The sequence below is a fragment of the Ursus americanus genome, chromosome 2 (genome assembly GCF_024610735.1).
Source record: "Ursus americanus isolate L20-20 chromosome 2, mUrsAme1.1.p, whole genome shotgun sequence".
Lineage (NCBI taxonomy): Eukaryota > Metazoa > Chordata > Mammalia > Carnivora > Ursidae > Ursus > Ursus americanus.
The window spans coordinates 100,672,465-100,812,828 of record NC_142128.1 but is presented as its reverse complement, the minus strand read 5'-3'; the positions used below and the strand labels follow the sequence as shown (position 1 = coordinate 100,812,828).

The 140,364-nt window shown below is 55.2% G+C and overlaps 1 protein-coding gene and 1 long non-coding RNA gene across 2 annotated transcripts; both read left to right on the top strand.

The window, feature by feature from the left end:
* Positions 1 to 41,605: 41,605 nt before the first annotated feature.
* On the top strand, positions 41,606 to 129,905 carry ITPKB (inositol-trisphosphate 3-kinase B). The gene is made up of 8 exons (XM_045796616.2): positions 41,606 to 41,901; positions 43,208 to 45,317; positions 116,375 to 116,474; positions 117,657 to 117,870; positions 121,791 to 121,995; positions 123,165 to 123,266; positions 124,603 to 124,674; positions 126,674 to 129,905. Exons 2-8 carry the CDS (start codon positions 43,416 to 43,418, stop codon positions 126,887 to 126,889), a joined length of 2,811 nt encoding a protein of 936 aa, XP_045652572.2. The 5' UTR covers positions 41,606 to 41,901; positions 43,208 to 43,415; the 3' UTR covers positions 126,890 to 129,905.
* Positions 73,656 to 76,477, top strand: LOC148110696 (uncharacterized). The gene is made up of 2 exons (XR_015723224.1): positions 73,656 to 73,764; positions 74,366 to 76,477. It is a non-coding gene; the product is annotated as an uncharacterized LOC148110696 (long non-coding RNA).
* Positions 129,906 to 140,364: the final 10,459 nt, after the last annotated feature.

Genomic DNA, 140,364 nt, shown 5'->3' with positions numbered 1-140,364 from the left:
TAATGGTACTTGGAGGGCTGGTCCTTCCCACGCTTGGAAGGAAACATGAAGAAAGAGCAATTAACACAGCAACTTCACCTGAATGGTGTTTTCGCTTCCTTGCTCGGCTTCTGTTCCCGCGTGTTTCCCTAGGAGCTCATCGTGCCCACGCCCTTCATCCCTCTCCTGCTGCCAAATGTCATCGCCTCCCATCCGGGTTACTCCGGCAGGCCCCTGCCGCGGTGCATTTGGGCTGCTATGACAATAGCATAGACAGAGTGGCTTACAATATAAACAGGAGAAAGTTGCTTCTCACAGCTCTGAAGGCTGGAAGTCCGTGATGAAGGTGTTGGCAGATCTGGGGTCTGGTGGGAGCTATTTCGTGGCTCACAGATGGCTCTTCCTGCTGTGGCCTCCCATGGCAACAGGGGCGAGGGAGCTCTCTGTGGTCTCTTTCACACGGGCACTAATCCCACCATGAGGGCCCCCCTCTCAAGACTACTCACCTCCCAAACGCCCCACCTCCGAACACTGTTGTGGGCTAGGTTTGCAGCATCTGAATTTTAGGGGGACACGGCAGCTCCCCACCAATGTCCCTGATCCAGATCCCCATTGGAGCCCACCTCCCACACACACCCAGAATGATCCTTCAAGAAGCGCAGATCTGGCTGTGTGACTCTGATGCCCCCAGGGGGCTCCTCGTCAGTGACAAAACTGCCAGTGCCCCCTCCCCTCCCAGGGAAGAGCCCGGGCCTTCCAATCAGGGGGACAGGGCGAGGACAGCGTGGGTTCCGGTTGGCAGGACTGAAAGGTCCTCAATCCGGGCTCCGGAAAATGTAGCTCCACGAATTGTGGTCACGTTCATCCACGTTTAAGCGAAGAACCAAGGTCAGGTTCCTTAGCTCAGCAACAACCCGGAAACCCAGGGGTGCGACACCCGCCCTCCAATGGCTGGACGTCAGCGCATTAGGACGTGGGTACATTTCCCCAGCCCCACCCACGCTTCGGGCCTCCCTCGGCAGCCTCCGTGGGGGGTCCCCCCTGGCCCTCACGGGAAATTTGCTAACAGATCACCATCAGCTCAGACCCTCTTGCCTTTTGGTCCACTAAGGACCCCATAGACTTTAGGATGAAGAGCCCCAAGGTCGTGCCAGCTTACACCACAGACACTGCCCCCGCCCCATGGCACAGATGATGCGTCCGCCATGATAGAACTCACTGCGTTTCCACCCAGTTGAGTGGATCAAGGAGTGGGATGGGGGGGCCGGGACGCAGGAGGGGACGCCCCTCACATAATGTCTCACCATCCCGGAGAGCCATCCACTGTGGTCTCACACTCCCCAGTCTGCCTCTGTGAGCGCTCAGCTCAGCTCTCTCCCGAGGGACCTCGGGGCCGATGATTCACTGCCCTCCCGCCCCTCCCGGCCCCTTGCGGTGGGGCATCCAGGGGTCACTGCCGTCCCCTGTCCAGTATCCTCTGGATGTGGAGATCAGCCCGCGAGGTGTAAAGTAAACTGTTTTCTGATGACAGATGGTTCTGGGGTAGAAAATAAAAGCAAGGAGCAAGGAAAGAATAATGATAGTAGTCATTCCAACTTTTTTTTTCCTTTTGGGGAAATGTCATACATAAAACAGAAGGAAGCAAGAGTTTGCCATAAATATATCTTCCCAGAATACTCCAACAGTGGCTCTGTTGAGTGGCCAAGGCCTGATCTGGCTGAGCTAGTGTATACACAGTCAAGGAGGAGAAAGAGGGCCCAGCCCAGGTGCCCGGAGGCCCTTACAACTTCTGCAGGCATGTCTCGGTGGGACCCGGCTGCTGCAGATGGAGCAGGTAGCCAACAGAAGCTTCTAGAAGCAGGAAGAGCCAACTGATGGCCGTGGGGTGGTCAGCCCGTGCTCACCCCGGCACCCCTCCCTACGGCTCCCAGGGCCAAGGGCCTGTCTTTGGGTGAGGACATGAGTAGCCAGGTTCCTTCTCAAGGTCCCAGGTGAGCCCTGACACGGGTGAGGAGGGAGGGTGGCCAGATGGCTCCACGGGTATCAGCGGGGGACTGACCAAGTTCCAAGCCCATGCCAGCTTGAGCCGTCCTCTCTGCGTGAGAGAAACCGGCACCTACCCGGGTAAGTGACCGTCAGGAGGAGCCGGACAAGGTACCGACGGTGGCCAGCACAGTGCCTGGAAGGTGGGAGACACGTAGTAGGAGGTGCTTCACTGATAATGAAATAACAGACTCCTAGACTTGTCTCTGCAGAGAGGCCCTTCGTGGTCTCCCCTCCAGAGCACGCCCCTGTGCTCAGCTTGCTTCCGTTTACTACAGAGCACGAGCGTTCTTAGGAATTACATGCTCACGTTCTCACGGGCTTTCTGCCTCCTTCCTAGAACGGGAGCTGCCTCTGGGCAGGGACTTTGCCCTCTGCTGTGTCTTTTTTTAATTTTGTTAAAAGATTTTATTTATTTATTTGAGAGACATAGCCGGCGAGAGAGGGAACACAGGCAGGGGGAGTGGGAGAGGAAGAAGCGGGCTCCCAGCGGAGGAGCCTGATGCGGGTCTCGATCCCAGAATGCTGGGATCATGCCCTGGGCTGAAGGCAGACGCTTAACAACTGAGCCACCCAGGAGCCCCTCTGCTGCATCTTCCACGCCGAAAACCATGCCTGGCACCCTTAGATGTTCAATAAATATTTGAAGGAATTGACCAACACGTGGCTCAGTAACCAGTAATAAATATGATACCTGGCTCTTAGGTACTTTACGGTTTACAGAGGACTTGCCCGTCAAACCCACATCCAGCCCCGGGAACAGCCTCCCGCACCCTGACAGCACTGGCGTGCCCTCTGCTGGGGCCCCAGCTGTTGCCCTGGCCACTCCCTCCTCTGGCCCCCCAGCAGGCTCTGAGGAGACCTGTCCATGCCCCGGATCAGGGCTGTGGAGTTCTCAGGGCCTGTGGCCAAGTGAACACGTGAGGCCTCTTCTTCAAAATGTATTAGGAATTTCAAGACAATGGCAGCAAAGCATTCACAAGGCGTGGGCCAGAGGGGTCCAGTGACAGTCCGAGTGCTGGGTACTGGTGCTGGGTGCTGTGCTGGGTACTGGTGCTGGGTGCTGTGCTGGGTACTGTGCTGGGTACTGTGCTGGGTGCTGTGCTGGGTACTGGTGCTGGGTGCTGTGCTGGGTACTGGTGCTGGGTGCTGGTGAAGGGGCAGCAACAGGGGAGCCTGGCGAGTGTACGCCCTGCCCAAAGCCGCCCTCCCTCCCTCCAGCGCCTGATCCCAGCACCTTCTGATTTTGAAAAGCAACCAGAGCTCCAGGTTTTAATGTAAAATGTCTTATTTTGAAATTACCCTATGGGCTGGTTCCTCCCACAAACCACAGTTGACAATGCTCTCCTCACTGCTTTGTGACCCCCAGCTTGTCACCTGAACTCCCTGGGCTTCCCGAAGAGGGGATAAGATTGCAGGCCCTCGGCTTCAGCGGGGAACGGGAGTGCGCGCTCCCCACCTGCCTAGCCGAGCTGGCTTACTAGCTGTGGTCTGAAACGTGAAGTCGCTGAGTAACTAAGTTCTAGGTACACAGAATGTGGCCCGTGTGTCTTCAGCACGTGCTCAGAGCCATGCGCTTAGCTCACAACTGGGTCAGGACACTCATGGTGCCCAGACATCCGTGCTCCCAGATACCTCTGAGGCCGCCCCAAGTGCCCAAGGACATGGCGGAGAGTGGAGACGCTCAGCCGTTTATGGAAAATAGGACCCGGACTTTCAACGCCCCCTTGCACACGTATCAGGCAGATAATGAGACAAAATTCAAAAAGGAACTTTCCTGTTTCCCAGAGTGTTCTCTCTTCCTCCCTCCCGTCCTTTTATTCACTTAGCAACGTTTACTGAGCACCTACTGTATGCCAGGCCCGTGGCTAAGCTTGAGGGATATGAAGTTAAAGAAGGCTCACCTCCTGTCCTGACGACCCGTATAAGAAGAAGTCACCTCTTAGGCCTATTTTTAAGATCATTCTGAGCCCGAGTCCTTTCCAGGGCTGGTAACCTTTGAGAGGGGCTTTTGGGCCAGTAGATACTGGGTTTGTCTTCGGGACCGCAGGCTCCTCCAAGCTGTTGGCATACCCACTGTAGGCCAAGCCCTCCCCGAGGCAGTGGGATCCGCAAATGAGCCAACAGCCCTGAGAAGCTGACAGCTCATGCGCTTTGGAGGCTCTCAAGTAAAACAAAGTCCCTCACACATGCTTTCGCTCACTAGAGCCCATTTAGGGTTTCTTAAAAAAGAAAAAAAAATAGCTATTGACTGCCCTTTTTTCTTCTTTTGCAAAGATTTCTTCTCAGGAACTGCTGTGTTTCTGCTCGCTCGCTCAAGTGTGCAGTGTGACAATGAACTGTTTTCTTCCTGTGTTGCTTTTGTTAAGAAAAATGAGCGGAGCACCCCTTTCCTTTCTCCTAATGACGCAGCACAGAGCGTTTTCTACCTGACGCCCCCTCCCCCCTGCTTCCTCTCCTCACGTCTTCCCAGAGCAATTTGGCATTTTTCCACTTTCCACCGTGGGGTTCACAGTGAGTCTGCGTGACCGTGACGTGACGACGGGGTCGTGCCTGGGACTCACCCCTACTCTGGGTGCGCTAACGTCCTAGGCTTTGCTTCTTCCAGGCACACTGAGGGGGAAGCAAGCAGATCTGAGTCCAAATCCTGCCTCCAGCACCTACGGCTCCCTCTGACCCTGTTTCTTCCTCCCTACAGTTGAGCCGAACCACCAAGCCCAATGCTGACCTTCTCAGGGTGGGAGAGATTCTGGCGGATGCAGGACTGGGGGCTGCCGCGAAAATCTACTGGACGTAAAGGAACACGGGATCTAGACGATCGGCCTCCAACACACTCCCTCAGCAAGCTGTGTAGACCTGGGACCCTGGAGCGGGGCCGTCCCTTCTTCCCACCTTGTCCACCCTCCCCGGGAGGCCGAGGTCAGGGATGACCCAGAGGACTTTAGCTCATATGTTCTGGGAAATTCAGGACTGCCCTCATTTCTTGTCAAATATTCTCTGCAGACGTTCTCATCAAAATGGCCCAGAAACCCAACCTGTGGGCACCTGTCCAGTGCCCGAGACTGCCCCACATACTGGGACTGGCACAGTGTGACCACATTTCATTTCATTTCTTTTTTTTTTTTTAAGATTTTTTTTTAAAGATTTTATTTATTTATTTGACAGAGATAGAGACAGCCAACGAGAGAGGGAACACAAGCAGGGGGAGTGGGAGAGGAAGAAGCAGGCTCATAGCGGAGGAGCCTGATGTGGGGCTTGATCCCATAACACCGGGATCACGCCCTGAGCTGAAGGCAGACGCTTAACCGCTGTGCCACCCAGGCGCCCCTAAGATTTTATTTATTTATTTGACAGAGAGAGACAGCCAGAGAGAGAGGGAAAACAGGCAGGGGAAGTGGGAGAGGAAGAAGCAGGCTTCCAGCAGAGGAGCCTGATGTGGGGCTCGATCTCAGGACTCCAGAATCACACCCTGAGCCGAAGGCAGACGCTCAACGACTGAGCCACCCAGGCGTCCCAACCACATTTCATTTCTAAAGTACTGTTGATAAAGCTGTGAGGTCTCTGGGGGGACAGAGCAGGGAGAGGGAGGTCGGGTCCATATGGCCGGTGGGAAGCCGCTCCGGGCTCAGGGCTGCGGGGGCATCTGGGGTCTGCAGCGGGCACTGGGCTCCGCGCCCCGGCAAGAGCGGCCGCCCTTCACTGACCACCCGCCCCAAGCACAGCCACGCACGGGTCGTTTTCTGTGTACCATTTTGACTGATTTTCATAATTATCCTTAAAGCAGGCCCTTGCCTCGACTTTTCCAGGTTGCACGGGGTAGAGACAAATGCTGTTTGCCCCGGGCCAGAGAGGGTGACCGTAAGGACATACCCGAGATAAAGAGGCACAGGGTCTGTGGTGTCTGGTCATCGCGGTCTCAGGGAGAATCGGGATGTTGCTCGGCTCGGCAGTAGCAGGTGTGTACCTGAGGGGTCCCGCCCGAGTGACTCTGCCTGCTGGCAGGTGCATCTCCTACCCCCCCACCCGTGCCCTCCGCATACCTCTCCCTGCCCCCGCTTCTGCCGCCCCACAGGCGCCCTCCCTGCTAAGCGCCCGGCACTACTCAGCCCCGGAGTCCCCTCTGCGTGTCTCCTCCGCCATCTCCGGCGCAGCGGCTGTGGCCCTTCTTCGGGGCCCCAGCAAGGGCTTCTGCTGGTGCCCACAGGGCTGCCTTGGTCGGACAAGGCTCCCAGGCCCAGTCAGCAGGGGGTGGCGTGTCGCGCGGGGAACCGGGCCCCCCCCAAACTCAGGAAGGGCTAGGGGCTTCTGCTCTGCACCGGCACCGTGCAGGTGTGGGCTTTACTCAGAGATGAGAAAATGGGCCTCTGGGAAGAGTCCGTAGCCGAGCAGGCAGAGCTCGAGTCACACGCAGCTCCGGTGTCTCCAAAACCCCGGCTCGTCTCCGCTTCCTGTTTCTACTCGCCCACACACGATCGGAGGGAGAGGGGCTCCTCCTGACTCTGGCTGATGCCAGCCCCTGTCCTGATGGCCTGAGTGTACCCCGCCAAGACCCATCAACCCCAAAACAGCCCCTCCCCCAACTCTGCTTTCCAGCAGGTGACCAAGACCTAAAGATCCCCTTGCCAGTGTCCCTAAGGAATTAGACGGTGAGGGTCCTGGTGTCCAGAGACCCCAGTGATCCTGCCGTTGGCACGATGGCCAGATGAGTGTAGGGACGGCATGAGGCAAGGCGCAGGCTGACTGTGTCATGGCTGAGCTGAGGGAATGGCAAGTCTGCAGAAGCGGTGGCCCCGTGTGGCTGCAGGTCACAAAGGGCAACATGGGGACGTGCAGGCCTTCACTTTAACCTTTCACCTTGGGACCCCCATCTGCAGCTGCGGAGGCTTGGAGCCCCGAACTGCACATGTGGTCCAATGTATCATATTCAGACAGTGAGACCAACGATTCAAAATCAGGGCTGCCCTGGAAAATCCAGTATGTATTGTGGTGTTCAGGTGGGGGTGTGCGGTTGGGTCAAACTTCTTCTGCGAGCTTCAGTTAACCACAGGTGGCTGGGGCTCAGGAAGGAGGCGGCTCTTGCAAAAAACTGGGGGCCGCCCTTGTGAGAGGCACCCTCCTCTGAGCAGCCGGCCCCAACTGCTTCTCAGTTCCTGCGGTGAACTCGGGGAGCTCGCAGGGTCCTGAAGATCAAGGGAGGAAGGTCTCATCAGCACATGAAGTGCCTGGCTGTTCCTTCTATTTTGCAGATGAAAAAAAATGGAGGTCTTTGGAAAGTAAGGGCAGTTTCCAAGATCATAAAGTAAGCGAGGAGGCTAAACATGGGGAGCCCGCACGTTCCTGTCATTTAAGACTCAATCCATCCTTCCTATCTATCCCCAGCAAGGCGCGATTAGCAAACGAACCGCTTAAGCCTCCCGCTCAAGAGGTATGTGGTCTCGTTGTGGTGATATAACAGGAAAGCAGAGTGGGGACTGAAATTTCACCTGAGCTCTGCTCTCCAAGAGTGCCCTGGGAGAAGTCAGAAGAGCCACCTCTGAAGAATTTGCCCCCCAGGTGCCCCGGGAGGTGAGCAGTACCAGGACCAGGCAGGCCGGACAGAGTGCTATAACGTTGAGATAGCAGGCAATAGGGAGCCATGATGGGTTAGAGAGCCCCAGGGCACGGAAGGCAGGTGGGGAGGTGTGGCAGTGGGAGGTGCTGCAGCTCTGCCTGGGCAGGGAGGGGCTGGGAGGAGGCCCTGCCACCGCCCACAGCCAACACAGGAGCCAGCTGATGAAGAGGTGACCTCACCTCCACCCAGGCTGTCATGCACCTTCCCGGGGCCACTCACAGCCTCTCCTCCACAGCAGGTAGCCCCTGGGGTAATTCAGTGTCCGTGTGTGGGCATTTGACTAAGGTCTGTGGACCCCTGTCCCCAACCCCTCCCAAGAGCAAGAGTGTGCCTCTCTCCTATAGCCCCAGCACTGGTAGCCTCTCCCCAGATTATTGAATGAATGAATGAATGAATGAATGAATGAATGAATGAATGAATGAGTGAATGAGTGGATGACTCGATGAGTGAGTGACCAGTCACCACGCCAGGCGCTTTGATAAAGGAATGTTTCATTTGCTTCCAGTTTTCCAAATTCCCACTCTTCTGGTGGGTGAAATGACATGCTTTCCTATTCTCTGACTCTAAAGGTCGAGCTAGAAGTGCTTTTAAAAAAGATCGATGGTCCTCTGGGGTCTTTTTGTTTTCTTCTTCTTCTTTTTTTTTTTTCTCTTTCAGTTTTTGACCCTGGAAATAAAACATGATTATTACAGGAATTTTTAAAGGTAGGATAAAACAGGGTGCCCAGATGGCTCAATTGGTTAAACGTAGGACTCTTGGGCTCTGCGCCAGGTGTGGATCCTGCTTGAGATTCTCTCTCTCCCTCTGCCCCCCCCCCAAAAAAAAAGAAAAAGGAAAAAAAGCCTTAAGAGCCTGGGAAAAAACCCACTCATGACCTCATCATGAAAAGGGTTCCACACAGCATGTTGGCATATTTTCTTCAGGACTCTGGTGTATCTTAGGGGCAGAAAGAGATTTTATTTTTTTTAAGATTTTAAAAATTTATTTGAGAGCATGAGCAGGGTGAGGGGCAGAGGGAGAAGCAGACGCCACGCTGAGCACAGAGCCCAACATGGGGCTCGATCCCAGGACCCTGAGATCATGACCAGGCAGAAGGCAGACACTTAACGGACTGAGCCACCCAGGCGCCCCCCGAAAAGGAGATTTTCAAGGGCCTCAAGCCCCAGGATGCCTTCCCAGGCCTGCGTCCCCTACTGTCCCTTGCAGCAAGGTCTCAGACTCCCGGAGGAGCCATTCCCTCATCCTATCCTCCCGCCTGGTCTGAGAGTTCTCCCGAGGCCACGGAGAGCTCTGGGTAGGTTTGTCATTCTGCTTCCCAGTGGCAGTGACAGCAGGCCTCTGCGCTTGAGCTTTTCCCCCTCAGCCTGGCAGCCAAGCAGCCCTAGCCGGCACACAGGTGTCTGGGGCCCTGTTCGTCTCTTGCTCTATTATCCTTTCTCGACTTTGCTGAGGCCCCATGTGGACCAGGCCTTGACAACTTTCAAACCCCCAAATCAGCCACCGGCATATGTCTAAAGCGAGGAAAGAGGTTTCTTCAAAACTACTTGCCTGAAGTTTCTACGATTTCTGGGTTTTCGGGTTCCCTCTGAGTCTACTCTGGGAATGGCTCTGATACTTGGGAAGCTGCAAAAGACACGTGGGCAGGAGTGGAAAGGGGTTTGGTCCGCGGGCCCAAGGTTCACAACTGGACTTCTGAGGGGGCGTCTCAGGCCACATACAAATTCAGTGGGAAAAAGTGATGTGGTTGATTGGTTATGTCTGTCCTGGGCAAGGCATGGAATGGGGGATGGTGACCCTTACTGCCATCCCAAAGGTACGAGGGTCTAGGCCTTCACGGACCGCGATGGGAAAGGCGAGTTAAATTCAGAGTCCGGTGGTACCTGCTAAAGTGAGTGGGATTGCTGGAATTCCCGTGCGGGAGGAATCAAAAGGGGCTGGAAGGTCCGGAGAGGAAGCTTGACAATGGCCCGGCAGGGAGGGGACGCAGGCTCCAGACGAAGGAAAGAATTTGAGGAAAGCAGCATCGTGGCATGCCTCAGGGGAATGTGGACAGACCCGCCTCTCCGAGGTAATTATAGAACTTCAGAGAACGCGCAGCCAGAATGTAACGGGTAAGTTCAATCGTATCTAGATCAGAGTAAAAATATATTGAAGCTTTTTAAAGCCGTGACTACTATTTTTAAACTAGTGAAATGTTTAAAAACACAGAGGGGAAGAAAACACCCAAAGAATGATATAAGGAAAAGCTACTCTTAATTGTTTACATGTTGTCATATTTGTCTCCAGCCTCGTTTTATTTTTAAGGACATCAAACACGACACATAAAACTCAGTCCCTCAAACTATCGCCCCATCCAATTCCCCAGAAGCAAGAACCACCGCTATCAGAAATTCGAAGACCATTTCTAGACCATGCTAACAATTTTTGCATACCAACCTATGCACACAGAGACATTGCTTTTCATGCGTTTAGTTTCCAGAACTAATAGTAATTCTCCGCGTACAATCAGCTCAGATCCGAGCCTCTCCTGGCCAAGCACTTCCCCTGAGCCTTGGGGCCCTCCTGCTGCTCTCATCGACCCCCTCGAAGCCTGCCGCTTCCTGGGCAAATACCCATTCTTGTAGGTTGAACACTTCCGTCTGTCAGGTCTTGGTGTAAGTCAGGGAAAGACCGAGAGCAGGAGCCAGACCTTCTCTGTGTCCATCACACCGTACAACACACAGCTAGGCTTAACCTGGGGGTGGGGGTGGGGGGCTCAGGGGTCGCTGACGGAGCACAGGGAACCATTCCATAGGGTCTTCTAGGCCAGGTGTCAGACGCTGATAACCGGCTCCCTTTTTCTATGTTGGAGAAGGCCTTCTTGACTTGGGGTCTACAGACCTCAGAGAAATTGTCTCTAGGACCATATTTCAATAATTGGATTATTTTGTAACCTTGCATGTTTTATTTTATTCCTTTATTTTTTTTTTTTAATTTATTTATTTGACACAGAGAGACAGCCAGTGAGAGAGGGAACACAAGCAGGGGGAGTGGGAGAGGAAGAAGCAGGCTCCTAGCGGAGGAGCCTGATGTGGGACTCGATCCCAGAATGCCGGGATCACGCCCTGAGCCAAAGGCAGACGCTTAACGACTGCGCCACCCAGGCGCCCCTATTTTATTCCTTTAAAAACACTATTCTGAGAAGGGGTCCACAGGCTTCATTAGCCTGCCAAAGGGGTCCATGGCACCAAAAAAAGGGGCTAAAAATCACTATTTAGCTGGACATGTTGCTGCCTAAAATGGACATGACACTTCCCAGCTCATTCTGACAAACGTCGTGTAGTAGACATGGTATTTGCAATTTCTTCAAGGAGCCCTTGAAAAGAGGGAATCTTTCTTTCTGTCTTCCTTCTTCCTTCTTCCGGGATTGCAGACATAATGTCTGGAGCTCCAGTAGCCATGTTGGGCCTTGGGGACAGCAGCCAAGATGGCAGCACAGCAGGATAGAAGACAGCGTGGAGCGCTGCAACAGCCCCAGAGCCACTACCTCCAGACTGTGTCCTAGGAGAAGGAAGTCAGCTTCGACTTTACTGAGGCTGCTGTTATTCTGGACTTCTGGGACTTGCCGCCAGGCCTAAACCAAACTAATGAAGCAAGACTCTCTGATAAGTTGAAAATGGTGTTGTTTATCTGAAGAGTTTTCAGAAATCACTCTCATTCCAGAGAAAGAATCATTTCAAACCTAGATGATGACTCCTTTAGCGCCTGATCTTACCTCGTGGATTTAAACAAGGCTGAATGGGTGGAAACACATTTTATTCGGAGATTCCAGTTTTGACACAGCCAATGAAATTGGTGACTTTTGAAACTAATTTTTCAGTCCCTTGTTTCGCCTACTTTGGTCTCCTTCAAAGGGCATTTATGAGTAGCCTGGCTTTGTCTCCACCGACTCCTCATTTATGAGAGTGACTCTTACTGACATCTTCAGAATTTTTAAAACCAAACAGTGAAGATTTCTTCTGGCGTGTCCATTGCATTATTGACGAAGTCAGGATACGTGTACAATATCCTAATTCTCAACAACACACCTTTTTAGGTTGCTGTAGCTACTGAAAGCCATGGAATAGCAGAGCCTGTCCTCAGGAAAGATGATGATGTCATTGGGATGATATGCGAGAACATGTAAGCTGCCTACGACAAGTGCCACAAGAATGGCGCCATCAGCAAGTGATAAGGTGACTTGGAAGAGGGAGAAACTACAGTCCTTGGAAGAAGGGGACGGTTAAGGGTTAAGATGAAAGGGAAAGGAATGACCACAAGGACCAGAGAAATGAAGGAAATGGGTAGACCAGTTGGCTGGAATGAAGTCTGGCTCCACTGACATCTCTATGAAATTTTTTCATCCTCCAGGTAGAATCCACCCACCTTTTCATAGAGCTGTTGTCTCCATATAGCTTTGTGAAGGCTTCTTTAAAAAAAAAAAAAAAAGATTTTACTTGAGAGAGAGAGGGGGAGAGAGCACAAGAAGGGGAAACAGTAGAAGGAGAGAAAGAAGCAGGCTCCCCGCCGAGTTGGGAGCCCAACGTGGGGCTCAATCCCAGGACCCCAGGATCATGACCTGAGCTGAAGGCAGACGCTTAACTGACTGAGCCTCCCAGGCACCTGTGAAGGCTTCTAATATCGCAGGAGGGTGATTGTCCCCATGAACTCTCTCTGGGAAGGGGAAGCCTCATTTTTATAAGCCCCACACCTACGTGGATTTCTAAAGTTCTCATGAATAAATATAATTTCTTACCAGTGTATGTACTAGTCTCTAAAGGAGCCATCCCACCTTATGTTTTCTTTGAAATTACGTAAACAAATGGGGCTCCTGGGTGTCTCAGTCGGTTAAGCACCTGACTCTTGATTTTGGCTCAGGTCATGATTTCAGGGTCGTGGGATCAAGCCCCACATCTGGCTCAGTGCTCAGCTGGGGTCTGCTTGGGATTCTCTCTCTCTCTCCTTCTGCCCCTCCTCTTGCTCACATTTTGTCTCTCCTGAAATAAATAAATAAATAAATAAATAAATAAATAAATAAATAAAGCGATCGATTCAGTAGCATTTGGTACGTTCACAATGTGGGACCACCACTACCTCTCTGGCTCCAGAATATTTCCATCACTCCGAAGTGGAACTCCAAACCCATTAAGCAGTGTTTCCCTATTTCCCCTCCCGCCGCAGCCCCTGGCAACCACCGATCTGTGTTAAGTCCATATGGATTTACCTCTTCTGAATATTTCATGTAAATGGGGTCATGTGATCGTTTGTGTTCAGCTTCTTTCACTTACCATAATGTTTCTGAGGTTCACCCACATTGTAGAGCGTATTCGTACCTCTTTCTTATGGCTGAAAAATACTCTATCCTGAGCATGTGATGCTATTTGTTTATCTGTTGATGGACCTCTGGGCCAGTCCCGTTGCTTTCAGCGAGGTCCTATAAAAGGAAATATTTGCAAATCTGGAATTTACAGACAGGGTCTCATAGACAGGAGCAGAGGGTCACCTGGGGCCCCCATGTCAGCCACCGTCACCCTCAGCTGGAGAGGGTCCTCGGTCCCCCTGGGAGGATTCGGAAAACCTTGTGACTATAGTCCACGTTTGCTTCTCAACTTTACAACAACTTTGTGAGACAATCAGGACAGAAAAGCTTAACCCCACGTTATAGATGAGGAATCTGAATGCCGAAGACGGAAAGTCACATGGCCTGGCTGGGAAACGTTTAGAGTCACAGTACAAGCCAGGCCTTCTGACCCGATCTAGTCCCTGCTAAACACTGACCACTGACAACAGCCCCAGTGAAAGACGGAGACCGGGTAGGAGGGAGATTTGTGTGTCAGGAATAAATCTGGTGGGGAATAAATGGAAGCAAACAATTGCAAGTCTGTAAAAGCCGGAATGAGCCTGGTCCCCAAGGACAGAGAATGTTTTCTTTGACCCAAACACCCCACCCTCTTTCTGCATCTTCTGCTTACACATCAAAGCATCTGACCAGGAATTCACATTTCATCTCTGGGGGTCCCTTTCCTGAAGACTTGGGAAGGAGCTTTCCTGGATGTGGTGGGCGTAGGGAGGGCAGAGAATGTTTGGAATGTGAGTCCAGCAGCACATTGCCTATCAGAGAGGTGTTTAGGCACTTTTAGCAGAACGAAGGAATGAATTGAATATGATGCAAGCACTTTTGAATCCCTTGCAACCTTTTCTGCTAGGCGGCTCATTCTTTTTGCACTGAAAACAAAAGCAAAAATCTCTACCAAACAGCAGCTGCCTCCATGTCCGAGCCTGTGCCTCACACTGTCCTCTAGGACAGGAAGGGGGGCAGAGCTTTGTCTGTGCTTTAGTGGGGCTGTGGCTGGACGACTGTAGTCAAGAGACCCCAATGTCAGTGGCTTTAAGAACACACATGTTTAAACCCCTCTCCTGCGCAGTTCCAGGCAGGTGGGTGGGCAGCTTTGTTCTGCCTGGTCATTCAGAGACCCAGGTTCCTTCCGAGACACTGTTGTCATCTGCACGCCAAAGCTTGGTGGCAGCAAGTTCCAACTGCCCAGCTGGTAGAAAGAGAGAAAATCCCTGGGGAGGAAAGCCTTTTCTCTCGATGTCTTGCAGGAGCTGCCCATAGCGCTTCTTCTCAAAATCTTCATCAACCCAGCATTGCTGGCTGCAAGGGGGGCAGAGACGTGTAGTTCACCTGCGTGCCCTGGAAAAAAGAGAGAATAAGTTTGCATCTTTGCCCCCCCCCCACCATATGCTTGTAGCTTGCTTCTAGAAGGTACCATAGAAGGCTCACCTCCATTCCCAGGCAGAAAGTCTCTCTCCTTGACTGGAGTCTTTTTCCTGGACTTTCCACTTTCACATGGAAGGAATCAACTTTGAAGGATACAGAGGAGCCAAGGCTTGCCCATGTGAAGGACCCTGGGTCTGGAGACATGGAGGAGGAGAGGGAAGCCAATGGTTTCCATTGAGAGGGCTGTAGCAAGCGTGGCCTGGGTATGAGAGTCACTCATTAATCCACACCGGGTGGTCTCCTCTGACCCTTGGAAAAAGCAAATTTCAGCCAAGATGTTCAGCTTCCCACAGTGGACAACGAATGCGTGGAGTTTTCAGAGAAGTTTCCGACAGTACAGGGATTTATATAAACTTTCAACTCAACTTCAGGGAGGATACCAATGCCACCAGCACATTCCTGTTGGGGGGAGGGCTCTGGTAAATAGGAGAGGAGGGGGAAGCTGACCCAGGCCATGTGTCATGCCCATCGAGGGCTTGGAAGCGCGCCCTGACCTCCCAGGGAAGCTGGCCCGAGATGACCTGGTCTTCACCCAATAGGACCCACGCCCATGGCAGCCACCTGCCGTGACCTGTCCCTCTGGGCTTGACCTAAGCCAAAACCAGTGCTCTGGACCTCTGAGCCTCTCAAAACCAAGAGCTGTCTCCTACGTACTTATAACAACACTGGGAAACTGTTAGGGAATTAAAAACTGCCAAGTGAGGAATGAAACCCATGGCCTGCCCTCTTCATGATTTAGAGGCCGACAGGACTCCGAGCCCCTCCGACTGGCCTCCCTGCTTCCTGCTCCTTCCCCAGCGCAGAGGCCAGCGGTGACCACGGGGGCTCCAGGAGCCCACGCACTGACCCCAACACCAGAGCGCCCCCCCAGCCCTCAGGTTCCCCCGAAGGCAGGGTTCGGATTTCTCCATTTTATTCTCCAGAAGCTCAGCTGCCCATCCAGTGGAAATTTTGATACCATTTCCTGTGGCTTCCTGCTCATCTCATCCGTAAGAAGGTGCTGGGGATCGTCTCAGCCGCGTCAAGACTCGAGATCAATTTTCAGGCAAGCAGAGGGCCAAAAACCCCGGGGCTGGAGGTGGGGCGGAGGGACAGGACAGGGGAATGAAAAGCCTCAGGCTGACACATTGCAGACCGAAGAAACACCGTTTGCTCTTTTCCGGCCCCAGGAATCAAAACTCCCCTGGAGGGCTGCACGGTTCTTCCCTATTATGGAGATGCGGCGGGGCCCAGGAGCAGGGTGCCCGATAAACAGAGGTGGGCAGCGCGCGTGCCCTGTCTTTTCCTGTGGGAGTCATACAGGCTCCGCGGGTGGCCGAGAAAGCCTCCCTACCACGGCTTTCACTTTGTTTAACTTGACAACACCTTGTGGGGTTTATGGACGTTCTTAGTGCCCGCCCCTTATTTGGTCTTTGGAGGAGACCACATGTCCCTGCTGAGTCATAGCCCTTGCCCCGAGCTGGCACATGGAGGAGAGAAGGACAGAGGGGCTTTAAAAAACATTTTTAAAAAGATTTATTTATTTATTTGAGGGGGCGGGGAAGGGACAGAGGGAGAGGGAGAGAGAGCATCTCAAGCAGATTCCCCGGTAAGCGCAGAGCCCGACAAGGGGCTGGATCTCATGACCCTGAGATTACGACCTGAGCCGAAATCAAGAGTGGGACACTTAACTGACAGAGCCACCCAGGGGCTTGAGAAGGGGCTTTGAAGGAAGGACAAAAGACTCGGACGATAAGGCCAAGACACGGGGGAGTACACACGTTGTTGACCTCTGCCCTGGTATTATTACGTGGTCGCTTACGTGAACATAGCGGACTGTTCCTTTGCTGAGAAGGGACCTTTGCAGCCTCAGAGTTCAGCCTGTTTGCTGTTGCTCCTGGAAGGAGGGGCCGGGTGCTCGTAACGGGAGACGTGTTGTCAGACACACTCGCGTCCAAGTCTTGGCGGCTCGCCTATTGGCCGTGTGCCCCAGGACAGCCATGGAGCCTCTCTGAGACTCAGTTTCTTCATTTGCAAACTCAGACTAAGATTTGCCTCAGGTCATTCTCTCTGGAATCTACTGTCGCTCCCCATGAGGGTGCCCGTTCCTCCAGGGGCCAATTCATAGTACCCTGCCCCACGGAGACTGATGTATAGACCAGAGTGTCCCATTGCTGACTCGGGGTGAGGAATACAGTCACCAGGAGGACTGACATTCCCAGTTGACGGTGAGCGACGACAGAAGTGAAAGTGTCACTGGGACGATGCCTGGTCGACATGGCTGAGGGGGAGCCAGTGAAATCTGCTAAATGAAGGGGGCTCGTATCCGCACACGCGTATCCCCACCCCGCGGTCACAGGAACAGCCCTCACTGCTGGTCTTGGTCGTGCACATTTATTGGCTCCCTGGCCGTGTCCTTCCCCCTCCTGACAATGCTCAAATTTTTATCCAGACATCACCCGCCACACCCTATGGGCTTCAGAGTGACGGATGCCACCCCCAGCTCCCACTCCAGACTGGACCGTGACTGGGCCCCCAAAACCCATCAAAAATTCCATACTCTCACTAAGCCATCAGGAGAGCCAGATATGTGACTTTGACCCAGCCAGGGTGGGTCTCTGGAGTCTTGCTGGAAATGTGGGGGCAGACGGCTCTCACTCCTTCTGGCCTCTGTAGGATGTGGATACGCTCCTAAAACAGCTGCAGCCAACTTGTCTCTGAGAAGAAGGGCAGGCTGAGGGTTAGGCTGACAGGGGAGCGAGGAGCTGAGAGGATAGTGGAAAGCACATCGGGAACCCTGATTAAGCCTTGCCTGAAGCCCACTTCCTCCAGACACACGGTTTTCAATCTGGGGGACAGCTTGGGTGGTACTGCCCCTTGGGGCATTTCGGAAATGTGTAGGGCTCTTTTGGTTGACACAGTGATTGGGGATGGTGCACGTTCCAGGCCCTTCGTTCGCAGGTACTAGGAATGTTAGACATTCTGTAATGTGTGGACTTTTCTACCCAGCAGAGGACCCTCTGTAGTCCTGCAAGACTTATGTAGGTCTCATTTGACATCAATGCTGGTGAAAACCCTGTCGTTTTAGTTTGGCTTGCCCCAAAAAGCAGAGCTCAAACACAGGCTTATCTGTGGCTTATTTAGCAGGTAAATTTAGGAAGCTGAGAGAATTCAATGGTAAACTTTGTATGTCAAGTCGACTGGGCCACGGAGTGCCCAGACATTTAGCTAAACATTGTTCTAGGTGCGTCTGTGAAGGTGCTTCCAGATGAGGTTGACATTTGAATTGGTAGACTGAATAAAGCAGATGGCTCTCCCCAGGGTGGGTGGGCCTCATCTAATCAGTGAAGCCCTAAATAGACTAAAAGGCTGAGTTGGTTGTGTCCAACTTTCTCTGTGTCTTCGAGCTGAGACATGGGTCTTCTGCTGCCCTGAACTTGGATTCTAACTGAAACATATACCATAGGCTTTCCTGCTTCTCAGGCCTTCAGACTTGGATGGACTACACCATCAGCCCTCTGGGATCTTCAGCTTGCAGACTGCAGATCTTGGAATTGCCCAGCCTCCATTGTCATGTGAGCCAGTTCCAGTTCCTTGTAATAAATAATAAATAAATAATACACTTGTGAGATACACACACACACACACACACACACACACACACAGGCATATACAGCTATATAAAGGGATATATACACAAAGGTATTCTCCACTTTTTTATGAAAGACCTGTTCTTGCTAACTGAAAGATATCCAAAGAGGATTTTCGCTATGGGGCAGCGCCTGGAGCAGTGAGGGGGCCCCCCCAGCTCCTTCCCCGGGACCCACGCTCAGCACCTCAGTCAGCATCAGGCTGCCGGAGCCTTGAACTGTGTCTGTGAGCATCTGTGCTCTTTCTTGACTTAGCTTGTGTACCCATTAGCAAGGTGTGTCCTACGGTCTCAGAAAAGCCCACGGAGGTTGTTTCGGGCTTCCGGGAGTGCGCCAACAATTTTCCATAGAAACGAAAGGCACCTGCTTCTTCACTGTCCACCGTTTTGGCTCCTGAAAGGCTCCATAGCAAGGGAAGCCTGTATATGTAGGTCTCCCATGGTTCTGTTTCTCTGAAGAACATGGACGAATACAGAGGGTAACACAAAGGAGGAGAAAGACCAGTGGTAACTGGGGCCCAATCCCGCCTGAAGAAGGAGAGGATGGAGCAACCGCTCACGGTTCCTTGTTGGTGGAGAAGATCCCACGGGCTGCGCTCCCTGCTACCTCCTCTCTGTGTGTGTGCTGTGAGCCCCCCTGGTAGCCACGGTGGGGAGAAGCAGAACAGAAAGCCGGAGTCCCGGGACTCCCCTCCCCCAGGCAAGCCCCCTTTGCTGAAAGCTAAAGTCTGCCCGGAAGTAAGCGGTGCAGCGATGTCCGGCAGGCAGAGCACCCGCCCCATCGACGGGCACGATCCGATCCCTGGAACCGCACGTCCCCATCTCTGGAACCCAAAAGTCCCTTTTGCTGCAGGACTTGGCGGATTTGCTGGAGTCCAGGACCTCAAGGTGGGCAGCTTGCCCTGGGCCATCTGCTGGGCCCCGATGGCATCGTCACACGCCCAGTGAGAGGGGCCCCGGGCCGTCAGAGAGGACCAGGGGATGGGGAAGCAGAGGCGGGAGCTGCGAACTCTGGGGATGGAGCCAGGGGCCGAAGCAGGTGGCCGGGGACACAGGGCAAGGATGGGATTGGATTCTCCTCCCCCCACCTCCGGAGGACACCAGCCTCAGGAGCACCTTGACTTCCACACAGAAACTGACTTCTAGAACCGTAAGAATAAACGACTGTTGTTAGGAGTCAGTGCGTTGGTGGAAGTTCGTTCCCGCAGCCGTGGGAAATGCGCACGAGGAGTGTCTGTGCGGACACACGGGACTGTAGCCTGTGGAGCCCAGAAGCTAGCTCACGTATGTGTCAACCCAGAGCGCCCTTTCTTTTCTTCTCTTTTTTCTTTTCTTTTCTTTTCTTTTCTTTTCTTTTCTTTAAGATTTTATTTATTTATTTGAGAAAGAGAGAGAGCAGGTGTGCGCATGAGCGGGGGGAGGGGCGGAGGGAGAGAGAGATTCCAGAGCAGATTCTGTGCTGAGCACAGAGCCCGATGTGGGGCTTGATCTCATGACCCTGAGACTATGACCCGAGCCGAAACCAAGAGTCAAACAATTAACCGACTGAGCCACCCAGGCGCCCCAAGAGTGCCTTTTCCATAGTGTTCAGTAGACAAGGTTTTCCAGGGAACACTGGCCCTGGCTTTATCCGGAGCTTCACCGAGTCAGGAAACCCCATCAGCTAAGGCCCAGCTTCTTGTGCGACTTGACTCACAAACCAGCCCCCTCCCGCCAGCCTGCACTTGTCACCGTCACGTTTACGGAGAGACACACACCGGTCCAATATCTTACCTCCCATCACGTGTTCCGGAGGAGGCGTGCCCAGACGTTCACGCGTGGAAATATGTACCATTTGGTTATAAACACGTTCCTTTCTTCTTCCTCTGTGTGACCTCTGTGACCTAGTTAGGGTGTCACATTGCTTTTTTTCTTTTTGTCTTTTTTTCTATATGTGTGCATAGAAGTTGTATTATGCATTCATTCCGTTCCAGGAGATATAAGCTGTGTGTGGGTCCGATGGGGCTGATAATGACAGGTCTCAAGCTCGGCCACCGTTACGAGCGTCTGCTGCGTCAGACGTACGTCTTCCCTGGTAACCCCCCCACCCCCCCAAGACAGGCCTGACATTTTACACATGGTGTCCTTCCACTCTGCCCCCCACTCATTCCTTCCGACCCACACTCTTCCAACAAGCTGTGATTCAGTCTAGAAATTTCTCTCTAAGCAGCCAGTTTGCTGGAGTCAGTACCTGAGACCGTATCCTTCCCATGCAGAAGGAGCGGATGCCTTCGCCACACTGTTCTCCCTGCTCTGGGGGCTTGGCTCAGACCCTTCCTGGGAGGCCCCACCCCCAAGGCGGTGACCCGAGCCTCTTGTCAGCTTTCACTCCCGTGCTCATCACATCTGTCTCCCGGTTTGCAACGTGACTGACAGTTTCTCTCTCCCCCTCTAAATGCGAGCTTCTTGAGAACAGGAGCTGTGACCTGGCCCTTGGTCAGGTGGGGGAGCTCAATGAATCTTTGCTAAAACCAGGTGTGCAAAGGGACCCAAGGATCACCGGCTGCTGAGCACCCCTTGGTTGGGGGAGTCCCGGCACAGGTCAGGGGACAGGGTGGGCCAGGACCTACTTGGAATCAGCGGTGTCTTACTCAGAATTTAGCATTGTGGGGGAGGGACGCTAAGTCACAGGGTCAGTCAGAGGTGGGCTGCAAGTGTCCTGGGGGACATGGATGGGTGTCAGGGATCTGGGAAGCGATAACCACCGTGCCTGGTGATGACGGCCGGTGACCGAAGTGGATGCCTCCTGGGTGGGGTGGGTGCCCTACCTGGGTGGTCCAAGCCTGGTTCTCCGGCTCCCACCTACCCTTCCAGTAAATCCTTATCCCCAGCCTGTCTCCGAATCTCACCCAGCCACCCCAGCTTCCTTCTTCCCGTTTCTCCCACCAAATCTCAACCTCACCCCTGCCACCCCTGCTGGGATCCGCCTGGCTCCCCAGGTGCTTCCCCTGCCCCGCACACATCAGGTCTCAGTCCCCTGTCCCCCCCCCCCAAGCTCTGGCTGCCCCAGGACGCTGCCCTTGCTGTCTAGGTCTGCAGGGTACGAAAGGACAGGGGTGCCCCAGGCAGAGTGAGGCAGACCCCAAACCTGGAGAAGCTATTAGATCAAGACCCATGTTCCTCTGCTCTTAAGCTCTTCCATTTCATTTCCACCGCCCCGCACGACATGTAATGAGGAATGATGATCTTAATTCAGAAGGAGGGCCAGCAGCCCTCGCTGTCGGCTTTGGTTTCTCCCCGCTCTGCCCAGGGGCCTGCCAGGATCTTACGAAAACAACACTAATCTCTAGTGACTCCTTGCTTTGTTACCCTGAGAACAGCTCCGGGTTCCATGACATTCTTTTGATGGAGGGGAACAGAGAGATTAGTTCAATCCTCCTGCCACGCGGCCAGGAATGTGTGCTGAGCAAGTAGGACTCCACGCTCCGCCCGCACCAGCTCGGGACAGAGAGGGTGTCACTTTGCTGTCACACAAGCCACGTGCCGGGCACAAGCATCCCCACTGTGTAAATGCAGAACGGAGGTGTGCTGGGACTTTCCAGAGGTCACACAGCTGGCGGCCGGCCGTCTCGGATGCCGAGCCCCAGAAGAGGGAAACGAAAAGCAAAAAGGCAGATGAGGGAAGAGTGAGGAGAAAGAGAGCAGCGGAGTAACGCCTCTTGGAAGAATGTTAGGATTCCCTCACAATCCTCATCTTCTAGAATCTGGGGCCAAGAGCTAGGGCAAGAGACTGTGGGCCAAGCAAGGCACATTCGGTCTAAAGAAGAAGGAGGAGGAGGAGGAGGAGGAGGAGGAGGAGGAGGAGGAGGAGGAGGAGAGATAAAGAAAAAGAAACAGTCTAGGTTTTAAAATCCATTGGCTGGGTGACCAGAGAGAACCACGTGCCTTCCCTGCTCTAAAACAATGAACAAACTTCCTCTTACAGAACGGGGACCGCAGTGACGATTTAACACAAACACGCTCTTCTGGGAAAACGCGAACGTCTCACCATCCCGCCGGAGGCTCGGAGCTGCCGGCCCTGGGCAGTGGTGACAGATGGAGGCCCACGGCCCTGCAGTTTCTGGTCTGGATGCGCCTGGGTCGCTGAGCCGCAGGCTGCCGTTAGGACGGTCCTCAGCCCGCGCTCCGCTGTGCCCCGCACATGCGTGCACACACAGTGTGGTGTGTCCAACCACACACGGAAGCTTTGTCACCGGCCTCTGGGGCTCGGGGCTGGCGCGGGGGGGCCTGGAACCCTGGACATCCCTCGTGTTGACTGACAACGGTAAGGCCCCAGAGAAAGGCCTCTCCGCACCTCTCTCCCTGTGTTTTCAAAACACAAAGTGACTGCCTCTGAATGTTGCCAGCTTGTGGCTGTGTCACGGCCGACACTGGGGACGGACACGGTTTCTGGGGCGGGACGGCTCTGAGCAGCGGAAGAATGGGGGTTAGAGACAAATGAGTGAAGTGGCTCAGCGCTCTTCCCAGGGCAGGTGGGACGCGCTCTCAGGCCACGGAGCAGCATTTGGCCGTAGGGCCACCAGGCACCGTGCGCTCCCTGGTGTGGCTCCGGAGGCAGTGTTGGGCATGGCTGCGCCAGCCAGCCATGGAACATTCTGCGGCATTAAACAATCCTTGAATCTGTAAACACAGTCAGTCCTCGTGACTTGCAGTGATCACCGTCCGCAAAATCCCACAGACACTGAGTGAGCAACACCGCACGCAGTCCTACGGGAAGGACAGGTGGGACTCCTGCGTGCCTCTGCTCACAGTATCTTGTCAACCGATGAATACATAACCTTGTTTTATGTGTGTCTCTGTATACAGGCACCTGACTCACACTGACACTGAACTCGTGCCTGAACGAAGCGTATCTAACACACCCCTTTCCTCTGCAGGTACCTCCTGGGGCACCCCTGTCCCTTCTGGGCTCAGGATCACCGGACCGCGCACGCTGCTCTGCGCTTGGGCGCCACTTCCGACAGCAAAGCCACCCCAGAAAATCACGGAAATTTGAGAAACGTGGTACTAAATAGACCGCAGGAGGACCCTTGTTTTCCCAGAGGGGTGAGAGGTGGAGCAGGGAGGCAGGGCGCCGCCTTGGTCAACCTCAGCTTGGAACACGTGCCTCAGGCGATCGAAGTATTCACCGCGGGTGTGTCCGCGAAAGTCCCGGGAAGCGCTGCAAGTACGGATCGGGGCTTGCGGAAGTGTTAGCGGGTGGGCGAATCCCTAAACACAGAATCGCGAATGAGGAGGATCGAATGGGTGGGATCCCCATGTCACTGGTCTGAAGTGAGACGCTGACTTTTCATAGTGTATGAATTCGCTGAGCGCGGAAGGCTGAGATGCAAATAGTTTTACTTTTATAAAAAGATGTAATAAGATGTAATTACATTTTCAAGAGTTGATAAAAATTTTATTTTTATTTCAATGATTTTGATCAAAACGTTTATATTCGTGAATTGTAATTTACAGTTTGGCGTTTACTTTTAATAGGCAAGGTTCAATGTTTTATTATTTCATTTTTAAAATTTTTTGAGAGATTTCTTTTTTATTTTATTTAACTTTTTAAGTAGGCTCCATGCCCAATGTGGGGCTTCAACTCACAGCCCTGAGATTAAGAGTCGCACACTCTACTGACTGAGGCAGCCAGGCGCCCCTAAGTTTAAATATTTTAAAAGAAAAATAATTTTTAAAAAAACATGTCATTTTAATTTTATGTTTTCTTTATGCTTCTGTGAAAATATATTAAAATTTTGTGTATTCTGAATGTAATTGCTTTTATTATTTACTCTTTAGATCATTACTGTTTGGAAAACAAATTATGTGAACATCTAATTACAATTATAATGAATAATGTTGCTAAAATGAAGTCCATAAAAACAATTTATATGGGGGGCACCTGGGTGGCTTTGTTGGTTAAGGGTCTGACTCCTGGTTTTGGCTCAGGTCATGATCTCAGGGTTGTGAGACCAAGCCCCACGTTGGGCTCCGAGCTCAGGAGAGAGTCTGCTTGAGATTCTCTCTCTCCCTCTCCCTCGGCCATGCCCCACCCTCTCTCTCTCTAAAATAAATAAATAAAATATTTAAAAAACCCAATTTATATGGAATAAATACTATGATAATATGTGATTTATGTGTGTCTTTGTTATTCATCTAGAAATTGCCAGCCCGTCACCAAACACCAGGTGTGTCCTACAATAATAAAGTTTAGATGTCTTTGAGATCTTGTTGACTTGTGGTCACATAAAAATAATAGCTTTACACATATTTCAAAATGTTGTTGCTATAAAAATGAATGTATCAGGCTAAGAGGGTGGAACACGTCTTATTTAGGGGTTTACTGGTGTGATTTATCGCCTCTCACTATTTAGACGCGTAGCGTGTGGGGCTCCATTTGCACTCTCGCCCCGGGGCCCACATGTTACTATGGAGACTGAGGGTTTTGGGGTGTTTGGGTATCTGCTTCCAAGAAGAGTGGCAGCCAGCCCAGCGGACGGGCTGATATTCTGGTCCAGCCGCAGAACAAGGCGGAGCACCGCATGGAATCGAGCTGGAAACCCCCAACAACCTGCCAAATGTCATCCCAGCGCTGGGAAAAGCCACCCCAGCGGCCTGGGAGAGGCGGTGGAGGCGTTCAGAATATGCAGGGTGGCCCTGATGTGATGGCCATGGCAGGGGAGGAAGCCCGGGGAGGCTGGTCCGCTGACCGGAACATTAGCTGAATGCCCTCCGCCGTCCGGCTCTGGAGGAAATGCCGCCGACCTCTCTCCAGTGGGACTGTGTCCAGGGCGCACTGCTCTACCACTCTGAGCACAGAAGGTTCTAGGCTATGGAGCTGTGGCCTGGGGGTCCCACCTCTGACTGTCCCCGAGCCAAGGCCCCTCCAGAGTGTGTCTACAAGGAACCAGGCACCATGCACGAAGCCTACCTGCCCAGGGATGCAGGCTCAGAGCCGGGGCCGTGGAGCCTCTGAGGAAAGCTTCAGGGTGTGCGGAACCTTGGGGAGCACGGAAAGTGACCTGGGCTCCGCTTCCAGCTTCTAGGTTCCATGCTAACTAGCTGTGCGACCTTGGACGATTGCTTTAACCTCTACGGGCCTCTGCTTCCTCATCTCGAAAACAAAAGCACAGTCTTGGGTGATCATTCACGTCCCCCTGGCTCTGTAACACCACCACGGATCTGCCAGAGGGATTCCTTCTGTGTGCCTGGGACCGCGTCCAGACTCAGGGTTACTGATTCCAAAAGGCAGTTGTTCTTGTGTTTGTTGGCCTCGGGGGGAGCCCAGAGAGTTTATGATGTTATGGGGGACAGAGGTGACTGGCAGCCAGTACCCTCTGCCTCGGGGCTCGTGTCACTAGCCCCAGCCCGCCTCTCTGGGGGAGGTCATCCCGAAACCTTGTTCTGTGGTTAGACTCGCTACCTTCTGGGAAGTGCCCACAAGACAATAGCTCCCTTTGACGGCACCGAGTCTGTTGGACGGCGATGGGCAGCCCTTGGGTTCTCTAATGGGGTTCGGTTTGTAACTTTTTTAAACCATGACTTATCTTTATTCACTTATTCAGTAAATATCTACATGGGGGTTAATAATTCCTACCTCATAGTATGGCTGGCAAGAGTGGACAGTGCCTAACAAAAAAATGCCAATGAGCTTTAGCTGTTGAGCACCCACTGCATACCAGGCATGCGTCAGATGCTAGAATGCCAAAAGGAGGAAAGCCAGACGCTTGGGGAGCGGACGGAGGGGAGACGGACATGTGCTCAAGAGCACACTACGTAATACAGGAATAAACAGTAGTTATGGGGGTGTAGACAGAGGGGTGCTGATTCCTTCTGGGCAGGAGAGAAGGATAGAAGGTCTGGTGGACCTCTGTGGCTCCCCTACACCCAGCATCACATCCCTTCCATTAGGCAGGTGGGGCTGATCCCAGATGACAGCAGGTGACCCACGCATGGCCAATCAGAATATCCACATCCCCGGTGGTAATCACTGGGTCAGGGGTGAGCAGGTGGCATACATGGGGACAATCAGAACGTTACTGAGGACTTTCCTCAAACGTCCCAGAAAAGCATTCATTCTCTCTTGGTGTAGGATCATGGGTTTTAAGGAAAGTGAATGCCTGGAGCTCCCAGTGACGACCATGAACTGTATGTGGAGAGAAACTGAAGCTAATGGAAGAGGAAAAGCTGGGAGGGAGGGAGAGAGACAGAAAGACAAAGGAAACACAGAGACAGAGAGAGGAGGCATGGCCTTCTAAACCCCTGGATCCAGGCAGACCTGAAGCCACACCCACCCCCGGTTACACCAGCCAGTAAAGTGCTCCTTTGCCTGGACTAGATTATATTGGACTTCAGACATTCATAATAATCAGCTTTGGCTAATAGAGAACATTTTTGGCTTATTTTAAACACAGAAAACTTTAAGGAAGAGGGAATGCATGACCTGAAACTTGAAGAACAAGCAGGATTTCATCAGATAAAGAAGTAACCTTAATCCTTGGGATCTCGGGCACAAATCATCATTCTCAGGAATTCTTGGGAGTTCCCCAGGATCATAGCCTGCATTTTTACAATACTTTATTTACTCGTTTCTTAAATGTTACCAAGTGACATGATCACAAACGAGTTGTGGTTCTGTGGTAAGATTATAATCCATGTTTCACAGGCTGCCTGTTTTTAAAAAGACATAATAATAAACGTACAATTTATTGTTGTTAAGAAGAAACACAGTGCTTGTAACTACAAGTTTCAGTGGCAAAAAAATTCTCCACCCGATGTAGACATTTGTAATAGAAAACACTGGAAGGAGGGAAGATGCATAGAAAAAAAATACCAAATACAAGATATTTAAACAGAAAACACATTCATTGCCTTAAAGAATAGGCTCCATCTCTGTTTCATGACACACGTTCCCAAGGCAGAAAAAGACTTCGCTTTGTGTTGACGCCGGGTGAACCGCTGGTCTTAGGATCCAACCACACTGCTCTTGTCCTATTTGATGATGAAAGCATTGTGTCTCCTCGCCCCGATGCAGGCTTTGCCTTTGGAATCAATATTGCTTTGGCTCGCTCAGGCGTTAGACCGTCAGCAGTTTTCCATAGCCACGTCACCTTCATTTCCACTCGCTTCCTTTCCAGGGTCCAGTTGGGCGGGCAGGTGCTCGGCAGGGCTGGTCCACTCTGGCTGGCCGATGGCCAGCTGCTCGCAGCCCTGCTCCCCCTCAGGGGTCTCCAGGCAGCTTTCAGCCTATGGCAGCCGCTCCCTGCCAGCCCTTCCTCCAAAGTCCACTCTCTGTCCAAGACCACGAGCTCCTGGACAGCTCAGTGCCCTGCCTCTCCTCATCCCTGCCCCACGAGTTCCAAAACCCTCAGCAGCTCTGACCTCTGAGCTTCCCACCGCACCCCCAGCTCAGCGAGACCACCTATCTCTGTGCATCCTTGCTGGGGCTCAGAGTGTGTCCCCAGAAGGGGATGTGGGGTCACCTGTGTGTGTCCCTGCTCTCCAGGACCTCAGCCCCTTGTTGCTGGTGGTCCAATTCCTGGAAACAGGGATCTCCTCTGCTTGCCCACTTTTATAGTTGTTTAAACTAGCCACTATTTCTAGGACCTGTCCCTCTGACTTGGCCAGATAGGAAAGCCCATCCCTGGTTTCCAGCCGAAAATTGCTATTATTGTTTTTACCCACTGTCCAGGTTTATAATACGGATGTTTTGTTGGACAGCCATAATCTCATCCCTTTCTTTTCCTTTTAGCAACAATTCTACATTTAAATGGATTTGATAATCTCTCCAAGTCTTTTTAAAATGCTCTATACCACCTAATTTTGTTTGCTTTTTAACACGCTAAATGCAGCAAGTTTCTGAGATTTGGCGACACTGATGCGTGTGGCTGTGGTTCATTTGTTCTCACTGTGGTAGGGGGGGTGTTCAGTGTACGAATTTAGGAAGAAACTCTTATCTGTTCAGCTGATAATCAGGTTGTTTCTGGTTTTTTCCTATCACAAGCGGTGCTGTTATGAACATTCTCGTGCCTGACTTCCAGCATAACTGCGATCATTTTTGTAGGATATATGATATATCCAAGCGTGCAATCAGTAGAATTGTAGCCGAGGTCCACATTCGGGTTTGCAAGCTAATGCCAGATGGTTAGAGGTAAACGAGACAGTGACTGTGGATGGCCTTCTTCTGGCTCCGACCTGGCTCCCCGGCTCCCAGCCTGGAACATTGCTGCGCGCAGGAGACGGGGTCCCCTCGGTTGTTGCTCCCTTGGGGTGGTTTGGTTTTTCTGTGAAGATGCTTGAAGAATTTGTTTTTAAGATTTTATTTATTTATTTATTTATTTATTTATTTATTTATTTATTTATTTATTTGACACAGAGAGAGCACGCACAAGCTGGGGGAGAGGCAGAGGGAGAAGCAGACTCCCTGCTGAGCTGGGAGCCCAATGCGGGCTCGATCCCAGGACCGAGAGATCATGACCTGAGCCGAAGGCAGACGCTTCACCGACTGAGCCTCCCAGGCATCCCGAAGAATTTTTCCTTTATCACCAAAGTCCACTATTTTCTGCCTCGCATTTTCTTGGAACGTGGTTTATTCCACTCATTTGTATACACAGCCCTTCCTTTTAAGGAAATTCACCTGATTGTCATTCGGACACACCTTTGTCCTGCGTGTTGGGCTTTCCACTCAGGCCCATCAATTATCCTTCTATTCAATCCCGTTTTTCTCTCTCCAACATCGATTTCTTTCTTGTTCTCATTTACATTCACTGTGAGGATGGCAAGCTTTTCCTGGACATCATAATTCAAATGTCAACAGTATCTACTCTGTTCTTATTTCCAGTTGAGACTTTAATTCTAGAATGACCTTGTCCTTTCTTTGTTCCCTTAAATCTGAAATCTCCATTCTCCTCTCGTTCCTGTTAGTTCACTGTCTCATCTTTGAGTCCTTGTCTGTGAGGATTTGTGTGCTTATCAAGCTGTAGAACAGAAAGAAACTCCTGTCTTCTGGAGTTTTCTTCTTCTTTTTTTTTTAAGATTTTATTTATTTATTTGACAGAGAGAGAGACAGCGAGAGAGGGAACACAAGCGGGGGCAGAGGGAGAAGGAGAAGCAGGCTCCCCGCAGAGCAGGGAGCCCAATGCAGGACTCGATCCCAGGACCCCAGGATCACGACTGGAGCTGAAGGCAGACGCTTCACTGACTGAGCCACCCAGGTGCCCCTAGAATTTTCTTCTGATGCTTGAGTTATGATGTCTTCTCATGCGGGGCCTGGCCTTTGCCTGCTGCACCCCCCCTTTCCCTCCATGGCCTGCTTTCATGCCTGTGATGCTTCTCCTTCCCATCTGCTCCCGTTCGGGGAGGGGCCTGCTCCGGTTCAATTTGTTCTGATGGAGAGCAGGTGACTTCTTGACCCTTCCCTTTTGCAGCTGAGATAAGTTTGTTTTTCTCTCTCCGTGTCATTGTGGGGGTCGGGGGACCCTTGAACTTGCTGGGTCTGCTATCACTGGACTGCCTTGGCCGCGGGGCTGACGTTCAGGAAAGAACAGGGCTGGACAGAACCTGGGATGTCATCAGCTAGGGTGAAGGTGGAGGTACCGAGGTTAGACAAGAGAGTGGGGCAGAGGAATGAACCACGTACCTGCATTAAAGTGAGGGTGGGGCCAGAGGCAAAGAAATCAGATTCCATGAGGCTCCCAGAAAATGTCTCCAGAAATAGAAAAAATGACTGTGCAGATGTGTGTCCCATTCTTGCCCCGTTTGACTTCCTCCAGGCCCACCTCTTCCCTATTCTGCCACCCTTCACCCTTCACCCAAGTGTTTGCAAAGCACAGAGAGAAAACGCAGACTTAGATCATCTCAAACATGTGCCACTGCCGTCTTTAGCAGCGGGAACAGTTCGGTTCTTCGCACACTCCCTCAAGGGCACGGTATGAATCATCTGAGGTTCTGAAAATGCAGCAGGAACTAGGCGTTTTAATACCCTAATTGGTGAAGCGAAGGGAGGTGGGGGTAGACAAGCACCAGGCAGGAAATGCTGAGTGTGGGACGAGGAAGATCCCAGGAAAGCTTATACCTCCGGCTCTGGAAACAGTGACATCAGCCCACGTGGTGACCTCAGTCGAGTCAGCTCTCTACTTGCTTGGGACCCAGACCCAGGGCTGGGGACATGTTCCAGGATCTCCCAGCCTACCCCCACCCCCAGCCCTGCCCCACCCCCTCGGTCCTACAGCCTGGGACTTATTTCAGGGTTGGGTTGATGACTTCACCTGAGTCCAAGTTCCATCTCTGCGGGCGACGCCAGGGGCCACAGGACCTGTGCCTCCCGGACAGGGCATCGTCCCAGGAGCAGGACACTGGGGACTTGGGGCCCAGCCGAGCTGCCTTGGACTCTGAGGGGCTTTTGTTACTGAATTGTGCCGAGCAGATCTGAATCAGAGTCGGGATCCTGACTCTGAAGCCTCAGCTAGCTGATTGAAGAAGGATAAGAATTCATAAAACAGGGGCGCTTGGGTGGCTCAGTCGGTTCAGCATCTGCCTTCGGCTCAGGTCATGATCCCAGGGTCCTGGGTTCAAGCCCCGCCTGGGGCTCCCTGCTCAGCGGGGGGCCTGCGTCTCCCTCTGCCTGCTGCTCCCCTGCTTGTGCTCTCTCTCTCGCTCGCTCGCTCGCTATGACAAATAAATAAATAAAATCTTTTAAAAAATTTTTTTAATAGGGAGAAAGCCGTTTGTCTATGGGAGCAGGAATCAGTAGTAGAGGGGGTATTTTATTTCAAAATTTGTTTGGTGTTATAGTCACGTCAGACTTTAATGGTGCAGTTTATATGCAATTTTATGTTTGCACACGTTTAAGTAACTTTATACTAAAAAAGAAGTTGTTGTCCTTGGAGGTACTTGAGAACACTTTTCCCTCAAAGCGGGATAACGAATTGGTAAACTTTGGGTGCTGGTGGTAAAATTACTCTCTGAAGCACTTAAAAAAAAACCGCTTTATCGAAGTATCATGGGCATACAAGAAGGCTATCAGACACATGCACAGGACTCAGACACAGAGGCAGGGCCACTGAGAACCTCGGTGGTGACAGGGACAGGTGGCCTTGGTGGCTGCGTCCAGCTCCAGGGGCGCCACAGGACGAGCCTTATGAACAGTGTCTTGTATGATGCTGGACTAGTCACACTATTCAGCACAATTTGGGCCCGGGAGCCTCCCTCTTTCCTGCCCCACCGCCCAAACCTGATGTCCTGGCGTTCTTCATGATTCTATGAGATCGCCAAGATCCTGTATTGTTTTATCCTGATCTTCTGCTTATGGAAGCAAAATTCAGTTTCACCCGGCTGTAAATGGCAGAGCGGGGGTTCGGGCCTGTGTCTGCCACAGACTTGGAAACTAAGGCGCCCTAGAGATAAGAGGAATAAAATGATGACCAGGCAAAGTTCAGCTATTCAGCCTCTTCTAGGAGCACAGCGATAACCTCCCATGTGACCCCCGCCTCGGGGGAGCACCCCCTTAACCGCTGGATTGATCCAGATAAACGCTGATCTCACAGCCCCCTGGGAAGACCCCTATCTGATTGCCCCTGGGTGATTCCAAGATGGAATCACCTCTCCTTGCATAGAGACAGACCCTGCTGAGCCTGCAGGTGCTCAGGCCCCTGTGTGATCCCCTCCCCTCGAATGTGGGTGGGGCCTGGGACGTGCTTCTCAGCCGGAACGGGGCAGAGCAGGTGGGCGGCCGTCACTCCTGGGACTGTGCCAGCAGACGGTCTGCAGGGCCTTCTCAGCTTCCACGCTTTGATGAAGCCAGCAGCTGGGCTGAGGACAAATCGCCCAGTCTGTGTTGTTTTAAGCCCCTGAGTTTCTGGTGGCTTGTTACGGGGACTAACTCAGCCACCAGGTGTGGTGTCGCTGGGGCCTTCGAGGTGCCTGCCCAGCACAGCAGCTCCCGGAACACGGACGCCCCGAAGAGCAGGTCTCTGACTCTCCCCCTCCAGTACGCCCTCCACGTTGCCTCTGAGAGATCGCTCTGAAATGCTCATTTATTTGTGTTACTCTCCTTTTTAGACTTGCTGGTGGCTCCCTTTGTCATTTTAAATAAAGACCCAAACTATTTAGCCTAGCAATCCAGGAACCCCTGCCAAGGTCAGCCAAACTGCTCTTCCAGGCTCTTCTGGACACTGCTACCGACCCCCTCCCACCCTGGGCTCCAGCTGCTCCTCCCTGGATCAGAGCCCTTGCACCTGCGGTGCCCCTGCCCCAAAGACAGTCTCTGTTCTTTGCCCGGTGAGTTCCTACTCATCCCTTACAGGCCCCTCTCCTGAAGCCCTTCCACCTCCTCCCCGAGCCCGAGGTCAGCCCACCACTTTGCTCTCCTGGCGCCTTGAACGCCATTACGCCACGCATCACACTGAATTCTAATCACGTTGAAGCTCGGCCCTCTTTCTGGTCTGAGTTCTCTCTGTGGAACTTGACACACTTGTCTCCTTCTTCATGTCCTTTTCTTCCCCCTCCTTCTGCCTGGAAAACATGGCTTGGTGAGTAAAGGCAGAGCGTTACTAACAATACCCACGGCTGAAATGAGGCTCTTGCGGGTCGGAGGGCAGCGAGGCCGACTGTGGTAGTGGGTGCACAGGACAAGCTCCGTAGACGCGAGAAGCGTGAGTGCAGGGAGGTCTGCAATCGCCGGAGATAGAATCTCGCGTTGCTGATACTGTCCCTTCACTGTGAGGGACGGGGCCGGGGACCCAAGAGACTTCCTCTTTCTGCTCGAGAGAGCCACCTACTCTGTTAGAACATTACAAAGTGACCTCTCCCGAGACTTTGTTCTTAAAGGCCCAGCGTGTAAACTGCGCTTCCTTCCTGTCCCTAAAATATTAAACGATGGGACAGACTTGACTCAAAGGCCCTCTCCGGCTCTCCTGGGCTTGCCGGTTGTGACCACTTGGACACAAGCCTGGGGATCCAAACCACAGAGAAAACAGCTTCTCAATTTCATGGACGGGGCCTCCTGGTGGGCTCAGTCAGTGGAGCGTGTGACTCCTGATGTCGGGGTCGTGAGTTCGAGCCCCACGGTGGGTTTAGAGATGACTTAAAAAGAAAATCTAAAAAAAAATTTTTTTTTTCCTTACCACTTATTTTTGTCCACAGATGTCACACAAACCCAGTTATCCAGAAAAGGAGGCAGGAGAAGGGTGTCGATATTGTTCCTGACCCCTTCCCCGTTTAAGCTTACAATAAGAGCAGCCTTAAGTCGCAGACAGGCCCGGCATGTGGGAGCGGATCCGGGAGAAGGGGCGTATGCAGCGAAAACCATGCAGCCAATATCTGAAACCAACAGCAAATGACTCGGTTTCAACTGAAATGAACTGTTGACACCACATTTCAGCATGAGGGCCGGAGTTGGCCGAGTTCACGTTTAGATATGAAAAGCAGGAGCACATCTTTTCAATCTATCTCTTATCAGTTCATGGTTGATTCCAGACAGTGAAAAAAATATACGTATATGAAAACCACCGGCGCAGATAAGAGCTGATCCATGGCTTTTGGGGTCTCCGGGCTTGGGTCAGAGCCAGTCCAACTGCACAGAAATCTGTTATTCGAGTGGTTGAGAAGTCAGTTTGATAGGAGAGCACTGTCTCAGTGTCCACTCGGGGTGGAGGACACCCGTATTTTAGCTTGTGCTTTGCCGCAGGACAGTTTCCGATCAGCGTGGTTTCCCCTTCCCAGCCCACTCCGAGCACCCGCATTTAGGAGTCTTAAAAAATCCTTGTTCGTTCCCCTTGCCTGAGTTGCAGACAACGATCATTCAAGAAATACTTATCAGGGCCGCCTGGGTGGCTCGGTCGGTGAAGCATCTGCCTTCGGTTCAGGTCATGATCTCAGGGTCCTGGAATCGATCCCGCATCGGGCCTCTGCTCAGCGGGGAGCCTGCTTCTCCCTCTGCCTCTGCCTGCTGCTCCCCCTGCTTGTCCGCTCTCTGTCTCTGACAGATAAGTAAATAAAATCTTAAAAAAAGAAAAAAGATATATAGATCAGCCTTCTTTACATCGGGCACTGCAGATGCAAACTGGAATACGGCTTTGTTATTCTTGCCTCAAAGGGAAGGAGACAAAGGTAGCAGATTCCAACAGAGTGTGTAGCGAGGAGGGGGTGTTCAGTGGACGTGTCAAGAAGGAATGAACGAAGAGCATGCTATTATAATAGGGGAAGCCCCAATCCCATGGCATGTGCTCAGGAAGACATTAGCTAGGACTGCGGGTATTACAATAAAATCTTTCTTCCTGGCGCCTGGGTGGCTCAGTCAGTTAAGTGTCGACTCTTGGTATCATGTCGTGATCTCAGGGTCATGAGATCGAGCCCCATGTTGGGCTCTGCACTCAGCGGGGAGTCTGCTTGAGATTCTCTCTCTTCCTCTGCCCCTCCCCCCACCCCACTCACTCGAGTGCTGTCTCAAAAAAAAAAAGAAAGAAAGAAACATAATTAAAATAAAATAAAATCTTTCTTCTTCCTATCAACGTAGAATCATGACATTTGCCATTTGCCTTTTGGCCTTCCAGATTCAGTCACGGATTGGTAGCCGCAGAGGGCAGCAAGACTGTGTGTATGCGTTTAAAAGAAATAAAGCTGGGGGGCACCTGGATAGCCCAGTTGGTTAGGCATCTGCCTTCGGCTCAGGTAATGATCCCAGGGTCCTGGGATCGAGCCCCACATCAGGATCTCTGCTGGGCAGGGAGCCTGCTTCTCCCTCTCCCTCTGCCCGCCGCCCCCCTGCTTGTGCACGCTGTCTCTCTCTGTCAAATACATAAATAAAATCTAAAAAAAAATAAGGTTGTCTTTTTAAACATAGTATTTTTTTGTAAGACTAAGGAATTACTCGTGAATAAATACTGATGTGTAAGGCAAGGTACTAAGTGGCTGAGGGAAGGTGGGGCTGTTCACGGAAACATCGCGTCTGCTCACATAATCTGGGGCAGACACAGAGCCTCCCAGCTTCCCGGGAACGGGGTCTGGGAGGCCCCCCTGCAAGCCAGGTGACACTCTGCCTCTCTCTGCCCATGGCTGCTCCAGGCGCTGCGGGTTCCCTCGTGGGGCCATGACTGTTCCGCACACCCTTGTGCTCTCCCAGACACCCTTTGCTCCTTCCTGGTCCTTCCCACTCAGCTCCTGTTTTATGAGGTCAACCTCTTGACCTTTCCGCTGGGCTCTTGGAGTAAGGACTCCAAAGTCCCACGAGAGGCCCCCTGTTTTCACGCCTGGCCATCAGCCGGTCGGGGCTAGCTGTCGGGGGACCCTTGTGCACCTGAGTCTAATTAGCGAGGAGCCCAGAGTGGCCATTTGATACCGGCGTTTCTAACTAGGGAGCGGGGCAGGCGGACTCACTTGGAAGGGGCCACGAACGGGTATCTCTTGTGTTGTTTTATGTACCTGAGTGTGGGCATAGCCATCTGGATGTCCTCAGACTTCAGAGTTTCTGAAGATAGAGCAGAGAGAAAATGCTCAGAGGGCCCCCAGATCCCAGAGCCCCCCCATCACAGCTGGTGCCGTCACCAGGGGATCAGAGCGGCGTCGGCACAGGAAGGAGGGTCTCCGGGTGCAGAAGCAGCTCACTGTAAAAGCAACGCTTTATTGGGTCCCTGCATGCGTGAATTCTTAGATATACTAAGTCTTGGATCTTTTTTGGTACGAGATGCTAGGGGGTGGAGAGCTCCTTTTTAAGACAGCGTATCTTTTGGAGTGCTTACCCGTGCATTGCTAATAGATCTTCATAGGAACACTGTGGATTGGGTGTTACAATCCTTACCATTTTACAGAGCTGCGAACTGGGGCTCAGAGAGTTTTGGCTACTTGCCTCAGGACACACAGCTGTGGTATATGGAGGAGACTGTAAGAACCTCAGATCTAACCAGCTGCCTTCTCCACCGCTCCTTGGCAGCAACCCCCAGGAGGGCACAGCCTGTTCTTGATGGGCTCATGGGTCTCCCCCTGGACTGGGGGCAGGGAGGGGCTTCACCACCCCATCCCTCGGAGCCCACAGGACTGATGCGTAGTTCACGCTCAACAGGCCAATACATGAAGGAATGGATGAATCATCGGCTGCGTTACCCAGATCAAGGGGAAGGTGAGGGAAAAGTGAAGAAGTTTCCAGAGGGCCAGGGCAGAGGCGAAAGGCAGTATGAAGACCCTTCCTTGTGTGTGGCCTTGGCCCCATTCAGCCTGTGCTGGATGGGAGAAGGTGCGGTAACCTCTCTTAGGGACACGACTCGGCCTCAGCCGTGCCTTGGGTTTATTGCCTTTTGGGAACTTTGGAACTAAGAGTTCAAGCAAAGAGTACAAGTAGAGGGAAGACTCCTTCCCTGCCTGTTCCCACCAGCCAAGCTTCAGAGTGGGACTGTCTGGGAGATGGGAGGGGACCACTTTCCTGGTGGTGCTAATTCCTCGGTTTTGTTTGTTTTGTTGTTTTTTGGTTTTTTTTTTTTTTTTTGCAGTGATTTGACTGCTTGATTCATCTATTGTTTTGATTTAATAAACATGTATAGCTTGGCTCTGTGTGGGGCTAAAACCTAAGGCTGGAGAGATATATAGATTGGGGCCCTTTCCTTGAAGAGGAAGCACAGCCCTCCATTTTCGGGCAGCCAACAATCTGCTTTCTGTTACTATAGATTTGTCGGTGTTTTCTAGAATGTTCTACAGATGGAATTATACAGTGGGTGCTCTGTTTTGTCTAGCTTCTTTCACTCACATGATCATGTTGCGACTCGTCCATGCTGTGTGTCTGTCAGTGGTTTATTTCTTTTTGCCGGCGAGTAGGGTTCCCCGCATAGAGGTACCACAATCTGTTCACCGTTCACATGTTGGTGGACATTTGGGCTGTTTCTCATTTTTGGGGCAATCCAAGTAAAGCTGCTTGTGTACAAACCTTTATATGGGCATATGCTTTCTTTCTTTCTTTCTTTTTTTTAATTTTATTTTTAGGTAATTTCTACACCCAGTGTGGGACTCAAACTTACAACCCCAAGATGGAGACTGGCACACTCTACTGACTGTGCCAGCCAGGCGCCCCTAGACATACGGTTTCATTTCTCTAGAGTAAATAGGAGTGGAATGGTGTATGTTTAGCGCTTTTTTTTTTAAAGATTTTATTTATTTTGAGAGAGAAAGATAGTGCGCACACATGCAAGTGGGGGGAGGGGCAGAGGCAGAGGGAGAGAGAGAGAATCTCAAGGCGACACCTTGATGAGCACGGAGCCCAGTGCAGGACCCGATCTTACCACCCCGACATCATGAACTGAGCTGAAATCAAGAGTCGGATGCCCAACTGAATGACCCACGCAGGGGCCCCTGTATATTTAGTTTTTAAGAAGCTGCCCAACTGTTTTCCAAAGCGGCGATGTCATTGACATTCATCACGAGGTACGTTTTTAAAATAGGCGCATCAGAGTGTTTAATTTTGGTTTAAATCACATTTCCCTGCTGACTACTGATGCTGAGTATCTTTGCAATGCATATTTGCCACTTCCATACATCCTTGGATGATGTGTCTGCCCAAATTTCTGCCTATTTTCTACATTCTCTGATTATTGAACTTTAAGGGTTCTTTATATATTCTAGATACTACGCCTTTAATCAAATATACACTTTGCAGGGCCTCTGGGTGGCTCAGTCAGCTGAGCAGCCAACTCTTGATTTCAGCTCAGGTCATGATCTCAAGATCCTGGGATGGAGCCCCCGGTGGGTTTCTGCTCTCAGCGGGGAGCCTGCTTGGGGATTCTTTCTCCCTCTGCCCCTTTCCCTGCTTATTCTCTCTCTCTCTCAAATAAATAAATAAATAAATCTTCAAATATACACTTTGCATATATTGTCTCTCAGTCTGTAGCTTATCTTTTCATTTGTGTCAGAAGAGCATCTAATTTTAATATATTCCAATCTGTCAACTTTTTTTTTTTTTTTGAGGATCATGCTTTGGTGTTGTATCTAAGAAATATTTGCTCAACAGAAAGTCCCAAAGCTTTCCTCTTATGTTTCCTTATAAAAGTTTAATGGTTTTTGGTTTTACACTTAGACCTCTGAGTCATTTTGAGCTGGTTTTTGTACATGGTACCAGATACGGATTGAATTTCCTACGGACATCCAGTTGTTACATCGTTATTTGACAAAAGATTCCTTTCTCCGCTTTAGTGCACCTGTATCAAAAATCAATCTTCTCTATACATACCCGTCTATTTCTGGAATGTGTATTCTGTCACATTTATCTATTTTTCTAACTTAATGCCAATACTGTGTGCTGTTTAGGTAATTACAGCTTTATAATCAGTCCCGAAATCAGAGAGTCCTGCCGCTTGGATCTTTTTCAAAGCTGTTTTGGTGAAGCTGGATCCTTTGTATTTCCCTCTGAAACTTAAAATCAGCTTGTCAGTTTCTAAAAACAACAACAACAACAACAACAACTAAAAACAAAAAAACCCTCTGGGACGATATCGATCAGGATTGTGCTGAATCTGTGGATTAATTTGGGGAGAACTGTCATAGTAACAATCCCAAGTCTTCCGGTTCATGCACGTGGGGTATCTTTCCAATCAATGGTGTTCTGTAGGTTTCCTTCTACTGTCTTATACCCCTTCTGTCATGGTGAGTATTTCACAGTTCCTTTTAAATTTTGATTTCTGATGGTTCACAGCTGATGTATAGACACACAATTGATTTTGATGTATTCATCTTGTATCCCGCAACCTGGCTGTGATGGGCTAAATTACGTGCCCTCAGAATTTATGTGTTGACCTTCTAATTCCTGGTACCTCAGATTGTCACGGTATTTGGAGATAGGGTCTTTAAAGAGGTAATTTAGTTAAAATTGGGGGGGCCCTAATCCAATATGACTGGTGTCCTCATCAGAAGGGGAGAGTGGGACATGGACACACACAGAGAAGACCGTGTGGGGACACATGGAGAAGATGGCCAAGGAGGGAGGCCTCAGAAGAAGCCAGGCCTGTCCCCACCCTGATCTCAGACTTCTTGCCTCCAGAATTGTGAGCAAATAGATTTCTCTGTTTATGCTGCTTGGGCCCTGGTGCTTTGTTATCACAGCCCTCACAAATTCATACACTTGCTAACCTGACTTAGAGCTTTGATATGGATGCTGTAGGATTTTCTGCATAGACAATCATATCAACTGTAAATAAATTCTTGCTTCTTTCTTTCCAATCTGGATGCCTTTTATTTCTGTTTCTCATCTAACTGCTCCGACGAGGATTCCCAGTATCATATTAAATAGGAGTGGCAAGGGGCAGACATGCTTACCTGCTCCTCATCCTACAGGGCTGGTGTTCAGCCCTTCACCACTAAGTATGATGTTAGCGTAGGTTTTTTTCGTAGATGCCCTTTGTCGAATGGAGGAAATTCCCTTTCTGTTCTTAGTTTCATAGCTATGATTTTTAAAATTCCATTTCAAAAGTGGGACAATGGAAACCCCAACTAGCTAGCCAACTTTCCTTGCCATTTCCTACAGTTGTAGCCATCCAGCGTAGAATATGGAGAAATTGTCACAAGCACGGATGCTAGATCCAGACTGCATGGCTTTGAATCCAAGCCTTTGCAACTTGCCGGCTATGGGATTTGGGGGGTAGATTACTGTGCCTTACTTTCTTCATCTGTAAAATGGGGATAATTGTAGTATCTCCTTATAGAGTTGTTCTGAAGATTCAAATGTAAACAGTACTCGACTACTAAGAAGTGCGATGTAATTTTTTCTCCCCTATGTTCATTTCAAATCACGGAAGACAACTAGATTCTGCTTTAGGAGGCTAGCCAACTATGCCGACTTCCAGATATGGGTTTGGCTCCCTCTTTTCCCCAATCCATCATCTCTTGGTAGTGCACTTAGAATGTGAGACTGGAAGAATTGTCATCTGGCTCTACCTTCGGTCCGAAGCAGGAATTCCTTCGGCATGCCACCCCTGACCAGCTGCTGGCTCCCTTCTGAGCAAAAATTCTGCAGGCTAATTGGAAGTCCCAGAAGCCCAAATTGCTCAGTTCTGGGAAAGTCTAGCTGTGAGGTGACAGTGAGATTTTCCAGGGACTGGGAAGCTAAATTTCCATGTTCACCGTATGCATTGCTAGGTCCTCTAGTCGCTTCCACCATGACATCTGACATGGGTGTTTGCTTCTAGAACAGTCAGAAACGGAGTCCATAGAATGGGTCTCCTGGGAACTGGCAACTCCTCTTTCTTGCCACTAGGGAACCAAATTCGGGTCAAGGACAGGCCTGGCATCTCTGCCTTAGCAACTGCCCAGATCCCAAGTCAACACCTGAATAAAGCCTAGGCTCCTTTTATTCAGCCTCACGGTGGGTGGGAGAGTAACTAGGCTCAATCCTTTCATGGCATATTTGGAAAAAAAGTAGAAAGGACTCAAAGTGTCTGATTCCCAGAAATTCTTAGCTAAAAAATTTCTTGGTTTCAGATTGGACATGAGTCTTCCCTGATTGAGTAGCAGGCTGTTTTGCTCACTGGAACAGTATTGTTCCATAAACAAGCAAGAGATGCATTTGCTAAAAACAAAGTCAAAATTTCCATCTAAATTTTAGCTAATAGAAATATAAGGCCCGATTCAAGCTTTAGGTTTCTAAATCTCCTGAGCCTGGCAGCTGTGTTTTCACTCTTTCTACTGCAGTTTAGGATTAGGGAATTACGAAAAACATCCTGGTGACCCCACAGCTCACATGGGGTAGGCTATGCTGCCCCAGACTATTGACTGACGTACCTGCCCCCCCCCCTTTTTGTTGTTGATGGTGGGGGGAAAAGGCTCTTGAAAATGATCCAGCTACAAGAGACTGAGCAAAGGGTCTCAGGCTTTCTTAGCCTCAGGACAATCCTTTTTCTTAAAATAACTGAGCATGAAGTGCAAACTATGCCAATGTCACTTTTGCTGTGCCCGTTTAGTAACAGATAAGCGTGCAAGGTCCAGGCATGTTTACACAACTAGGAATTGCCCTGCAAAACCATCAACAGCTCACAGCCCAACAATCTTCCAAAATACTATGCGATGCATTGAAGATCTGCAGCTTTGCAAGGAGGAGCCCACAAACTCCCTTCTTCTAATTTGCATATTTGGGTACTACAACACACACCACACCGTTGATATAGGATTTGAGCTAGGCTTAAATGCTAAAAAGGTCCCCACGATTTGCTTTGCTTAAATGCACACTCAAAACTTTATTAAAAACATTTTTCAAAAATAAGCAAGACATCAGCAAGGCTCAGCGGAGGGGTGGAAAATGGATCGTATATCTTTAACCCGCAGAAGTTAAAAGGCTTTTTTTTGTTGTTAGCTAACAATGGAAACTTTTTTTTTTTTTTAAGTGTTTCCCTCCCTCGGTCTTGCCAAGCAATAGAAAAAAAAAAAAGAAGAAGAAGAAAAGAAAAACTTGTTCCGCTGAGTTCAACCCCAGACGGGCTCACAACTTCCTTCCTGCTTTCCTCCCCCAAGCCCCCGCCTTTCTCCCTCCTCCCGCCTCCCTCCTCCCACCCCCCCCAACATTTTTTTTAAATCGCACATTGAACAAACACTGAAGTAGCCGGAGCAGACACTGACAGGGGTAGTGTCTGCACAGCCCAGAAGGGCGTGCGGGGCCGGCCCGGCGGAGCCTCGGCGCGATCGCCGGCCCCAGCCCGGGAGCTCTCCCCAAGCTTGCGCGCTCCCCTTTTTGTCTTCCATAGCTCGCTGGGGAGGTCGACCCTGAGCTTTTTCACTTTTCAAGCCATCTTGTTCCTACGGGGTCTGCGTCCCTGGGCCATATAGTCTGCACGGGCCCGGGCAGCTGGGAAATTGCAGGTAAGTTTGGCGGCTTTTTCACGGCTCTCGCCTCCGAGCCCTCCCTCCCCTCCCCTGCGCCGGAGCCAACCTGGGCGTTCCGGGTTCTGGAAAGGCTCAGAGGTGGGCGGCGGGGACGCGGACGGGGTGTGAGCCGGGAGGGTGGCGGGAGCCGGGGCGCGGGGAGGGAAGGAGGGACGGGTTCGGGGCTTCCCTCCGGCTCGCCTTCCGGGCCGCCGGCCCCCGCCGCCTTCCCCGCGCGCTTCGGGCGTCCCCGGCTCGGGTGGCCGGGCCGCTGGGGTGGCGCCGGGAGAGGCTGCCCAGGATGCGGACAAGCCCGGCCCTCGGCCGCGCCGCCCGGCGTTCAGAGCGCGGAACCCGGCTGCAGCCGCGCGGGCCCCCGGGTGCCTCCGAGTGGGCGCGGGTCCCGGAGACGCAGGGGCAGCCGCGTCCTCGGGCACAGGGCGTGCAGAGGGCTGACTCCCTGTGCGCGCGCGTACACACACACACACACACACACACACACACACACACACACGCCTCCGCGGGGGGCGACGACAGGGGGCGGCGAGTATTGGTTCCGGTACAGGGGACGTGCAGCGCCTCGGCCCCGGGCGCGCGCAGGCGCGCCCACACTCACAAAACATACTTGTTTGGGGACAGGCGACAAGACCAGTGCTGAAAAATGCCTCGGCTGCGGCCCCGCCGCGCGCCCAGGCCTTTTTCGTAGGCCGAGGGACCCAGCCCCGAGCTGGGGTCGGGGAGGTAAACGGCCACCGCGCAGGCGTCCCGGCGCAGGTAGCGGCTGGGGAGGCAGGTCCCGCTCGTGTTCCCGCCGAGTGGGTCCCTGAGGCCAGAGAGGGTGGAGCGGCAGATGCTGCGGCCCAGGGGCGGGCTTCCCTTCCTCCGGCTTAGAGCAGGGTTTGCCCGGCCCGAGGAGACCCGCAGACGGTGGATGGGGTGTCCGCACCCTCGGAGAGATCCGAGTCAGCTGCGCCCGCACACAGCACACTTAGGAACCAAGTGGCCGTACGTGGTCCCCCTCCCGTCCGCGTGGCCTGGGGAGGAATCTTAGAATGTGGACTTTGCAGGGACCTCCAAGCGCATCACACCCTGGGGTGTGGGGTGGGAGAGCACTCGGGAAACGCACACCCACAGCCGGGCTCGTGTCCGCGCCGAGCCGCGCACTCCCAGTGGCTGAGACGTCCAATGGCACCGGACCCCCAACAGACCCGGCTTCCGGGGGCCGGCCGCCCCCACCCCCACCCCCCATTGCCCCCCGCCCCCGCCCTCCGGGGTCCTGACTCTCCTTCTTGTGTCTCCACAGAGGCGCTGTCGTTTATGGAGTTTTGGGCGGGGGCTGAGCCCTCGGTGTTGCCCCCCCGCCCGCAGCCCAGGCCATGCCACCGCCTCGGCGCGCCCAGCCGCGGCCGCCGGGCCTCCGGGGCTGAGCCGGGAGCCGAGCGAGGAGGAGGCGCCGGCGGTGGAGCCCGCTCGGGAGCCGCGGCGGCGGGCAGCGCGGCGGACCCAGTACTATGGCTGTGTACTGCTATGCACTCAACAGCCTGGTGATCATGAATAGCGCCGAGCAGGTGAAGAGCGGCGGCCCCCGGCCCAGCAGCAGCGAGACGCCCCCGCCGCCGGGGAGGGCCGTGCTGAGCCCCGGCAGCGTTTTCAGCCCTGGGAGAGGCGCCTCTTTCCTCTTCCCCCCCGCCGAGTCGTTGTCGCCCGAGGAGCCCGGGAGCCCCGGGGGCTGGCGGAGCGGCCGGCGCAGGCTGAGCAGCGGCAGCGGCAGCAGCGTGGGCAGCCCGAGTTGGGCGGGCCGCCCGCGAGGGGACGGGCAGCAGGTGGTGACCGCCGGTTGCCTCTCCCCTCCCGGGCCGGAGGAGGCCCAGAGGAAGCTGCGAATCCTGCAGCGCGAGTTGCAGAATGTGCAGGTGAACCAGAAAGTGGGCATGTTCGAGGCGCACATCCAGGCGCAGAGCTCCGCCGTCCAAGCGCCCCGCAGCCCGCGTCTGGGCAGGGCTCGCTCGCCCTCTCCCTGCCCCCTCCGCAGCAGCAGTCAGCCCCCAGGGAGGGCCCTGGCTCAGAGCGAGGAACGGAGGACAAAGTCGTGGGGGGAGCAATGTCCAGAGACTGCAGAGACCGGCTCCAACGGCCGGAGAGGAAGGGCGCCGGGCCTGTGCCTCTCAGAGGGCGACGAGGAGGTGGCACCTTTCCCCAGCCCGGCCGCCCCTTCAGGACCAGGGGCTCAGGGCGCAGTAGCTTCTGCAAGAATGGAGAAGGGGACCCCGGCCAGACCCCACTGTGGCTCACCCAGAACTTTGGAAATTGACAAGAGGGTCTCTCCGCCTTTGGGAACACGCAGCTGCCAAGCTCCCCCATTGGGGCTGGTCCCTGGGATGGCCGCAGAGGGGACAACGAGAGCCACATCCAGTGGGCCACACCATCCACACGACACTGGCCTCATTGAGCGGCCCGAGCAGGCCCGAGAGCTAGGGGGTGTGCACCCCCAGGAGTCCCTGGTGCAGAGCCAGGGGCAGCCTCTGGGCATTGAGACAAGCCCAGCCCCAGAGAGGGGCAGGCCCGGCAGCGGAGAGCCCCCAGGGAAGGTGGGGAAAGGAGATCTGCTGGATGGCAAGCGGGGCCCCTGGGCACCTGGAGCCAGAAGGCCAGAAGACAAGACTGTGAATGTGCAAAGCTCGGAATGTTCTGAGGCTCTGAGCAGGGTCAAGCCACCCCCAGACCTGGGCTCAGTAGGCCCCGAGGTGACCCAGTGTGGGGTCCCAGTGGTCGGGGAGCTTCTGCAGCGCTCCAGGGGAGTGGACGAAGGGTCTCCCAAGTCGACGCGGGGCTTGCTTGGGGGCAGCTGCTCTGCACAGCCAGGGAGCCGGGAGGTGGAAGCAGGAATTCCCTCTGGAGGAATGCTGGAGATTTTGCCCTCCTGGGAAGCCTCGAAAGATCTGAAAGAACCTCCTTGCCTCCCTGGGGACAGGCTGGAGGTGCGGCCTGAGAGCTCCAGGGCTTGGCTGGGCCCCATGGAGGCAGTCCAACTGGCCTGGACGTGTGGCACAGGGGTACAGTCGGAAGGCACTTTGGGAAGCCCCCGGCAGGACAGAGCCTCCCACCCCAGCCTGGAGCTGCTCTCCCCAGATCAGAAGGACAAGCCTTCCCCAAGAGAGGCCTGCAGCCCCAGCAGTATACCAGCGGTCATCATCACAGACATGGGTGCCCAGGAAGACGGGACCTTGGAGGAGGCACAGGGAAGCCCTCGGGGTAGCCTGCCCCTGAGGAAACTGTCTTCTTCATCTGCCTCCTCCACGGGCTTCTCCTCTTCCTATGAAGACTCAGAGGAGGACATCTCCAGTGACCCTGAGCGCTGCTTGGACCCCAACTCTGCCTTCCTGCACACCCTGGACCAGCAGAAGCCCAGAGTGGTAAGTCTCATTCTGAGATTTTCCTTCGACTCGTTTGCACACCCCTGTTCTTACTTTCTACTGAGTCACGAGGACTCCGATCAGGGCCCTGGCGCAGTCACAGCTTAAGATCCTCTCCAGGTGTTTGCTGGGGAGGTGGCTGGGCACTGGCCGTGCACTCCGTAGCTCGGACAGTGAATCCAGTCACTTCGCTTGCTACTTCCATGCACATCTTAACAAACGGTACTTAAGGTACCTTGCTGGCAGGTCACCACTCGCTTCTCAGGGAGACAGTATTCAGGAGTGTTACCAGAAACTCCCTGATGAATCCCTGAAGATAATGAACAGAGCTGCTGAGTGTAACTTTTGTCTGATCAGGAGAAACACTTAATGCTGTGATACCTTTGGGCGGAGGAAGACTGACAAGGTTGTGGAATTACCTCGACTTTACTCATAGGCCAGGAAAATGAGCCTTGTGATTCTATGACTGGGCTCCAAAACCCCCCGGGGCTGTGCTTGGGCCGGGTCCTGGGTAAAGAGCCACCTTGCCCAGGTGGTCAAGTCAGGACAGCACAATATTGGTGGGATCCGTGTAACTTAGATACAGTTTGATGTGTGAATTTAAACAAAAACCATGCTTTGAGCTACGCAGACGATTTTTAAAGATAGCAGAATGTTCTATTCGGTTATATTGGCTGAGCTAGGCACTGGGTGATACCTCTAGGGTAGAGAGCTCCTAATGCATATGCTTGTTGGCTGCTGTAGGTACATTTCAGGTATATTTCCAAGTGCATTTGCTTTGTTTTAAGATTTATTTATTTATTTATTTATTTGAGAGAGAGAGAGAGCACGAGAAGGGGGGAGGAGCAGAGGGAAAAGGAGAAGCAGACCCCCCCCCCCCCGAGCAGGGAGCCCGAAACGGACTCGATCCCAGGACCCGAGATCATGACCTGAGCCAAAGGCAGACGCTTAACCACCTGAGCCACCCAGGCGCCCCTCAAGTGTGTTTGTTTTGATTCATCATACTGACATCTGGTTCTGCCCATGGCAGTAGACAGGAGTTTATTTCTGTTACACAGTTAATCTCAGTCCCAGGTTGTTTTCACTCTTAGGAGGGTCAGTGTCTTACGGAAGATGTTGAGAGTTGAAGCTAGCACTTCTGAAAAGGTCTGGACTTTCTCTTACTTTTCCAGAGTATGGGGAATTTCCTAGTTCAGCGTGCAAGGGGAGGCGTTCTGGTGCTACGCTGGGGGAAAGTCTGCATTTTATTGTAGCAGGGAGCCTTTCGACTTCTTGAGTATCAAATATCATTCATAGAACCGCAGCAACTCCAACCAAAGCCGCTCAGAACTTCATATTTCTACTTTGTATCCTTCTCGAAGGTACTTTGCACCTCAAAGCACATCCCTCTCGGACTCCCACTTAAGTAATCACAGTCTGAATTTCTGAAGACCAGGCATTCCTTTTTACGAACCTCTGCTTTCGGCTGATGATGGGGAGGCAAATGTGTATGCAAAATTTCGCCCCGATCACCCTGGCGTTTTGTGGCAGGACTGGGCTGGGGGCAAAGGCAAACCAGCTTGGGGAGGAGGAACGGTGCACCTGGGAAGGGACGGACAGACTTCTCGATGCAGGCATGGCTCATATTTCTCTGCCGTCATGCCCACAATTACAGGCCTAGTGGAGAGGATGGTCCTCGGTTCCACTCTCCCCGTTTGCTTTTAAAACCCTGACGCGTCGTTGGCACAGCCCAAGTCGCTTTGACTTGCTCTCCAGCTTTCCATTCGGCCTTTCTAGTGGCGGATTAGCAGCTCCTGTTGGCTGTCTCTCAAAACCGCTTCTGTGTCCCAACCTTTGAAAAGGGCTGTTGTCTGGAAGTCAGTTAGAGGGGAGATCAATAATGACAGGTGCTAATTTTTTTTTTTCCATTTGCCAGAGGGATGCCAACTTAGAGGCCAGATGGTTGAGTACTGTTCTGTGAGCTAACAGGTCCGCAGGTAGAAATGAGGCCTGCAGGGCGCCTGGGGGGCTAAGCCCCTGAAGCCTGCGGCTCTGGATCTCAGCTCAGGTCTTGATCTCAGGGTCTTGAGTTCAAGCCCCACGTTTAAAAATAAATAAAAATAAAAAAAGAAATGAGGCCTTCCTGTTGTCCAGCCTCCCTCCCACCTTTACACAGGTTTTCAGACACCCGCAGAGTAGAGCCAGGGAAAAATCCCCTGCCAGCTTCACTCTGAGTCACGTGAGGCCGAGGGGGGAGCGCGTGGGGGGGAAGGGTGGGTAACCAACTGGAAATTATGGGATCCTAGGGACTTTTCAGCTGTTGGTTGAGCGCTTGCATGATAAGCTAAGCTTTCTGTTTCTTGTACAGAATGTTATGGTGGAGCCTTATCTGTGACACCAAAACATCTGCTCATTGGGTCAAAAATCCCTTGATTACCTGATAGTGATATTGTCTACAGACGGCCAGACGTCTTGATTGACCGGCGGGCGGCTGCGCTCTTCAGCGCTCTGTGGACTAAACCCGCGGGGCGTCGGATGGAGCGGGGGGGGGGGGGGGGGGGGGGGGGGGGGGGGGCGCCCTGCTCTTCCCGGACCCTGTGGCTTCCGTGTGCGGGGGCTGTGCTGCGCGTGTACACACGCTCACACGTGCTCACACTCACACACGCTCATGCGTTCACGCTCACACGTGCACTCTCACGCTCACACCCACTCACTCGTTCACGCTCACACACACTCATGCGTTCACGCTCACGCGTGCTCACACTCACTTACGCGTTCACGCTCACACGTGCTCGTGCTCACACACGTTCACACTCACCTGTTCACGCTCACACATGCTCACACTCATACTCACGTTCACCCTTGCCTTCACATGTTCATGCTCACGCATATGTGCTCACAAGCCTCACGTCCTTATGCACACACGTGCTCATGCACTCAAACACCCTTGAGCGTTTATGCTCACACATGATCACACTCACATTTGTTCACCCTTCTGTGTTTGCACTCACAGTGCACTCAAGGGCTCACATTCATACACACTCACCTCACACACATATATTCACCCTCACAATGCTCACAGATACCCTCACACACACTCACCCTCACACGTGCTCGCACACCCACTCACGCCCACAGGTCTGCAATTGCACGTTCAGCCTTCCACTCAGCCAACCCCTGGCCCTCAGCCCCACACTGAGAATTTTTTCGCTGTCCTGCCTTCCCCGGAGTTAAGCCTTCCATGCCTTGCGCAGCTCGTTCTTTCCTCCTGCGGAGGAGTGGCGGTGGGTGATGCTGTGCGGGCAGAGGCGACAGCCCAGGGAAGCCTGAAGCTGGCTGCGTTGCTCGCTCTCCAGTGTCGGGTCCCCCTGCTGCTCATCGCTGGCGGAAGCCCCGCGGCCCGTGTACCGGAATCCAGAAGCCCTCCCTGTGGTTAAAAACAGTGAAAAGCAAGTTGCTCAGGAGCGCACTCTGAAAATCACTTTGCCGTTTAGATGATGCAAATTAGCCGTGGCCTTTTTGCTGGAAGGGAATGTGGTCGGAAGGCTGGTCTCCTCCTTTGCGTCCATGGGCAGGAGCTGTGCAGATAGCCTCAGACGATGCACCCTGCCCCCGGCTTTCTGCTCCAGGTGAGCCTTCAGAGGCCTAGCTCTGAACTAGAGTGCCCCAAGGCTTTGCACCTGTCTGTTTATAAAGGCCCAGACCCCGCCATTGTGTTGCATGCCATGTGTGCAGGGCTTAAACTCAGGCACATTCACACTGACTGTTGTCTGTGGTCTAAACAGAAGCGAATTGCCCTGGAGCAAGATGGTGTTCTTGCTGGTCATTCTTTAAGATAACTAAAAATCCCAGCAGCACTTTTCCCTTCCCTCTATTGTTCCATTAGAAGTATGTGGGCCATGGAAACAGGAGGCATAAAGGGTATGTTAAACTATGCGTGCATCTTACTTTAAAAAGTAGATCTTATTGATTTATTCCAAAATTGTATTATCAATTATGTGTACAGACAATAAAACAAAGCGCTGGCCTAGTTCCCCGGGGGAGCCGTAAAGAAATATCATACAAAATTCTTGCCTTCTTGGTGCTTACTGTTTTTTAGGGGCCCTTGGAATTTTGTTCCCTTTGCTTTTTTTTTTAAAGATTTTATTTATTTATTTGACAGAGATAGAGACAGCCAGCGAGAGAGGGAACACAAGCAGGGGGAGTGGGAGAGGAAGAAGCAGGCTCATAGCGGAGGAGCCTGATATGGGGCTCAATCCCAGAATGCCGGGATCACGCCCTGAGCCGAAGGCAGACGCTTAACCACTGTGCCACCCAGGCGCCCCTGTTCCCTTTGCTTTTTAAAAAATATTGACTAGTTCTGTCTTCCTTTGTTTTGGTGTGTGTGTGTGAAAAACTAACTCATACATGCAGAACAAAATTCAAATGGTTTGAAATGGTTTTATGTGGGGGTGCCTGGCTGGCTCAGTCGGTCGAGCATGTGACTCCTGACCTCAGGGTCATGAATTCGAGCCCGATGTTGAGTGTGCAGCCTACTTAAAAAGAATTAAAAAAAAAAAGTTAAAATGGTTTTATGTGGTTTTGAAAAATGTAACACTTTTATTTTGGGTAAACCAAATTAAAATGTAAAAGCCTTAGAGGGGTACTTACCAAAAAATGAACGTAATGGTGAGAACCTTTACATAGAAAATTCTTTTCTGGATGAGACTATGGAAGGCTCGGGAGGCAAAGAGACCCAAGGACGACCTCTGTGGCTCAGTTTTCTCCTTTTAAAATGTGCATATTGCGTGAAGGTGATCTCCTGGAGGTCTGTCTAGTTCTGGCTCTGTGGCTGTATAATTCTAGACTTTGGAAGTAAACCCCGGCGTCTGTGAAGTCCGCGTCAGGGTGTCTGAACGTGTGGCCCCCGGACACTGAGGCCCCAACTGGGCACATTTCATTTTGTGCTTTCACTTACAACCCATTCTTCGATCTGCCTCGCTTTTTTGGAAGACTGGTTCTTTGTCCTATCACATGGCAAAAGCGGCCTAAATCCTCGCTGCCACGGCCGAGATTCTCATTAATAATTAGATTATTAGAGGCAGCTGTGCTCGGATGCCAGCCATGAACCTGCGCAGTGAAAGATGCCTCTGCTCTCTGTTGTATTTCAGTTTGCAAACTCTCCTGCGCGGACTGTTTTGCCAAAGCGGGGGGCGGTATAAAGAAAAGGAGAGATCAACGCAGAGGCATTGCAGAAACGCAGCTCAGGGTTTAACTGGCCTTCATGTTTTACAAGAAAAATGTATTAAACGAACCGGGCACTGCTTTTAGAGAGATGCATTTCAGGTATTTCATCAATCGCTTTTAGGACTTTTGTTTTTAAGCGTTGAAGTCGCCTCTCGTGATTTGTTGGCAAGTACCCATCGACTGTAGTCACAGATTAGATTAGTTCTGTGTGGTTTATTTATACTCCTGGGGGTATCGATAAGATTGCTGAGGCTTATTTTATTTTGGCAGGTGTCAACGTGGTTAGCTAAAGGCAGAATCGTCAAGTATTTAATGGAAAGAGTTTTATATCTTGGTAGAAAAGAAACTGCATAGACTTCCGGTCATCCGCGGGAGATTGCTTCAGAACTAACTCAGGAACTCCTAGTCCGTGCTGTGGTCACACCTTCGGGGTGGAAGGGTCTCTGGTTTTGCCTGGACACTGCGGGTTGTGCACCTGAGACAGAGTGTGCCTTGCAGGGATTTTTTTTTTTTTTCCTGACCAGGTAGAAATGGGCCTGGGGAAAGATGTATTTTTCACGAACCGGAGAGCATACTGTTTAGGAAATCAAACCCAACCCACATGTGAATTCTTTCATACAGTGAAAGCCGTGTAGAGTGCCGACTGCCACGTGAACATCTAGATGTTTGGGATTTTTTTATGTCCAGTTCTCCCCTCGGGCCACACGCGCCGCTCCTAGGACAGGGTACTATTGACTTGTGAGTCAAAGTCATGGGCGTGATCGGGGGTCTCGGCACACGGAGCGGGAGCACCCGCCGTCGTAGCTGTCCCTGCGGACGTCTGGAAGAACTCGCCATCCCAGTCCCAGGACCCTCCAGTCACACAGGACTTGCTATAGTTCTGACACCAACCTTGAGTCTCACTGCGGTCCTCCCAGACTCCGGTCATGCACTTTTCCAGGAGTGAACTATTTTTTTAAAGACAATTCAGGTAGGGGCTCCTGGGTGGCTCCCTCCGTGAAGCGTCTGCCTTCGGCTCAGGTCATGATCCCAGGGTCCTGGGATTGAGCCCCGCATCGGGCTCCCAGCTCAGCGGGGAGCCTGCTTCTCCCTCTCCCTCTGCTCCTCCTCCCTGCTTGTGCTCTCTTTCTCTCTCTCTCAGATAAATAAATAAATAAATAAAATCTTTAAAAAAAAAATAAAGACAATTCAGGTCTCCTTGGCTGAAAGACGCCATGCCATGTCTATGATCGCATTCGGAAGTTGAGCGTCTGTTCTTGGTGTTAAAAAATAACAAGAACTTTTCTATAGTGTGTGTCGTTAGCATAATACAAAGCTGGGTCTGGGACAGACTCTAACGTTCATTTCCTCCGATCCCCACATTTTACAGACGAGGAAGGCAAAGCCAGAGAAAGTTCAGTACAGTGACAAGACCCACGTTTACAATTCTTCTCTTCACTTAAAAAACTTGATTAGTGGATAAGCTCCTTACTCCCCCTGGGAGAGCCTCCTTGGCTTTACACACAGCGAATGTTTTCAAAAGGTTTGTTAAGGGGAGGGAGGGATGGATGAATGGAGGAGCGACCGTATCTCCGCTGCATTATCTGCCCATGAAGGAAATGTCGAACCATCTAGAAGGTGGAGAACAAAGAAAGGGGAAAAAGAATGATGAAGGCGAGCTCACTGCTTCCTCCTGTGACCTCGCTGGCGCGGGGGTGAGGGTGCCCGACCGTCCCAGTCTGTGCCCGGCCTGCAGGCCCCGCGGAAGGTGGAGAAAGCAGGCGTGCCCTCACGGACCGCTGAGCATCGAGGCCAAGTGCCCAGCACCACACCTGGCGCGCGGGAGAGGCTCAGCAGGTGTTAGTCAAGGTGGGCTTGGGAGACATTCTGAGCACTGGCAAGGCCATGTCTGCCTGGAAAACCTGCTGGGCCCTTGCAAGAAATGCTCTGTAGCAGTCCTCGGGTTTGGTTTAGTTTCCACTTGCATCCCAGTACAATCCTGGGAAACGATGCTCCCCCAGCCGAAGAGGCTGGAGTGCAGTGAATTTCTTAAAGACCCGGATTCCCAGGCCAGCTGAGAATCCATCACCAGCAGTGGGCATGGTGGGACATCGGGAACAAGGCTGGCCGCCCCTTCTGTGTCTGGTCCCTAGAGTGGCTTCCCTTCGTTCAGTCTCAGGGATGGGAGTCCGTTAGGGCTGCGGATCCGGGGAGACCTGGAATAGCTCGGCTGCAGACATGCGCACCGCAGGCCGTGAGGAGCGAGGTCCTGGGGGGCACCTGCCGCGCAGTGTGTTTACCGGGGAGACCCCGCTGGTGCTCTCATGCGAAGGCAGGCCTTCTCTGATGAGGAGTGACTCGTGATAAGTCACCACTCAGGCTTTTGACGAACTGGTCAGGCGTGTTTCTCGACAATTCCATTAAGAATTAGCTGTTAGAAATCGGATCTTTCTCCTCTGTTGAGCTTTACTTGGGCATTTCATTGACTTGGTATCACTTCGGGGAAGGCCATTCAGGAGAAGGCTCCTCCGCCAGGCCTTTGTCAATACTACACATTTTTTATTTCCTGAAATGTTTACTTCTCTTTTACACCAAACCAGCTAAGTTTTACAAGGAACCAGAAAGGAGCAGCTACAGACAGAAAGCAGGCACAAAGGGCTTCTGCAACTCATCTTTATGTATAATTCAACGCGGCGGGGGGGGGGGACGCTGTGACTCCCCGCCTCGGAATCAGTTGGAAAACTTCTCACCCGGCCTGGGCTGGTGGTGAATTTTCGACTCAAGAGCCTCCCTGGTGAAGTTCGCTGTTATCCTGCTCGTGTTGCATTTTACTTTTGTGGTAAGGTTCGGGTGGAAAGGGAAGATGAAATGATACAGCGTCTCGAACAGAGGCCTGGAGATTCTTTCCGTTGACCTGGTGACTAAGATTAGGGTGACCCAATTTAGAGGTGATAAGGTGTATCACCGGCTTGGGGCAAGGCCCCACCCGCGGCCCGCGGAGCTCCTCCCACGGGCTCTCCCTTTGCAAAGTTGGTCTCAGTGCATCCGAGAGCAGGGACGGGGGACTTGTGCCCTTGGCTTTGGGGGCTCCAAGAGCAGTTTGCTTTCTTCACCCCTTTTAAAGGGTCCTCTGCCTGCTGTACCGCCCCCCCCCACACCACCACTTTCATCAGAACGAATAAACCAATGGTCCTGTTTTTCAAGAAGAAGCCATAATACCTTCTATTCGGTGCTTCCCACTGTCCTACTCTGCAGGGAGGGGACGGAGGGGCTTGGGGGCCGGCCATCCCCCAGCTCCATCTGCAGTCTCTCTGGGTAGGCCGCCAGCTGGTGGGGCCTGGGCGGTTCCAGGGGGAGGTCACTGCACCCCCCAGGCAGTTTCCAGCAAGTGGTTTTCCAAGTTCACTGACATTCTTTCCAGGCTCAGCTCAATTTGTTTTCTTCTTCTCTATGGCAGTTGATGACTGAGTGGTCAAGTGTGAGTCTGCAGGATCTCTGGTGAAGGGCTTTCTCCATAGTTCCATGGGAGCTGGCCTTTGTCTAATCCTCTGCTATGCATGGGTGTGTGCTATTGTGTTGTGTTTTCACAAATGAGCTCCCCGAAGAGCAGATCGAATTAAGTGTACCTCTTCACCATGGGGAGACGGCCCGGTTGGGGTAGGGAGAGGAACTCGGGAGTCTCACTTCTGTAATGCTTATCTAACCTGAATCTGCCAGCAGGAAACTGAAAAGGCCCGTGTATGACAATGACATAGACAGTTTGATCTCTTAACAATGTCAAGTGGAAAATCCAACCGCAGCTGGTAGCTTAAGAAATGGCTAGGACGTTTTGTTGGGACGGCCGATCCTCACACCCAGGTTGCTTATGCTTAGCCCAGGGTGGGACATGTGCGTGCTGCATGGCGGAGCTGGGGGGGTTGAGAAGACGCCGTTGGGGTTTGAGAAACTATTGGAAAATCCTCATGGATGCAGAAATGGCTGATGCGGGGGCATTTTGAATGCCTTAGAGTTGGCATTTTACTTTAAGATTTTTATTTATTTATTTGAGAGGAGAGAGCACGCACTAGCGGGGTGGGGGGCAGAGGGAGAAGCAGACTCCCTGCTGAACAGGGAGCCCGATGCAGGACTCAATCCCAGGACCCCGGGATCACGCCCTGAGTCCAAGGCAGAAGCTTCACCGACTGAGCCCCCCAGGCGCCCCTGTAGTTGTACTGTAGTCTAAGACGTCTTGAATGCCTTACAGTTGGTATTTTAGCCTCTTCCACCTTCCTGACCACCATCACAGTGGCCACGGCATTAAGCGCTCATTAGCATCGAGCATCTCGCTCATTCCAAGTCATTCGGCAGGTGGCCGGTGCGGGGCCTCCTCTGGAAACTGCTGGGCGCACTCCCGGGGTGCAGAGTGCTAGAAGGACCAGTGCCTCTCAGATCCACACCTGCCCTCTTCGGGCTGTGGGATCTGCGTCTGTCAAATGGGTATATTATAGAGCGTTCCTACTTCACGTAGTCGTTGCAAGTCTCAAGTGAGATCATTTTGAGAGACTGTGATTCTTTCCTGCCTAAACTAGTTTTAGTTATGAGCGCCAGGACACTGCTTTGAAAGTTTTCCCAAAGGAGGACGGCCAAGGGCAGGCACTGCATGCGTGCAAGATTGTCCCACGTCGGTGTCGCCGACCCAGAAATTGCCCGTGCCAGCATCTCGACCAGAGTGGACTGCGGACGAAGCTTCCTGCCCTGGCCTTTGCTGTCTCGTGCACAGGTGGGGATGGAAACGTGATGTAAGTTCAAGAAGCCAGAGTGGGAGCGGAGGGGGCCGCGAGGCAGGGGTCAGTGTTCCCGGCACAGGGCCGTGAGCTCCTGCATAACTGCGAGGCGACCCTATTCCATCTAGAGTTTGAGGATACTGAACGGGAGCATTAAGTTTCCCAGTACCACGCGGTGGTTTTCTCTTCCATGTCCTGGAAAGCAAAAGGGAGGAATCCAGCAGAGTCTTGAATTTCTCGAGCAGACGTGACATTCAGCAGATGGAAAATGGGCATTTCCTGAGTATGGCTGGGCCCTGGGCTAGATCTGGAAACCTCCACACGCAGCCAGCCGCCCACACTGACAAGTGGGCGTTTGTTGCAGCGGCTGCCCAGACATCGGGCAGCCACGTCCCTGCTCTGTCCCCAGACGCCTGTGCTGAAGAGAATGGCCCCATCGATGCTCTCCCCATCGCTGGGGACCTGCCCTTGGAGGCAAAGCTGACGCCAATGGATATACCTGAGAGTTGCGAAACTCAAGAACGAGTTATAGGGCCATGAAGACGAGCACGTTCATTAAAGAGGAGCTAATAAATCGAGTTGGTGTTGGCATGTGACACACGTGGGGGGCTCCCATGCGTGTTGTGCAGCCGTGTGAAGGGGGACTGAATTTGGGCACTGGCCCCTGGAAGGGAGTCTGGGTGACACCCTAAAGAGGCTGCTACCTCGGTTAGAAGCAGCCAAGCAAAGGGACGGTTCTGGATCCAAAGGCTCTAGGAGGTTGGAAAGGAAGAGGGAACTCACCCTCTGCGCCCCTCCCCAAGCCTTAACGCCCTGCACTGAACTCCACTCACATCGGTGCAGTGCGTGGACAGTGTGTGGAAATGTGCTCTCAAAGGCTAAAATGGGCCCTCGGGAGACCGCCCACCCCCACCCCAACTGACCAGAGGAATGTGGTCAGGAAAGCTTGGGACAGGGGCGCCTGGGTGGCACAGCGGTTAAAGCATCTGCCTTCGGCTCAGGGCGTGATCCCGGCGTTATGGGATCGAGCCCCACATCAGGCTCCTCCGCTGTGAGCCTGCTTCTTCCTCTCCCACTCCCCCTGCTTGTGTTCCCTCTCTCGCTGTCTGTCTCTATCTCTGTCAAATAAATAAATAAAATCTTTTAAAAAAAAAAAAAAAAAAGGAAAGCTTGGGACGGATGTGTGTTCAGTAAGCGTTGCCTGAGCCTGAGCCTAAGCAAGGGCCCTGGGGCAGCCTGGAGCGCGGAGAGCCGTGGTGTGGCTTCCGTGCACAGTCCTGGGTTTGAGTGTGAGCTGTGTGACTCGTTCTGCCCGTCTGTAAGATGGGACTGACAGTACCCCCTTCAGGTTGTGGGGAGGGCTGCTCTGGTGAGCCCAGAAGCAGGGTGCAGGAGAGCCTGCAGACCCGAATTCACATGCTCCTTCTGTCCCAGAGTCTGTCCTTGGGGGCCCTTCCCTTCTCTGCTGTCCCTCTTGGCTTGTTGAGAAGATGAAGTGAGACCTGGCATAGGGCAGGCGTGGGTAAGGGTCGCCTTCGCTGGGGGGGGGGGGGGGGACGTCCCCATCCCAAGTACAGCTCATGCAGGATGACAAAGCCGACATCAGGATTTGCTTCCCCAGAGAGGTTTCTCCGTTGCAGGAGAGGCCTGGCTTTGTTACCAGGGGCTCAGAACAACCCAGTGTATTCAGCTGCTCCTGGGGTGTCAGGTTACTCCCCAGGGACCAGTCTCTTCTTATTCTGTTTTGGAGGTGGGAACTGGCCGGGGGTCACCCAGGCGGAGAGGGCCCAGTGTTGGGGAGTGTGGAAGGCTCCGTCCCTTCTCTTCTCTCCCCTCCCCTCGCTGCTCTGCTTTGCTCTGCAGCTCCCAAGTCAGAGAAGGGAGTATACTTATGCGTATATAAGGAACACCACTGCTTTGTATAGGGGTCTCTCTTGGGGCCTGGGAGGGCTCTGAACAAGAGTGATTTCATTGGCCTTCCTGGGCCCTCTCTGCTGGTAGGGTGGGCACACACTCACTACGGCGGGCTCTTTCTTTCACTGCAGACCCCACTCAGGCCTTGAGGACCAGGCTGGCGGGTCTCGGCAGGCCGCACTGGGCCACCCCCACCTCCTCCGACTGGGAGCAGAGGCGAGCCTGCCCAGCACCTCCCCAGTCACATGGCTGCTCTTGGCCATTGTCCCAACGGAGCTGTGTGGAGCCTACTAGACTGTTCCTTGGGGCCGGGTTGGTGGATGGACCCCGAGCGTACCAGCTCACGTCGGAGCCCCGGCAAGGCCCGGGGGATCCTGTGCAGGCTCTGGGGGGAGGGGGAAGCTGGGGCTGTGTGACAGGTCCCGCCAGAGGAGCACGGGCCGTTCCTCGGCCAGGCGTGGGCGCAGTCTCGGGCACCCCACCTGCCAAGCACGGGCTTCTGCTTCAAGGCACACTGAGTACAGGGTATGGAGATCCTTCTTTCCACCACGGCTGTAGTGTGGGCGGGCCGCCTGCTGTGGTGACCCTTGGGGTCCCTGTCTTTCCTGCCTGCCGCTGGTCCCATGAGCCTCCACGTGTGCCGAGATGGCCGTGAGGCCTCTGGGCAGAGTGTCCGGGCACTGAAAGGTCAGCTCCTTTATACGGCATTTGGGGGCCGTGCCCCCTTCCGGGTGTGTCTCTGGCCCGTCCTCTGCTTACATCTTCCCCGAGCCCCAGACTCCTGCCCTTTTCAGGGATCCAGAGCCTGGCGTCTGGGAGGAATGAAACTGCTAGAAGAGCTTGTTAGTCTGCAGCAGCCTTGACCTCAGGGGCTGTGTGAGTGGCAGTGCGCTGGACGGTAGCTCCCTTACCGCCCGGATCTGGACATGTACACAGCACCCTAATTAATTTCCATTGCAGACCGAAACCATATGGAGCGCGTCTGGGACCCTGTTTGCCTGGCAGTGTCACACTGTACATTAAAAACGACGCTGGTCCCTCGGGAGAGCCGCCTCCTGCCCCCTACAGGCCTCGATTTCCCCTCTGCTGCTGCTGGCCTGGGTCTGGAATGGGCGGGGAGGCAGGAGAGGTTCACGCAGGAGCTGCACCAGCAGGGAGCCCTGGGGTCTATGCGGGTTAGCCCAGAGGAAAGTGCCCTGAGTGTCCCTGCCTGGCCTTTGGGGTCACAGAACTGACTTGGGGAAGAGGATTTCAAGAAGGTCAGGAAACAGTTCACTGTGACCCCATGACCAGGTGTCCTAGAAGAGAATGTGAGTCCTGAATGGAGGTTTCAAAAAGTCAGCTACATGGGGGCACCTCAGTGGCTCCGTCTGCAGAGCGTCCAACGCGATCTCGGTTCAGACCTTGATCTCAGGGTCAGGAGTCAGGCTCCTTGCTGGGTGTGGAGACTACTTAAAAAAAAAAAATCAACTACAGGAAGGATAGGATGGAGGGGACCTGGCCCATCAGTACTTCTTGTGAAACTTACCGGGAGTTACGACATTATTAAAAATTGAATATCAATTAACCACGTGGTTAAAAGTGAGGAGCGGTCTTTACTATTATAATAGTAAAGTATATAATAATAAAGTAAGGGCAGCTACGATTCCTGGTGTAGCTGTTATGTGCCAGGCACGGTCTATAAATGACTTCACTGAACTTCTGCAAGGTCTGTATTTTCCTTCTCCCACGGCGAGCAGGCTGCGGGGATATCAGATGCACAAGGTTGCCGTCCTCAGCACAGCCAGTAAATGGCAGAGCTGGGTCCCCAGCCCTTCCTCCCTGCCACCTGTGGTCTGTCACCGGGAGGTCAGAGAAGGGTGGTACTCTGTGCACAGGGAGGGCTCGGTTCCGTTCTGGGCCCCAGGCTGGAGGGGGATCGGGGACTGGCTGCATTGAGTACAGAGGGAGACAGAGGGGGTCTGGGCAGAAGCCTTAGAGATGGACGGTTGAGGGCGTTCGGGGGCTTGTGCCCTGGACATCTTTCATCGGGGGGGGAGGGTGGCGAAAGGGTTGGCTTCTCATCGTTGCCCTGGAGTCATGCTTCGGTCTGGTTCAAGATCACTTTTCTATTCTCAGAGGTGAAACTAAGAGAGGATTCTTTTCCTTTTCAATGAATGGGCCTTTGTACAAAAACACAGACTCAGTTGATGGAACGGCTGCAAAAGGGAGTTTCTGGAGCTGCCTGGAAGGTCCCAGGCCCGGTGGGGAGGGAAGCAGAGGAGTTACAGCTCCTTGCTGCTGCCCGCGGAGCTGGGCCGTGAGCCCCTGACGCAGGAGCAGAGGATGGCACCCAGGCATTCCAGATCCTTCTAAGTGACACAGGTAAACACCTGTCGTGAGTGTGTTTCGGACATACCATTGGCACCGAAGCTGGAATTGAAGGCATCACGCGGTGCTACCTGCCTGCGGACTTCAGTTCAACAGGACACACGGAATGATCAAGGGGAGAAGGTTTATTCCAACGAGGCCGGTGAACAGGACAGGAGGCCCAGCCTTGCAGCAGAAAGGGAACAGCCGTCCCTGGGTTCTCACCTGCGAGAAGAGACCTGCTTTGCGTGGCTCTGGTGGGCAGAGCTGAGTCTGGGGTTGTGAACTTCGAGATGTCTGGTTCCACCTTACACAGGGCACCGCAGTGTCACCACAGGAAGGTGGCCTCTGTGAGCACAGAGGCAGTGCCCAAGGGGTGGTGAGCGGACGAGTCCGTTCCCAGCGGGGTGAGCACCGTGCCCTCCAGGAGCCCTTGGTTGGAAGCGGGATTGCTCAGCCTTGCTCCACACTCATCTGAGACTCTCATGAAGCTGTCCCTTTTAGGAAGGGACATCTGTGCTGCGTGCACCGCTTGGCCATTAAGAACAAAGCTGCCACGAACACGCGCGTCCAGGGTTTTGTGCCACCATAAGCATTCATTCTCTGGGATACATGCCCAGAAGTGCACTTGCTAGGCCAGATGGTACTCACATACTTAAGTTTTTTAAGAATCTGCCAGACTGTTTCCCAGAGTGACCGCGCTGCTGTGCGTTCCCAGTGGCAGTGTGCGAGCGATCCAGGTTCCCCACATCCTTGCCAGCATGCGGAGTGGCCATGCTTTTGTATTTTAGCCGCTCTGAAGTTGCGCGGGGCTATCTCCTTGTGGTTTTAATGTGTTTCTCCCCAATGGCTGATGGCGTTGAACGTCTTCTCGCGTGTGTATCTGCCATCGGTGCATCCTCTTCGGTGAGATGATCTGGCTTTAAGAAAGATTCCCCAGAGGTGCTGCAAAACACAGGCAGGGTGTCAAAAGCCTGGTGCCTTCGTCACCACCCCCGCCCGCCCGCCCGCCCTGTCGAGGGAGCTGCGCCTCTCTGCACCCCAGGGAGGGTGCATGGTCGCCCTCTGGGGGCCTGTCCTGCCCCCACTTTCTCTGACTCCAGAATAGCGTGGTGACCCACAGCAGCCTCCCCTCTGAGGGGCCCCCACCCACACCATCACCTCCCCGCCCCTGTGGCTGCAGGATCCCCCCTCCCCAGGCGACTCACTGGGGCTGTGTTGTCTGTTGCTCGTTGGGCCTGTCTCCTTGGCACCTGCTGGGCCTCCCTCCCCGGCCTCCCTGAGGCCTGCAGCTAAGGCACAGCCTCCCCTCCGAGCTTCCCCTTGGGTCTCTTCAGCTTGGCTTGCGCTTGGGGTTTAGTTTTGCAACATGGTCATGCTGAAGGTCCCAGAAATGCTTCCCTTTTTGTGCTCATGAAACAGAAAAGAAAACGTGTGCGTATCCTTTAAAATCGCTCCGAACCGTGGTGACCGAAGTACTTTTTGCTCCTTGGAAGCACAGACTGGCACCCCTTCATCGTGGGCTGATGGGCGGTGCTGCTGATTTTCTGCCTTTTGCCTCCCGTCTTGGGAGGGGCCACAGGAAGTGGCCTTGAGTGTCAACGGGGTGGCTGCCAGTTTGAGGGCCTGCGAGAGGGTTCCATCTCCACGGGGGAGCAGGGGCGGGGGATGCCATCGGCTTAAGGATGAATTTACCTTTGCTTTTCTGCCTCGTGAAGGACCTGGGGCTTCACAGTGTGTGAAATGCACATCCTTCATCTTTGCTGGGGTGACTCACGGTCTAATGAAGTAGGGTATTTGCAAACTCTCCTTCGGTGAATTGGTATAAACAATCTGTCACAAAGAAGGAATTGTTTTCTATGTGGGCTTAGAGGATTTTGGGGGAACAAGCGAGCAGAGGATTTTTACAGGAGGCCCTGAGCACGGGGGGGGGGGGGTGTGGAGATGGTCTCATGTAGGTAGAGGATCACAGGCTTTCCACCCAGTCTCTGTGGCCTGCTAGAACATTCCAGCACATTATAGCAGTCATTTGATGGGGCCCAAGATCAAAGAGGTAGCTGAGTCACGTGATGGTTTGGTTCAGAATCTTTTTCTGGTTTGGTACTTTCTGAAAGGCTAGGTTTCATTCTGGTTTGAACTTGTTCGATAATCTTAAAGGAAGAAGAAGAAGGGAAGAAAAACCCTTTTACATTCCTGGTTTGAATTACAATTTGACATTCGTGCTTGGTTTGAGGTTGAATAAATAAAATGTGGTATGGCTCTCGGGGGTCGTTCGTTTTGCTTCAAGTCACTTCTCCAGATACCATCACAGTTATGAAATTTATTTCCCGTGAACCTGCATTTTTCCAGGATGGTGTGTGTCGGTCTCGTTTCTTAAATATTCTGGTTAATTGAGAGTTACCGTTAATGGCCTTCATCTTTTGCAGTGAACTAGAAGTAATGAAATATTTGTTGCTAAAGCCAGCAGAGGTTTCGCTAAAGGCACAGACGTCGTCTTTTGGGGACTGGGAGGAAAGTTGTATCCACTACTTGCAACTGGGTAGCTTTCAGGAAAGGGTCAGCTCTTGACTTGAACAGTCCCTGGACAGGCATTGGGTGCTGGCTGTATCCAGGTTACGCTGACAGGTAGGGATCTGTGTGTGAGGGAAGCGTGGTTCCTGCCTTCCAGGAATCTTAGCTCAGGAGGAGGCAGATTGCAACAGCTCACGTCTCTTACGCATTTATCATGGGTAGGCATTGGATGAGGGGTTAAGCGTCATGCCTAAAATCACAGCAATAGGAGACTCAGGACATGAACCCAGGCCTTCTAACTATAGCACAGGGTTTCTCAAATTTGGCACTGTTGACATTTGGGGCCAGATAGTTTTTGGTTTGGGGGAACTGTTCTGTGCCCTGTGGGATGTTTAACAGTATCTCTCCCTGGTTGTGGCAACCAGAAGTGTCTCCATGCGTTGACAGACATGCCCCAAGAGGCAAATCGCCCCTGGTCAAAGGCTGGGCTTCTCGAGCTTGTCCCAGTAACCCGCATGGTACACTGCCTTCCCGGGGTCAGGTGCCGAAGTACCGTGTCTGTGCGTGCGGAGGGTAAGTCCATCCAGGGTCCCCCTCCAGGGTCCTGCTGGAAATGGGACAGCTGCCATGCTATCCAGGACTGTCGGGAAGAGAAATCGCAGAGATGGTACTATTTGCATGGAATTTTGATGGAGTTCACCTAGGCAGAGAAAGGGGAATCTCTGGAGCGGAAGGACCCCCACACAGGCACGAAAGTGTGAGAGACAAGGCAGTTTTACGGAATGGCAGATAGTTTGCTGTGGACCCTCCACTTCCCTCCCTCTTGCTGTTTTCTCGTTCCCTCCGTTCAAGCAGCAAGCCGGTTCCCAGCAGCTAGAGAATTTTTTCAGTCACAGGTTTGCTTTGGTCAAGATGGGTGAGGTTCTGTTGCAGTAACAAACAGGCCCACAGTCAGTGGTTTCGAACACCAAAGGTTTATTTCTTGCTCATATTGCCCACCTGGTCTGGGTCAGCTGGGTCCTCACTCTGCGACCCAGACCCACAGTTCAGCCACTCTCTGGAGCGTTGCTGGCCACTACGGCAGAGAGAACGAGAAGATAGGGATTCACGTACTGGCTCAGAGAGCTTCAGCTCAAAGAGGTAGCACATTTCTCTTCTTCTCACAGTTATTTATTTATTTATTTATTTATTTATTTATTTATTTATTTATTAAGATTTTATTCATCTATTTGAGAAACAGGAAGAGAAAGCACAAGCTGGGGCGGGAGAGGGCAGAGGGAGAAGCAGACTCCTCACTGAGCAGGGAGCCTGACAAGGAGCTCGATCCCAGGACCCTGAGATCATGACCTGAGCTGAAGGCAGACGCTTAACCCACTGAGCCCCCCAGATGCCCCTCTTCTGCTCATATTTCATTGGTCAAGCAGGTGTTGTATGCTCACCTAACTTAAAGGGATCGGGGACCATCGAGTCCTACCATGTGACCAAGAGAAGAACTGGAATTATCTGGGGGGCAGCACTGAAGTCCAATTCCCGTGCCTGAGCCGTGCGAGCGTGGACCACTTGCCCTGGCTTTGAGGGCCTCCTAACTTGGTTTCAAAGAATGGCCTGTTGCCAAGCTCAGTGAGAAACTGCTGAGCGAAAAGAGGAAAGTAGGATTCCGAAAAAGTTTAATTCTCTGAATAAGTCAAAAAGGTCCTCGTGGGTTAGGACCAGGTCACAAGCCCTTATGTTTAGAGTTAGGATGGTGAGGGCGGGAGGAAGTGTTCAAGTAAATAGGGCCTGGATGTAGTGGGCCGTGCCCATAAGGTGGAAGTAGTGGATCAGGACACTGGTGGTTATCTGGGCCCCAGGACCCTTTCCCTGGCTGTTCCTGTAGGAAACAGAAGGGCTTTCAGTCCAAGCCACATGTCAAACAAGATGGCGTCCTTCGTGAACCAGAGACTTACGGCGCTGTTTTGAGATAGAATGCACTGGGTGTGAGCAGATGTGACCCAGGCCCTTTGGGATGCTCTTAGAAGGCCTGAACAAATTCCTTATAAAACCAGGAAGCGTGTTCCTCGTTGGAGACTCATTCAGCCTGCAACTCGGTCCCAGGCCCTGGAGTGGGGAGATAGAGACAGAGCCTGGCTGTGGTGGATCTAAAATGGGATAAAACCGGAAACCTGTGGGAAGGACACAGGCCTTGTCACCCCTCGACAGGGGGCACAGAGGTCTTAGAAAAATAGAACTAAAAATAGGGCTGCTGGCCACGGCCCTCCCCAGTGACGCGCTCTCTCCAAACCTGGTTTCCACTCTATTTCTGAACCGGTTATCACCACGGTGTGTAGGGAGCCAGGGCAAGTGAGGTGGACAGAGGTGGGGGTGGGGGCCACAGGCCTTGATTCAAAGGGATGCAGAATTAGTAAGCCACCGTCTGGGAACTGGGAGGTTAGGGGCATTCCAGAGATGGGAAGAGCCCTGAGCCGCCAGCTTGGTCCAGAGTCTTCTCCCCAGCGGGGGCTTGCTGGAGCGTGCACATGTGTGCGTATGGGGGTGTGTGTGTGTATGCACATGTGTGTACGGGGTGGGCGTAGGTGTGCACGCATGTGCCCCCCAGGGGAGGGCTGCCATGGAAGGTTGTGCAGAGGACCTGGCTGTGGTTTTCTGATTGCTGCCTGAAGCGGTTCGTGTGTGTTCCTCCCTCCTCCATCAGGGTCCCCAGGGCACCCAGGAGGCATTGGCTCCCTAGCACTTTCCACACCCCCAGTCTGTACTGTTCTTCTCTCACTCCGAAGGCAGCAAAGTGATCTTGCCCTTCTAGAAGCTTCCACAGGCTGAACAGGACCAGGTAATGGAAGACTGGAAGGAGCCTGAACCCACAGGTGGGCCTGAAGGGCACAGGCGGTGGCTGAACTCAGGGCCAGGGCAGCCAGACTGAGGCCAGCCGCCCCTCCTCCCAGGGCAGTGCTCCCCACACTGTCCCTTCCACACCTTTGCTTTCTCAGCTGCAAAATGGGCATGCTACTTTCAGCTGAGCAGGAAGTGCTTGCAAATGTGCCCGCCCTGGGAATTTGTTTCCGTAAAGGAGGCCCCAGCGGTGGCACTGTGGCTCGGCTTTCTTCACCTTCTTTCCCCACTGCCCACTTACCTTGGGGCCGCCTCGAGCACCTGCCTGCTTGCCCCGGGGCTGGGACTGTGCCCGTGGTGGCCGGGAGGGTGGGGATCCGGACTGCTGTGGACCTCACCAGGGCCCCCCAGTTCCCAGCAAGAGACTCAGGCTCTGAGAAGGGGTGGCAGGAAGGTGGTTCACCCCGCTCTTACCCCGGGCTTCGAGGTCTCCGGAAGACACAGGTACTAAATATAAAACCACGACGACTGTCTCACTCTTGCTACGTTTCCACCCTGACGGCTTACTGTACATCACCGCAGAAATTTCCTGAAGCCCTTCTCCCAGGCCCCTGGAGCCAGGCCAGGGACACTTGCTGTGAGAGACTGAACATCCCCCCCACCGCCCCCAGGAAGGCCTGTCTCAGAGCTTGCTTGGGAAGAGGGAGGGGAACTAAGGGTTTCTAGAAAAACACCACCCTCACACGAGGAAACTCCTGGTAACTGATTTGGGGGAACAGCGTGGCCCCAGACTGCAGTGAAACCCCATCCTTCCCCTTCTTATCTCTGGGTTAAGGGTAGAAAGGGGGATGTGGCAGATGCCCTGGTAGGTTCAGCTCAGCCCTCAAAGAGATGATGGACAGTAGGCCTGGGGGATTTCTGTTGGCACCTGTCACCTTCCTGACAAGCAAGAGGAGGTCCCGATGGGTAGGTCTCCGTAAGCTTCAGTGACTTGGAACTTCCCTGTGCAGTTCTTCCAAGTGGGGCCATTATTGGCCTTTTGGGCGGGAGAGCTCTTTATTTGGGACTCCCCAGCACCTGCAGGTCATAACCCCTCGGCCAGCATGCCCCCCTCCCCGCACTTCCAGACACCCTCTCGGGCCCGGGCAGGGGGTTTCTGGTTAGCAGCCCCTGCAAGGAATTCTTTACTTCGGCAGAATCTCGAGAGGATTTCAGGCAGAGTTAAGGGACTTGAGGGGGTGATGTCAGACTGAAAAACGTCTTGTCACCTTGGACAAGGTGTTGGCCTGATTTTTTTAAACGATGAAGTTACATTTTTCGTTCTGTTATGAGCACTGGGCACCACAAGTTCACTGGAGAATGTTTTGTACGGGTTTACTTTTCTTTCCTTCTTCTGTCTTCACGAGCACGGTCATGTCCGGGCTGCTTCCCGGGTGTGTGACCCACGCAGGGCAGGCCCCTCGAGTCCAGGGCCAAACCTTTGGAGTTTAATGCTGTGTGGTCACCGTCTTAAAAATTTTTTTTCTAAGATTTATTTATTTGATAGAGAGAGAGCACAAGCAGGGTGGGGGGGCAGAGGGAGAGGGAGAAGCAGACTCCCCGCTGAGCAGGGAGCCTGACGTGGGACTCAATCCCAGGACCTGAGATCATGACCTGAGCTGAAGGCAGATGTTTAACCCACTGAGCCACCCAGGGGCCCCTTGAAATTCGTAATAATTCTGTCTTTGAGTGTGTGTTTTGTAAATCAAGTCCAGCGGCACAATGGAGCAGGAGGGCCCTGGGCTCGGGCCCCACCTGGCCCCCCTCTCCCCACCCCCAAGCAGCTGCTGACGCCTCACTAGGGGCCTGGCTGAGGGCTCCGGGAGGCCCTGCTGTTGGTGTCCCAGGTGGGGTGCACCGGTCTGCCTCACCCCCGGCTGGTGGAGCCACAGAATAAGCCCCCACCCCCTCCCGGTCACGTCACTCCCAATCCAGGTTGCCAGCAGGGGAAAGCCCTGCCTCGGGCCAGGGTCACGGGGTGAGGCCCCTGGATCCCCTGAGGGTCTGCATTTGCCAGAAGACACCAAATGGCAAAGAAGCAACGCTATCAGGGCGAGCGAGAGACTGCAGGAGAAAGATTTCTGTTTGATTGCCCCTCGTGGACCTTTCTCCTCCTGGTTTCCTACTTTTTTGAACCAGAAGTGACGCATTTTCTCGTCGCCCAGAACTCGTTCTCACCCCTGGTGTCTGGTTAGTTTCCCCTGCGTCTCTGGGCTGAACAAAGGCAAGCGACTACAGGGGATCACGGCCACCCTAGGAGAGTCCCTCCTATCCTTCTGAAGGCCGGGTGGCCAGCGCCCCAGCCCAAGCTGCCTACCTGGCCACACCTGTGGGCCCGGCACTTTCTCCAGAGGCCCGCGAGCCAGCGGCCAGAGAGGGGCAGGGACGGGGCTTAGCTGCATTTTGGGGCCAGGCGGTCCTGACTCTTCCATAGTCCGTGAGCTGCTTCTTCGCAAGTACTTGCTATGGACCCGCTCTGGGCTGTGGCGGGCGCTGGGCAGGACGCCGCAGGGAGCCCAGACTGGACCAGAAAGCAAGGTTCTCGGGAATGAGGCCCGGCTCGTGGGCAGGCTCCATTAAGGGATTGTTCGTGAGCAGGTGGCTAGTGCCACATCAAGATGACACGGACTTTGTCCTTGGCCTGGGGGACCATGGAGAAAGGCTGAGCCCAGGGTGACCTCAGGTAAGGTGCATCTATAGTCGGGGGACAGGCGAGCCCCCCCCCCCCCACTGCTGCATCCTGTGGCTCGTGCATAGTCTCTGGGGCTTCGTATTTAGACAGGGTAGGGTCAGGGAAACATCACGTCTTCTGCTTCGTGTAAGACATTCTTGGGGGGCCACTGGATGTCAGGTGCACCATTTCCAAACCTCCCAGGGCCCCAGGGATGCCCATCTCCTTTCACATTTCCAGCGTCATCGATCACTTCCTGTTTATTGCTGTAAAATGCATCCCAGCCCTTCCGACACATTGGAGACCCCGTGAGGCCACACACACGTCCAGGACAGCCCGGAAGCTGAGGGGGCAGAGAGGCCTTTGTCCCTAGGAGGATACCCGGAAGAGAGGAGTGACGGCTGGAGCAGCGGCACAGAAGCATCCCGTACGGGACACATTTGTACCAAGAAGTGCCTCTTCGTTCATGTGCAATTCAGACTCACCCGGGTCCTGTGCTCTCTCCAGCAGCCCTGCTCTGGAGGGCGGCTGTCACAGCCTTTGTGAAAGGTGTGGCCCTAAGTCTGGGAGCGCTGGGGGCCGAGAGGTGCCCGATGAAGGGGCCAGCCTTCCGGGGCCCTGCTGCCCAGTGCTGTCACCAACTTGCTGCACCATGTGGGGACGTCCTTAGGTCAATACAGCGGGGACATACGGTGCCTTCTCGTCTTCCACCTCCCCTTGGCTCTCCCCCAGGATGGGACCAGACAACGGGTCCTGGCAGAACCCATAAGGCCCAGCGACTTGAGGGGCCCACTTAGGATCCCTGCCTCGTTCGTGCAGATGCGCTCAGCTGCACAGAACAGAAAACCGCAGCTCTGCCGTCTTGAACAACAAAGAAAACATGTTATTCCATCTTCGTGAGTCAGTCCCAGCAGATTTACTCCAGCGCCGGGTAACTCAGTGGCGCTCGGAGTCACTCAGGGGCCCATGTCCTTTGCGTCAGCTCCTCTCGGGGTCGCAAGATGGCCACTGCGGGTCCAGGTGTCTGTCCCGTGGAGCAAGTGGAGGGGACAGCCCTTCCTCGTGTCTCACCGTCTTTCTCCGAAGACCCCCCCCGCCCCCCCCCCCCCAGCAGACATCCCTGTGTCTCGCCAACCAGAATGTGTCACATGCTTGTGCCCAAGTCAGCCTCGGGCGGGAGAATGACTCAAGACCGTTAGCCCTGAACAGTAGCTGGGCACACACATTTTGCTGAGTTCCCTCGGGGAAGATAGAGGTGCGCAAACAGTATCAGATCCGTCCCTCCGTCCCCCTCCTCATCCTAGAAGGGGTTTGAGGCCGCATTGATTCTTTTTTTCTTCCATTCTTTTTGATTTTTTAACATAAATTCAGATGTGACTGAGAGAGAAGCTAATGATAACCGTGACCAGGGGAACGATTTAACTCCTTCCACGTGTACTTGGGTCTTTGATCAGCTGCCTGACTTTGTTGTACGTGATTGTAATCCGATTGTACTCGCTTTTTCTTTTTGATTTTTTTTTTAAAGATTTTATTTATTTATTTGACAGAGATAGAGACAGCCAGCGAGAGAGGGAACACAAGCAGGGGGAGTGGGAGAGGAAGAAGCAGGCTCCCAGCAGAGGAGCCTGATGTGGGGCTTGATCCCATAACGCCGGGATCACACCCTGAGCCGAAGGCAGACGCTTAACCGCTATGCCACCCAGGCGCCCCTTTCTTTTTGATTTTATCATTTTAATGCCCACTCACATTGTCTTCTTCGTGAGTTGACATAGGTTATCTGCTTGTGATTTTCGGTTGAGTATAATATTATATAGCAATAATAGCACTGAACTTTTATTTATTTTTGAATATTTTATTTACTTATTTTTTTGAGAGAGAGAGAGAGTGTGTGGGGGGTGCCAGAGGGACAGGGAGAGACAGAGAGGATCTTAAGCAGGCTCCACGTTCAACGCGGAGCCCAACATAGGGCTCGATCCCATGACCCTGAGATCATGACCTGAGCCAAAGTCAAGAGTCAGACGCTTAACCGACTGAGCCACCCAGGCGCCCCAGCATCAAACTTTTACCAAGTATTTATGTGCCAGGCACAGTTCTGAGTGTTGTATACGGATTACTTTTCCTAAATCTCATAGCCACCCATTTTCAGAGGAGGCCAACGAGTATCCAGAAACGTGATGCCGTCTGATTCCCGAGCCGGGGTTTGAACCTCTGCAGTAGTCACGCCCTCGGCCTCCTGCTCAGGCCTAGCTGTTGCCGTCTGCAGCCGTGAGCATTGCCGCAAAGGCTACCTTTCTCTTCTCCTTGTGGTTACTTCCTTGGGAAGTGTTCCCCTCGGTGATATTGTCCTCAGCGCCCAGGAAGAAGGAGCAGCCGCCTCATCATGTCCCCGTCCTCTCTGGAAAGACTGGACCAATGACGGGGCCGTCCGCAAAGTCTCCGTTTCCTCTGTCACCACTGGCTTTTCTTTGTATCCGCTGCTGTCTGATTGTCCCTTCCAGTTTGAATGTGTAATTCTTCAGTTTTCAAGTGGGACTCTCCATGCTTCCTTATGAGGATGGCCTCTGATTACTCCTGTGTAAACTCCTGCGCTCCCCATCAAGGGCCTGTCTGCCCGCGGTAGTGATGGCGTGAGTTGCTTGCATTTTTATATAGCGAGCTCTCAGTTGCTGTTTACAAATATTTTTCTGTTCTGTGGTTTGCTCTTAAAATCCTACTTGATTGGTGGCAGTGTTTCATTCTGACTTAGTATAATAGATTTTTGTTGCCCCTTGTGAAATTGGGTCTTAACGACGCTGGCCTGAAAGTAGGGACAAGCTGGTGTTTGAGGGAGATGGTTTTGACTAATGGTTCTTAGGCAGCCACCCTTTGGGATGGGTTCTTAGAGGACTGGACTGGGCCTCGCCCTCAGAAGGGGTTTTCTCAAAAACCCCTTTTTGAATTCCCAGGAAGCACTGGGCTCAGAGCAGGTGCCTGGCTGTTAACTAGCTGGCTGCCGGCCATATCCCGCCACCCCCGTCTCCTGGCCATCTGTACACCCTGGCAGCGGAGTAGCGAGCGACACACCCAGGCCCAGAAAGCCAGACAGAGTGGCGGCTGGAAACTTCTTGGAATCCTTGTAATTAGTAAGGGAAAAGGCCTGTTAGCTCATGTGGTGTCCTCCTCCTCCCACAGGCCCCAACCAGCTTTAGAAGATGACATATAATTTGCTGGGTCACCTGGAGCCTCATCTGAGCTTTCTGGGTCTCCTCTGTGAAACCCAAGAGCTAGACCAGATCAGTGGTTTTTAACCCCCTTCGGGTCTTGTGTCATTTTGGAAGGTGGTTGAGAGTGGTGTACCCTCCCCACTAGAGAAATGCATACTTCACAAACCATTCTGCGGGCTTCTGGAGGACATCCGTGGCTGAAAGCTCATCTCAACTCCAGCTACAGTCTGTAGGCTTAGAACCCAAAGACTTGTTGATCTCTGAGCTCCCTTTCAGCAAGTTCTAGAAAGTTTCCAGGCAAGGAACCTAGGGACGGAAGTCCGGGAAAGGGAGCTACTGGTATTTTCTTGGAGGAAACACCTGTCCAGCCTTCAAAGGGTTTCTCTATCAGGTATTTCTTACTTGTTTGCTCTTTATTATTTTTCAGGGTTTGAATTCAACTTTGTGATAGCCGCGTTCTATCCCTTCACTGACTCTTCAAAAATTTTGTACTACCTCTGACTGAAACTATTGAAATCTTTCAGGTTTGTGGGGCAGGGGGTGGCTTGTGAATGCTTTCTGACCTTCAAAGCACAGGAACGGGGAAAGGGAACATCTACCCAAATGCCCCTAGCAACTCCCAGCCACTATCAGCCTTAGCCCTCAACCGCTTGGAACAAGAGAGAACAGGCCGGTAGGGTGACGTTTTGTGAGTAAATGGGTGCTTGGGAGTTGGGAGAGAGGGCGGGAAATCTCTTCTGGTTGAACAGAGTGCTTTCCCAGCACCTCTGGGCTTGGTTAAGAGGCTTTGCTTCAATTCCAGGGACTTTTCAAATTCCTGAAATGACCTGTTTGAGAGGGAGCTGCAAGGAGCGGCTCCAAGATCTGTTCTCAGGGTCAAGAGAAACCATAGTTTCACGGTAGCTGGAGGGGAGATGCCCGCAGCCTCCAGCGTTGAGGCCAGCAGCCTCCTGGAATGGGGTGGAGGCAGTCACAGAGACAGGTCTGTCTGGTCGGAGGCTGGAAGGGAGTGTGCACATAGGCGCGGAGGCACTTCTGATATTTGGATTTCACTCAGGACGTTGAGGACAGGGGAGGCAGGAGGGAGAGAATCAGAGTCGTGAACCCCAATTTTACCTTTCTGAAATCTCTACCCTCCCTCTCACTGCCAGGATGTTTTTGTAAAACGTGAGGCGAGAGATCAAGGAATTAGCTCCTAAATCTAAGGCATTTTGGGATGGTTCTGCTGTGTGGAGAGTGACCCTGCGTGCAGGAAATCTATGATCTGCCTTTACTGTAGTGACTGGTGCTGTTCTGTTTCTCTGAACATGCAACACCTTGGACCAAGCAGGAGCCATGCTGTGATTCTTTTTAAAGGCACTGCAAACAATCTTGCTAGTAGCTGTCCTTTCCAATTCTAAGTTTTACGAGGCCTTTGTTTCACAGCGCAGAAGGAGCCTACCACTTTCAGAAAGTGTATTCCAGCTCCAGGTTTCAAATGAAGTTGAAACTGTGCATGGAAGTCACAGTCTGTCCCCTGTGGCCTGCGGAGGCCAAGGCCCTCACTACGCCCTGGGCACTGCGCTACTGACCGTCCATCCCGAATGTTTAAGTAGCGCACGGTCGCTGACAAAAAAGGCTGGCGGTAATGTTGCCAGAAGGTTGCACTGCTTTGTTTCAAGCCAGTGTAAGCTCTTCCCGGGTCCTGTTCAACTCCAGGACATTTGTCACAGTCTTTCTGTTTGTTTCTCCAGAGTGACACAATGTTGCATTCCCCAGAAAACCAACCAGGAAGACTAATTTCATTCAAATTTCATAACGACCGAGGGGAAAAAAAACTAGCTGGGTTTTTTTTCTTCCAGCTTCACACATCTAAGGAAATGCGCACCACTTGGACCAGTTCTGCTGGCTGTTGGGGTGTGGCTACCCTAGATGATACAATAATCTTTCAAAGAGTTAACGTATGCGGAGTTAATAATTTGTCGTATCTTCAGGCTCGCTGAGCAGATTTTTCTGAGGTGCTTGTGCTGTTAATGTTTATTCTACTCATTCATTTCGCGGCTCCTTTTATTTACTCGGGAAAGAATGTTGACTTCAGCGTAAGCTTGGGTTTTCCGAAGATGGGGGTGGGGGGAGGTTCAGGACAGGCAGTGAGTGAGCCTGACCCCCCCCCCCACCAGGTCTACAGCCCGACGCCTTTGCAGGGCGGCATGATCCCAAAAGACAGGGATCGGGGTTGTGCGTGTGCGTCTTGGGCCTCAAGGGGCTCGCAGGGGGACCCGCACTTGTTGCTCCTGGGCTCAGAGGCACGGAGGGGACCGTTCGGGAATTCGGCCTCGGGCTGAACTCGGCCCACGTGGCTTGAAATACGGGGGCTGCTAGACCACCGGGCGGTGGAACGCGGGCAGAAATCCGTGTGCCAGGCCACCCGCCGGCAACTACAAATGTCGTGCGCCCTCCACAAACGAGCGCGAAGCTATTTGGCCCATCTCACCAGCGCGCGAACCAAGGCGGCGCCACGGCCTCCCAGACCCCGGAGGGGGCGGTGGCCGGGCCCGTCACGTGACTGCGCGCCCCGCCCCACAGTCTGTCACGTGACCGCACGGGCGCGCGCCCCCGCCGCCGAGCATGCCGGGAGGTGGCGCCGCGCGGGCCGGGCTTCCGCGCGTGGGCGGCGGGGCGGGGAGCGGGGCGGAGGCCGCGCCGGGGAGAAAGGCCTTGGGAGCGCTGGCTGGCCCCAGATCCCCCGACTCCGGGTCCCCTGACCCACGGCCCCTTGGAGGGCGGGAGGTCTGTCGCTCTGGGGCGGGGGCACCGGTGCGCGGCGCAGGCCGGGCCGGGAGCTCTGCGCTCGCAGCCTGTCCTCGAGCGCTGCGTGCATCTGCCCCCCCCCCGCCCTGCCAGAACGTCCCCCCCTCGTCCCCGTGGCCACTCTCTGTCGCTCAGACGTGCACGCTCAGCCCTCGGCCCGTTGTCACACCTCAGTGTTGAAGCTGCTGAAACACAGGGTATGTTTGGCTGTGATATTTTACTGTCGTGGAAATAAACCACCTCCCGCAGGGACACATCAGCTCAGGTTTTTCTTACACGGGGTCCGCGGACATGATCCACCGGAGGGGAAAGTGTGTGATTAGAAAGGAGGAAGTTCATTCCACTCCTTGAGACGCAGGGGGGGGGGGGTAAGGGACAGTCACAGAAAAATGCCGCCCCCTGAAATGCGCTCCCGGTTGGCTGCTGTGACCCAGCCTCCCTGAGACCCCCTCGTCCAGTCTCTCCGGGGGCAGGGTCCGACTCAGGGGTCTTCGCCGCCTGTCCAGTGCCCAGTGCCGCGCCTGGGTTTCTCGGAGCCAGCCGATGGACCTCAGTGTGTCCTCAAAGTGAGTGTAGCCCACACCGCTCACCTGTAGGCACTGCGCCAGCTCTCCCGCCTGTTTGACAGACGGATCCAGTGAGGCCCTGAGAAGAGCAAGGGCAGCCAGCAGAAGGTGGTCCTGGGGGTGCCTCACTATGGTGAAGTTGGGGGGCCATCACCTGGAACTTTCTGTCCAGAAGTAGTTTCCGGGCTTAACAAATACCTGATGCCCTGTTCTTGTCTCTTTCTGCTCCCAGGTATTTTCTCTGGTCTTAGGGAAGCATTTCCAGCCTTTTCTGATCCTCGCTGTGTGTGCGGGGAGTGTTAGAGGAGAAGTGGGCAGGAAGATCTCTGATGAAGGAGCAGCTGGTGAGCGGAAATGGCTATTGGGCACTGACTGTTGAGCAGAATTAGGGAGTGTTTCGGTGCTGGTGCTGTGAGGTCAGGTAGCAGGGTTGAGTGGGTCGTGACATTGAACTTGTCATCCCAACCAGGTGAGTGAGTGAGGGCCCCTATGGGGTGCTCATTTCCGGCCAAGCCAGCAGTGGGCTTTGGCAAGGCTCCCTATCCCTCCTAATCCTTGCCACGTGGACAGTATACTGAACAAGTCTCCCCACATCTTTGGAGCTTAAGACCTGAGGTCCTTGGAGAAAATGGGGAACGTCAACTTTTTGAAGCAGAGCTGTTAGCAAGGTGGAAGAGCCTGTAGAGCGTTGTAGGAATCCTCCTGTTGGGTTGGTCCTTTCTGTTCTACAGAAGTGGTACTTCTTCCAGAAGCAGGAGTTGGGGCTGATCTCGCAGGGAGCCTCACCTGCGGCTCACAGACCCTGCGTGGCTGGCTTCGGCTCCGAGTGCCAAGAGCATGTGAGGTTCTGGGAGGTGTGTTCACGTGAAGAATCCGCTAGGGGTTCTCGAGAAGTCTTGTCCCCATCTACGTCCACAGACCTGCTTTCCGACTGCCTGTCGCTGTGTGTTCTCGAAGGGGCTGTGTGCAACCGTGTCATGCCCTGTGTAATCTGAAAAACCCAGAGCCAATGGGAAAGTTGCAAGTGTGGGTACATCTGGATCCAGAGAAAGACACAGGCCTGTACGAGATAGTGAATTTCTTTGGACGCCCCTCAGCTTCTCCTTTTGTATTCTGTTCCTGTCTAGCTTGACTTCTTTCTGGGCTCCCTCTCGCTCTGTGCGGAGGAGGTCGTGTTCAGAGTCAGGCAGGGTAGCCTATGGAAGGAGAGGCAGGCTCTGTAGTCTGAGGCTGTTTCAGTCTTGGCCTGGACAATTACTAATACTGTTTTGGGCAGGATACTCATCTTCTGTGAAAATCCTTCCTGCCGTGGGTTTATGTGGACAGTGAGTGGTGAGTGGTACTGATTGTTTTGTTTTTAAATTAACGAGGCTGTGCTGTCCTGGGTGCTGTGGGGAGTTTCCCGGTGAGGGCTTCTCTCAGAGAGCCGACAGATAAGAAAGGCTAACGGTAGGGGCGCCTGGGTGGCACAGCAGTTAAGCATCTGCCTTCAGCTCAGGGCGTGATCCCGGCGTTCTGGAATCGAGCCCCACATCAGGCTCCTCTGCTATGAGCCTGCTTCTTCCTCTCCCACTCCCCCTGCTTGCGTTCCCTCTCTCGCTGGCTGTCTCTATCTCTGTCAAATAAATAAATAAAATCTTAAAAAAAAAAAAAGGAAAGGCTGTCGACTGTTCGATACATGCCAGGCATCATGTTAAGTGCTTTCAACATTCTGGCTTCTTCAGTCTCACAATGTCCCAGTGAGGGAAGCCTTGTTCATGTAGCTCTTCTGCCGGTGAGGAGACAGAGGCACATACATAGCAGTTGAGTAGCTTCTCAAGTGTGAGAGAAAATTCTAGAATGTGAACACAGGCCAGCTGGTGCCAGAGTCTGGGCCCTGAAGTGCTGTGCCCTACCCTGCCTCCCAGGGCAGGCTGTTAGATTCGGGAATGGGCGTCGTCTGCAGCCTGCGGGGGGCCTGGCAGTGCCGAGACCCTCAGGTCCTGCCTCGGCCTCCTCCTCACTCTGTCACAGTGCAGCTCTGACCAGGACGCTGCCCGACAGTGGCCCACTGCCTGAGGACCTGCCTTTTGGCCGACACCTTCCCGCCCTCCTGGTCTGATGGGTCTTTACTATTAACATGTTAGAAAGCCAGGGCTGGGGGCGCCTGGGTGGCTCAGTCGGTGATGCATCTGTCTTCGGCTCAGGTCATGATCCCGGGGTCCTGGGACTGAGTCCCGCATTGGGCTCCCTGCTCAGCGGAGAGTCTGCTTCTCCCTCTGCTCCTCCCCCCTGCTCATTCTCTCTCTCTCGCTTGCTCTCGCTCTCAATCTCAATCTCAAATAAAATCTTTTTTTTTTTTTTTTTAAGAAAGCCAAGGCTGTTCCTTATGGGAGATGGTGGGAGGCAGAGGAGGCCGGAGGGCTGTGCAGGGGTCCCAGAGCCCGAGGAGACAGTGAGGCAGTGCTCCTTGCCCTTCCGCTCTTCCCTGGGCCCTCCCCAGCAGCTGCTGCAGCTTCCAGATGACTCCAGATTGATGCTGGCTTCCCAGGTCTTCCCTGAGCTGCCAAACGCAGACTTCTTCATTTGAAGCAAGTGAGGGCCACAAGTTGGACAGGGCAGCGGCCTGAGCCTAGAGCCGGGGAGCAGAGCTGGCACCGCCCAGGGCTCCTGCCGCAGGCCATCAGCAGATGAGTGAGAACTGAGTCAGCAGGATGGAGCAGAAGCCAGGTCCAGAGCCGAGCGGTGGGAGCTTGCCTCATCGGGGATGCTGCTTTCCAGAACCTCCTACAAACTGCTTTTCCTCTTCCTGCTCTGACCTCAGTCAGCAGCTCCTTCGCGTGGGGCTGGGCCTCCCAGAGGAAGAGTCCTGCTTTTCCGTTCTCCAGCTGCTGATGAACTGGTAATGACCCATTCACCCATGAGTGAGCAATGCCTGTCCCCTGGGCCTCTGTCTTTTCCAGGTGAGGTTTAGCTGGGCCCTACTCTGAGTCTAGGAGAGACGGAAGGAAATGAAAAGGTCCGCACCTTCCCGGCCGGTGGTCCTGCCAGGGCGAGCCTCCTCTCAGGGGCATCCAAGTGCATTTAGGAGAGGCTTTCATCCCCTGTGCCCTGTGCCCTCAGGTCAGCTGTGTTCACTCCAGAAAGGAGCTGGAACTGCTTTAGGGGCCTTAAGGAGCCCGTGACCTTTCTCGGCTTTTGCACCAACAGAGATTTCCCAGACATCTGCCGCATGCCAGGCACCGTGCTGGGTGCTGTGCAAAAAGAGCTTCCACCAAGGTGATCCCTCTGGCTCCTTGACAGTGACACCCGTGACATTTAGGGGACAGAAAACATGATTTCAACCGGTCAGGCAGACAAACCTGAAGTCGCTTTTAGCCCACAGAGCTGGCCTGCCCTGGGGAGCGTCACACACACACATGCTGTCTAGAGAGCGTCGTATATGAAGCCCCTGCCTCCGGGTCTGCTGGCTGTGCCCCAGCTGTCCCGAGGGGGTGTTCGTGCCTCTCTGAGACCCCTTACCAGCCAGGGGTGGAGGCATATCTGTTCTGCTGGTGGTTCTTGCTCGCTCTGACAGAGAGTCCGAGAACCCTCCCCTGGTGTGATCTCTGGAGAGATGCTCAGCTTTCGTGGGCGCGGGGAAGGCACTTTTGGGGGGTAATGCATAGCAGGGGCTGGCCACATCAGCAAATTCTACCTTTCCTTTGGAACTTGGTTTTGGTGGTTACTGTCCCCCTTGATCACTCAGTGTGGGGAGGGAAGGCTGGAGAGCCCGTCACCCCTCTGTCCTAGCCCCTCAGAGCTGTGTGAGGTCACCAGTGCCCTGGCATGGGGCATGGCTGGTCCTGGGCATGTTCATGGCAGCCTTGGTTTGCTGAGTTGGGGACTCAGGTGCAGAGGGACCCCCCTGCCTGACTTTAGGCAGGGGGGTGGCAAGAGGAGGAAACCGTTCCCCTCACTGACCAGCTCTCCTTTGCAGCGCTCGCTTGCCCGAAAGGGGGACATTCTCTTTCTCACGTTTTCTGCACTGTGTACTTGGGATAGTTTCAGATTTGCTTGCTTGGGGCGGGGGGGGGGGGGGGAGAGGGGGGAAGACACTTCACATTTGTTGACTGTTCGCCAAAGACTAAATGCATCACGCCTTGCGTCGATCTCCGTCATCTGTCAGACCAGGAAACAGATCCCAAAAGGTTAAGCAAGTTGTGACAGACACACAGCCTGAATTCAGTGGATTTGTTCCTGGGCCTACCAGCTTTCAGTTGCGTTTGCCCGTGTTTTCTGGTTCGATGAGCCATATTTTGTTGCTCTCCGACAATAACACCTCTGAATGCGAGCGAGCCACTTTGTTTAGTGTATGGTTTTTTCCCCAGAAGGCCTGGGTGAATGAACATCGGGATATGTCCTCTCTTTAATTAGGGACATTGTCCCCGTCCTTCCTGTAGGACACTGGCACCACCGAGTGTGACCCATGGCTGGGATATTTTCCTGGGAGTGGGCACAGGTGGCGTCCAGCCCCCCTAAAGCCGGTGGGGGGCTGCCTGCAGTACTCAGGCCTCCCCGGGAGGCCCAGACCACATTGCCTCCGCGGTGTCTCAGCTCTGAGATTCTGTGACCTTAGTCAGTTAACAAATACTTAGAAACTCCTCAGAGCCCTCACCGGATGTTAACCTTTCGTGTTGTTGATTTTTCTCATTGCTGTTGCCGGCACTGAATTCTCTGGAGGGAGTCCATCATCTTTAATGGTCACTTTGTCACCGAAGAGACTCTGAGAAACGGTAGCAGCACACGCTCCCAACGAGAAAATGGTGTGCTCAGGCAAGAGAAGAGACAGTCTGGGCCCAGGCCTGCCTTCTCTGAGCCTTCACCTTGTCCCAGGTGGGGGCTGGCGTTTGGGGTAGTGACACACGGTCCCGGGTGGCCCAGGGTCTCCCGTCATAACTGATTCTAGCTACCAGCGCGCACTTGCCCCGAGCAGGTCTAGTTCGCGTTTAATCCCCTGAGCAGAACTAGGAGGGTGATATTATTATACTCCTTTCCTAGATACGGAAACTGGGGCTCTGAGAGATTAAATAATTGGCCCCAAATCACACTAACGGGTCGAGCCAGGATTTTAACCAAGTGTATTGGATTCCAGAGACTCCCAGATGGGGACGTTCGTGGGCGGGTATTGGGCTCAGCACATGCTCTGGGTGAGGAGCGGAACGAGTGGGGGAGGGGCAACAGTACGGGTGGGAATGAGTATCAGGGGCTGGGAAGGAGGCCAGGGAGAGGCCAGCCTTCCCCCTGGTCTGCCTCCTTCTGTCCTCCTCTTCCTGGTCTGGGCCCCCTTGCATTTCCTCCACCCTCCCCTCTTCCTTGCTTTGTCCTTACCCTCCCCGAGGTGCCTGTGGGTCTCACCCCGTGTTGTGGGCCCTGCCCAGGCTTCTCCACTCCCCTCCCATGCTTCTCCCCAGGCCCCTCCCTCCCTGTCCCCTGTCTTCCTTCCTGCCATCTGTCTGCCAGTTTACTGCACAGCGGGCTCCTCGGAAGGGCAGGGCGAGGCTGGGGCAGAGGCAGGTTCTCCAAGGGAAGTGAGGGGTCTGCAGCTGTCTGGGGGTCGACTGCTGCAGGTGAGGAGGGGCTGGGGGGAGGGAGGGAGATGCCAGGACTGCTGCCCATGAGCTCGAGGCTGACCCTCCCTTCCCCTGCAGTCTGTCGTCCCTAAATACTGCCACACCGGCATCAGCCTGACTTTGCCTGATAGGAGATTTTTAAAATCAAATTATGGACCTCTGGCCTCTTTTGTTATTGATGTTGGCCTAGCACTTCAATCAAGATAGTTTTGATTCTTGGTTCCTACTATTCATAACATTCACTATCCCTCCCGGCTTTTTTGAGAGCATAGGAAGAATTGAGACTTGAATTCAGAAACTGGTCCAGCACCTTTTTAACTCTGGACCTTGACCAAGCCAGTGGGTTTCAGCTGGGGCGATTTTGCTCCCCTCCCCCAGGATATTCGACCATATCTGGAGACCTTTTTTTCCATCACAGCTGTAAGGGGAGTGCTGCTGGCATTTTGTCGGGCGAGGTGAGGGATGCGGCTATGCTAACCTTTTCCAGTGTGCAGAGGAGCAAAGAATTCCTCCGTCGCAAAATGTCAGCCTGGCAGAGGCCGAGAAATCCTGAGTTTCTTCGACTGCCAAGTGAACATAATGAGACGTAATGAGACGTGCCTTGGGAGGCTTGAACGAGGTGAGGTGTGTGCACATCCTTGGTAGCACTGTGAAGGGCTGTGTGTGTGTCCAGCTCGTGCCCTTATCAGTTATGAGCAAAGGCACTCGGCCCCAAGCAGGACTGTGGCTGTTCATTCATACATCAGAGAAGTCATCGATAGAGAGGTTGACCAGGATTAGACTCAGGAAGAAACCTTCTAGGGTCTTCAGAGAAGCATTCCACAAGGTTCCTAACGAAAGGTCCATGATCAGCAGCCTCCAGAGTATAGCTCAGATGCCTTAGAAGTTGTTCAGCCCCACTCTGATGCAGATTTATGTCTGTTTTTTCATGCAACTCGAGGAGATTTAAACACATTCTCTGTGGCATTCTTTCTGGTTTTATAGCTTGCCCCAGGAGAAGAAATGAGGTTGGTTTGTTGAGACTTTTCCTTACTGAACCCATTTAGACTGTTAGTGATTTCTGCTCTGCCTGTAAATGTTCACAAATCACTTGTTCTGTAATTCAGCCAGGCAGAAGCTTCCAGAGTCCAATTTGGCAAAAACGGGAGACAAGTATTTACTCGTCTTTAGTCTTCTGACCCTTCTTCTCCCGTCCTCCGTGCTCTTAAAGGCTGCTAGCAGTGGTGCTGTGAGCACACGGTTGTGGTCTTCCAGGGCCGCCCTCGAAGACAAAGCAAGCCATGTGTGCCGTGGGAACCCGCTGGGGCAAGGCCCACTGGATCCTGTGAATTCTCTTCGAAGCACCAGTGTGGGGCTCCCCGGGGAAATGTGTTATCCAGAACAGGGGAATGAGCTAGGAACCAACGCCCTGATGTGTAAGTTTGGTCTGACCTGTGATGTCGGCCCACGAGGTTAGCTCAGAAAGGTAGGACCGGCTGCAGGAACCTTCACAGCAGTGTTAAAACCATAGATCGTGACCCCCAAAGGGGGTCGGGATTCGTGGTCACAGCCAGTGAGTTTTAATGCCGTGAGTAGACTAGACCTCTAGCACAAAATAGCACAAAACGGGGCTAAGTCCTGGTTTTTGAGACTTCCGTTACCAGTTGTGTGTGTGCGTGTGTGCCCGCGTGTGCCCATGTGTGTTGGGGGGTGCGTAACGGGCATGTTGTCAGTATGATTGCTTACAGTGGCTCCCGGTTAAAGGCTGGGTGAGAGCAGGCAGTGGTCTCTAGACCCACATAGGAAGTGGTGCTCAAGTCTAGAAATTGAATTCTGCCCCGTGCCTCTCGGCGTGTGTCATCTCTGCGCCCCTGCTGTGCTCAGCATCGCTGGGCGGCTGCTCAGGTGAGGCCAGCCAGGGAGGGGTGGGGCAGGGGGAAGTTTGGTGGACGGGCCCCAGGGCCCGAGCGCTAGCTCAGTGGGTCCCACCACCGCCCAGCACCCATCAGTCCCCTTCTGAGCAAGCAGGGCTCCCTGCTGTCTGCCCTCAGGAGGTCCCCAGAAGCGTCTGATATGGGGTGCTGCTGTGACAGGCTCCAAGGTCCCCACACAGAAGCAGCACCCAAGCCAGGACCAGATGGTGCACGCTGCTTTGCTCCCTCAGCAGCCAGGCGCTGTGACAGTTGGGCCCCCGAGCAGCTCGCCTGGGATCTCGCCCCCCCCCCACGCCCCCACCCCGACCCTCCCCTCCCCCAGCCGAGGACAAGGCCATAGCCGCGGACTCAAGAGTCAGCTTTTGGGATTTTGTCTGCTGGTTGTTGGTGCTCGTTGGGAAAACAGGAAAAGGAGAAATGAAAGACAGTGTTCATGTTGGTAAGAATACACAAAGCAGGGTTGGTTCGTGGAGACTGTTTCCCTCCCTCCTTCCTTCCCTCCTCCCTCCCTCCCTCCTCCCTTCCCTCCTCCCTCCCTCCTTCCTTCCCTCCTTCCTCCCTCCCTCCTTCCTCCCTCCCTCCTTCCTCCCTCCCTCCTTCCTTCCCTCCTTCCTTCCCTCCCTCCTCCCTCCCTCCTTCCTTCCCTCCTTCCTTCCTTCCCTCCCTCCCTCCCTCCTTCCTTCCTTCCCTCCTTCCTTCCTTCCTCTCTTCCTCCCCCTCTCCTTCCTTCCTCCCCTCTCTCCCTCCCTCCATCCCCCCCTCGGTCCTTCCTTTCTCTCTCCTTCCTTCCTTCCTTCCTTCCTTCCTTCCTTCCTTCCTTCCTTCCTTCCTTCCTCCCTCCCTCCCTCCCTCCCTCCCTCCTCCCTCCTTCCTGTTAAAGAAGTTAGCATATTCCACAGACCTGAAGATTTACGTGTATACTCTGGGCATTGATAACTCTACTCCCAAGGATAAGTCTCTGGAAGGACAGGCGTCTCCGGCTCCCTCTCCTGACAGTAAGCCAGGTGGCAGTCCGATGAGGCTTTGCCCGGAGCGCCGGGCTCTCTGGACGAGGACGTAGGCTTTGGAGGCCAAGCTCAGCCTCAGCTGCTCCGCACAGGGTTGGGGAGGCTCAGGGTTGGGGAGGCTCGGCACTGGTTTATGTTAAGGATTCCAGGCTGGGGAGCCGGAATGCTTTCTGTCGAGGCTTACCCCTTTAAAAGTGATTTCCACTTTCTTATTTATTTAAAGAGGTTTTGGGACTTGTGTTTATGAGATCTCTTCCCGCCATTTCATGTGACTTGGGACATAGCCCTGGGATGATGTTCTTTTTACCCAGATGGAAAATTGGTCTGGGCCAGGGCCTACGGAAAACTTGGAGAACTTTGGAAGCCTGGCAAGCAGGATTCCACCCCCCCCCAAAAAAAAAAACCCAAAACCAACAAAATAAAACAACAAAGCAAACAGAAAAACCCCAAAAGAGCTCATTCTGAGGGGCAGCCCAGTGTCATAGAAAGTGTGTAAACTTTGGGGTCAGGTGATTCATGGGGAGATTCTAGCTCCACTGCTCGGCGACGTGTTGCTGAATTTCTTTTCTTTTTTTTTTAAGATTTCATTTATTTATTTGACAGAGAGAGAGAGACAGCCAGCGAGAGAGGGAACACAGGCAGGGGGAGTGGGAGAGGAAGAAGCAGGCTCATAGCGGGGGAGCCTGATGTGGGGCTCGATCCCAGCACTTGGGATCACGCCCTGAGCTGAAGGCAGATGCTTAACCACTGAGCCACCCAGGCGCCCCTGGATTTCTTCTTAAAAACCTGATGATCACAGGGTTGTGAAGGCTCAGTGAGAAATAAAGATAGAGCACCTTGCACACAGTAGGCCCTGGATAAATGCTAATCCCCTCGCAGGCCTTTTATCCCTGTGTCCCCAGGACTGGTACTGTTCATCACTGGCCCTCGGTTAGTCACCCGTTTGGGCTTCGACAGGTACCTGGAGCCCAGAACACAGGGCACGGGATGCCGGGTGGGCCCTGGGAGTGCTTCCGCCGACTCCGGCCTTCAGGGTGAGGGCCCCGGAAAGCTAGTGCAGCTTCCCCTGCTCTTCCATGCTTGGTTTTTGGGGTTCTTGAAACTTGAACTCATCCAGTACAATGGGGAGAGAGGGCGGCAGCGTATACCGGGCGCTTGGCATGACGGCGTTATGATGTGTTGGGTCATTCTCGAGAACAGAGTTTTCTGGAAGACACTGGTCTTCGGCCAAGCAGGTGTCTGCTCATGTTCCTCCATTAAAATTATTGGCTCTGCTCTGAATCGGGCCAAAGGCACTAGGCAAGAAGCTGCTTTGCAGGTGGTGGAGGGGGGTCTGCTATTCTAAGTCCTCCCCTTCCTGCCTTCGTTTCAAGGCCCAGGCTGAGGTGTTCGTGAACATTCGGGGGGTTTCCTGGGGCTGCTTTTAGAATGCCACACACGCTGAGCCCTCCCCGGACCTGCTCAGCCACAGCCCGGCCTGGCCACTGTCATCAGAGGCCTTATGGCCTGAGGCTGGGAAGAGAGTAGAAGAAATCGACCTTACAAAAGTGTCTACGGTTACTTTGGGGGAAAAAAGTGCATCCTTAACCCCAAAGAGAATGCTAGTTTTTTAAAAATTGTAAAATATGCGTAAGCTAAAATTTACTATTTTAAACCTCATTTCCGTGGTGCTGAGTACGTTCACATCGTTGTGTAACCCTGGCCACCATCCACCTCTAGGACTTGGTCGTCTTCCCCCCGAAACCCTGTCCCCGTGAAGCTGCTCCCCTGCCCCTCCCCCGCCGAGAACCACCATTCCTTCCTGTCTCTGTGACTGACTTGACATGCCTCCTACGGGGGGGATCGTACGGTATCTATTTTTACGATGGGTTATACTCCTTTGAGCGCAAAGTCCTCAAGGTTCCTCCGTGTTACAGCAGGTGTCGCGCCTCCTTCCTCTGCAAGGCTGAGTAATATTCCGTGGGGTGGTTCACCCATCCCTCCCTCCACAGACACTCGGGCTGTTCCTGCCTTTCAGCACCTGTAAGAAGCCAGTCTTGGCGGCTGGTCCCCTGTGTGACTAAGTGAGGGATGTGCGGATATGTTGGAGTGCCTATCGGTCAAAGTTTACGTAAATAGGGCAGAAGAGGCCTATTTCCTATCTGGAGAAGCTCTCCCTGCCACCTGGCTTGCGAAATGCTCTTGACGAAAGGATAAACAGGAGGCGCTTGGAGGCCAGACCCCGAGCCGGACAGACACGTGGCGATCCCCTGCCCTGGGTCCCAACGCGGATGGAGCTTCCCTGAGCCAACGGGTGGCCCTGAGCCAACGGACAGCCCTTCCCACACCCAGGAGGGGACCTGCTCACTGCAGGGCATCGGTGGCGGGAGGGCAGCCCCAGGGGTGGCAGCCCGGGCCAGCTCCTCCTCTGGCATTTCCAGGTTGGGCGACTCTGGCTAAGTACTTAGCCCCTCTCCATCTCAGCCTTTGCGTTGAAGAGGAGTTTCGTGCGTGCAAGTTAAAGGCAACACATCGAAAGCTGTCGGCCCGGTTGGTACGTGTTCAAAAAATCTGGTGTTTCCTTCCTCCTCCCTTCTTTACCCCGAGCATGTTGCCGGGAAAGACCGTGTTTGGTTGACCTCCATGCCCCGCGGGGCCTAAATGGAACCAGGCACACAGTAGGGCTGCCAGTTAAACGCTTAGAAACATTATGCTCAACACTCTGTGTCAACCAAAGGCTATTTCTACAGGACTTTGCTAAACTGTTTTGAGTAAGCACAGCTCCGTGGACTGGGACCTCCGAAGGGGACCACTCTGAGGAAATTATTTATCCGGATGGGTAGACTCTGGCTTGTTTGGAAAACAGAAACCTCATATTGGCCCCATTACTTTTTTGGTCATTGTCTCTTTGGCTGTGTCTTTTAAAAGATTATTGGTTGGAACTTTAAAAATAGGCCAGTTGTCAGATGTCTTGGCAAGAAAACCTATCCCGATGGCTTTAGGAATCTTCATAGAGCTAAACCTCTCTGCTCGGAGAGGGCTGTTTTTGACCAAGTCGCAGAACCATTTCCTGAGGAGGTCGGATCGCAAACTCGGGGGGTCGAGAGCATGTCCGTGAAGTCGGGGGGACTTGGGTGTGGGGGGGATTGGATGATGGCATGCGGGAGCAAAGCGCATTCAAACCATTCCCTCTGGACCCCATCCCCCAGCCCACCCAAGAGCATGTGTCTGTGGTTGGACCTACTCCATGGGTGGTCTGTGGCTCAGGCAGAGAGGAGGACAGGGATGAGGCTTGTGGGTGGGTTGGGTTTCTGAATGTCAGGTGGAAAGGCACAGGAGACGTTCTGGCATAAAAGCTCAGGGTGGAGTCCCTTTCCTCTCTTCCCCTCGTGGCTTATTACCATCTAATGTCAAATATAGCAAAATGAGGGGGGGACACTTCTCTTTGTCTCACAGGGGACCCTGAACAGATGGGACTGGGCTGGCGGATGCTGGGGTCTCCGGGAGTAGCTCTGTACAGCACTGCATCTCTCACAGATAGGGGGCTGTTCTTGCCTGCCCCCCCCCCCCCCGCCAAGGGCTGCAGGGATCTGTTATAGTGACGTCACTGGCCCGGCCTGCCATTGCAGAGGGACTCTAGTTCACTGCTTAGCACTGTCAGAAGGGTTAAAACTCTCAGAAGCACTGAGCCCATGTTTTTCCTTCCTGGCCTTGGACTTGGGCCAGACTTGGTTTCCACTTTAGGTCTGTTTATCCTAAGGAAAGCTTGTTGCAGGCTTTCTGCTGTTTCTTGCTACGAGGGGGTAAAGGTTGTTGCAGAAACTCACCTGCTGGTCCTGGCAGTTGCCTGGTTCGTGGGACCAGCTCTCCCCTCTCCCCAGATGCCTGTGGGAGTTGGTGAGTGCCCCAAGTTAGTGCCAGGACCGTGTCTTTTGACCTTAGTCTGCATTGCCTTTAGCAGAGGGCCACACACGAGGGGCCTTGAAGCTGAGGAGCGATTGTCGTGCCATCCAGGCCCCACCAGCGTCTCTGCACCAGGCCAGGCCCCTGGGTGCGTGGATCTGCTGGGGCCGCAGCTTCAGGGAACGCTGAGCTCGCTCGTGTGCCAGTGGGTTCCATGCACAAAGCTGTTCCGGGCACACCAGGCAGTCTGCTCCCCAGGCTGGTGCCCGAGCTGGAGAACAGAAACCGGGCAGCTGGGAGTGACGGGCTGGCGGTGGAGGAGACCCAGGCCCTCCTGGCCCCTCTTTTCAGCCCACTTTGGGCAGGGAGTGAGATGTCTGTTTTCATCCAAGGACGGAGCCGTACGCTTGTGGCTCCGAACGAGCTCTCTTTGCAGATAGCTCATGGTTCTGTGGCCCGTGGCCGAAATATGTGGCAGCATTCTGCCCTCGTTTCTGCCTTCTCTTCTTGACCAGGGTGGTCCCCTTGCTCCGCGCTGAGCTTGCTTCAGGCCAAGTGTAAATGACGCTATGGAGAGAGTCCTTTTTTAGGTCATTCCTTTTTGCATCCAAACCCTCCTGCTCCCCGCGGGTTCGGACTCCAGCACCCCAGCCCGAGGCTGGCTGCTCCAGGGGGCCTTCATCGAGTCACAGCAGACAGGTGTCACCATGCACCCCAGGACAAGCCTCGGGAGGGCTGGACACACACCCAGGCCCTTTGGGATGGCCTCCTCCAACACTGTGCATAGCTACCTATTACGTTTCAAAAAGGAATGCTAGTTAGAGAGGAGGTGCACGCCCTGGAGATAGCCTTTTAGTGCTGGGGAGGTTTGGAGAGTTCCCCGGCCCATAGGTTTAATGAGCTTTAATGTTGGTATAGGTCTGTGCTGGGGCAGAGGGCACGTCACACTGCAGGCTGGAGGAGGTCTGGCCCCTCAGAGGGCAAGGAGGGGCAGTGCGGGAGCTTTGTGTTTCCCCATCAAGCTGAAGGAAGCTTGGATGGGCTGAGCCTTTAGCATCTGTCCCCAGTTCCACCCGGAATCCAGAGTGGCTCCCCAGCTCTGGCCTAGGAGATGCTCTAAGGGGGTCCGAGTCCAGTAACTGTATCTCTGTGAACCTGAAGGGATTTTCCCCTTCTGTTGATAACTAACCGTGACCCCCTTTCCAGTCAATACCAGAGGTGCCCAGAGATGAGATTAGGCCCAGTAGGCGGCTGGAGACTTGGAGACCTCCTTCAGCCGGCAGAGCCCTGCTGTTGCTCCCAGGGCAGATGCTTCTGAGAGCTGGCCCCTGGCCGCCCACCTCCGCTGCCTCCCTGACCCAGCAGACAAACTGGTCGGGACGCCTGCTGGGCTGGCTTTCCCTCGGGTTCTCTGGAAGTTCTCTGCCGTATGGTGCGCGTGGGCCTCCCGGAGCTCGCCAGCCGGGCTGTTCCTCACTCCATAGCAGCAGCTTGCTCCTCTGGGGCTGGCGTCCTCATGCTTTCCACTCTTCACCGGCTGCCCACGCCGTCCTCAGCCCCCCCATCACCCCATGTGCCTCTGCCCCCGGGGAGAACCTCGTCCCCCGTGCTGCCCCCCATGCTCCTCGCGCTCCGAAGCCAGCCCCTCACTCCCCCAGATCTAGAGCCTCAGAACCAGAAGGGGATTTTTTGTTTGTTTGCTTCTACAGTGTGTTTGGACTTCTCATTGGTTCATTGTACAGACACTGAGCTGAATACTTCGTACATGCTAAACATTCCAGCCGGGCGAGCCCCAGGACCTGCCGTGTGTGGCGGAGCTGAAGGTGTCGCTGGTCAGGGAGCTGTGCAATCAGATTGTGAGGCCCGGGAGGGGCAGGGGCAGGGCGGTGTGGCTCAGCCAGGGAGGGGTGACTTCAGCCCCAGGCGAGCTGGGATTCTCCCCAGCAGCTATCCCAGAACGTGTCCCAGGAGCTGGGACAGTCCAGCCAGGTGTTCGGTGTCGCATTGGACTCCTGTGGCTGGACAGGGAGGGAAACAAGGTTCCAATTGGAAAGACCCCACAGCCCAAAGCCAAGACGATGTGGTGGGACCGGGAAATGGTGAGTGGGACGTAGGGGAGTGGCGGGGAGGGGGTGAGGAGCTGGGGCCTGTGGACCCATCGAGCATCCTGAATGTGGAGCACAGCATGAGCTGGATTTTGGAAGGCTGAACTCTTGGGAAACAAAAACACCCTGTGGGCGACAAGGGGACACGTCAAGTTTTGAAAGTGGCATCAACAAATCTAGGCATGGAGAGGTAATCCCTGAGGATGGGGACTTGGGGGTGCCTCTCTCACGACGCTGTTCCCGTTGAAGGACTGAGGCTGAGTCCCGTCTTTCAGCACAAATCAGCACCCACCTCTGCATGTGGGGGGTGGAGGGCCAGAGGCGGGGTCCCCTGACGGGCAGCACAGTGGCCCCGATGCCTCTGGACTCTGATCCCACAGCTGTGCCTCCACGCAAGCCTTTAGACCCTCTCTGCCTGGGTCTTCTTATCTCTGGGTCTGTGCTCCACGAAGAGCATAAGAAATGCCCTCTGACGATGTCCTTTTAAGAGCATGAGGCTCTTAAAACACCCTCACGCATTCACTTGTCTCCCTGGGGAGGAGAGCTTCCAGCTTCCTCTGTGGTGGAAAGGACTTTCTGTCCAAAGTGGCTCGTAGAGATCCCCGTTCTGGGACAGGAATGATTTCGGGTTTGTATGGATTGAATCAGTGGGCACTCCTCTCAGGTGAAAAGAAAACAAGACAAAACAAAACCAAAAAAAACCCCAAAACACCAAACCAGCTCCCTTTTGTCATCCCCTCCCTGCTCGCCAGCTGGTGGGCTGCTTCGTGACTCCAAAGGCAGGCAGTGCATGCAGACTTTGGAGAGAGGACAGAGGATCGCCAGGCTGCTCTTCCCCCTGGCTGGGGCTCACCCCCTCCCGGGAGCCCCGTGCCAGGCAGGCCAGCTGCAGAGCGCCTAGCAGCAGACGAGCAGGACTTTCTCTCGCCATGAATTCTTTTTTGGGGGGAGGGGATGTTGTCCTTCTTCCACGTTCCCTTCCTGGGAAACACCGAATGCTGGTTCTACTTCATTCTCCTTGGTTCTGTTCCTAAGAGCCCCGACGTCAGTACTTTGTGCTAAGGGTGAGGGCTGGCTGGCTACCTTTCTCCTGGTTCATTTCTTCTTTGTGTTGGAAGTTTCCCGGAGACCCAGAAAGCCAGATGGTTTGTTGGTATGGGGCATGCCCCAGGGTATTCGCAGGATACCCGCGCCTTCTTTGGCTGGAATTGAACATTTTCCACTTTGGACCAGCGACATAGGAACCCTCCAGCGTGAACTTTGCTAGGATGAAAGCTGCCGTCTGGGGCATAGACTCTGTAAGGTGCTTGGCGGTTGGGTTTTAGTCCTCCTTCACGCTGGCCTTGGGCGGGCGGCTCTGCCATTTCTCCGATGAGGATAAGCGAGAGGCATGGAAAAGAGGGAATGATGTGTGACCTGAGTGGACAGTCTTAGAACTGCGAATCCAGGGGCGCCTGGGTGGCACAGCAGTTAAGCGTCTGCCTTCGGCTCAGGGCGTGATCCCGGCGTTATGGGATCGAGCCCCATATCAGGCTCCTCCGCTATGAGCCTGCTTTTTCCTCTCCCACTCCCCCTGCTTGTGTTCCCTCTCTCACTGGCTGCCTCTATCTCTGTCAAATAAATAAAAAATCTTTAAAAAAAAAAAAAAAAAAAAGAACTGCGAATCCAGTCAGCCACCTCTCCTTCCATCCCCCCATTTCCCAGTATGGAGACCCCACAGCGAGCAGGGGGGACATGGACAGAAGGCAAGGGGCCATAGCATGGTGGAGAGCAACAGGTTCTTGGCATGCAGACACAGATTCAAGTCCCGGTTTTGCTTCTGAGGATTTCTGTGATGCCGAGCAAGTCAGGAGATCTGCTTAGCCTTTGTGTTCTCACTGGTGAGTTGGGGCATCTCAGCGCCTGCCGTTACCGGCCTCCCTGGGCTGTTCTGAGCATCATGAGAACAATGTGTGTAAAAGAGCTGCACCAAGCATGCAGCTGTGAAAGGAGGACAGAGAGCAAGGAAAAGGAGAAATAGTCACATTGGCAGCAGGGTCTTTAGTGCTGGGCTGCTCGGAGCGCGAACGGGGAGCTGTTGTTCCAGAGTTGGGATTCTCCCAACCTCTCTGCCTTGGGACACCTGTCACAGATTCCCGAGCTCTAGCTCTGCCACCAGGTTTGTCCGTGTTCGTAGGGAACAGGCGACACGCTGCCGTGCGGGGGCTGCCCCTCGGGGGCCTGGCTGCCCACAGAGCATCTCAGGGCCAAGCGGGAGGGAGAGAGTGGGTGTCGGTACCGGGTGGACAGACCTGTCTTGGGCGGAGCTGCTTGGAGTGACACAATCCTGTCTAATTGCCACCCACCTTGGGAGGTAGGGCTGTGGCCAAATGCACTTAGACTCTCCCTCTAAATCTGCACCTCCTCCTGAGGCTGAACTTGGGACGGGGAGCGGGGTCTGGGGGTGGGGAATGACGTCTGGAGCGCTGTGCAGGCTGAGTCCCTGCCCTGCCCGTCTCCCACACCACGTTTGGCTTCGTGTTGTTTGCACAGCTCCTCCCCAAGGAAGTGTGACTCTCACTCCCTCCCAGTGTCCCCTCCGAAGGGCAAGGTCAGCCCACGGCTCCCTTGGCATCATCCACCAAGGACCTAGTCTATGCCAGGCAGTGTCCTGGGACGGCTAGTTCCTAAAGCAGTCGTGTGAGGCATGTCTTATTACCCCCATTTTACAAATGAGGAAAGTAAGCCTCAGAACCTTTCAGTAGCTTGGCCTCGGTCACACACTGGGCAAAGTGCTGGAGCCGGGATTCAAACTTCTGCTTCCTTGGCTCCCAAACCTTTGCCACCTTGCCTGTCACTGCCGATCAACAGAAGTCCCTCTGGGCTTTCTCTGTTCTCAAGAACCCCGCTTGACTTGCTGAATGTTACTCACTTTTTCCTAGTTCTTTTGGGCCGCTGTGACCAAACACCAGCCCAGTGGTTCTCCCCTAGGAAACATGTGGGAACTTGGGAAGGTTGGAAATGTGGGGGCTTTCACCAATCCTATGCCAGACTGCCGTCCACACCAGTTAAGTTAGAATCTCTGAGAACAGGAGCCAGGGAACAGTGGTCATAGAGCCCACAGGTGAAGCTTGTGTGTAGCCATGCTTACGGACCGCTGCGTGCACCTGCCAGCCTCTACCTGGTGGTGCTCCTGGTGCTTCTTTGAATAATGAAAGTCGAGATGATGGCACCTGCCTGGGAGCCCTCAGCCAGCCTTCTGGGTGGCCCACCTATCTCGGCTACAAACTGTTTCCAGATAGCTCTGCAATGACTTCTTATTTAATGGGTGTCTTTCTTCCTGTGAGCTTCCAAGCGGCATCCGAACTCCCAGCCTGGGCCTGGGAGACAGGCGAGAATCCAGACCAGACAGTTGTTTTGAAGGGGGAAGTGAGGTATGGTCAGGAGAGCTGTGTTCTGCAGGCTTGCCAAAAGATGGTCCGCTAACAAGCCCTGCACTCACTCCCTTTTTCAATGCCTGGGTTACGGCATTTAAATGTTGCAGGTGGGAAAGGACAAAGCACGGATCCACATGTGTACTATGCAAAGATATGCAAATTGATTTTTAAAATAAGAGACTGCATAATTTTAAAATCAACTCTTCCACCTTGATGGAGGCGTTCCTCCATGTGGCGCAGGCAGCTGGGGGAGGGCTGCCTGACATCTGGCAGAGGCCTTGGTTGGATCTGTGCGATAGATTTATCAATTTCTACACTTGAACTCCGCGCTCTTGCCAGCGTGGCTGTGAAGACTGAGCACGGACACAAACGCTGGCACGATGCCAGGCACACCGTGTGCGCCCGACACACTGTGAATTCTTTCCCCTTCCTTCCCTGCCGCATTCCCAAGGTGCTCTGCAGTAGTAAACTTGCAAGCCAACCCCACGGTGAATGAAGGAACGCCCCCGAACAGCAGAAGCACCTGTCTAGGCTTCGAGCTCAGGCTGGGAAGAAAGCCATCTGGCTTCTCCCGGGGAACCAGCAACAGCCCATGGGGCTGAGACCTTCTCACTAGACCCCTGGGTCTGACACGAGAGGAGGCAGGTAGTCAGTTTTCTGACCAAGGTGCTCAGCTGAAAGGCCGCCAGGGCATGAATCATCCTGCCATCCTGGGTGAATTCTGGTGGCCAGTACAAGAACTTCAGACCTAGGCTGACCACTTTCTATTTGGGGACTTTTTCCTGGAGCTATGGAGGAACACGCCCATTTAGCCTACACGCAAGGGGTGTGTGTGCTTGTGTGTGTGTGTTGCGGGTGGGGTGAGGTCTTGTGTTCACCCAGCATGAGGTACAAAGTTTTCCCTCTCTGCTTCTCCCACGGACAGGCTAGCTCTGGTGCCCGGTGGGTTTCAAGATAAGAGGACAGCGTGAATCCTCAGGTGAGAGAAGGCATTAAAAATGCCCCTTGGACGGTAGTTCCCTCTATCTGCCTTTTCTTGGGCTTGACTGCATCTCATCCAAGCTGAGCCTGTTCCCGGAGAAGTTCCTAGCACGGTGCCGGCCTCTTTGCCAACGTCCCTGCTCAAGGGCCTGGGCCCTGCTTTTCCTCCTGCCCCAAAGTGTAAGATTTTGCTTCCTTTTTAACGCCAAAGAACCGTGGGTAACTTAGCACAGTGGTAAAGTCCAGTCTGCAGTAACGCGTTCACCTGCTGTTCCTGGACAAGGACCCTAAAACCAGCATCTGTCTCTTCGGGGGGGAGAGTTTCTGTTTCTCCTGCTGGGACTCGGCTGCCCTCAGGCGTTCCTACCTTTCACCTCTGCCAAAAAGGATTTAGAACGTCGATGCTGCCTCTCAAATCTCAAGAAATGCCACTTAGATTTCAAGAAGCAGAGCGCTCCCTCGGGTCTAGCGCTGATGTGGCCCCGCCCTCCACGCTCCGCCCCGGCCTTCGCCACGCCTCCCCGAGATTGCCACGCCCCCTACTCCGCTTCGTCCCTCCTCCCTGCGCTCTGCCACGCCCCTCGAGCTTCGCCCCGCCCCGCCCCGCCCCGGACAAAGGCAGGGCGCCGAGCTCTCCAACCTTTCTGTTGGGAATGCGGCCCCTGGGGAGGGTCGGCGCCTCCAGTCACCTACCTGCGTAGGCCAGGAGGTGGTTGGTGCCCGTCAGGAGGTCCCAGGAGCAGACGCGGAGCCCAGGTGTCTAGCTCAGTGGGAAGCACCAGGGTCTGGGAGCTTCCAGCATGTCCCCTTCTCCCGCTCCGCTGCAGCATCGCTTGGATGAACCCTCCTCTGGTTGGAGCGTGGACACCTTGACACTGGCGAAGACAGGGATTTCAGAAGTCAGCCTCTCTTCTTCAACCTCTGCCCAGCAAAATACAGTTTAACACAATAACTCGTAAGTTTGTTCAACACACGTTGTAGGTCCACTACAGATAATTGGATAAATCCAGAAAACCGTAAAGAACTGAAAATCACCTATACTCACCCTGTTAGGCAATTTTCCTAATTATTGGGAAAAAATGGTTTTCATGTTCCCAAAATGCAATTTTAAGTATACTCTTTTGTGGCATTCTGATAAGGAAGAAAATCTTCATTCTCCGATCCACTTTCTCCCTAAAAACCACTTCAAAAGGGAAGCAGAATCTGAACGCAGGTCAGTCCCCACAGTTCAGCTTTTTTTGAGACTATCCCAAACCACGGAATTTCAGGGCCAGCCATTATTTGTGAGCTTATGTGGTTAATCGTTCCGTTTTGTGGACTGTCGCTCAGAAGTGGCATGACTTGCTCTAGGGGATGTGGAATTAGCTGCAGACCTGGGACCCAGAAGAACTCAGGCTCTTCCCCAAAGCCAGGCTCTTCCCCAAACTCCAGGAGCACAGAATAGGACGGCCCTTTAGGGTTAGAGATTTTATAATAAGCCAGGCAGAGAAGAGGAGAGGTTACATTACAAAGGGACAGTTTTCTTTGGAATTTTGGTACATTCTAATGTCTTTTTACAAATGGAAACAAAACGACACCTTGTAAAATTCTAAATAGATGCTGCCCCCCGCCCCCGACCGCCCCGTTGGAAGGAAACACCAGCAAGTCAATGCATGGAGAAGTAGAAGGCTCTGTTCTGGAGAGGCACCCAGCTCTTTGGGACACATGGAGGGATCCCTGAAGAAGTTGGCCCAGAGCCTCAGCTAGCCCATGGGCCTTCTCCTGCTGGCCTGTCCTCTGGGCAGCCACCTCTCCCTGTTGGTCTGTCAATAGCACCTCGCCAGGGATCTGTCCCCTGGGATGCCCCTCTCTCTGGCATCCATTCTGAGCCTGCCAAACGTCTCTTCCTGGGAGGATTGACTCCTCTGTTGTCACTTCCTGGGAGACCTCACTGGTCACATGGGAAACCTCCTTCCAGAGAGCAGCTTGGACTAAGTCTACTGTGAGCGTGGTGGTCGAGACGACGTGAAAACCTGACCAAAACCTCAGCCCAGCCTGGCTCTTTTTGGAATAGGCAATTCATCCTTTTTCTCTCTGACTGGGACAGATACTGATTTGAACAAAAGGAATACCTAGAGAGCATCTAATGCGATCTCACAGTGTCCCAAGCTCATTTTACAGATGGGGCAACAGATGGGACACCGACAAGCCCACCTGAGTTCGCCCTGCTTCTAACCAGGAGACCAGGCTAGCTGGTTTCCCACGAGGGCTTGGCCCCTTCCCTGTGGCAGGGCACTCTCCACAGGCGTCCGCCCACAGCTTGTACTTTCCTCCTTCTCGGGTGGGTGTCTGAGGTCTTGCAACACTGGGTTGGTGTCTGTGCACCGTCCTAAGTCTGCGGCAGCAAGTTTTCATTTTATGTTGTTCAGTTTTGTTTTCCAGCAGCCGTTTTTGTCATGCTTAATAGCTGTCATTGGGTATTGGTTCTTCTGCAAGATTTTTCGTATGAAGAATGTCAGCTAAATAATCTTTGTCAGCTTCCATGCCCCGTGCTGGGTTTGGACAGGCATAGAGGTGGACCAATCTGTTTAAAAACAGACACTCCTGCCACCTGACTGGCAGCATGGCTTTTTTCTTTTTTTTTTAATTCCTTCATTTGATGTTTGTGAAAGTATTTAAGTAATGCCTGTACACACCTGGCCTAGCAGGTGCACACGTGGGATAACGCGTGAGATGTACACAGGTGACGCTGATCATCCTCTCCTCAAGCCCGTCCTCCTTAATCACCGTCAGCTGTGTTCTTCTCCTGGGCAGCTGAGCTGCCCAGGATTGTTTTCGCGTCTGTAACTCAAGGACCATACCCCCCTTTTATGAAGGAGAGAGGGCAGCGTAAGTAGCAGGTGCTCTGTAAACAGTGGTAGGAATGTGGGGGCAACGTATGCGTTAGGACTGCGGTAGGTTGGATTTTGCCATGGATGGAGGGGTTCTTCAGCGTTCCCACTCTGTTTCTCTGGGCTCCTCCATCCTGCAGACTTGGGCACAGCCCAGAGCCCAGCCGGGTGGGCAGGGGTGAGACTGCGTGATGAGCCAGGCCCAAAGGCACAGTGGGTGCACACCTCGGCCTCCTCGAGCCTCGGCTAGTGTGGGGCTGAGTTCCAGGGCTTCTGATTCTGGGGCAGGGCTTGTCTGAGGTTCAAATGAGGTTAGAGAAGGAAGGAGCGACTCCTTGAAGCCCCACCTGTCTCTCTCTCTCTCTCTCTCTCTCTCTCTCTCTCTCTTTCTCTCCCCCTTCCTCCCTCTCTGGAGGAAACCTCAAACAGCTCCTCCTGCTTCTCTCCTGCACACATACTTCTTCCTGCCTTCTCTACCTTGATACAAAGGTCTCTCCCCAGCCAGGTGGCATCTTGCCTGGGGTGCTAAGAATAGACAAGGGTTGATCTGCCAGCCCATGAATCAGAAGGCCGTCCCAGTTCTGCCCTTGTGCCGGGATCCTGGCAAATGCTTGTGGGACTGACTTGGTAAATATCCTTTGTGAGCAGAATAAGACTTTGTGTGTCCTGGAAACTCCTGCTCTCCCTCCCTGAGGGTAACACCCTCCTGGAAGGATGATGGGGATGCCTTGGCCTAGAGACCTTAGGAAAACAGAGCTCTGGGCTTCCAAACTAGCCCCGGGGAGCTGGGGAGGGAGGGTTTGCCGGTTTGGCCAAGGAGCTGCCGAGGTGCTCCGGGCAAAGAAGTGGGAACAGAGAGGACTTGAGAGATCTGCCTAAAAGGCAACACAGTATGCTCAGGTCCGTCCTTTTCGAGGCTCTAAAGCAGAAATGAGTGAAAGAAGAAAAGTGGAAGAATTACAGTTTCCCTCTTTAAAAAGTTCTAAAAGCCTGTTTAGCACTTCAAGGTTGTTTTTGTGACTTGCTTGGATAAACTTATTTAGAAATCGTTTAAGAATGCCTCTGGGCAGCTCGCTTAAAGTCTTTTTAAATCAAGGTCGGTCCTCCATCCGTGAATGGATTAAAATAAAACCAGGTTCCGGGGTGATTCTCAAGGCACTTTCTCGACATATACCCCGACATATACCTGGCACTCGGACCTCGTCTGTGGCTTACAAAGCATTTTCACAGCCGGGCCTTCCTCACGTGGTGGTGATAATAACCTTGGGAGCTGGGCAGGGCCCGTCTTGTCGCCATCCCCATTCTACAGATGAGGAAGCCAAGGTCTGGGAAGGGTGAGCGGCCTGCTCAAGGTCACGCGGGGCCAGGGGCCGGGGCCAGAGCACGGGGTGGCTGTGATTCTGCTGTCCCCGGCGCCTTAGACATCAGGTTGCGTCGCAGGTGAGCGTGAACGAGAGGCCTGTGTACACAAGGCATCAGGGCGGCAGGCAGATGTTCATTTTAATAAATGGAAACTATGACTCAAAACTAGAGCCAGCCTGACCCTCCGAGCAGGCAAATTAGTCATTGAGGGGGAAGGCTTGGTCTTTGGATTGGAGCGCATGTGGGAGCGGGGGGCCCGTGTCACTGGTCGCTCCCCGCTGCTAGCTGGTCGTGCTTACACTCCACTGAGCACACTCTATAGCGTATTTGCCATTCTGCAAAACTGTGGGCAGAATTATAAAGAAGTCTCTGCAGGCTGAGTTGGGGAAGTAGTCCGGCGGAGATGTACCGGAGGGATGAGCCGAGAGCCGGAGGTCAGCCCTCCAGAAAGCTTTCCGAAGGCTTGGACGTTGGGTAGCAGCAACCTGCATTTGCACGCGCGTTCGGGTTTCCAGCAAAGCCCCGACTTTAGGCCTTATTCCTCCGTACGAGTCTCACAACAACTGAGGATGTGAGCAGATCGGTTAACAATATCAGCGGCTCATAGAGAGGAAGTGGAAACCCAGAAGCAGGAAGGTTGAGTAATTTCCACAGCTAGTAAATGGCTGGGCTGGGACTACAGCCTGGGTCTTCTGACCCTTCCTTCCTCCTCCCCTGAGCTCCCAGGGGCTCCCAGCCTCTCCGTTGGCTCAGGGTAAGGGAAGCAGCACTGAGCATTTTTCCAAGGGCCGAGATGTCTCTGGAAAGAAGTGGAGCTGTGTCTCGGTCCTGCTCTGTGCTTAAGGGTTTTGGGGTAATAGCACTAGTCTTAGGCACGCGGCTCTGGGAGCGTTTGTGCAAGCGTTTCCAAGTGTGGCGGCTGCTTGCACGCTGCTAGTGGAAAATTGTCAGAGTTCCATTTTCCTGTTTCAAGCGAGCATTTCCCCCCTGGGGTTAGAATAACCACTTCCTCCTCAGCACCCAGTGGAACGTGGTAAACACCACTTACAACAGAGTATTCCCTTCTGAGCACCTCACTGGGTTCCTTTTTTTTTCTCTTGTCTTTAAGCGTGCACACACACACACACACACGGGGTTCTGAAGGACCCGGCTCCTTTCCCTTCGGTGTAGAGTGTTCAGGGTACCCCGCGGTGCCCTGTTTTGCACTTTTCACCGAGGTGCTTTGTCGTCCTGCTTCATTTTGGGGGGAACTGGGTTGGGCTCAATTGAGTCGGACTACCGAGTTGTTCAGGGTAGGGGGACCACGGGCTGGGCCAGAGGCAAGTGGATGAACAGCTGAGTTGCCGACGCGGTCGGCCCCCAGGAGTGACCGCGGCGGATTTTCTGGAAGTGGCAAGGGGAGCAGAGCGGGACTTGGTGGTCAGGTAATGAGGAGAATTCTAAAGAAACTGAAAGCAAGGGGGAGAGCAGTAAAAAAGTTGAAAGAGAGACTGTTAATTTTGGTTATTTTTAAAAATATAAAAACCTATTTGTAAGGGCTGGTTTGGGTGACAGGAACTTCTGAATCCGCGCCCCCCCCCCCCCCCGCCCTTGTTGCTTAGAGTCTTCGAAAGCATGGAAAACTTCCTGTGGCCTGGAACTGACGGCCCCTGGCTTTGGGGGGTGGCTGCTGAGCTGGGGGGGGGGGGCAGTGGAGCTTGAGGCATACGTGGGGATCCCACCTCCCACTCTGTGCTCCCTCGTTTCTGCCCATTTACCTAGAGACTGTGGCCCCAGGACATTAGCCCGGCATTCAGCCAGGGAGGTTGGCTGGGTTTTCCTTTCCTGAAGCCTCTCACGTTCTGTTCTCCACCTGCCGCCGTGACTGAGCCAGAAGGGGAAGTAAAGCCCCTCTTTGTGTCTGTGCCTCACCTGTACGCATCATTAAACAGAACAATAGAAGAGCAGGTCTCTGAGCCCACCTGGCAGAGCTCTGTGGGCAGACGGAGCCAGAGCTCCCTGCAACTCTGGCCGAGTCAGAAATCGAACTCGCACACAGGCTTGTCGTGCTTCCTACTTTGTGCAGGTACAGATAATGGAGCTGAAAGGACAAGAGACTCGAAATATATGCCACGTCTCACTTACACGAAGGGCCTTACTTGTCGCCCTGTGTCTGTGTCTGGCGGCTCCGGAAGGCCTCGCAGAGACTCGCCCCTGTGCAGAGGATTCGGGAAAATCCCTTGATCGGGAAGAGCTGAGGCTCTTTGAAACGCTTGCTGCCCCCAGACGGCCCATATGTCTGTCTGTCTGTCGTCTGCCTCCTTCCACAGAGGACCATCAGGGACTTCGCTGGGTCCACTGTATGTCGGTCCAGCAGTGAGGGAGGCCAGCGATCCCTTAGCGGAGGCATTTACTGAGCTCTTTCTGGGCCCCGGGTTTGCAGTGAGGGCACAAGAATGAGCCCCCCCCCCCCCCCGCCCCGCCGGCACTGCCCTGGAGAAGCTCACAGTTTTGTCTTCTCAGTGGGAGGGTTCTGTACGTTCTGTTCACCACCACCCCCCCCGCCCGGATCCTGCAGGTGCTATCTGAATGGCTGGTGGGCTGTCACTGGAAGATTCTAGCTGTTTGTTATCCAGTGGCCCTCCGCTGAGGTGCCCAGACTCCTAGAATTCTGCGGGGTTCCATTCTAGGCAGACTGTCCAGTCCTGATCTCATGGAACCCACACAAAGGAGAAGAGAGCCCTGCTTCTCCCTCAGACGGAGGGACATTTTGGAGGGGGCGCAACTAATTCACGTTACCTGGGTTTGTTTTGTTTTGTTTTGTTTTTGGTGATCTGTACATTTTGTAAATTGTATAAAACAAACTAACCATATTATAAACGTTTTGGACACGAAGACGATGTACAGTGTATATCATCGTAACCCTAACATCGTACCTAAACATAACGATTCTGTCGATTCTCAACTATATTCCGTCTTAATTCGCAAAGGATTTGAGGGTGCTTACCAACTTACGTGCAGTATGGTGCCATATAATGAAGTAAAAAATCAGAGCAAGAGGCCAACTAGTTTTGTCAAATTCAGTAGAAACATGGTATGCAGAAATGCATACTAACGTAGCTGTTCTTATAAATTGGTGTGTTTCCTCCCAGCCCTTTAAAGTATGTACATGTCAGGGTGCCTGGCCAGCTCAGTCAGTGGAGCATGCGACTCTTGGTCTCAGGGTTGCGAGTTCGAGCCCCATGTTGGGTGTTGAGAGGACTTAAAAATAAAATCTTTAAAAAAATTAACCATGTACGCGTTTTATAGCCTCTCCTGCTTTCTCCCCCCCACCCACCCACCCCCCGAACATTATACAAAATTTCCCATGTGTCTTTCTGACACTTAGGATTTAATGATCAGTCCCAAGGATGTGCCCCTGATTTACTTGATCGTTCCTCTATTGTTGGGTGTCAGGCTATTTTCAATGCTATTGTGAAATGAACAATGGCATCATTAACATCTTGGTGCTTGTAACTTTTTCCACAGTTCCTTAAGTAGATTTCCAGGGGGGAAATAGCTAATGAAACGTTCAGACATTTTGATGGCCTTTGACACATATCCCTGGGCTTCTTCCCCCGAGGGTCTCAGGTGCGATCCTGTGTGTCCTCCTCCCCTGGGTGCTTGTGTTGCTATTTTTCTGGTTTCTTGCTAATTTCACAGGGAAAGAGCACATTGTTTTTACTATGTGTATGTTGCCAAGTTTATCTCTTGGCATCTGAGGGGTTTTTTTCATTCATTTGCTTGAGTTCCGTATGTACAAAATATGTCAACCCTTCTACAGTGATATATTTTGTAAAATACTTTCTCCGGTTTACTTGACTTTTACTTTGGTTTGGGGATTTCTTTGCCTTTGATCCTTAGAAGTTTTACATTTTAGTTAGTCCAAGAAAGCTCTGGTACTGTCCTCCCTCGGTTCTGCCCATTTACCTACAGACTGTGGCCCCAGGACATTGGCCCAGCAGTCGGCTCGGGACATTAGCTGGGTTTTCCTTTCCTGAAGCCTCACTTTCTCTTCTCCACCTGACTCCTTGTCACGACGCTGAACCAGTGGTATTATCCAGCATATCTGGCACTTGGCATGGATGATTTTTCTAACACTCATCTCTCCTGGATGACAAAATTATTTTCAGCAATAATCAAGAAATAAAACAAATAATGAAAATGGCCAGAAAAGAAGCAGACAGTGAAATTGTCTACTGTTGAATTTTGTGTATATGATTGCGCTGGTTAAAAAAAAACAAAAACAAAAACAAAAACCAACTGTGTGTGGGGGGGAGGGTAGTAATGGATATAATGCTTGTTATTTTCTTAAATTGAATTTTACTGTAATTCCAGTATAGTTAACATACAGTGTTATATTATTTTCAGCCGTATGATATAGTGAATCTACACTTCCTACGTCACCCGGTGTAATACTTGTTAAATATATTAATGCACATTTAGGAGAAAGGGAAGAATCACGCTTCTATAGGGGTCTGTGGCTGTAGTAAATAACAACGTTATAGTTTCTATTTTGAGTCCAGGGTTGGGGCTGGCGGTTCTGGCGCATCTCCTCTTCTGCCTTTCCAACCAGGCTGAGCCTTGGGGTAGGGGGACTCCCAGCTATTTAGTTACCAGGCATTGGTTGGTTGATTCCTGAGCCTGAGAAAGGAGCGCACCAGGGCCGAGGGATTCAGGGTGGACGAGCTGTTTGCTGCCCTGAAGGCAGGTTCACTTCACTGGAGGGGACACTGAGGTACTGCCCAGTCATGTGAATACACTCTGAGCCGGGCAGCACACGGATGTACGCGGTCTGGGGCACAGGTGCCATGGAGGGGACATGGTCCCTTTGCTCCTGCACTGGGCTAAGGGACATGAGGTCTGAGGAAAGTACAAGGAAGAGGTGGTGCCTGAGTGGGGTTTTGAAGGATGAAGACGAGTTCTCTGGGCAGCTTAGGTGAGGCGTCTCTGGCAGAGCAAACAGCACAGAAGGCTCAGAAGCGTCAAGCAGCGTGATGTGTCTCGGCAAACAGGCTGGTTTCTCTTCAGCATGGGGGGTGCCTGGGCGGGGGCGGGCGAGAGCCCTCGGAGATCATCTGAAGGAGTCAGACTCCTTTATCCTGAAGGCTTTCAGGAAGCCAGCAAAGGGTTGGGGTTTTTTTTGCTTTGTTTATAAGATTTTTTTTTAAATTGATTTATTCATGAGAGACAGAGAGCAAGAGATGGAGTCAGGGAGCCCAGTATGGGACTCAGTCACACGACCCTGGGATCATGACCTGAGCTGTAGGCAGATGCTTCACCGGATTGTGCCACCCAGGCACCCCGCCAGCAAAGGTTTAAAGCAGGGAGGGGCCTGGAGTTGGCATGCTGAGATTTACATTCTAGAAAGCTCTCGAGGCTGAAGTGTAGAGGGGCTTCCCGGAAGCACAGGTCACCAGCCACCGTGGCTCTGTCTGCCGGGCTGTGCGTACTCCAAGGCCTGGGACCCTCCGGGTTACCCCCGGCACTGAGGGGAGTTTTACGGCCCAGATGTAATGTTGGGCTTCCTCCCGGCCCACCTCGATGCCGTCGTGTCTCCTCTCCCAGGCCAGGCGGCGGCTGACAGTCCCAAGTGGCAGGTGCCGCGGTTCTAAATTCTGCTGTAACCAGTGAGGGGCAGAGGCCAGTCAGGGCCCGCGCTGCTCAGCTCTGACTCAGTGTTGTTCCACTTCTCTGGCGAGCAGACAATGGGGTGCCGGCCGTGACGGCATGCTTGGGTGGCTCAGAAGTCCCAGGTTCTATTTCAGCTCCCTTCTGTGCCCACCGAGCCGTGTTGTGGGCTTCCGCTGCCCCGCTCGCCTCTCCCCAGCTACTCGTCTAACCACAGAGACCAGCTTTCCTTGAGCATTTCCTTGCTCCTTTAGCCCTGAATGGCCAGTGTCCTACCTTGCATACGGTACGGTCAGGTGTTCAGCGTATCCCCTTGTTTTCCTGCATCGTCCTCCCTGTGGTCTGAGATGTGGGCGGTGTTGCCCATTTTCCTTTCCATGTGCAGACGGAGAAACAGAAGCTCAGCGAAATAGGTGACAAGTCTGTCCACACTCACTTGACCAGCAAATAGACTCTTAGACCAGTAGAGGTCCTGAGGCCATCTTTGGCTCCTCTCCTTCCTCTTCGTCTTTAAATCCAGGGGGTCGACTCACAGGCTGTCAGGCGCTGGGCAGGTGATAATGTGAGACCAGGGCCTGGTGACGGGGGACAGGAAGACCCATCTCAAGGTGTCCTCTGAGCTCTAGCCCGTGAATGGACGCCACCCAGGAGGGTGGGCCACGTACCGCAAAGACACTTGGAGATCTGGGCTTTTGTGTGAAATGTCCTCATTTGTATGTGTCGGCAACTGATTTAGAAAAAAAAAAAATTGTAGCCAAAAAAAATAAGTCGACTGACTGCTGGCTGGAATCTCTGGCCCACATCACTGGTCACTTGTCGCTAAGTGGCTCTACTCTGGGTCTGACGGAGGGTTGAGGGGGAACTTGACCAGACTTCCCCGTGTGGGGGAAGGAGAGGACCCAGCTTGGGGGGGGAAGGAGAAAGAGTCTGCGAAGCTGCCGTCCATTCACATCCATTCACGTCCTGCTGAGAGCTATATACATAGCCCAGCTGCCCGCATTCCCAGAGCACATACTTTCCATCCTCCTCCTGGGTCACCCTGAATTCTAGGGTTCTCTGGTGCTTTCATTGCCTTGCTTCCTTTTCCCAAAATTGAAATGACGACTGCTTGAAAATATTTTCTTCAGTTGGGTTTTTCCTTAGTGACTTCACTCAGAGACAGATGTGCCCTAATAATAGCCTTGAAAGTTAAGGGGAATAAGTCAGCCAGCTGGTTCTGTTCCCTAGAAGCGATGTCACGGTTCCTAAATGTGGGCCATCCCCAGAGGCCTCGGAGGGGCCGAGCCTGCCAGAGGGCTGTGGCTGGGGTGAGACTCCATAGTCCCTCTCTATGGGGCCGAGTCCTTCCTGGCGGCTCGCGATCACCCAGGAGGACAGATGTCCCGCCTCATGGCGGCCACTCTGACTTCCTGCAGGACGCGCGTGATGCCCGGCAGGTGGCAGGTGCGGGTCACGCGAGGGCTGCTCTCTGCACTGGCTCAGCTCCCGCCTCTTGCCTGTGGCCAGAGTGTAGAGAGACCCTACCCCATCTGCCTGGAGCAGCCCCATCCTCCGAGTGCCTCTCTAACTCCTGGGGTTCGGGGTCAAAGTCGTCGGCGGGAGGGACTTCCCGCGGAGGCTGGTCCTCAGCCTCTGGCGTTCGGGAATGCATGTTTCAGATAATCCACTCACGTCTCTGAAACCGTGTTTTATTGCCTATGAGTCAGTAGGAAGGAGGTGAGAGGAGTCTGAGAGAACCAGGAGCTTGCTGTAGGCCACGCAGGCGACCGACGGGGGACAGTGGTGTGGCTCAGGCTGCGAGGCACGCCGGGTGGCCTTGTGCTCTGTTTGTTGGCCCGCTGCTCTGTGACGCTGTGGGAGAAGGCAGGAGCCCCCACAGCCTTGGGAAAACCCATCCTGTCTGCTGTCGGGTATCTCCGTGTAAACTAAATGCGAACTCACGTAGCTTAAAGCAACAAGTGAAGCCGACAGTTGGGGGTGTCCCTGCCTGGGGAGGGTGGGAGCCCCCCCCACTGCTGTTGGCAGTGCAGGCTGCCAGGGGAGGGAGTGGATACAGGACCCCCCAAGTCTGTCCTCCGATTGGGCCTCAAGCCTCTCTGGCACCGGGAGGCCCGTGGACGGCCCGCCTCTCCGCAGGCTCGGACGGGACGGCCGGGGAAAGTGCTAAGTAAGCACTCGGGGCCCCATTGACAGAGACGCACGGGGAAGGGCGATGAGTCAGTCTGTTTATGAAAATCACACGTACCGGCACAGACGTCAAGATGACCCGGGGGACAGCCGCGTTCTGAGAGCTGACGAGTCTGGCTCATACTTGGGGGTTCGCTGCTGTGTCTTTCTGGCAGCCCGTTTCCTGTGCCTGCAGCGGCCTACGCGTGAACAGATGCATGGCTGCTCCACCGAGACTGACTCTGTCCTGACGGGCTCCGGCGGGAGAGGGAGGCTGGGTGACTCAGGGCAGAATCCGGGCCACCGTGCACCATCCTCTGCGGGGCACGGCTGCGGGCGCTGCTTTGGAAACGAGTTCGGGGTTTCTGACCATCTCTGCCAGCCTGCATTTCCATTTGCTCCCCACCGCTTAGCACAGGCAAGTCAGTGGGGTCTGTCAGAAATACGAATTGCACCAACGCATCTTGCTTGGAAATACTTGCTAAATATAGCTCAGTATTTGATACTGCATGTAAGTTCTCGTGTGGCATTCACGCTCTTCCTGAAAAGTTTCCGTGTTAGAAATTCCTTACATGGGAGTTCCCAAAACACTGGCTTCCGCGTTAGCCTGGACTAAGCCCCTTAGCAAATCTCTTATACAAGCACTTTCTGGGTTCTCAGAAGCTATTTAGAAGGCAGTATTGTGTCTGTGAACATTCTTGGCCCAGAGAGGTCACTTTTAAAGATTTTATGTATTTATTTGAGAGAGAGAGAGAGAACACAAGCAGGGGTAGCAGCAGAGGGAGAGGGAGAAGCAGACTCCCCGCTGAGCAGGGAGCCTGACTCGGGACTTGATCCCAGGACCCTGAGATCATGACCTGAGCCGAAGGCAGATGCTTAACTGTCTGAGCCTCAACACTTTGCAGAAAACCCCCCTGCATTTTCCTGACGGTCTAAATGTCATGCTCCCGTGTGGGACAAAGACGTGTGATCCAGCCCTGCTGTCTGGTAGAGCCTCCGGGAAGGAGTGGAGTGACTTCTTTCAGAACCTAGGTTCCCTGGGAGAGGGCCGGGGGCGGGGTTGGGGGGGGATCCGCTGGGGGCACAGGCTGGTGGCTCACGGGCCAGGCCGTCTCTCACCTGCTGTCTCCAGCACCAGGCTTCATAAAAAGCAGCTCCCAGGCCTTCTGGACTTTCTGGAAGTAAGGCAAACCCCAGGCTCCTCCAGGGTTCATTTCGAGGCAGGGAATGGGACCGTTGTGGGGACCCACTTCCTGCCGGCTGTGGCCTTCACCCTCTGCACATCCCTCGGGGTGGCGGGGGAGAGGGATCCAAAGGCCAGCGCTGGGGGACAGAGGAGGAGGTGACCAGGCTGTGCGGCTCACATCTGCTGAGCCAACCAGAGCCCCTGCCATTGTTTCATCCCCCAAAGAGATACCCCTTCTGGGACTCAGAGACCAGACATGACCTATGGGAGGTATGCCGTCCTGTCCTCACATTACTGGATGCTTGTGTCCGCTAGCCAGGGCTGCACGTGGAGAATTTCATCCTGAAAACAGTCCTGCAGGACAGGTGCTGTACCCATTCTACAGATGCGTGGGGGGCGGGAGCTCGGAGAGGATGCTGACTCGCCTAAGCCTGCCAGCCAGGAATAACAGCATTTCAACCTGGGTTCATCTAGCTGGAAGGTCACAGGCCACCAATAACGGGGCAGCCCAGCAGACTGATTGAGGGCTTGGACCCTGGAGCCAAACTGCTTGGGTTCAGATCCTGCCTTTGGCACTTAGAGCTGTGGGACCTGGGACAAACGGTGTAACCTTCCATGCCTCTGTGTCCCCACCTGTAACCCAGGAGTAGGTTGAGGCACTGGTGTCCTCCATACGTGATGCTTACAGAGCCCCGTGTCTGGCCCTCGTACTCAATATGCATTAGCTGCTTATTATGTTATTGGCACAGTGCACCTGCCGTCAGCCCCACCACACTGCCTGCCTGGCCTTACACTTCGTCTCGGGAAGCTGGGAAGGAGGGGTTGAGGGCCTCCAGCCCCCCCAGGCCAGGGAAGAACTGGGAGCAGGTGCATGGGGTGGGGCTGCCCCCCCAGGAATTGCCCCCCCGGGGGGCACTGGGGGAGGGTGCTGTGTAGCCCCGCCCTTCCTTGCTGACCAATGAGGACCTTCAGTAAATTTCCACCCTCTGTAACTGGGCTTTGTTTCTTTGCATTTTGCCAAAGTGAAAATGAGGTCTCTGGGGAAGGGTGGGTGAGGCGAAGGGAGGGAAGGGCCCTGGTGTGTGTCGCAGGGGTGCCCCTCCCAGCTGGGCAGAGCCCCGGGTGCCATTTCCCAGAGGAAAAGCTGAGCTCTTCTGTCCTGTGAGCTTTGTCCACGGGGAGGTCAGCTTCTGGACACCGCCCTCCCCCACCCCAGGGCCCTTCCCGGCCCGGCCTCTCCCAGTTTCCTCCTATTGTTGATTCCCAGCCCCGTGGTCCTGCAGCCTGGAGGCCCCCTGGCTCCCGGTGTGAGGGGTACACTAGGCCTCTGTGCGAGCAGAGCATTTCCCTCCGTCCCTCCCTCCCTCCCTCCCTCCCTCTCTTTCTGTCTCCCTCTGTGTGTCCTTCTCCCTCCCTCCCCCACTTTCCCCCACCCCTCTGTGTTTCCTCTAGCCCTCCATTATTTTTAGTTCTTAAGAGGATGAAGCCCAGGAGGGAGGAGGAAGGAGGAGCCAAGTTAGTGACCTTCCAGACCAGAGATGGAGCATTTGTGGGCCCCGCCTGGTAGGGAGTGTTAGGAACATTTCCATTTTGAGTGAAGGGCACCTCCATCCCTGGCTCACCAAGCAAAGGCCGAGTTGGCAAGACTGCTGGTCCCTTGGGTGCCAGCTGCTGTGAAGCTAGGAACTGGGGAGGAGGCTGGGTCTGGATATGCCCTCCTAGAAGAGCTTTCTTGTCTGGGTTGACTGACCTGAGTGAAGGGGGGGGTCCTCCAAACCCTCACTTATGCGTGTGCAAAGACCCCTGGGGCCCGGGCCAGCCAGGCTGCCAACTGCCCAGGAGCCACAGCTGGTGTAGAGAACCCCAGACAGATGAAGTAGGAAGTTCCCGCAGGGATGCCCCTCCTGCTCCCTCGAGATGTTTCTGGAAAAATCCAGGCCCCAGCAGGGGAGTCTAAGGAAGCATGAGGCGGCTCAGGTGTATTTCGTCTCGTAGGAGGTGGGATGTGGCAGGGCCCGAGCCCTTGCTATGTGCTGGGCCTGCGAAGTGTCCCCCATTAGTCAGACGGCTGGGGGTCTGTAACCCACTGTGTGTGCAGCTTGGGGGGCATACGGCAGCGCTAGGACCAGCGCCTAGTCCCAAGCTCACCCTCTGCTGGCAGACACAGCATGCTACACAGAATCAGGGGGCACTCGCACCCTCTCCTGGGGTTCCAGAACGGGCGTGGGGCTGGAGTGCTCTAAGCAGCTCCGTGGAGAAGTAGGGCCCGCTCACAGATTCCTGTGGGATCGGCTGCAGGGATAGGTGGGACGAAGGGCAGAGCGTCTGGCCCTGCGTGTGCAGAGACCTGGAATGGGGCAGGTGTGGGGCAAGGAGGGGGCTGGCTGCCGGATGGGAGAGGATGGGACAGGCCCTGAGAGCAGGAGTGTGGGCAACCCCCTGGCAGAGATCTGGGTGATGGCAGAGGGAATCACCCTGACGAAGGACCCCTGTGTGCCAGTCTGGGTCTAGAAAGTGGGCCTCTTGTTGCTGTGGGGAGGAGGCAGCTCACCAGGGGAGCAGAGCTCTGCAGCCATTCAGGGTTCTCCTGGCTTTGGCCAGAATGTGCTGGAAGGCATTGACTGGCCGGGGTGGCCCCCCTCCCACAGGGTCAGCGGGGCTGCGCTCGCATCAGGAGCGCCCACTGTAAAGCAGGAGCTGTCAGTCCTGACCAGGTCCTCCACCCCAGAGCTGGAGCTCAGCAGCCCTCAGCCCGAGAACCCCAGGCTGCAGTGGCCGAGGCGGCGGGCCTCGGGGGCTGGAGAGGGCTGCCCATCCTTGCTCTCCGGCCCCGGCACTGCCGCCGATCCAGAGTGGGGTACTTCAGCCACCCCACCCCGCATTGGTGGCTTCTCCAAAGGACAGGTGGGAAAAGTTCTGCCCAGCCATAACCTCCGTGGAAGGTTCCCCCCGCGCCCCCCCCCCCCAGCCTGGGGAACATCACATGAGGAGAAGGGAATAAAAGAAAACATTCCTCAGGTCTTTCTGCAAAAGTGTTTCTGCATTTGGTCTTTAGGGGAATTTTCTTGTTTGTTAAAGGGGGAGAGACGGTTGGTCTTAAAGCCCAGACTCTTATTTTTAGCCGGAGCTACCTGCCCTGCCAAGTCCTTGGGTTTAGTTTTTCCGATCCTTGGGGTCTTGGCTTTGAAAGGCCTTCCCTCACCACCACCCCCTCCACCCCCAGGCGCACAGCTCACCGCTGGTGGGGGCAGCTTTCACTTGGGGCCCCAGCCAGGTTTCGAACGAGCCAGGGGCCCCTACCTGCCCGGGCATGCCCAGCTGCCGGCTCGGGAGGCTCTGCCAGGGCGGATACAATAAACAAAGTTGGCCGGCCTCGGCCCCGGAGAAGCGCCGGCTTTTCCCCAGCTAAGGAGGGAAGGATCACCAGGGAAACCCTAACTGCTGTTTCAGAGAAACCAAAAGAAGAAGGAAGAAAAAAAGCATTCTTCCAAACATGGACACCTCAGTGACTTTCGCTCAGACTTTGGCAAGAGCAGAGCAAAGGCACTGAGGCAGAGTGGGCCCTCCCTGGGCAGGGGTCTCTTGCCCCCCTCTCAGGGCATTGTGAAGCGTGCCTTCCCTGTGTGTGTCAGGGAGACGGGGCTGGGAATGCACGCAGAACGAGGCAGAGCAGGCCTTCACGGAGGCCTCCCCCATCCAAAAGGTCGCTCTTGGGACAAAGCCCTTGCTTTCGATCTGAGGCTGTGTTTTAACTGGGGGAGAAGCTGAGAGCCCCAGAACAGGCAGAGAGGACGCGGGCCTGGTTAGCCTGTTGGCTGAAACAAAACAAAAATCCAACGAATTAAAAGGCGGGAACCAGGAAGCTGTGTGACCTTGGGCAAGTGACTTAACCTCTCTGAACACAGGTCCTCATGTGCAGACAGACATAGCTGTGTCGGTGTGATGAGGGAGGACGACATGAGAGATTAGTAATATGCCTGGCACTACCTCAGACGTGTAACATGCCTCTTTCCCCCACTGCCCCCACAAGCCAGGTTAGGACCACTCACTTCCCACGCAGGCACACACACGTGTGCTGCAAAGCCACGTCTCCGGGCGGTGTTGTTTTGGAGAGTCACGGGGTCCAGAGAAGAGTCCCCTTTTCTGACGTCTTAGAGATTTCTCCTCATCTCTTTAAACAAAAACAAATGGCGACTTTATAATTATCTAAAAAGAAAAGTTAGCCAACTGGTCAGAGCATTACAGTAAAAAGGGAAGTGCTGGAGGAAAAAGCAGAAAACTGGGGGAACCAGTTGGGTGGGAAAAGGTTAAAAAAAGTCTGTAAAACCCCTTTTTATTATAAAATGAAATGTGCTCACCAATCCCACTCTTTACCCCCCAAGTGCTGTTCTTCAGGGCGCCTGGCAGGCCTCCGCATGTGTGAAATGGGCTGATTCGGGAGACTCTTCTCCTCCGGGCAACTTCCCTGATTCTCTGCCCCAGAACCTGGCGTCAGCACCTGGGCCTGGCCGGCTCTGGCTGTCCCGGAGCTCAGGGGCCTCAGGAGCTGCCCCGCGGGCCCCCAGCTGCCGGGAGCACCCAAAGGGCAGCTTCACGAGCGATGAATCACACACTTAGCTCCTCTTCTTGCCCCCTGGCGATGATTTGACCCTCTGGAAGCGCCTGGCTGGATTCCTGCCCATCTGCTGTGCCTTGGAGGGGAAAACTATTTCAATTACCAAAAAAAAATACAACAACAACAACAACAACAAAAACAAAACCAGAAGTAAAAGCAAAATGAACACCCGAGGTTCTCTTGTCCCGTAACGTCGTACAGCGCACCTGCACGTCTCTGTTCTTACCTCCTCGGTTCTCCCCGCGGCCCCGTGGGGCAGGTAGGGCACCTGTCACGTTCTCGAGCCCACTTTACAGATGAGAACACTGACAGGGGCAGAGGGCAGAGGTTCAAAGGGTTGCCCGGAAACCTCAGCTGGCCTCGGGGGGCTCTGACCACGTCCCGAGGGGCACACCCAGCCTCTTGAGTGCCTGTTGAATTTGGTCTCCCTCCTCCTGAACCGTGTGAGGCTTGGCTCAGCCTGCAGTCCGGGCTGACCGGGGCGGCCTCTCAGGGACCCCCTTGCAAGGGAACGCCTGGTGGGGCCAGGGGCCTGGCTCTCAGGAGGTTCACACTCGGCCAGATAAGAGCTGGCGTGCAGGCGTGCCAGGGAGAGCCCTCTGGAAACATCCAGGGCAAGGGGGGTCTGAGCTGCGTTGGGTTAGCTGAGTCCTCTGCAGCCGTTCTTGGAAGAATCCCGAGGGCAGAGACGGACACATCTGCAGGTGTCTGAGGTGGGTGGGGAGAGGTGTGTGGTTTTGTTGGCTGCAAAGGGGAGGCGGTGGCTGGAAAGAAGGCAGGAGGCAGGCCCCAGAGGGCCCCGGCCTGGGCAGCTCCTGTGGGGGAGGCTGGGCACTGGGCTCAGAACCCCCTGCAGGGTCCAGTACCCTCTCATTGCACGAGAATGAGGCCACCAGGGAGGGCAGAGCAAGGCCAGACCAAAGAACAGGCAGGAGGGGAACGAGCGGAGTGCTGACCGGTGACCGTCCGTGCCCCTCCTGCCAGGCCTTTCCGGGGGGCTGCTGTGAGCCCCCCAAGAAGAGTCTAGGCACCTGCGGTGGAGTCCTCCCCTCCCCCCCAGCACTGAAGAGCAGCCTGTGGTCATGGGCAGAGGACCAGCAGGTCGGGACCCAGAGGTCACCCTGCTCCCGCTGACCGGCCAGGCAGTTGTCCCCTGCAGGAGGTGGGGCCAGCCCCCCCGGTGGGATAGCTGTGCGGCCACAGAGCACCCTCGAAGGGGCCCCATGCTTGCTTCACACTCTGCCATCCCTGTGTTGACAGTCTTATGAAGTCTGGGACAAGGAATCCCATATGTCCATATGTCATGTCGCTGGTCCTGTGTGGGTGGGCTAGCTCCTCCCCACCCCAGCCCGGCTCTGGGTCCCTGCCTCCTCCCCCTCCTCCTCCTCTTCTCCCCGCTCCATCCTTCCTGCCTGTTTTATGGAAGACGAAGGCCAGACTCCGAGGTGATCCCGGTCAGCCCTCCCATCTGCCAGAGGCACTGTTTCCTTGCAGTGTGAGTGGGACATCTGGGGGAGCAGCCAGAGGATGGCATTGTCCCAGGAGCCACGAGCCTCATGGGGAGGCTCGGAAACTGGTTTAGAAAAACACGCAGCATCTGATGCTAGCCAGGCTGCCGCCCCTGGGCTCGGCCTGGGCCCTGCGGCCCTGCTGGCCAGGGGACCGTTTCTGCCCTGGGTGCTCGGGGGCTTTGGGCAGCTCCGAGACCAGGGCCGGGAGGGGTGGGCACGGAGAGCCACGGGCCCTTCTGGGACTGCGGCAGCCTGTGCGCTCGGAGGCAGAATGAAGGCGTCCGTGGGCGCCTGTCTCTAGGGAGCAGGTCTGCATCTCCTGCGAGGCCAGACCTCTCGGTTCCTGCTGGCAGGTGATGGAGGGCGTGCAAAGTCTGAGCTGCTGGGACGGGCTGGCGGGCTGGCCGTAGCGGGGAACGCTGGTCTGGGCCTTGCCAGGTTCAGGCACAAAGAGGGTAGGGGTCTGTTTTCAGGTTTTTCTCCTCCCCCTACACATCTCGCCGTGTTTCCGCTCCCTGTCCTGTCAGGTGCCAGGGGATGGAACTGCCTGGAACAATTTCCAAGCATCAGGCATCTCCAAGCCACTCACCTCCCACGTACCTGCTAGTTTCTGGCCCTTTCCTTCTGAACCTCCCCGTGCAGCTGGAGTATGCAGTGAGATCCCACCTCTCACGGAGCGAGGTCAGGCATGCAGCCGGTCCCCTGCACTCCCGGATAGTGCTTATTTAACCCCGGGGGGGGGTGGTCAGTGAGGGATTTGTGTTGCGGGGGTCTCATCCCACTCTGTAAACCTGCACTGTTACCTGGAAAACCTCGCTTCGGTCGGCTCTACCCGGCAGCACAGAGTCGAAGTGAAAGCCTGCCCTTGGACTGCACCTGCTCGGCAGGCAGGCCGTTCCCTGGTTCTTTCCTTTCCCTTGCAGTGCTCGCAAGAACATCCCAAGGGCAGCACTCCAGCCACGGTCAGATCCGAGTGGGGGAGAGCCTGGCGTTATCTGCTAGCGAAGCTGCAAGTGGCCCCCACATGGGACGGATTTAGGGTTTGGGTGGCCAGCCATGGTGCATCTCCCAAAGGTTCTAGACTCTTCTGTTAAAGGAGCCTGACTCCGCCTGAGCCGAGCGGCTGCCAGCCTTGCGCCCTGACTGCCCCGGGGACCCTCCTTGCAGAAACCTCCCCGGGGCGGGGGGCGGGGGGTTATTTTCTTCCATCTCCTGGCGCTCCCACTGCTGTGGCCCTGTGCCTTCCTTTCCCGGGCCTGGCCATGACCTGGACGTGCTTTCTCTGGTTAGCGTTGGTGGCCACATTCGGCACGGCTTGGGTGCCCCCGGCATGCAGACCCACAGACAAGAATGTTCCACCGCCCTCGACCGCCTGGGGCACGCTTGGTGTGGGAGGACTCTCATGGCCTTGGCCCTTTTCATGTGAAAGGCACGTTTCCTCATGTTGGGAAGGGAAGCTGAGCAGAAAGCTCAGAGTGAACTGTCGAGGACCCCCCACCCCGAGCGCCCTTCTCCTTTCTGGCTCGGACTCTCCCACATGTACCCCATCCTCATGGAGTGGCTTTCACTCCTGTTCAGGGGAACCCATGGGCTGCTCCCATCTTACAGGTAAGGGGGACCATGAGGAAGTTCACGAGCTCGTCCAAGGGCAGTCAGTGAGGAGGGGACCGAGGCAGGACTCGGGTCCGGGTCCACCTGCCTCCCCCAACGGTCATGCTGCCCTGCTCCAGGCTTCCCAGCCCAGCCTCCAGAGCTCAGCCCCCACTGGACCCAGCTGTTCCAGACCCAGGCTCCATCGCACAGGCCTGTGACAGTCTTCTCCCCCAGGTCTGTCCCCACCCTGCCCCTGTTGGCACAGCCTCCATGAAGGCCTTCCTTTCCAGCACCCACCCATCTTGGCACACCCCTCCCTGGCCGTGGGACCCATCCTCTCTGGGTCACCTACAGATACAATGTGAGGTGACACACAACTGGGTGACGCTGGCCCTTGAGGGTCCAGCCGTCCAAGGAGCCTGGTAGACCAGCTGTCCCTCCCACACCAGGCAGAGGAGGAAATGGGGGGGGGCAGGGTGGGTTTAGTTGTTCCCTGGAGGGGAGTGGCACGGGGTGGGGTCAGCGCTGGACTGGGGACACATGCCCTCCTGCTCCCACGCTGCAGCTGTCACCCTCGTACCCTGTGAGCCCCGCTGCATGGGGGACGGCTGCGCACTTTGCCGCCGCACCGACCTTAACTCTTTCCCGCGGGTCCGTCAGGCCACCGCCCGGCTCCCGTCCTGTAATGAGGTTTTCCGTTGTTGCCCCCCCCACCCCGCGCTGTTTGTGCGGCCTTCTGGGTGCTGAGATAAGTCACGCCTCGGCCTTCCTTAGCCTTCTTTGGTGATCTCCATCAGAAGGATCTAGAAAAACAACCTTGCCAGTAGAGGCCCGGCCCTTTTGTCACATGGTCTGGCGTAAGAATAGACTAGGTCTTGGTGGCGGGCTGAGGGTTTCCGGCACGGGGAGAAAGACTGCCAGGTTCAGCGGGGAGGGATTCTCCTTAAACAGATTTCCCCTTGAAAGCCTGATGACAGAAGCAGTGGGGCTCAGCAAAGAGACAAACCCGGGGCGGCTGATTTACCCTTGAATCCACCTTGGGCGCCAGCAGCCTCTGCAAGGATGCGGCCTGTGTGCTTGGGGCGGCTGCTGGCAACTGTGGGGCAGGGAACCAGGAGCCGCATCTTCAGGGCCCCCCCAGTCAAGGCGGGACCCCTCCTCCTCGCCCCCCTGCCCCCTGCGCAGAGCTCCTAGCTTCTCCTTCCCCCAGCTCGGAGCCCGGTGGGTTCGCTGTGTGGTTTTGCTGGCCGGGGACCCGCTTTCTCAGGAACTCGTGGCACTGCTCGGCCAGGCTCCCACCCCCTCCAGGGACGCCTGTGTTTGGGGCACGTGGTCTTCCCCACTCCGTCTCTGATTCTGTCCTAAAGTTAACGTGGGGATGTGTGTTTCTGGAGAACCGTGTATTTCTGGGGGAGAAGGCGGTTTTTGTGAGGCAGTTGTGTGGGATGGAGGTTTTGCGCACGAGCCGCATTCATCACCGACTTCCGAGGGTCAGGTCCTGCCCGCGGACGGGACGGTGACGGCCCTGAATGCTTCTTGCGGAGCTAAAGTAAGGTGTTAAGTCAACATCAGTTCTCCTTTCTTCACAAGGAGCCCCTCCCGCGCACACGCGCGTGCACACACACACACACACACACACACATGCACATATGCGTGCGCGTGCATGCACAGGTCCTACTTGAGAAACCCCCTGAGAAGGAGAAGTCCTTTGAAGAGGAGGGAACTGCAGGCCCGCTCACCCCCGTGCACACCCCGGCCGTGGGGTGGAGGGTGCTGTCCCCGGGGAACTCCCTGCAAAGTCTCTCTTCGAGCCCGCTGCCAGCAAGGAGGGCCTCTGCCGCCGTGTGCACGGGTACAGTGTGAGGTGACACTGGCCCGCTCTCGCCTGCCTCTGAGGGGCCAGTGCTGTTGGGACGCCGAGGTCATTTCCCGGAGCCCTTGAGGGTCCAGCCGCGCAAGGAGCTGGTGGACCAGCTGTCCCTCCCTCACGGGGCAGAGGAGGAAACCGAGGTCCCAGAGGGGCATGAAGGGGGGGTACAGGGTGGGTTTAGTAGTTCCCTGGTGGGGAAGTGTCACCAGGTGGGGTCAGCACTGGACGGGGGACATGTACCCTCCTGCACCCACGCTGCACCTGTCACACCCTCAGCCCTCAAGGTCCCCTTGCGTCTGGGCGTTCTGCTCGGCAGCAGGCTTTGCCGAGCTCCCTCTGACAGTACCTACTCCGCATAGATGACAGAGCTGAGGTCCTCGGAGCCGCCAAGGGCACCTGCCCCGTGGTTGTGGTGCTTCCCATCTTGGGGCCACAGGCGCCGAGTTACCTTGCTTTGAATGCATCCTAACCGGAAAGTACTCGTTCCCTTTCTAATGGAGTGTTTTTCGTTTGCTTCTTTCTAGAGCAAATCATGGAGGAAAATAAAAAACATGGTTCACTGGTCTCCCTTTGTCATGTCCTTCAAGAAGAAGTACCCTTGGATCCAGCTGGCAGGACACGCAGGTAGCTGCAGCCCCCCCCTTCCCGCCGGACCACCGGCTCCCTTGGGAGGCACCCAGCGCATGAGGGCGGGGCGGGGCGCACCCGGGATGCTCCCAGGGATGGAAGCATCTGGAACAGCTTCTCTGAGACCCTGTGGTCTGCAGTCTCAGCCAGATTGCCGAATGTGGCCTTGGCGCTGCCCTGAGGACAGCTGTCCTCTCCAGAGCCCGTGCTGCCCCTTCCCCAAACACACGCACGTCCCCCCTTCCTCTGTCTCTGTCGCATTCGGTCTTTCTCTCCCCCTCTGCCTCTCTTCCGCCTGAACTCAATAAAACCTGTGACATCATCAGTCCTGCAGCTCACTCACCATGTGTCAGCATGGGCAAAGAGGCCACGCCGAGCGCTTCATTGAGTGCCCACTGTATCCCCGCATCACCACGGTCTTGGGGGTCACACATTCTTGGAAATGTGGTCTCTGTCCCAAAGGAGCCTGTAGGTGGGGCATGACGCAGGCAGGTCACCCCACAAGCAAAGGAGGGTCCTAGGTGCAGGTGGCCAGGGCGCCCGCCAGCCACAGGGGAGGAGGGACGTGTCGCCAGAGCCCGAGAGCCGGCTAGTCCACATGTGGGGGCCCTTGGTGAGCACCGTGCTCCGGGGAGGTTTCGGTGGCTGCCCTAGACTTGACCTTCATGACCACAGACCAGCACGGGGTCTGACATTTCCTCTATATCCCCAACACCTGCGCCCAGCCCGAGGCGTTGGGACGGACACCTTCCTGAATAACTCCCTCCTTGATGCTGTGACAGAGAGAGCACTGCACGGGTGGGCTGTGCCTGGGACCCCCGCTTCTCAGCCAGTATCCTGACACGGAGGCACCTTCGTCGCCTGAGAAGCAGGACCGATGAGGGGCTTGGGCGGGGGGGGTAACGGTAATACAAACAGGACCGCAGAGGCCGTCCAGCATTGAGCACTGGGGTCCTTCCCTCTTCAGGAGACGAGCCTGCTGTCAGGGAAGCCGAGGCACCAGCCCCGCTTTGCAGTCCGTGTGGCTGGGCGCCAGGATTTGCATCCACTCCCCACAAAGTGCTTGGTCCATGAGCGGGGACCTGGGAGACCTCCCGAGGGGGCTGTGGGGTGGGGGGTGGTCAGCGCGGGGAGGGCCTCGGAGGGGGACCAAGAGCCTCCTGCCATCTTGCCCCGCAGGCAGTTTCAAGGCGGCGGCCAACGGCAGGATCCTGAAGAAACACTGTGAGTCTGAGCAGCGCTGCCTAGACCGGCTGATGGCCGACGTGCTGAAGCCGTTCGTGCCCGCCTACCACGGGGACGTGGTGAAGGACGGGGAGCGCTACAACCAGATGGACGACCTGCTGGCCGCCTTTGACTCGCCGTGCGTGATGGACTGCAAGATGGGCGTCAGGTGAGCCCGGCCCTGCGGAGCGCACTCGGCCACCCTGCACCGGCCTGGGCCCGAGAAGGGACTGGAAGGGCCTCCGGGGCGGCCGGGAGGCTGGGCATTCCCAGGCTGCCCCGAAGTCTGGGGTGTGCGGGGCAGGCTTTTGGGGCTCTGAGCGGACCACTGAACCCCATCCCCACCCCGGTCCTATCACATTACGTGCAGAGGGAACGGAACCCTGGCTTTGCCCCTGAAAGCCTCCTTTCCTCTCTGGAACCGATAGCTGTGGGGCCAGAAACGGGGCCGGGCTCCGTGCTGAGCCTCCCTGGGGAGGGCAGAGAGAACTGGCTGCCTTTCTGGGTGGGCGGGGGGGTGTTGCTTGGGGTAGCAAGGGGGTGGCCGCATAGGGAGGCGGGCGTAGAGGCCCTTCTCAGTGCCCCTGTGCCCCCACCTGGGGGAGGGGAGAGCCCATTAGTGGACCGTGCTGGTTTGCCAACAGAGACTTGCACCTGCCCTTTGAGGGGAGGGGGAGCCTAGGAGCTGCTCCCTTGGTGGACATGGGGTGCTCTAGGGGCCCCGAGTGAGGCAGAGAGGCCGCAAGGGGGTGCGTGGGCCTGTGCGTGGAATCAGGTCCAAGCCGTGGCGTCTGCCCAGGGAGATAAACCAGGAGAGGACTCAGGAGGGAAGAAGACAGGAAGGGCGGCCAGGAGGAGACAGCGTGGTGCGCGGGGCCAAGAGGAGCCGAAACCCCGCCACCGGCACCCTGGGCCCTGTTTTGGCTGCGTGGTGTTCTCATCCCTCTCAAACTTCGACCATTCAGTGCCAGGAGTCCTTGAGGGGCTCCTTCTCTCCTTCGGCCAGGGCTGTGACCACAGGGTGTCCGGGAGCCGAGCTCACCTCGGGGAGCCACCGGCTACAGGTGCCCAGACTGGAAAGCCAGACGCCGGGCTCCTCCATCCGGCCCGTGGCTCGCCGGGGAGACCGGGCCCTGGGAAGCTGCTCCAAGCTGGGGCCTGTGTTTGCTTTGGGTGGTGCAAGCAGTTTTATTTCTTACAAAAGAAGAATGAGAAAGAAGGGTGTGTCTGGGTGTCTGTACGTGGGTGATAGAGACAGGGGCCAGGGGAGAAGGCCCATTTCCCTTTCCTCCTCACTCCTCCTGGGACTGTCATCAAGTCAGACCCTGCAGGCTGCGTCCCCTCCGTGTTGTCCCCAGGCAGGGACCAAGGGATGGGGAGGTACAGGTCCCCCTCTGCGCTTGCATGTCCCTGACCTCCCTCTCTCTCTCTCCCTCCATCCAAGGCCTTCACCTCTCCGGCCCACAGGGAGGAAACAGAATGTCCCTGCAGCCACCACTTGGCCACTGCTCTTCCAAGAGTCTTATTTCTGTCCCCGGAAGGCCGTCCCAGGGTACACCGGGATGGGCCCTCTCAAGGGAAGACACGTAAATATTCCAATGAGTGTTCACTCCGACCATGGCCAAAAAAAGTACAGCCTGAGGGAAGAATGTGTGGCTAGTGGGTCCCGAAAGGCTGCCCCGTGTACCTGTCTGTTACCCAGGAAGTTGCTGGGGACAGGCGCCCCCGCCCACCCAAGGCTGCCTCCTGTCCCCTGCGTCCTGCAGCTGTGTGCCCCCAGTGCTCTCGGGAGAGACCCCGAGTGACCCGCGAGGCTGGAACAGCTGTAGCCCAGAGGCAGAGGCCGCAGGGTGAGGGAGGAGTCTGCGTGGAGGGGAGGGGCGGGTCTCCCCAGAAGGCGTCCTGCCCCAGCTTTTCCTCCCTGCTTCACGATGCTAGGGACAGGCCCCGTGGGCTCCTGCCATCCAAAGGCAGGGGTCACGGTCCAGTCTGAGCAGGGGTCACTGATGCCACAGGGGAACGGACCCGGCTCCGTGGGGCCCTGTGTCCCTGTGGGGAATGCGCTGTCCATTCAGAGCGCGGCCTGTGCTTGCCAGAGGGAGGAGGCCCGAGTCCCTGGCTTGAGGGGTGGAGACTTGTCACAGGGAAGTAGTGGGCGGGCTGATCAGCAAACGCAGCCTCGGCCACGGTGGGGGGCCTTAGGAACAGGTGACATGCGTGCCTGTCATGTCCTAAACCAGGTGCGTCGTGGGACCAGGGTTCCACTCGGACATAGGCTCACGTGGCTCTGGGGAGTTTTCTTAGATGTGACCCTGTGGTCCTGTGTGTTGTGTGGCCTGCCAGGCAGAATCGATGGCGTCTTCCTGACATCCGAATCAGGGGCTGGCGGGTGGAGACCAGGACTGTCCTCAGCTTTCGAAGCCGTGGGTGGACTTGGCGTGTATGCTGTGCGTACCCCAGGGGCTCGCTGCGGTCCGGAGAGGCACCCCGGCCTTCGTGTTGTTGCCGCCCCCCCTGCAGTCAGGCCTCTGCTCCCCCATGTGAGACGGAGGTGTCGCCTTCCTCCAGGGCGGCGTCGGGGAGCTCGGGCCCCACTGTCCGGCTGCTGACCGTTTCCCCTGCCAGAGCGTGAGCAGCTCCCCCCGGATGGGCTGCGGGGGCCGCTTTGGAGAAAGCCCCAGCGAGAAGGGACTAGAGGCTGAGGCCCGCTTCCTGTTGAAGGAGCTGGTAAAGGCTCTTTGCAGAAGCAGGGCCACCCACCCACCCCGCAGGCCCCCACAGCGCACTCCGGGGCCCCGGGGATGGCCAGTCCGCCCCGCCCCGCGCGCGCATGCGCGCACACACACACACACACACACACACACACACACACACACACACACAGGCCAGCGGATGCATCTCCATGCATCACTGCCCTCTCCCATCACTGGCCCGGCTCTGCAGGCCCAGCGGGGTGGGTGTGTGCGTGCGCACGTGGGGTGTGTGCGTGTGCGCGTGCGTGCATGGGGGTGTGCGCATGCGTGGGAGTGTGCGCTCGTGCAGGGGGGTGTGCGCGTGAGTGGGGTGTGCGCACGAGTACAACAGAAGGCTCTAAATGACCCGGCCTGTGTTCACACCCAAGGACTTGGTCTTTTCTGACATTTGATACAATGATTTCCGAAAACATGTCCTTCAATGACGTCATGAGTTGACGTGCAGTCAGTTTTGGGTCCCAGCGCTGCAGCTTGGAGCAGGTGTGATGGGCAGTGGCGGCGGAGGCGCGGGGTGGCCCAGGAGGGCGGGGCTGGGGGCCGTGGTCACAGCCGCCCACCGTCTGGGCAGCCGCCGCCCACGAGGGACCCGAGCAGGAAACTTCTCCACTGCAGCTCGGCGCTGTGATTTCTGTTTCAGAAAGGCTCGCAGGCGGCCGTGGAGCCCCGGGGCAGGGGAGAGGGGGTTTGATTTGGGAGCAGGGGCGCGTTTGCGTTTGCCGGGCTGTGCCGCAGAGGTGGCTCCCCACCTCAGTCTGGGATGGGGGCGAGGGATTCCGCCGTCCTGCCCCTGCTCCCGTTACCCTGCCAGTTTCCAGGGGACCCCTGCCAGTTGAGCCAGCAAGCCCCGCCCGCACGTGCAGAGGGCAGGGGAGTGCGTAAGCGTTGGCCATGTTTTCTCGGGCCCTTTGGGCTGGGGGCTCCAGTGTGAGGAGGCACGCGCTGGGCGAGGCAGGCTGGGCTGGCACGTCGGCGATACAGCAGTGACCCTGGGGCCCCCAGACTCCCCCTCCCCTCCTGGCCATGGGCTCCCCCTCCCCCGCAGTGCCCCTTCAGAGGCCACCTTCTGGCCTGGCCTTGATACTCAAGATGTCCCCTCTTGAGAGAGCCAGTGGTATCTAAACCCTTCCTAGAAGGAAGAGCCCCTGGGCTCTGCCAGGCCTCCTCGGTGATGCTGGCGTGGGGTACCCCCTGTGCAAGGCGGCCTGTCCGCCGCCGCCTGAGCGGACTGTGTGCCCATCCCAGGTGAGCATGCCTTGGCTAAGCTGCGTGCGGCCCCCGGGGCAAGGCAGGGGCTGCGGCCCGGCCAGTGGCCCTCATCACCCCCCTTCCCATGCAGGACCTACCTGGAGGAGGAGCTCACCAAGGCACGGAAGAAGCCCAGCCTCCGCAAGGACATGTACCAGAAGATGATCGAGGTGGACCCTGATGCCCCGACCGAGGAGGAGAAGGCCCAGCGGGCCGTGACCAAGCCTCGCTACATGCAGTGGAGGGAGACCATCAGCTCCACCGCCACGCTCGGGTTCAGGATTGAGGGCATCAAGGTGAGGCCCACCATGCGCCCGGGCCGCCGGCTCCCGGCAGAGGAAGAGATGGAGGCTCCGACATCCACCCGCTGGGTCGTGGAAGCTCAGACTGTGGTCCCTGTAGCCTTGCTGGGTTTCCATCCTTGGCCCACTCGGGGCCCTGCTGTGCAGCCCTACCTCCGGGGCTGGACGGCTGGGAGACCCAGCTCGCCGGCGGGCGGGAGGCAGGGCACTCTGCAGAGGGAACCCTGGGGACCGCTGCTTTGTGAGCTCTGGGCTGAGAAAGCCATTCGCCCTTCCCCTGTCCTCTGAAATCATCATTTTCTTTCTTTTTTTGCATCCAGACGGGCTGCAAATGCGATGCTCGTCCCTCTCCCCATAAGGCTCATTTTCCTCTCCTTACCTGTGTGAAACGATCCGCATTCCCTCACCTCTCCCTCTCCAGCTGGATGCTCTGGCCTCTGTCACTGTCCAGCCAGCGTCCACACCAACACTTGACCTGCCTCTCCCCTCCCCTGCTCCAGGAAAGGGTCCCCCTGAGATGTGCCATCCACCTGGCTGTCCCTCCACCCCGGCGTCCTGCTTAACCTTTCAGAGGCAACCGTGCTGCATTACTGGCCTCCGGCCTGATGGTGCACAGACCCGAGTTCGGGGGCTCCTGATGGAGCCAGCCTTACCCTTTGTCCCCAAGAACAGAGCTCCTTCTGGGGGAGCTAAGCTCCATGCGCTTCTCTGGAACAGCCTGGAACAGACACAGCGCCAGGCTAAGAAGATGGAGCAGTTTCTTGCACTGGGTGGGCCAGGGAGCGGAGACAGGCAGAGAGTCTTGTATCTTGGCCTCCGGGGAACCTATGATAAAAGATCTTACGTTACAAAGAGAATGTTGCTGACCTTGGGGTGGGGGCCCCCTCTCTTCTGTCTGGACAGCAGGGACTCGTGGGCACTTGGGTTCCCAAGGCCGGGCCCCAGGTGAAGCTGAGACCCATCCATCTCCTTCAGCCCCACTCCTCCGTCCCTGGCCTCTGCACCCCCCGGGGCTCCCCTGACCCTCTGCGCTGCCGCCCGACTAGCTACCCTGTGACGGTGCAGGTGCCTGGCTTCCTCGAGCTGCCAGGTGGGTGAGCACCCCGACGGCCCCACGGGCTCTCGGCTGACCCCTTCTGGGCGGGTGTCCTTCTCCTTCTCAGAAAGAAGATGGCTCCGTGAACCGGGACTTCAAGAAGACCAAAACGAGGGAGCAGGTCACCGAGGCCTTCAGAGAGTTCACTAAGGGGAACCGCAACATCCTGGTGAGTCACCCCCCCCCCAAGGGGCCGGCCACACGGGGACCACCGGGGCCCTCCCAGGTTGTTGCCCAGCCCTAGACCAGGCCGGGCCGCTGTGCCCACACGCAACACGCCGGCACTGGGCAGGTGCAGAGGAAGGTGACTCAGTTGCCAGTCCCATCGAGGGTAGCTGGGGGCGCTCAGTGAGCTCACTCTGCCTTGCTGTCCCTTCACGGCGCCAAGGATGGTTCCCTCCCATGAAAGGGCTGCTGTCACTGTAGCCTCACTGCCTGCCGGGCATCGAGCATCGTGTGGGCACCAAATCCGCGGGGCAGCCCCTGGGGCAGGCAGACATTCCTGTCCCCACTTCACAGGTGAGGAGCTGGAGGTCCGGGACACAGCTAGGAAAGCCCAGAGCTGGACCTCACACGCAGGCCTCTGCCATAGTAGGCAGGCCAGACAGATGGCTCTGACCTCTGGGGTCAGGCCCTTGACCCTCCAGGCAGAGGTGGGGTGAGCGGAACATCTGCACCCCGAGGGAGAGGCATCCTTGGACAGACCCAGGCGCACTGGGGACATGGGCCCTGGAGCCGCCGGGGACAGGCTCCTTCCGAGCAGGGGTGGACCGGGACAGCCTTTTCTCTGAGCAGACTCCCTGCTGGCTGGACCCGAGATCTCCCTCCCTCCTTTGCAGGCCGGGTAGGCTTCCCTGGGTCCCTGGCAAGGAGGCTTCAGGCATGGGGTATGCCCCCGAGCTCTTCCATGGCAGGAGCCCCCTGTTTCCGGGTCACCTGCTCCTTCGCAGTGCCCACCGCAGAGCGCGTGCCCCGCTGTCATCGATGCCAAGCCCTGGGCCGCGGAGTTCTGCAGAAGGGCGTCGAGGGACCGTGGGAGCCTGCATGCAGCGGGTTTCCCCGTGGTCCCTGGGGACAGCAGGCACCCCGGGAGCCAGCACAGCTCCATCCCCGTGCAAGGGCTTGCCGAGAGGCCACTGGCAAGGATACTTGTGGCCTTTCCACTTCCTCTGTCCTTTGGAAGGTCAGGGGCACGGAGGTTTGTATTCTGGAAGATACCATGGCAACCGGGCTGTTGAGAGGCTGCTTCCACACTGCTGGCATTCCAGAGTAAACTTTACCCTCGTGGGAGAGCCCTAGGGGCTGCACGGCTGCGCGGGGGCCGGCCCTCGAGGGAGTGTGGGCAAAGCGTGGCCCCTGGAGTCCAGCTGCCCGCCTCGCCGGGGTCTGGAGGTTGGAGTAGAAACCCAGGCCATAAGGGCCGGGCGATGCCAGTGGGCCACATGGCGTTTCAAAGCCACCTCACCCCCAAGAGTTTAAAACCCTGGCTTGTTTTCTGTTCCCAGATCGCCTACCGGGACCGGCTGAAGGACATTCGGGCCACCCTCGAAGTCTCTCCCTTCTTCAAATGCCACGAGGTAGATACCGGGCTTTCGTCCCCTGGGACAGAGAGCCTTGCTCTGTGGGGTCAGCCACGAGGGCTGCCAGAGGCCCATGGTCCTCCTCCTCCCACAGCTCCCTCCTGCTCCCAGCTCCTGAGACTTCTGTCCCACACACTCCAGGGTCTTAGGGCAGAGCCCTTGGAGCCTCTAGTACAGCCACCCGTCACCACCCAAGACCTTCTGAAGGGCTGGCCCGTCTTCAGGCACTGCCCTTGGAGCAGGGCTGGAACTTTCCACCTGTTCCTGCTTTTGCATCTGTTCGTCTGTAGGGACAGCAGACAGAGGGTTGTGGATTGTCAGCACATTCGCTGGAGGGTCTGTAGGACCCTGGTGTCAGTGAGTCCGGGGCCCCCAGCCCCCGGAGCAAGCGGGTACAGGCGTGTACGTGCACACGCCATGCACGCCGCTCCCCCAGAAACAGTTACTGCCGTGGCCAGGTGTGCGTGAAGCAGGGATGTCACGCTCCCTGCAGGCTTGCAGCTCCTTCCAGAAAGGGGCCCCTCTCGGGGTCCTGTGTGGAGGGAGCCGCAGCCTGAGCCCGACCCACAGAGAGAGCTGTGGGGCAGCAGGAGGAACAGGAAATGGGTGGTCCCAGGACCCCCGGTAGAGGGAGCTTCCCCAGAGGGGGGTGGGCGAGGCCCTGCTAGGCCTCACGCATCTTTGTGCACGGCCCTGCCTCCAGACACACAGCCTGGCCTGCCCTGGGATTTTATCCCTGACTCACTGGCCCCTTGGTCAGGGTGCACCTGTCCCACGTGGTGGCTCTGGCAGGCGCCCGGATAGGACTGCCCGTAAGGAGGGACTGGGGTGCTCAGAGGGCAGACGGGGCGGGCTCGGCCCTGAGCAGCTATCCCGGCCTAGCCATTCGCAGGACGCCCTTTCCTCCCCTCCTCCACACTGAGGCCCAGGGTGCGTAAGCCTTCCGCCCTGCCCAGGGCCTCTGGATTCCCAGCTTGATAAAAGGTCCTTGTGCATGGGGCACCTGGGTGGCGCAGTTGTTAAGCGTCTGCCTTCGTCTCAGGGCATGATCCCAGCGTTCTGGGATCGAGCCCCACATCAGACTCCTCCGCTAGGGGCCTGCTTCTTCCTCTCCCACTCCCCCTGCTTGTGTTCCCTCTCTCGCTGGCTGTCTCTGTCAGATAAATAAATAAAATCTTTAAAAAAAAAAAAAAGCTCCTTGTGCAGCATGCCAGGGCCTCCCTTCCCTCCAGCCTGCCTGCGTGCCCCAGAGGGCAGGGGCCGTGGGCCTCGGAGCCCCAGGACCTGCCCCACTGGGCTGAAGGACCACACCACCCCTGGTCCGTAGCCCAGGCTTTGTCTTGCACATCTGTCTTCTCTCCTGCACCTTTACTGTTCTTTCTGGAAGATTGTTTTTGCTTTACTCTTTCTGGAGTCTCATTTGGAAGTGCCAGGTCTAGAAAGAGCTGAGAATGGAAGCTCCTCTCTGGGCTCAGCATTTTCCTTCTGGGAATGGAAGCTCCTCTCTGGGCTCAGCATTTCCAGGAGCTCTTCCCTGTCCTGCCCCGGGCCCTGGGAGCTATAAGGGCCCTGCACCCTCTCCTCTCACCCCCTTATCTTCTCCAGCCCCACCCAATGACCTGGGGGAGGGTTTGGGGGATGTGTTCATATTTGGGAGAGCGCCTTACTCCATGCAATTGCTCTGACCTGGCCCGGAGTGGGGGGCGGAGGGGGGGCTGTTGGCGTTTGTGGTCATTAGTAGTGGAAAGTGCACAGGCCGGAGCTTGGGGGCGGGGGTCTGCCATCCCAGACACCCTCCCTCTCCCGCCAGCCACACGGAAGGCGGTGGCTGTCCTGGTGGCCAGCCTCCTCTCACCCCTGCACGGCCACCCTGGGCTGGCTCTGCCGGGTGGGGTGGAGCCTCGAGCTCCGGGTGCACTCAGGCTGTGGTGGGGCGGGCCGTGGGGGTTCCGGCGCTGCCGTCCTCTGCTCCCCACTCACTCCTCTCTCCCCCCAGGTCATCGGCAGCTCGCTCCTCTTCATCCACGACCAGAAGGAGCAGGCCAAGGTGTGGATGATCGACTTTGGGAAAACCACGCCCCTGCCCGAGGGCCAGACCCTGCAGCACAACGTGCCTTGGCAGGAGGGGAACCGGGAGGACGGCTACCTCTCGGGCCTGAACAACCTCATCGACATCCTGACGGAAATGTGCCAGGGCGCCCCTCTCGCCTGAGGCGTCCCCCGCGCCCGCCTCGCCACACCCTCCCTTCCTCGCCGTCCGCTTCCTTTCTCCTCCTCCCTTTTCCTTTCGCGTCTTCCTGGGTGCGAGCCCCAGAACTGACCCTCCTGACCTGCACTACGAGACACTTTGTAGAGACGAGATGGAGATTTCCGAGAGCAGATGAGAGATTTTCTGGTGTCTTTCCTCATGAAGGGCTTGGAGCTGGGGTTTCCACTTCTCTCTATGCGTAGGATCTCCGAGCAGAAGAGGAATGCCCAGACCCAGGCTCCGCGGCCTGTAGGACAGCTCTGTCGGCTTTAGGTCTGGAGGCAGGCTCAGGTGGTGGTGGTGTGGGTCCCTCCCTAACCCAGGAGCCAGACTCTGCTGGGGCTTCCTGTGGGGGCCTGCTGCCCCCTGGTGGCCAGTGCGGTCAGTGCCACTGCCGGGCTCAGCCTGTGTGTGTCCCATCCTCCCACGCTGGGGACCGCGGTGAGGGCCATTGGAAGAACTCAGGCTTCAGCAGGTGCCTGGCTGCAAGCTTCTGGAAGTTGGGGCACCAAGCCACTGGGAACTGCATGTCGGCCATTAGCAGCCCAGGGGCACCCACAGACGGGTGATGGCCTGCTAATGCAGGGACCCCACCCTTCTGGTATTGAAACCCTCCAGCTTGGGGCCAGACCCGGCACTGGGGAGAATGCTGGAGTCCATTGGCTGTGCTCTCTGACCTAGGCCTTCCCAGGAGGGGGCAGGCAGGAGCTGTGTTCTTCCATCTGATTCTCACCGTCTGAATTCAGAGGGCAGACACTCTGCACACCTGAGCTTCCAGGGATGTCCCCCAACCCGCCAGAGCCACTTGTGCCTCCAGCTCCCTGCCTTGCACTGGCAAGGTCAGGGGCACCGGATGGGGCGGGCCAGGGCGCAGCCAGCCCCAGAGGAGGAAGGATAGAACCTACGTAGCACACTCCCCATACATCCCTTCACACCCCCCAACCCCCACCCCCACCGCCAGGTCAGGGCCCCTGAAGGTTCGGGGCAGGCTTCAGGGCAGTACTGGGCAGGAAAGAAGCAGGTTTTTGGCCTACTGGCTTCATCTCCACCCCGCCCCCCAGTAACTCTTAGTGCCTGAAGGGCTCAGACCCACATTTCCCAAATGTGATGTGGGCAGCTCCCAGGATAGGTGGTGGGTGCCAGGGGCAGGGAGGAGGTGCCCCGGGCATCTCTCTCGGGTCTCCTGGTTGCTTGAAGATGACTGGGGAACCCATTAAGCTGTATTTTAATTTTCAAGCAAGTTACATCTCTATCATGGAGAAGAATGTAAAATTGGCCTGACTTTTTAAGAACAAAACTCTCGGCTCTCTGGCCATGCGGAGTTGCTCCCCCGCCAGGACCCGTGGTGCCCTCCTTTGCCCGTGGAGGTACAGGGGGGCCCAGAATTGAGCTCTGACCGGGCGGGAGGTGCTAGGGTCAGTTCCTCTTGTGGGAGCTGTTTCAGGGACATGGTGGAGAAGTGCGCACCTGGAGGGACCAGTCCAGAGGTTTCCTGGGCTGTCCCCCTGTCGCCCCAGGGTCTCTGGGGGACCTCCGACCTCCCCACACAACGCCAGCATTTCCCCTTTCGTGCTGGGTGAGTGACAGTTGGTGGGGGTGGAGGGTGGGACACATGAGAATGTTTAAGTACAGATTTTTTTTAAAAAGGAAATCTTCCTGGCTCTTGTACAAAACAGTGGTGAGCTCCCACATGGGGCTTGTTAAAGGTCACACCCCCGCCCGGCTGAGCGCGAGAGGCCTCATGACAGCATGTGACCCTCATAAGGCAGGAGCACCAAAGCCAGCTTTGGGTCTCCCTCCAGAGCTGGAGTCACTCGTGGCTGAGAAGGGGGCTGGGGGTCTGCACCCCAGCAGTCTGCCGGGGAAGGGACATCGTTAATTCGGGCATCGAGATTCAAGATTCCAGCTCCGTGGCCTGGCCAGAAGTCGCCCTCCCTCTATCTATGAAGAAAGTTCGCTAAAGCAAATGAATGCTCTGAACAAAAAGTGCAGGGGACCAGCTTGATCTACTCACGAGAACAAATTTTCCAAGCACTTTAAACAAGCACCGATTGTTTGCAAACAGTGGGCGGCAATGCAAGTGATGTATTCATCAGAGGAGGTCCATGCTGCCTCTTATTGGCGATACGTCGCTTTGGGTCACGTTCTATCTGTGAAAATGGTATGAAGCCGCATCTTTGTAGGGTTACGCTCTTCCTTAAGGGTTGGGGTTCTGCATTTGCTCGCTAGCTCTCCTCTCCTGCACCTCTTCTCTCCAGCTGCTCGCCCCCCGTTCCCTGCCTCCTCCTTGTCCTAGAGGGGTAGATGGATCCTGAGTGGAATTTCCCAGAACCCTTTCCCGCCCAGCCCCGGTCCCCGCAGGGACGCCTTGGGTCCTGGCCGTGCAGGTGCCAGCAGGGCGGGCCAAGCCGCGTGCGCCTGCGTGGTCCTCGCCGGGCCCCGGGGGGGGGGTTCTCCGTGAGCTGCATGCTTAGCGTAATCGAGGAAGGTTTCTCTTGCCTTTAGTGTCGTGTAAGAAGTTTTTAAGTTATATTTATTTTTTCCGGTTTTTTAATTGCACAAAACACTAAGACTGGGAGGCTGGATTCTGTTTGTCCTTTAAAGCTGTGCCTTCTTTCTGAACTTCTTTTCCCACACGGTGGAAAGAGCCCGGACACAGCACTGCCCCCCCCCCCCCAGATGGACTCTTTCCCCTATTCGCTGTATCTAGCTTGAGTTTGCCCACATCCAGTCCCCCCCACCCCCCGTGTGTATATAACCCGGGCTGCGGGCTTGGGAAGAGGCCAGGGGTTCACACCCCGCCCCCGCCAGTGCCTTTCTTCTGGAGGAGACGACTCCCCAGAGGGTTCTCCTTCCCTCTGCACCCCTTTCTCCCCCACACCTTGGAGAAAACAACTGTTACAAACCACCCCCCGCACAGTGCCTGTCAAACAGACCGCGTCGCTCTGTACCTTCCCGAATAAAGGCCCGAGAGACCACAGTGCCGGCTGCCGTGCAGTCCTTGCCACCCCAAGCCCTGGAGAAGCGCCTTGCGGGGGGGGGGGGGGCACTTTTTGGAAACGAGGATCGCGCTGGGGCACCGAGCATCCCCGGGAATGGGGGCTCAGATTGGTAACATTTCTATCTGCCAAAGATTTTAAACAGTCTTCAAATCCAGTCTTTTCAACCTTGTCCCCAAAACCTTTACGTAGGTGTTAGGGCGCAGAATGGCCACGAAAAAGTGCTTGTCCCCCACCCTGCGGGTTGGGGGGGGCACTAGGAGGGAGGCCATGGCATGTGGAGCCTAGCTCTGTGCAAAGTGAGGGGCTGGCTGCTCGCCTCTATGGCCCCCTTTGAACCCCAATCGCCTCCACGAATAGGGCTCTGGGTCTGCGCTTTACAGAGGGGGAAACTGAGGCCAGTAATGGCACCTGGGCAATAAATGCGGAGCAGAAATTGGGATCCAGACTTTACCTGGTTGCAGACCCAGTTCTGTCTTCTTCCTCCCCAGGGAGCATCTGTGGGCAGAGAACCTGTCCTGTCTTTGCCCCGGGTCCCAGGCTCTCAGCACGGGGCTTGGCGCTCCCTGGCCTTGTCTGACACTTCTGATGGCGGGGCCATGCACTCTCATGAAGCAGTAGGAAATAAGCCTTCCCTCGAGGTTGCTTCCTGGGGAAACTGAACAGAAAGTACAGTCTTGGCTCCAATGTTGGTCCCTTGGAGGGGGTGAGGACCTTGGGCAAAAGCCAGACGCTGCAGCCACCATCTCCCACAAGGACGGTCCCACCCACACCTTCTCAGTGTTCGCAGCCACCCGCGGGACTCTGTCCGCACCAGTGGGATGGCACCCCGAAGGCAGGACTTGCCCCCGTGAACTGGTTGGTGTTTCTTCAGCATCTCACAGCTCCAGGCCCAGGACAGGTGCTCAGCCAAGTCTGCTGATGGGGGCCCCAAGCACTGTCGGTGACGATGGCAGTTGGGTGCGTGGATGCCCTTTCTTCGACAGTTGGCACAGGCTCCCTGGCCCTTGGGTCCTGTGCCCCCTGAGGCTGTCCCTCCTCTAGGTCATTGCCCGTGACCAGCAGAGCACCCAGCAAACACTTGCTGGGAGGCCCGAGCCCAAGTCCCCCTTCTACTCACAACTCTCTCTTCTGTGGCCCCCCAGGGCTTAGTGATCGCCCCCCACCCCCACCCCTCTATCATGAAATCCCGCCCACCGGTGTCCTGGGCCCACATCTCCTCCTGAGCCAGGACTTTGCAGCCGGGGTTCCTCCGGCGTGGTCATCAGTGGGCCCAGGTCATCAGTTGCACCCCTCCTCCTGCCAACCTGGAGCGGACCCCACACATCCCCCGGAGGTCCGGCCCTGGAGAAAGGACCCCAGGCCATGGCGGAGAGGCTTAGGTTTGGGGAGCCTGGGCACCACTAGGGCACATGGGTGTCCGCTGAGGGGTAAGAGTTGTCCTTAATGGGGTCTTGGGTCTTTCTACCTGCTTCGGACAAACTCCCACGGCCAGGGCTGCCCGCTGGCCCTGCCCTGAAGAGGGAATCAGCACGTGAACCAGGGAGAGCTCAGGGTCTGCTGCCTACGGGTCCTGCCTTGGGGTCCTGCCGCAGCCGGGGTGGGGCCGGGGCACTCCAGAGGGGCGGAGCGGGGCTCCTCGCCCTCTGCGATGGCAGTTCTCACGGGGGTCTGGCCTAGCTGGGGATCCCTGGAAAGTAGGAGTCTGTTCTCCTTGGATGAGGATCGAAGGCGAGCGCCCCGTCAGCTGGGGGTAACCCATCCCAGCGATGCTCCTGGCAACCAGGGCACCAACCGCAGCCAGCTCTGTGGGCCCACTGGGGGCCAAAACACTTACTTCGTGGACTCCATGAGCAGAGAGCTGTGGTGACATTTCGGGTGGTCAGTCACCCTGTTGCTTTTCCAGGTCACTTCTGGCACCAACCAGCTTGGCCTGGGTTCCCTAGAAACCAGGTAAAAGCTGGCATTTATGGGAGAGAATGATCCCGGGGGCCCAGCACGGGCTGGGGGGGCGGTGGATGTGGAACGAGGCTGGGACAAGGGGGGGGCAGGGTCAGCAAGAGTGAGCTGCTCTCCCCTCTCAGGGGATGTCTTCAGAGATGCCCAGAAGCCTGTCTTGGGTCGGTCCTAGGAGAGCCCGGGCTAGGAGAGCACGTGCCAGCACCAGCTCTGCCTCCCACTGGCCACCCTGTCCACAGGGCATCATCTTGGGCGGGAGGCACTGCCAGCCTTCTTCGGGTGCCCGTGTGGGTCAGCGTGGTGACGGTGACAGCAGCAGCCTGGGCCCTGACCATGGCGACAAAACGGGCCGCTGCTGGGCTGCTCTGGTCTGGCGTGCAACCAGGTTGACCAGACTTTTCCAGGAAACACCAGAGGGCAGTGCTCACCCTGGCCCCACCCTCTGCACAGTCCTCCATTCTGTCCCTTGCATTTCCCTGATGGAGGGTCTCACCCCCTTACCCAGTTGGGCAGGAAGCTGGGGTCCCATCAACCTGCCAAGTCTGGGGAAATAAGGAATCTCCCTGCGGGTCTGCAGAAGGTTGGCGGGGGAGTGCTCAGGCTGTCTCCAGACCAGGGACCCACAGGAAAGTCTCCTAGAACCAGCTTGAGAACCAGCGGATGGTGGGACGCCTGCCTTGGCCCGGGGCGGGGGGGGGGGGGGCACTAGGAAACCCAAGCCTGCGTCTGAGCAGTGGCAGGCCTGGCCAACCCTGGTGCCTCTTCTTCCCCCATCGGCTAGGGCCCCAAGGTCACTGAGCGTCTTCACTGAAGTCTGGGGAGTCTCTTAGCTAACACAGTGGTTTCTCATCTTTTGGGGATCACAGATGCCTTAGATAATTTAAGGAAGCGATGAAACCTTTTCCCAGAGAAATGCCCATAAGCACATACACAATTTTATATACGAATTCAGGGACTCCTGGACACCCCCCTACCCCCACCAAAGCCCCTGGATAAATCCCCAGGTGGTGGATGGGCCTGGCTTAAGAATCCTGGGTCTGTCATAGCCCTTCCTGGTAGGGGAACGCCCCAACCCCCTCACTGCAAGGGCATCTCTGTCATCCGAGGCCGGCCTGGCTGCTGTCCCCCCTTTCCCCCTCCCTTAACCATCCAGCCTTCTGAAAGGCATCACCTTAAAATTACGGCCCACCTATTTTTGTAAATAAGTCTTTACTGGAAACAACCGTGCCCATTTATCTATGTATTGTCTACAGCTGCTTTCGCACCACAGCACCAGCGCTGAGTAGGTGCCCCAGACATCCCATGGCCTCAAGGCCTGAAATACTCACTACCTGTCCCTTTACGGAAAAGTCCTCCAATCCCTACCTCACGTCGACCGCGGCCACGGGAAGAATGACTCCCTGGCTGGCACCATGCTAGGTGACTCACGACTGTTGGTACCATCTTTAGAAAACCTCTGAGAGAGGAGCTTCGCTAACCCCATTTTGTACATGAGAAAGCAGAGGCACAGAGAGAGTGAGTAACTTATTTAAGATCACACAGCTGGTAAGCAACGGACTCAAGCTCTTTCCATGAGCTTGAGAACTGAGTCTACCAACCAAGTGGCAGGGTTGGTCGAGGCACACGGCTGCATCACAGGATTTGGGGGATGGCCTGTGGTCAAGCCATGAGTCCTGGTTTTGGTGACTATAAACCTGACGAGGGCCCTGAGCATGGCCCTCTCCAGGGGGATGAGGGCTGAGCTGCAGAGCCCAGGCGTTGGCTCCGGCCCCCAAGACCAACAGGCAGGACCAGGAATCCCGCCAACCCAGGGGGAGTTCAACTGGGGGCTGGAGGTGGGGGCGGCCTGGCTCAGGAGCTCTCTGGGAGGTGCTGTTTGTCCTAGGCTCCAGGGGACCCTACAAGCAAGCACTAGGCCCCAGAGCCTTCCTCCCCCCCGGAGACCCTTGACACACAGACAGGCAGAGTCATTATTGCCCCCGACGCACCCCCTAGACTGCCAGTTCACGGGCCGGCTCACATGCCCTTCCACAGAAAGAGAAAATGCTTCCTGTTCTTGCAAACACCAAGACACGTGCGATGTCATTTCTCTCTGCTGCGACAGCTGTGGCCTGCCCCTGGCCTTTGTGCACCGAGCACAGACAGGCCTGAGCAGGGAGGCGGGGGCAGAAAATTCAGTGAGAAGAGGGATTTCACACCTCACCTGGGTGTGAGGGCTTGCAGTTTGGGGTTTTTTTTTAAACAACAACAAAAAAACTAGTCTGATATAACACTAACAATAAAAATATGAGAACAAGAAGCACTTCCCCCAGCAGAAATGTATTTTCTCACAGTTCCGGAGGCTGGACGTCAGAGATCAAGGTCTGGCAGGTTGGTTTCGGGGAGAGCCCCTCCTGGGCTTCCCGGTGACCTGGAGTGGCCGACAGCGAGCTCTGCTGGCTGATGCACGGAGGGGCCCCCAGCAGTCTGGCTTTGCCAGTTCTGCTCCCCCCAGGGGGCTTGGCTTCCGCATGTGAACTTGGGGGGACACACAAGGCAGCCCCCACCCCTGTTGCTCACTCACATCACAGACTGTTTCCAGCTCCTTCCATCCGGTACCTTCCAAACTTGTGAATGAGTAAAGCGGTTTGGGGTGTGGGGGTGGGGGGAGTGCATCGCTAAGCTCTGCGGTTTTCAATGTGGCGACATGTATTTGGGTTATTTTAAAAATAGTTTCTGCAAATCATGGGCAAACAGCGTCTCACTGGGACAATCTGCTGTCGGCAGCAGCCCTGTTTTACTTCAATGGAAAACAAGTGCCCAATTTTAGTCATGCTTTCGGAGCACACGTGCGGGAGCCGAGTCCGGACCGCCGCCCGTAGAGGCCGCAGGGGACAGTGCCCTCTTGTGGACGGCCGTGAGCAGGACAGCCTTCCGGAAGGAAAGGAAGAGGGGCGGGAGCTAGTTCGCTTAGGGGTTGCTGGGAGGCTTCTGTCCAGGCCCCCAGAAATGCCCCGGGCCAGGCAGGCAAAGTTCCCTTGCTTTCCTGGCTTCCCCCAGCCTGCCTGCGTCTGTGTCCTGCCAAGACACAGTGGCCGTGGGAACGAGGTCAACCCTAGCGGTTGGCTGTCTCGCAGTGCACGTACCACACCTCCTCCCCCGCGCCGCGACCAGCTGAGTGTGTACCCTCGGTGCCCTTACCTTCGTGCTGTCATTTGGGAAATGTGAGCGGGGCCACACTGCTGGTGGGACCAGAGCCAGGATCGGAGCCCAGGTGGAAGGCACAGTGTGGAGGCGGACAGGTGAGCGGGCTTGTGCAGTGCGTTGGGAAGAGGGTCGGTTGGGGGTTCGTGGGGGCACAGGGCAGGGCGCCTGACCCCGGAGAGGGACAAAGCCATGTCTGAGAGGCTTTGCAGAGGAGGTGCCCCCCGAGGTCAGTGTATCCAGAATTATCCAGAAGGGCTGGGGGGTGGAGGGAATCACATGTGAAACCACTGAGGCACTGGGAGGATGGGGGTCTGCAGTTGCTGCAGGGGGCCGGAAGTGGCTCCGTGTGCGGCCCTGGGGGGAGTGGGGCTGGCAGGGTGGGCAGGGTCCCCCCCAACAGGCCAGGGCGCCAGGGTGGGGCATGCAGCTGTCCTCAGAGGCCCTCGGTCCAGGGCACGAGGAGGTGGCATGTGGGGGGATCCCACTGGTGGCCGGTGGCTTGGGGGAGGGTGAGACCAAGTGAGGAGGCTCGGCCAGGGGAACACTGAGGTCAGGTCGTGGGCTGCAGAGGTGTGAAAGGGGTTTGTGGGCATCCCTCTGCGGTGGCTGTGGCTTTGTGGGGGTAGGGGGACACCTGGGGACACCTGGGCTGAGCAGCTGCGGGCTGGGGGCGGGAGGGGGTGGCAGGAGGTGCTTAGTTCCCACCTGCCAGCCGGTTAGAGGGGACACCCCCATGGGGGAGTCGGGGACAGCCAGACACGCAGCCTGGTGTCCCAGAGCGAGTCCCCGGGAGCCCGAGTGGGGACAGTGCTCCCAGCATCCCATTCAGTGATAGAAGGCGACTGCGGAGTCCAGCGGGCCGTTTCCTTTTCCCCTTTGTTCATGTTCTCGGTGTATTCAAACCGTCCTCCACGGGCACACTTCCAGAACCAGGACTCCGTGCGTGTGTAAGGAGGGAGTGGGATCCGGGCCACTCGAGCGTTCTCCCCGTTTCCTCCCACACTCCTGCTCAGCCAGCTCAGCTCGAGGGCCCCTTCTTCACCACGAGTATGTGGGGCGGGGCGCTGGCCCTCCGCGCTGCACCCCTACACACACACTCTCTCTCTCTCTCTCCTCGACAACCAAAACGTGTGCGCTGGGATTCCTTGAGCAGAGCACGTCTGGAAGCCAGGTCACCTGAGTGGTGGCCACAGGTGTTTTCTGTGCAGAAGGGAAAGGGGTGGACGGCAGACAGGCCTGTTGGCCTGCGGAGGCCGGAGAGCTCTTCCCACATCCCCATCTTACCCTCTGTCCTGGGTTCTGGAGAGATCCGCGGGGACTGACAGGTAGAAGTTGCAGGAAAGGAAGGGATGGCTCAGCCAACATGTCTCTGAGGGTTCTTCACATCCCGCGGAGGAATAAGGTGGTGAGTCCCGGTCTTGGGGAAGTTACATGGAAATTTGTGACCTGGGAGACGGCGGAAATGGTAGCAAGGTTGGGTGCCATGCCCCTGAGACTTCATGGTTCTTCAGAAGAGCTGCTGTCCATTTAGAAAGTAATTTTCATTTTTTTAAAGATTCTATTTATGAGAGAGAGAGAGAGAAAGAGCACAAGCTGGGGGGAGGGAGAAGCAGACTCCCCACTGAGTAAGAAGCCTGATGCGGCTCGATCCCAGGACCCCGGGATCATGACCTGAGCCAAAGGCAGATGCCTAACCGACTGAGCCACCCAGCACCCCTAGGAAGTAATTTTCGGTCAACAAATACGCTTTTATTTCAACTACTTTTTTCTATCTTCCAAAATGTTTTAATGAATATATATGGCTACCGTGGTAGAAAAGAGACATTTACCAGCTCTAGTTCACCTCATGGAATTCTGCAAAACCCAGGCGGGCCGCCTGGGTCTAGAGGAGAGAGAGACCGCATAATTGGCAGGAAGTGAATCTGAAAGCAATCTGGGGAGGCGAGTCTTGGGCCGGAGGGTGTCCCCTTCTCCACCGGCGTCACACCAGACTCCTGTCGGCTGGAGGGAGAATCTGAGACAGACTCGGACCGCACTCTCGGGGCTGACCCCCTCCACAGCGCAGGCCACCCCAATTGCCATGGCTCCAGGCCCTGGGACATCTTTGCAGGCTGGTGACCTCGAGGCCAAGGCAGCCGTGAGGCCTGGCCCACAGCACTCTCCGTCCCCGTAAGGTGCGGCTCGGGGACAGCTGCCAGCCCTGCCCCTAAATGACCTGGGGCCCCACGGGGCCACATTGAACAACGCCTCTTGGGTCTCACAAGGAAGCGAGAGCAAAGCTAGTACATGAAATGCTTTCCCTGAAATTGCAAGACACTTTGGAAACCCTGTCAAGCCTCCAACGTTCCACCAGCCCTTCCTGAGGCTTGGCTGTTCATCTTCTTCCAAATGTTTGCTCTCTTTCTGGCTGGCTGGCTTCTCTGAGAGCTAAAATTCTTTGAGCCCATAGGCCTGTTGGCTCATGCTTATTTGCATGGCTAAGTAACCAACACTTCGGCTGGGCAGGAAGCCAGTAGAAACAAATCTTGTTTCTATAGTAGGTACAGAGAGGACTCCCCGCAGAAAATAGTTTCCATTTTAGGTAGACGGGGGCAGGTGTGTTCGTTAGCAATTGACCGCTCCTAATTCCACCTTTCCTGTGCAATGAAGTGTGCCTGGAGCGGGGCCAGGTGGCACGGGGGAAATAAAGCTATTCTAGGACCTGGCACCATCTGGGGGAGCGTTCCATGTGTGAGAACCCTGGTTCCCTCTGCGGAGAGACTTGGGCCATCGCCCTTGCTTGGTGGGGAACCCAGCAGGGCTGGGCTACAGGACACTCCCGAGGGTCCAGGATGGTGGAAAATCCCCAAGGTTTGCAAAGCCAACCTCTGGGCTGGGTTTTCACATGGGCTCAGAGAAGAGATGCTTGGTCTCGGTCCTAGGACTTCCATCCCTGCTTTCTCATGTTCTAACCAGATAGCAACTCCCAGCGTGCTCGAGGTGTCCTGCCTGGCCCTGCACCCGCCTGGGGCATCCACACTAGCCATCAGGTTGATGGGAAAAGAAAGGATTTGTACATGTATGTTAACCTTTTCTGGAACTTTCTATATGAGGAAAAAAGTTTTAATTGGCATTGTTGTGCATGTATACGATTTTTTAAAAAATTTTTAAAGTTTTGCTTATTTTTAAATCATCTTTACACCCAATGTGGGGCTTGAACTCACAACCCTGAGATCAAGAGCCATGTGCTACACTGACTGGGGCACCCCCACAATTTTATCTTTAAATACTGTGCCCCATGACAGGGGGCGGGTGGAGTGGGAAGGTGGCAGGCTGGGGCTAGAGATGAAAGCTTACAATGTCTAAGTGCCAGATCCATCGTTGGTCACCTATGGAGAGCAAGTGCGTGTGTGCCCAGGCCTGGTGCGTGCCTGTGCGGGTGTGTTTGTCGTGTGCAAAGACCGAGTCTGTTAGTGAAGACAGAGAGTCAGAGCAGACTGTCTGGAGCAAAAATTGCTTTACGGCTTTTTGTTGTTATTAGCGAGAGAAGCTTACTTCGAACCAGTTTGCAGCCAGGAAGGAAGGAGCACAGATGGCTCCTCTTGGGAGGGGTGAGGCTAGGACTGGCCTCGGGGAGGCGGGGCTGAGACCTTCTCCTTGCGTGCTGGTGTCTGGTCTGCCTTCTGTCTCCACGCGGCAGGAACCTGGGCCAGAGGTGGCCGCAGGCTTATTTATAAACCACAGCCTCGGGACCAAAAAGGAAATATCCCAAAGATCTCAGGAAAGACCTCAATCTTGGCAGGTTAGCTCAGGGAGAGGGACGAGCTGTTGGCTGGGCTGGGATGGGGTGAGTCGAGGGCCTGGCAGCCTCCCCCTAGCATAGCATGGGTTTTGCAAGGGGAACAGCGGGCCCCTGGAACAGAGGGGTGGAAGGCAGAGCAAGCAAGATCAGTCTGTCTCACCCCAGTGGAGGCCGTCCTTGAGCCGGGCCTGGGGAGCCAGGGAGGATTTGAATGGGGGAAGTGAGAGCAGGCGCGGACTCAGGGGACCCCCGATGCTCAAAGCAACACCACCGGTTTCTCGGTGATAAAATCCATTCATCCCTACCTCAGCTTCTCCAAAAGATCCTGAGCGTGTTTCGAGGTTCCTCAGAAGCCAACGGCAGAGACGAGTCCTGATCTCTGGGCTCCCCTCCCGGCCTGGCCCCTCAGGAGATGTGGTTCTAAGTGTTCTCGAAGTGCTTATTTCCTCCACCAAAGACATTCCCAGTTTTAAAAGTTTCTTTGCTTTCTAGACTTGTTGGTTTTGGGGTTTTTTGTGTGTGTGTGTGTTTTTTTTTTTTTAAACATAGCTATTTTGGGTGGACGTGAAAATACCCTCGGCTCTGGCTGGAAAGGCAGACGCAGGCTCCCGCTCGGAGCACAGGCCCCTCCTCGTCCGCTAACTCCCCGCAGAGCCAAAGCCCTTCTGGGGGCCTGAACCCCGGGGGGTGGGAGGAGGAGGCCCTCCCCCAGGGGCCGTCCAGGCCTGCAGGCCCATCACAGGCCCTGTCTCGAGGTCCCCTGGGCCCAGGTTATCCTGCTGCCCCTGAGCCGTGACCGTGGACCCCATTCACACGATCAGCCCTCGCTCTGTCTCTCCTTTTTCTGTGGGGTTCCCCTCTCCTCCTCAGTAATTCCTGGCTCATGTCACTGTGTGAGAAGGCCTCAGCTACCCGGCCAGCCGGTCATCTCCGAAGGCCATGGCCAGCCCACAGACCCAACCGCGGCCCTCCCAGCGCCTCCCCCACAGGAGACAGGCAGGCACGAGCCTGTCCCAGAGCCTGGGGTCTGGGGTGCGGGGGTTCTGAGGAGTAGATGCCTTCATGCAGCCCGACTTCCTCCTCGACCCCCGGAAGGGGCCCCTCTGAGGCCACACAGCCTGCGGAAAGCACCCTCTGGCGTGATGTGAGCACAGTAAGTCTTTGGATCAAGAATGGCTCCCGGGCTGTGCCTCGGATCATCAAGTGCTGACCGCAGCTCCGCAGACAGAGGCTTCTAGAACACAGCACCTGACTCATGGGCGAGAGCTTGGGGCCCTGACTGCCCAGGTGTTCGATTCAGCTCAGATTTCATCTGGTTGGATCACCTCTGCCTGTCAGGGGCTCTCTGAACTCCCACGTGTTCATTTCATGTATCCACTGCCTTCGTCCACAGATTCCAGAAGCTCTGCGGGTCCTCACCCCGTTAGCAAATGCCAGATGGGCTGTGGACCGAGCCCCACACTTCCCTCCCGGCTCCCGTCAGCTCAACCGTGGCTGATCTGCTCGTTACGAGA

Coding starts and splice junctions, on each gene's coding strand:
- ITPKB (XM_045796616.2), top strand. CDS start 43,416: ATGGCTGTGTACTGCTATGCACTCAACAGCCTGGTGATCATGAATAGC. Junction 45,318..116,374: donor ACCAGCAGAAGCCCAGAGTG/GTAAGTCTCATT, acceptor GCTTCTTTCTAG/AGCAAATCATGGAGGAAAAT. Junction 124,675..126,673: donor CCTTCTTCAAATGCCACGAG/GTAGATACCGGG, acceptor CTCTCCCCCCAG/GTCATCGGCAGCTCGCTCCT.